This window comes from Anomalospiza imberbis, chromosome 9 (genome assembly GCF_031753505.1).
Source record: "Anomalospiza imberbis isolate Cuckoo-Finch-1a 21T00152 chromosome 9, ASM3175350v1, whole genome shotgun sequence".
Taxonomy (NCBI): Eukaryota; Metazoa; Chordata; class Aves; order Passeriformes; family Viduidae; genus Anomalospiza; species Anomalospiza imberbis.
This window is the reverse complement of record NC_089689.1, coordinates 9,937,643-10,073,119: the sequence shown is the minus strand read 5'-3', so window position 1 is coordinate 10,073,119 and position 135,477 is coordinate 9,937,643. Positions and strand designations below refer to the sequence as shown.

At 39.9% G+C, this 135,477-nt stretch overlaps 1 protein-coding gene and 3 long non-coding RNA genes across 7 annotated transcripts; 2 read left to right on the top strand and 2 right to left on the bottom strand.

Moving 5' to 3' along the window:
* Positions 1 to 22,910: 22,910 nt before the first annotated feature.
* Positions 22,911 to 111,098, bottom strand: NR5A2 (nuclear receptor subfamily 5 group A member 2). Of its 4 annotated transcripts, none has more exons than XM_068199616.1 (8): positions 110,854 to 111,098; positions 100,948 to 101,085; positions 98,456 to 98,574; positions 97,123 to 97,264; positions 93,767 to 94,413; positions 61,041 to 61,160; positions 50,701 to 50,848; positions 22,911 to 26,147 (listed from the first exon to the last, which is right to left on the bottom strand). In XM_068199616.1, the coding sequence occupies exons 1-8, from the start codon at positions 110,915 to 110,917 to the stop codon at positions 25,900 to 25,902; spliced, it is 1,626 nt and encodes a 541-aa protein (XP_068055717.1). In that variant the 5' UTR covers positions 110,918 to 111,098; the 3' UTR covers positions 22,911 to 25,899. The 4 variants fall into 4 exon arrangements, with proteins under 4 accessions (XP_068055717.1, XP_068055718.1, XP_068055719.1 ...); XM_068199617.1 differs by lacking the exon at positions 110,854 to 111,098 and adding an exon at positions 101,582 to 101,600; XM_068199618.1 differs by lacking the exon at positions 100,948 to 101,085.
* LOC137479263 (uncharacterized) lies at positions 78,035 to 80,003 on the top strand. Its single transcript, XR_011002110.1, has 2 exons — positions 78,035 to 78,123; positions 79,011 to 80,003. It is a non-coding gene; the product is annotated as an uncharacterized lncRNA (long non-coding RNA).
* Positions 82,125 to 83,187, top strand: LOC137479261 (uncharacterized). The gene is made up of 2 exons (XR_011002107.1): positions 82,125 to 82,291; positions 83,014 to 83,187. It is a non-coding gene; the product is annotated as an uncharacterized lncRNA (long non-coding RNA).
* Positions 111,099 to 115,753: 4,655 nt separating the features above from the next.
* Positions 115,754 to 117,263, bottom strand: LOC137478964 (uncharacterized). The gene is made up of 2 exons (XR_011001903.1): positions 117,060 to 117,263; positions 115,754 to 116,224 (listed from the first exon to the last, which is right to left on the bottom strand). It is a non-coding gene; the product is annotated as an uncharacterized lncRNA (long non-coding RNA).
* Positions 117,264 to 135,477: the final 18,214 nt, after the last annotated feature.

The window sequence follows — 135,477 nt, the reverse complement described above, 5'->3', positions numbered from 1 at the left end:
AGTATAAGTAAAAAATATTAAATTTTACTCTCTGTTTTCGCTATTAGCTGCAAAGGGGATATGGCAAATAGTGAATTTTCCTGGTGTGTTCTAGCTGACACAAGACTAATTCCTGTTGTCAAAAGCTTTGAATGTGAGATTCCCAGATTCCAATTTGATTTGCAAAACTTGTTAAAGTTAGTTCCATTTAATTCTGAGCTTTATTAGGTATTTAACTTTAGGCTGTTTATTTGAAAATCTTGTTTGTAGGATTTTCCCCCATACTTCTCAAAGTGTTGCAGAGAACCAGAACAAACTCCCCTGTTTTTCATGTTCCTCTCACTATTTTTTTTGTTGCATAGCTGGATCTCCTTTCCATACTCTGTTGTACAAAGACCAAATCCTTGTCTTGGCTAACATCCTTAGGTATAAAGTTACCCCTGTTACTGAATTTCCCTTAAGTTCCACAATGCTCTTGTAGTTTTCAGAGATGAAGTGACTCCTTACAGACATTATCTGGAATCTAATGGAAGGGGCCTGATGCATCTTTCTGTCAGGAAAGATCTCTGATTCACCTTATTGTCCTGAGTGGTTTTGGTCATTTTCCTGTCCCGGTAGGTAAACAGCACTCTCTGAATGGAGATCAGCTCCTGGCATTACGGTGAGTTTGTGTGCAGGATGCACTCTGGAAACATGAGGGTAAAGTTTTTGCATAATGAGGTTGCACAGTGTTCAATTCTTTTGGGGTCAGTGCATCAGAATTTTGGAATATATAGAAGAATTAGGGTTACGTCCTGGTGGAACCGAAGGCATAGCATTTGAGATTTCTTTTCTGGAAAGTCAAGCTAGTTCCTATGTTATGCTGGAACATGACAATAAAAGAACCGAATATTATTCTGGATTACAAAATGATTAATCTCTGATGTTTTCATCCCAGGGAGTTTATTGCCAAAACTGTAGGAAGTGGATGCATAAGGAAATGTTTTACAATAAAGATGACATCATTAATCTTCAGTATTTCTCTAAGCAAGACCTTTCCTGACCATGCAGGATGATAGAGAAATATTTTACTTTATAGAAGGGAACGCTGAGAGGTATTAGGACAGAAAACTCTTCCAAAGCCATGGTTTTCATGTTTGACAGGGGTCAAGCTTTGTGCCTGGAGTAGATGAGCCTTTTGGAGCCAGATTGTCAATCCAAATGCAAGCTGCTCCATTTCCTGTTTATGCCTGTGCAGAGTTACACATCCTGACTCGCTTGCCTTCAGCTGCAGGTTTTTCCGCACTCCCTAGGAGATTTCTTCCTTAAAATGGTTTGTTATTTATCATTTAAGTAAGCCATTGGAATTTTGTTAATTCCTGTTTTATTTAACGCATGTAAGATGGTATCATTAGCTAAAGGAAGATAATGTTAAGGTAGTAGGAGTTACCGATACTACTAATTAAATGACCTTTACAAAACAAAATCTGATCAGCCTATGCCTGAATGTAGAGAACTGATGCCAAGTTTACTGCTTCACAGAGGACTGGCCTATTGTATACCTGACCTGAGGTTATCAGCAATTGAAACCTGGTCTAGTAATTCAAAAATAAGCTTTTTGTATATTACACATTTCCATTTTTCCATCTGTCATAAGACTAAACATGTTTCAGCATAAAGGGACATTCTTAGAAGAGCAGTTTTCTTGGTATGTTTAGGAAGCTCCTCCATTGACAGACTGTAAGAATTTTTTATTGTTCAGCAGTATAGCTCCTAAGTAGTAATCTTTTTTTTTTTAATTCCCCCATCAAATAAAGTGGACTGAAACCAAAGAGATCTGACAGTTCATGGTGCATTGTCCTTTCCCTTTAAGTTGGAGCACAATGAGAAAAAAAAATTATTATGGCAAGGTTAGGGCTGTCAGAGTTGTTCTGCATTGGCTAACTCATGCCTTTCTTTAAAGGTAAAGTTTTACTAAATTTAATGAGCTTTCTTAATAGGTACCAAAGAGCTTTTGTTAATGGTGCATATGCCTGGCTTAAAAGCTAAAGAAGGGTAGTTACTGAGGAAGGAGATTGCTAATTAGGCCTTACTTCCAAGCAAATGTGATAAAATGACTGACAATGAACTACATATTCCTCCCTCCACCTCTTTTGTTGCTTTACTGTAGCTAGAAATTAGATCTTTAACACATGCTACACTGATTGATATAAAAGGACCATATTGATGTTAGAAGGGATTTTATTAGTTTAACAGTGAACTTTGCGATAAAATAATTAATATATGGCATGAGCAGAGTGAGTGAGTAATAAAAAAGTCATAGTATTGTCGAACCAGCATAATTGCAAGGGGAAAGAGAGCATTTTGCAGCTTTTCTAGAAATTTGACAGAATTAGGAGGAGCCATATTTTCACTGTACTCAGTAGGAGCAGAATTATACATGATCTTCAGCTGGAGTCAATTGGCCTAATTTCAAAGTTAATGGGCCTTTTGGCCTTTATCACACAATATAACCTGTGGCAAACTGATAAAGACTGGCAAAAATAGCAGCTGTAATGAAAACTAAGAATTTCTTCCTTTGATCACCTTTTCCTAGTTTGTGCATAACTCCATTAAACTTAGTATGGCTACCTATGCTTATTAATATGGTTCCTATTGGTATGGTATCTGAGTACTTCCCGAGGATTAATGGGTTTTAATTTAGTGATACCACTATGAGGCACAAAAATCTCATCATCCCATTTTAGGAGACTGAAACAAAGTGACTTTATGCATTGGTTTGTCTAACTTAGTGTAAGACTCTTTGAGACATCTTAATTCCTTGGTGTTTCCACTTCCTGCTCTGAGGTGGGCTTGGCCACTCCTCCTAGAAACTCAAGTACCAAAGATTCACACCTGAAATCCTAATTCTGAACTTTGTGCCCATTCAAAACTCTCCCTCTCCCCACAAAAAGGAAACCCAAGGCAAACAAAAAAACCCCTACAAACCATCCCAATCCACAAGCCATCATTGGAAAAGTCATTACACAAAAAAATCTTTCATATGCACAAATGAATGAATTCCTTTCCTCTCAAAGCTTGATTATATTTAATGACAGAGTAGAGCTGAGGTTTAGAAATTTGGTTTTAATAGATGTTAAACGAATCACTAAAAGCAATCAGTTTGTTTCCTGTGTTGTTTGAAGTCAAAAGGGTGGTCAGAGGCTCTTTCCAGACATTCCGTTGTCTTGATAAATTTTCTTAAATAATGGATGATGAGAATATTTATATCTTGAGTAATGTCAGCATTGTCTATATTTTTCTATTTTTATCATAATTTATTGTTTGCTTCTTACATTATAGATATGCCTGATGTAAATTGCAGAAAATGGCATTTTAAATGCTTTTCCTGAATTGTCTTCTAAGTACCTGTAAGATCATGAAAACACCCTGCAGTACCCAGGTTAACTTTAGAAGGGTTAAGCATCAATTCCCTTGGTGACCATGTTCATATTGTGAGATGCGTCAACACACATGTTTTGTCTATCAAGCCAAAAGAATACCCCATTTAGGGCTTTTCCCCACAGTAATCAAGGCTGAAGACAGCAAAACAGCATTCCCTTCAGAGGATGCAGCAACAACATGAACTCAACCTTTGTTAAAGCTAAGCTCTGCTACCAGTTCCTTTTGCAATATTTTGTAGTGTGACTTAGTTTCCTACAGTGAAGGCAGCCAAGGTAAAAAATACAAGACTGCAGAATAATGTAACAAAAATGTGCTGCTCTGCATAAAGCTCCTGAGTTTCAGACTTGCTGCTGGTCAAAGCTGGCCTATTGACCCCTGTCCATTCTAGCTGAGTAAATGGCAGGTCTTTGCTAAGGTATGTTTGCAGCAGGAAAGGTCTTGGGCTCTGATTAAATACAGAAGGCATGCAAATAGGCTTCCCAGATGGTTTAGTTAATGGAATTAATATAAATCTGAGCCTAATGCCTTCCTTTATTTTGGAGGTGAAAGCAGTGTTGGGAAATACTTGAATCTTTGAAAATGGTATTAAAACATGGTATTTGTTTTTCTTTTTTGTTTTGCACTATTTTTTTTTTTACTTATAACAAAATTAATTTTTGCCTACAAAAAGCATTTTGTCTGTCTCTTTCTGGAAAAAAATAGACTGGCATAAAAGCAAACAGCCTGTGGATTTGGCAAGGTGATAAACACAAAGATTTCTCTTCCATTTGCAGTAGAATATTGCATTATGAGAATCATGAATAGTAATCTCACTTCTATGTACCTCGGGATCGCTTGCTGGAGACCACTCAATTTTACTTCAAAAACCAACCAAATATAACTAAGGAAAACAAAACAAGGTATGTTCACAGCTTTGTTTAAAAATATCATAGGCATATTTTTACTAAGGACACAGTTTTGACAACATCTTCTTTGTAAAATTCTCATTTGCTCTGATCGTTTGATAAAGGCTAATTTTTTCAGGTTGCTTTGCTTTTGTTTAGTTATTTTTTTTTCTTCAGAATTCTTAACCTTTTCATACTTTCAGTGTATTTTTAAATTATTGCAAAAATTCCCCTTCCTTCTCCTGTGGCTAAGCAGGAAACCAGCAGGATACCAATACTGCTTACTCACGGAAATTAAAAACAAAACAATAGGTAAGAAAAATAAAGAAATAGAACAAACAAGAGACACTATCTTTTCTGTTAAAGCTTAATGTGTTGTGCACTGGATATTCAATATAGACCTTAAATACTGAAACTTCTGCAGGAGAGTTTCTGCAGAATTTGACTCTTAGTTATTTATTTCAGTGTCTGCAGCTGAAGCATGGAGTTGACCTACTAGTCTGTCCGTGTGCCCAAACTCCAGGGAGAAAAAGCAGTAAGTCAGCAATGGCAGCCTTGCAGTCCAGAGCCCAAGTTAAGGGGTGATAGTTTTTGGAGAGGCATTCTGTTGACTGGATTATTTTTGCCATAGCCCTGCCGGCGCCGATGTTTATGGGACTCCCCAGGCAGGTACAGTTGATGCCAGGCTTTCTGGACATGTGTGTTCCTCCTACCCTCAATGTGTGACGAGTCTCACTCTTGTCAAGTCTTTCCTGAGGTGCCTGGACTACTTTTCCCCAGCAGAAGCACTGTCCTTTGAACCAGCCCAGACATGGGCACAAACATGTCCCCTGCTTGTGCAGTTAAAGATTACCTTAGGGATAAAGGAAAGGGGAAAGTGTTCTTCCATCTTCTTTTCCCTTTCTTCCAGTGATGTGGTCAAGTTGCCTATTTCCCCCTTGAATCAAAATACACCTCATTAGGGTGGCTATTTGAAACCTCTTCTAATGCAATTACTTAATTTATGTAACTTGTAACTCACCTCTCCTTCAAAAACACTGATTCTGAATTCTCAGGCTCCTGCTTTTCTCCAGTGTTGCCTATGTTTTATTCTCTTACGTTTTCATTTGTAAGTTCATATGAATGGAGACTTGTATCCAATTCTACATCTTCTCTCTAGAATTTGGGATAAATAAACTTCTCTATTTTCCACTGACATGTGTGTGAAGAACAGTTCATAACATGATTGAACTCCATTGATTTGTCATAAAAGTTTAATAAGCTGATACAGGTCAAAAGCATTGCAAAATTTGTTATAAATTCCTGTGGTGATCTGAACAAGACAGTGGGGAGAGCTGGCACCAGATACACTTTGAATTACATGGAGGATAAATACATGCATAAATATGTGTTGAATTACATGGAGGGTAACAAGGACTTGAAACCTTTTGGTTGATTATTTTGAATATTATGGTTCAGATTATGAGCTTTATAACATTGCATGGCTCTCCTTGTTTATGTTCTGTATTTGTTTACAGGTGATTTGCTCGTAACTGCTTTAGTAGGAAATGGATCTTGGAAAAGTAATTGCTTCCCGAAAAGAAAACCTTAGATTTACATATGCACCCCCTGAAATAATTGACTAACATTGCATGAATCCATTCAAACTGGAGGAGGTTCCAGTTATGCTACAATTTTTAATCAAGTCTGAGCAGAATTGTCTGATAAGTCCCCTAAGCTGGTTGCTGTATGAGTTAGGTCATGTTTGAAAATTGCCTGGACAAATGCAGAGCCAGTGGTACCTCAGTTACAGATGTCCTTTGGGCTTACAAAGCAGAAAACACCCATGCAGAAAACCTCAGTAGCTTCTCCAGGAGCTTGGAGATTGTCCCCAGGCCCCATCCCTTTCTCTGTGCTGGTCTGGGCCTGTGACTGCAGTGGGGGAAGCCTTGCATGGCCCATTGCTGCTGCTGAGCTTGTGGCCACAGGCCAGAGTCGCAATCTGACCACTGGCCACGTCAGTCTGGTGTGTCATCCCTCAGGACATGAATCTGTCATGAGCAGCAAAACCTTTTTATGGCTTAACTTTGTTCCTTGAGCGTGCAGACTGCAGAGGAACAGGAAGTTTATTGTATGTACTGTGGCCATTCCCACTGAAGAGGGAATCTTTTAGGATGGGTACAGCTCCTTTACAGGAAGCACCTCCTGTACCTTGGCTCAGAGGTGTACATGTGGGTCCTGAGGACTTCTAGTGTGTGCTGTGTTCCTCCCAAATGCACTAAGAATAAAATTTATTACAAATAAGGCACCATGTTTAATGTAGTCCTCAGGTCAGCATTATCAGATGAGGTCTTACAGGGTATGGTAAAATTCTTATCACTAGCTGATATTTTGGTGTCATATGTGCCATATAAATGGCTTCACGAAAAAGTGTAGAATTTTCTTTCAAATTCAAAATCACTAAATATAGTTTGTTAAGAACATTAGTAAGTTTTCACCACAGGCTTTGTGGCATGGCACAAGTGTCCTTTTAAGATAACCAAGAATGCCAACTTTCATATGGATCTAACACACTGAAAAATGAGCCTTGTGCTCCCTTACTAGCTCACCAGTGTAAGAGGGGAGAATTCAGTGCATGAGTCCAAAATCCTCTGGAAAGCCTTTTTTTAATAGCTCCAATAAAGTCCTCTAGCTAGTTCAGTGTTAGCTATTGACACCAAAGACACCTGAATATTCCTTAATGTACTGGAATGTCCCAGAGGGTCACTAATAAGAATTGTGCATTTTCTGGTATGGCACACAGTTTATAAAGGTTCCTCTCTATTATCATCTTCATTGCTGTCCTACAGATGAAAAAACAGGCAATTCCCTCTTTGCTTTATGTGCTGTGTCAGTGCAACAGCCGTGTTCCAGTGTGATGCACTCAAAATGTCAAGTACGAACCCAAAACTGGGGGGAGGATTCTGCAGGAGCTATAAATCCCCTCTTTTCCAGACGTTATTTCTGCACTCACCCTTGATGTGCAGAACTTATTTCTGTGTTTGGGTTAATGTTTAGGTTTTCTTTATAGGTCATCTTTTATTCTAAAAACTAAATAGAAATCCTTCTGTTCATCTATTAAATTTTTGGGTTCTGTGTACTGTACAATATGTTTAAGGGAGGGGGATTTTCTTTTTTCAATTATAGTTCTTCAAGTGAATTGATTATTTTCTCTATAACCTTTCCTGTTAGCGCCTTCAGAAAGGCAGTCCAGCAAATCACTTAGGTGTTTATATTTTATGGTTAGTATCTTATGATTAAAATATGTTTTCATATAATTTCAATTTATCCAGTCTATATGTCAGGCTCAAGATCTTTGCACAGTGTCTGTTGCTCCTAAGACACAGGAATTTGTTAGTAGCTCAGTATCTGATCTGTTCCACATTTCCTTCACACAAATAGGTCTTGAGTATGTTGCCATTGGTATTTATTCTGATAGAAAGTATTTATAGCAAGATTGGGACCTGCAGATGGTTAGCAGGTTTCAAAAGTCAGTGGAGAAGTGATCTTTTGGCTGAGGTGGCTCACCAAGGAAAAAACCCAGGAAAAAGGTGTGGAGGACAGGACTTGGTTGCCCACTGGTGGATGGATGGCACCTGTTTCAACTGCAGCCTCCTGCCTGTGCTCCAGCTCTGCTCTCAGATGTAGCTGGAAGGGCAGGGTCTTATGGACCACGTAGGCTTGTGATTTATGCTGAATGCTGGCCAAAGTAGGATACAGAAGCCATTTATTTTCCTGTTTTGCAATGTCCAAATTACAAAAGAAGTTCCTGAAAGTCACTCAAGTTGGGCAAGTTTTGTGTGCCGTGTGTCCCCCTGCCTTAGCTGTAAAGGGGGTTCATGCAGGTGAAATATTTTTTGGACCTACTGGGAAAAGAGACTATTTATGTGAAACTATTTGTTGGTTTTTTTTTGTGTTATGTGGCCATTGACTTTAGACATAAAAAGTTATTTTTATGAATCCTTTCCTACCATTTGAACATTAAGCACCTTTTTACTGTTGTCTTGGTTATACATTGTTATGAATCTCTTACTCTGTGAATGTGTGTTATTTTATCCTTCTCTGCAAAGACTTGTGACTTTTCAAATGCATGTGAGTAGCATTTATCCCTCTCCCTTCCAGTAGGAGGGAGACTACTTATATTTTATGTTTCTGAAGGATTCAGCACTGTGGGAAAACATAGAATGCTGTGTAGAAAAGAAATCAAAAAATATTAATGGATTCAAATGAAGGGAAATGAAAATTGAATCCAGACTCACATTTGCCTGTAAATTATTAGAATAAGCACAAGTATGATTTAATAGTAAGTAACTTAACTGTAGCTTAGTAATGCTGTACTTTATCCTGTGTGTGAATAGTAAGAAATGTGCTAGGCAGGGAAACCAGTGTTTCTTATAGTTTGTATTTGACCATTGGAAAACAGTAATGTAGGGAATCTTAGAGAAAAATCCAGAAGAAACAGCTGACATTTATAAAATTGGCTTATTTACGTACAGATGATACCAGAGCTGCAGTTAACTCCAAATGCTCAGGAAACTTTCAACATGGATTTCTGTCACAGGTCTCTGAATTGTCTTCTCGTCTCTTTTTTGTCTTCTCTGCCCTCTGTGCCACATTCCTCTTGTTTTCCAACTCCCTGCTTGGCAGTTCCTGCTCCCCTTGCATTATCTCAGCTGCCCAGGGAGGTGGGCACTAATGCCAGCGCGTGGTGCTGGCTTCAACAAGGCTGTCTGAAGGTGGAGGCACTCTAGGAAGCCACTAAGCTGAGGACTGCCATTCTCACAATGCCTTTGTGGCCACGTGTAACCTCCAGTGCCCTAAGCGGGGACAGAGGACACCCAGAGGGGCTGCAAGAGATCCCAGCACATTAGCACACACCACACAGGCTGTGGGAGTAAGCCTTGAGAGCTGTTGAGGAGCAGTGACCTGTGTGCCAAATGCAGCCACCTCTCACAGCAGGAGCTACAAGAGCATGGAGAGCCCGGAGTTACTGGAAAGCAGTGGGTGTGTAGGAACAGGCCTTGTCTTCTCTAGCGGGACAAATGCGCTGCCTTGGACATGCCATGGTGCTGAGCAGAGGGGGAAGCTCCCTAAGGATGGGCCTTGCCTCAGCTCTGGGGATGCTCATGGGAACTTCAGCCGAGTGCTTTAAAATGAAATGTTTGCATGTTTCCTGTATAGCAAGAGCTGTGCCCTGAGGAAATGGGCAGTGCTTTGAATGCAGAAGGCTGGTGTCTAAGCTGAATTTTCTGGTGCCAGAAAAGGAGGAGCGTGGGGCTGAGGAAAGGGAAAGCAGCTGAAGGATTTGTGTATCTTACTATTGTTTTGAGCAATAATTGTCTTTGAAGTACTTAAAGTTAAATAATTGAAAAATGTATGAATAAATAATAGGAGAAAATACTTAATTTTGGCCACAAAAATATTTCTTGACTAAGCTTTTAAGCTTTCACCTTTGTGTGTTAGGCTCTGTAGTAGCAAAGAATGATTAAGTAGCTTTCATTAATTTTAATTTCCCTTTTACTGTGTAATTTTCACGGTTTTTCAGGGTTTGGGGCAGTAGTCTGTGAAGTGATGGGCACCTTTCCTCATGCAACCTGTGTGCAGAATTCCCTTCTGCCACAAGGCTCTGAGCCTGGATGACAAGTGCTCTTGTGCTTCTGCTCTGCTGCCTCCTGTGACAGTCTCGATGCCTTGCAAGGTCTGTTAGGAAAGAGGGAGAAAACCTTTGTTTGTCCCTCAAAACAGAGGCAAGCAAATACCAAAATACCTGAAAGCTTGTAAGACTTTATGAGAAAGAGGGAGGTTCAGATACACCGTGCAGTGTTACTGATGTGTCTGAGAGCCCCTATCCTCTGGTTTCTGCTTTTGTTTGTGCTAGAGGAGTGACAACAACAGAATCACAGGGGCTGGAGTTTTCCTTTGTGGGTGTTGCTTGGGTACAGTTTTTCTGAAAGGTTTTTGAGGAAGGCACTTCGTTCTTGTTTTTCTTCAGTTTATTTGTGAGGTTTTTTTTTCTTTTCTCTCTATTTTTTAAACTTTTTCTGTTTGCTTCTCAGACTATAATTCTCTTTTCTCCTTTCTATCTTTATTTTGCTGCAGGCACTTAGTTTTACATTTTTGTACTTTTTCTTCTGTTACGTTCCAGTTTGTAGGCTGGTTTTGATCTTGAACTTTTGAAAAATATCCCATCCTAAAACACACATGCCTTCATAATCTACTTTATTTTGTGGATATATAAACTCATTGATAAGACTGGGTTTGATGTGATTTTGGCAATCATGCAGGTAAACAGCAAGAGCAGACCTACCTATTCTATGTGAACAGTGAAATGCAACTGTATTATATCAGAGAAATTAAAGAGTAGTTTACCAGCAATACCTGTATTGCCAGGTGATTGATGTTACTACCTGCACTGACTAAAGCCTCTAAATCTCATGGAAATACATGATGCAGATGATCAGTTGAAGTTTTTTTAAGGGATTTGAAACGGGGTGCAAGTTCTCTCTTTTTAAGAGGTTCCCCCCCACCCCATCTTTCTGTAAATAGTCTCTATTAGTAATATAACACACATGTCGCTGGTATGGTCTATGTTCTATGACATGAAATGAGTAACAAAAAAGATGAAATTTTCATTTTAAGTTCTTCCATAGGTTGCCAGCAGAAGAGAGAGATTGGTGGGTAGTGCTGGCTGCATAAGTGATGAGCGCACACCTCACTGTTTTGGTGGACTTTTTGGTACATCACTGTAAATGTGAGCACTGATTTAAATTAGGGAATTCTTTTAAGATTAATTCAATCCCTTTTCTGGCAATACTTTTATCGAATAAGGTTGTCTGTAAGAAACCCTTCATTTTACAGAGCCATTGCTGGTGGCTTTAAGGAGGAGCTGGTTGCAGCATTTGGGTGTGACTGCAGAGGGTGATGCCCCAGCACTGTGTGCAGGGGCTCAGGGCAGAATGGAGCCTTGACCAGCACTCCCCTCCTCCCCAGCTGTGTGTACCCTGGCACAATGATCCACACTCTGGGTTAGGATGTTGTGCTGGTTAGGTAGTGGACTGTGAAATAGCTTCTTAGCTATATCAATATTTATGTTATGACCTTCTGTCCCTAGTGAATGCTTATTTCTGAGAAATTAAAGAGAGAAACAACCCCCCTCCCCCCCAACAACTAAAAAACCGCACCCAAACTCATACAATGTAAATAAGTTGAAAACCCCACCAAACTTCCATTGAGAGCTTTCTGGCTGTTGCTATGTTTTGGAGTAATCCATTGTCTGAGATACAGCACTGCTATGATGTATTAGACCAATATATCATAAGAGTGTCATGGCTTTGATGATGTATTAATGGAATACATCGTTAAGGTGCCATAGCTCTTATGATGCATTACTCCAAACATGACCACCTGGGTGGGTTAGCATACAAGCATGTGTGTGTATGAAGTAGTGTTTCTCTACCTAAAAGTTCATGTGCAAGAAAAGTTAGGAAGACCTGAAAGTCAGGAGCTTCTGAAGAGAGGGGTTGAGCTGGGTGGGACCAAAACTAATGCTGGAACCGTATGCTTGCAAAATCTATGAATGTACAGAGCGGGAGGGGAAGAAGAAATTGCCTTTACTGAAGCAATGATGACTTTTCATTCCCTTTCAGAGTACAGTGATAGGTGCGGTATTACATGAACAAGTTCAGCATTTTTCAAAAATGTCTTGACAAGTTTTTTCAGGGTATTTTTTTCAATGTGCTATCATATTTTCTGGGAAAATTAGGTTGAATAGGTTTTATGCAGATTTAAACACTTCTGTAGTGGTTATTCAGAAAATAAAGTAAGGTAAGTTCTGGTAAGCAGTCTTTTAACAAAGTTTGTTTTTACCACATTTCCAGACGTAGCCAGCTTTGGACAAGCTTTGGAGAAGCAAAGTGATAAATCCCCCTCACCGTGAAAGTGATATCAAACTTGAACAAAAGGCATTACAAAGCACATTAAATACTGGTGATGATACTCACCTCCTTGTTCCCTAACAAAAAGACTTTATGTTGTGTGTGTTTATACTTACAAACTTTCTTTCTCTTGCCTTTTTAAAATGTCCTGTATTGTCATGTTATGGATGTTATTGACTGCATGTATGTCCTTGAATAGAGTCTATTTATTGCCTGGTTTTGTTGACAATCTGGCTCACCATTGCTCCGGACTTGCAATGGTACACATTTAATAAATTTGAATATTGCTGTTTAATCTAATTAATCTCTTGGGGATTTTTTTGCCATTCATAAAGCTGGATGCAAGATTTGCCCATTATTGAGTCTTTTCCCCCTCTGCCATGCTTTAGAAAGAGAAGGATGCAGAGGCAGATGTAAAATACCACTTTTTGCTAAATCTATAGAGGGGATAGTGTGGGAACATTTCCAGGAACTGAAAATCAACCTTTCTAGTATAATATTCTCTTTTACTCTTTATGATGAGAGGCATAAAGTATCCAGTGAAAAAGTTTCATTTTTCAGATTTTACAGCATACAGTATTTGCATAACTTTGCCCACTTTTTACATCACAGTATCTTGAACACTAGATGGCATTGGCATTGTTAGTGTAAGTGGGTAGGAGATGGAGGATTTACTCAAATGGCCCTTGTCTTTCTTCCTGCCATTCAAGGAGCCCAATCAGACAAGAAAATCCTCAAGTTCCCAGAGTTAGGACCATACCAGTGTTGCATTTTCAGATACCCTTCACTAATTGCTGCCCAGTCAGTGCAGAAATGATCCAACCTACTCAGCAGATTTCTGCTGCTGGGTGGTTTTGCACTGCCTGTGCAGAGCTGAGATTGCACCTGCAGTAATCCCAGACATAACCTGTGGAAGACACAGTTTTGTTTTTTTTTTTTTTTCAATTTTTTTATTCTGTTAAGCTCTGCAGTAGTTACTGCAGTGGTTAATTTCTTCTGATCCTGTCATCACTTCCACCTGTAAGTACAGGAAATTATGATGTTAGTGAGTATTCTAGGTATCTCTCATTAGAAGCAGCAGGTAACGAGGGATGTTAAAAAAGCAATCTGCATATATAGATTTGTATCTTTTTCAGGCCAGCAGAACAGTGTTTTGCAGCATGAAAGCTGATGTTAGAAAGTTGTGTTGCTGTCCTTTAATAGTGCTGGTATGACCTTGGCTTCGTGTTCCATTTTGTTATAGGCTTATTTATGAAAGCCTAGGTGCAGAGCTTGAAAAAAAATCTTGGGAAGCTGGTTGTGAGAGGTAATTTTTCTGTGTTGTTTCTGCTTCAAAGCTTGGTGTGAACTGATACCAAGTGACTAAGTCTGGGATTAGATGACATGCCTGTATGGTATGGGAATTTGGCATCACCTCAGTGATACCCTAGACTTTCTTTAAAGGTCTATTCTGACCCAGACCATTCTATGATGATATAAATTTAATTCTATTGACTGAACCTGTTCCTTTAGGGATGGCTGTGTAAAAAGGGCTGTGAAAGCCATTGGTGCTTGGTGATACCACAGGATAAGATCGGTAGTAGACCCACAATTCCCTTATTTCAGAAATGTGCTGTTTAAAGCACCCTGGGTAGGTTCCATCCCTTAAATTTGCATTATTTGTGGATTTTATATAAGTAGTAAACGAATTGTTTGAGAAGCAATGCTTTGTTCCTACATTATAGCAGTGTATTTTATACAAGTTGCTGTAGTCTTTGACTGGGGAGTCATGTATTAGAACCAATTATTTTAATGACAGTTTAGTGACATGTCACCAGACTTGGAGCTGATGGGTAAATGGCTTCCCAGAAAAATGTGCCTTTTGTTCTGTGATTATTATCTAGCTTTTGCTGATTAAAATTAAGACAGGAGGTGGCAAAATAATGAAAGTAGTAGAGCCTGAGTCAAGAAAGTGACTGAACTGTTTCATAAGGGTAGTAGTGGAGAGAAGTATGAAAGCAGGGCTGTCTCTTGCCTGCTATTCCGTTATTAAGCATAAAACCTTTTCAAATGCCTGTTGTGGTAGTAGCAAGGGACTCAGCCCCAGGTCAGGGTTTTGTCATGCTAGTGATTAACATACAGCTTCCTGTGCAATGGATGAAATTAGGGTTTTGTTTTCTTTAATTAGGGTTGGGTTTTTCTTTTTTCACTATCACAGAGGTAATATCAGTGATATTATTAGAGAGCAGTACAGTTGTAGACATGCTGTATTTCAACTTCTCTGAACACAAAAGCACTCACTGCTGAGGCAAGGTGTTAGAAAACTGTCTCATTCTTAACATAATTCCTGTGTGTTGGTGTTGCATCATCCAGAGTTGGAGTGTGGACACACTTCTCAGTGTTTGAAGTGCACTCTTTGGAAGAGCTGTAATAGCTGTGCTCTGTGGCTTTACCTTTTACGAATCATATGGCACCAGTCACATGGTCCTGTGGTTGATGCAGTCCTTATGGTGTGTTTACAGTGTTAAGTGTCCCTCTGGAACAGTGGTTCCTCTCTGAGGAACCTGTGAACATGAAGCACACGGGGACCCTCCCCAGGAGTTGTGTAGTTTGAACCCTTGGCAGAGCCAAAGAAGAAAGGAGACTTACTCTTAGCTGTTGTTGAACTAGGAGGTCCAAAGCAGAATTCTCTGAGGGATGTATTTCCAGATTTGTCTGCTTTTTTCAAGGAAACTTGGAATTTGTGTTCCAGGAACCTGTCTCCTCTTCTACAGATGAATTTACTTACTACATTGTTGACACATTTGCTTTAATATTGTAAAATAATCCATTACTTTTTACTCTCTTTTCACAGGCTTAATGCTTCTAAAATGTTTGGTGTGTGGTAACTTCCTTCCATGGGGAAGGACAGCTGGGCACAGTCCTGCTGTGCTTGCTGTCCTGACCAGCTCTGGCAAGGGATGGCCAGGCAGTCTCCTGAGGGGACATTTCAAAGCAGAGGAGGTGGGGCAGGGAGGGCAGTCTGATGGCCTCTGTGACTACTGCCTTAGAGATGTACCTTAGTAATGAAGCGCAAACTTTTAGGAACTTTTAAGGGATGTTGTCATGCTTTTGGAAATGGAATGCAATGTTTCAGTGCATTTGTCTGGCTGCACTGCAAGGTTGCAATGGATTTGGAGAGTAAATTCTTAACAATCAGTGGAACTCTCAGAACTTTCATTGTAATAGTATGATGTGGGATCCCAGCAAGTGTTGTAGCATTTATCAATGTCAGTGCTGGCTGTGCGTGCAAATGTCATCTTCCTGAAAATGTGCATTACTAGAAGCTGCCATGTTTATCTCTTTGACAAGAGAGGCTGGTTTGGGAAATCAAAATAGATTTTCCATCTGTTAGCGTCACAAGAAGTTCCTTGTAACTGTAACCACTGGCCCAATGAGGCAAGTCCCCTCATCAACTGTTTCGCTTAATGATGTCTTTTATTACAGTTCAGCAACCCAGTTGAGTGAGTAGCTGCATGGTGAACTAAGTGCCTCTGAAAGCTCAGCAGTAAAATTTTTGCGCATCAAGTGCTGTGAAAATGTTCTCCCATGCCTTGAATGGGCATTTTTTAGTGTGGTTTAGGAGAAATTACACACTAGCAAAACAAATCAGGAGAATAAGTAGCCATCAACCTACAAGTAATGATCAAAGATCAGTTTGGTTTAGAGAGGTTTTACAGTGTGTTGATATCACCAAAGATATCTCTGTGGTCAGAAGTTCAACAGCAAATACAGAATGAGACCCATTCCAAACCGATTTTTTTTTTTTTAACAACCCCATGCAATCCTCCCTTCCATCTCTTCCTTGCAGAAGAGTGCACTCTTCTGTGGATTAGCTTGGGAGGTTTCCAATTTACAGTGTGTCAGGGAACAGAAACCAAATAAACTCTGTTATGTGAATAGGCACTGGAAATAAATTTCAGTATAAGAAAGTGATTTGACTGCCCTGAGTCATTCTCAGCTACTTTATTTTCTCTAATTTGTTTGCTTTAATTAATTACATTGTTTGCACTTCTGTTGTGATTTTGCAGGGCTTCTCATTAAGCCTTGCCTTTTATCTTTTCCATTCTTACTGATCTGTGCAACAGGTATGCTAACTACCTTTTAGCATCCTGGCTGGAAAACGAGAAAGGTTTCCATCAGCAGTGTCTTGGTGGTTGTACCCATTCTACACATGCCATGTAAGTGCTGCTTTTAAACAGCCTGGGCTGGGGCACAGAGATCCTTTTGTAGTTCCAGAGGTATATGGTGCCTAGGGAATGAGGCATGGCAAAGGGCTGAAACTCAAGGGATTCATTTCTGGGGAAGTCCACATCCTTAAGATCAGTTTTGTAACGCAAGCTCAGTTTCTTGGAAAAGGCCCTGCTTAGTTTTACGTTAATAAAAGATGTGTATTTGGCTTCATGTCAGAAACAGGAATTCAGAGACTTTGAAAAACCTTTGAAGACTGTTACAGCTGTAATTGGTGTGTTTTGTCTTGGGTGGAGAATTTGAAAGGTTTATTTCGAGAATATACACTCTTAAGGGCAGGAACTGTTACTCATCTGTGTTTGGAAAGCAGCACCAACACAGTCTGGGTAACAATGATACTACAGAAGGTTAAAAGAACAATTAAAGAGTGGAAATAATGACCTAAGGGAGGAACACTTAACTTTAGCACACCGATGACTGTACATCATGTGTTTGGGGAAATCCGAGGGGAGAGAGAGATTGAGAGAGTTGTCAGAGAGACTAATACTCTCAGAAGAAATATGGTGAAATCTCTGCTTACATTTCACAGAAATTATATCAAATAACTTGAAGAAAAATCCTTTGAAACGGAAATAGGGAATTTGTCCTCATTTGTGTTTTCTCCCAGGAGAGCTTGCCTCATTTTTTGGTTCTTTCTCTTTCCTTTGTGAATACTTTGGGACAGAGGGAGTCTGTCAATAAAATAGCATCTCCAAAGCCACTTTATTGTGTGCAGGGAGATGCACACGAAACTACTGGGTAAATCCAGCTTTCCAAGGGCACTCTTCCAGAGCAGCCTGGATGCTCTGGAGCTAGCCAGCATCTCTCCAGGGTGGATACACCAGAGGTGTCACATCCTGACACCACTTAGTAGCTATTTTTTATGTTTATTTCAGGTTTGAAGTATTACTGAGACAGTCATGTTTCTGGAACAGCAGAGGATGTAGGTCAGCCTTGGCTGTGTCCTCCAGGTGGGAGGATCAAGGCAATGCATCCTGGGCATTTTCAGGGATTGCGGGCGAGTTTGGGACTGAAGAGAATTACGAATTCCTGGGTTGTGTGCTCTGGATCTCCAGAAAACAACTTTCATACAGGTGGAAATACAGGCCTGTGCTTCAAATACCTCATGATTGACAGACCTGTTGAAACAGAACAGAATTTTATATATATATATATATATATATATATATATATATATATATATATATACACAATTATACATACAAAATCATAATGATCATAATAAAAATTAAGAATAATAATTTTTAAAAGGGGGAGAATTTTCGCTCTTTTATCCATCTTCTGGAACATGTCAATTATGTCTGTATATGCTTTTTTCTAAAATAGTTCTTTAAACTACAAACAAATTGCCATTTTTTTTCCTGGCTACATTGGCTTGTATTGTATTACTTAGAGCTTTCATGAGAAGACATTAAAACAAAACAGAACAACTATAAAGTAACTACCAGGAAGAAAACAGGGTTTTTCATGTGTTCTTGGCCTCGATTTTATCACCCTGAAGTGATCACTTCCTTTCTGGAGCTTTTTTGTTGTTTTTTGTATATTATTTCTGTGTGTAGTTGGTCGCATGAAATCAGCCTCCTAACAGAGCCAAAATGTAAATTAAAAAAATTTGGTGAGGAGTGATGCTAACAGCATCAGTAAAGTGATCCTTTAATAAATCAATTATAGTCTAAATATCTGAAAATACCTGTTACTAAAATTCTGTTATTTTCTTCACAGCTCCCACAAGCAATAAGCAAACAGTGATTCTGTGTTATTAATTACTTCCAAGTATATAAATGGGGAAACACAGTTCTAGAGCTGCAGATAATCTCCCTCCTGTCTGTGTTTCCAGGCTGGCCGCTGCTGACACTGACGTGCTGTGCTGTTGCACGGGGAGCAGTTGAGCTGTGCAGTGTTTGCTTCCAGTGAGTGCCCCTGTTGTCTCCTTGGAGTTGCTGCTCCATCCTGAACAAGACGTTACTGAGACACCATTGATGCTGCTCTGCAGGACCTTCTCAGGACTCTGGCACGCCAGGTGAGGTACCAGCCAGCTTTTCTGACAGCAAGGAAAGGTGTCGCCAATGTTTCACTACAGAAAGTACAATGGGTTTTGTTTTTTATTTTTTTTTCTCTGCCAGATGTCCAAGGGGCTAAGTTGGGGCAAAGTTTGATAAATAATAATTAAAAACCCCTCAAAACAAAAAACTCAAACAAAACCAAAAAACCACAACAAAAAAGCAATATTTTGTTCCCTTTCCTCTCTTTGCCAATGGCTATTTTCTTGGTTATGTTTAACATTGCGAAGCATGTTATTAGTGAAAAAAGGGCTGTGTTCAAATAATTTAATCCTAGCCCAGATGCCACTGCTCTGTTTATATTAATCTATTAATATTTCTGTGCAGTTTTTTAACTAAAATTCTGGGATGTTTCCTCTTTCTGAAAACAATGTTTGGTAAAGACTGTAGGTTGTTTAGGTCTGTGGAAGTGGTCATTGTAAACCAAGACACAGAGGGCTGATTGGTGACCTTGTCTTGCTTTTGGGTGGAGCTTTTTCAGGTTGTTGTGACCAGGCCCGGCAGTTGCTTTCCTGTTTTGACATTGGTGGTCACTTTGCTGCTTCAGACATGTAGACAATATTATGTCCTTGACTTTTCCCACTCCTTGACATATTAAAAACTCTCCTGAAAATCCTGATACGTTGGTAAAGTTTACTTATGAGCTTTGGTTTTGTTACAAAGAAAATGAAAATTAAAGTAGAAATGTGGCAGAGGGAACCTGAGTGGTACAAAAGGAGTGGGAACACAACAGAAGGGTCCCGTGAAGAACGGGGGCTCTCACTGGGAGAGTGTGGGGAACATCAGCAGGGTTTTCAGTAACACAACTGAGCAGAGGAGGGACACTGATACAAAGAAAGAAACAAAAATTGTGAGATGTGTCCCAGCCCCACCTTCTCAGGTTCAGCTCCACTAAGCTTCAGTATCTGAGGTTCTGTATGCAAAAGCATGCAGGACTTGGGGGGAGGCTGCAACTGCAAATCCAGGTGTTGTGAGACTCATAGGAAAGTGGTCTTAGGAAGAGTGGAACATTGCTGTGGAATACTTCAACTGCATTTGAGAATTGAAAAAACAATTTGACACAGTTTGTTAGGCAGCTGTAGTGTTTGATGCTAAATAAAAGCATACTCCCATAATAAGCTTCTGTTTTCACAGCATGAGTTGAATGAATTGATTAAATAAAGTCAATCAATTATTCCATGTCATGTTTTTTATCTGAAGTTTATATACAATGAAAAATAAAACAAAGTTTATTAAATGAAAATTAAAACCAATATGGCTTACTATGGCAGGTCCCTAAATTACATACATGATAATTTATTCAGGCCTTGTTAATACTTCAAAGAAATTATTATAATCCAGCATATTTTATTTAATTTTTTTCTTTTAGGTTTAAAGTTAATCAAGATTAAATATTTATGAAACATAAATATCCTCGTGTCTCCTCCATGTCCATGCGCTTCCTTTTTCATTTTAGTTTTGGAGCTATTCCTCCCCCATTATCTCTTTTGCTCTCCACTATAGTTTATGGACTGATCATAATAGACATTTACAATACTCTGTATTTTTTTACTGTTGAGTTCAAACACAGGCAGTCCTACAGACCTTCTCTTAATGTACAGTTGTAGTGTGCTGCCTTGGTATGGGAAGCAGAGCTCTCTGCAGAACTTCCCTTCTTTGATTCATGTTGATCATGATCAAGTTGTAAATAGCAGGACAGCTGTTGTGATGTAGTGCAAGGTAAAACACCAGAGTATTGATTTGAAATGCCTGCCTCACTTCTCTGCTATTCTGCACAGCACTCTTCTGCTTATATGAGTGGGAGGACACCACTGCAAAACAGGAATTGAGCTGTGCGTATGACTGAAACTCGATGTTCCTCAGGGAGCTATGCCTCAAAAAATATTTTATATAGGAGCAGAAGTACTGGATGTTTGAGCTTGCTTTAGGAATTCCCAGAGATGGCATGTGGGGTGTGTGCACACGTCTGTAGGCATGCCAGCAGCTGCTGAATGGCCGTCAGCATTTTCTGTTGTACAAACAGGAGCTTGTTTGGGGTCCTTCCCACAAACACGCTCTATTCCCTCTGCTGCAGAGTCCCTGTTTTGCTGCATAATTGCAACTGACAGCCTGGATTGGTGGTATCCAGCAAATGTTCAGCAGCATCAGTGGCAGGGTGATTGACATGAACACTGCACAGGGAGGTTCTTGCTCTGTGAAGTTTCTGGTCTGCAGCAGCATGATAAGCAATCAGTATTACTGGAAGCATTTTGACATGCTGCACCTCAGCCTGAGAGGCATTTCACCCATTTACACTCTGATCCTGAACACAGGGAGGGCAAGATGTCAATGGACACAATTTTGATTCCAATGCTGTTTGTTTTGGCCTCTGTTTTATTAGCAGCTAATGGTAAAACCCTGCAGTCCTTGCTGAGGCAGGGCAGCAGTGGTCTAGGCCTCCATGAATACAGACAGCTTCAGGAGCTTGTGCTCCACCACCTTGCTTTACCTCAAGTCTAAATTATTCCCTGAGGCATGCACAGGACGTTCACAGCAGTAAACGTAGGACTTAAAGAAGTTACAGTGAAATGGAAATGGGTCAGGACCTTCCTGGGGCAATGCTGAAAACTCACCTAGTATTGCAAGTTCAAGCTTGCATGCCAGACTTCAAAACTGTCAGTAAAATTGAGAGCATTTTGTTATGTATTGGAACAAACCCAAAGGTTTGCAAAGCATGTTTGGTGCAGAGATTCTACATCTTGTCCCACCAATGTGTGGCAGACCAGACTGTATCTGTCAAGTAGCTTCTGGTGCTGCTGCCTTCTGCTGAGATCCACTGGCATCAGAGTAGGCATCAGCTCTGTACTCCAAGAGGTCAGGTCCTCTTTCACCTTTATCATTTAGAAAAAGTTTTTTTGTTGACAAGTTGCCCTTAGAAAATTCATCTTTTTTCTACTCAAGTGCAGCTGAATTTGCTTGACTGTCACAGAAGTATTTGGGCTCATGCCAGTATCATAGTGTAATACAGCTCTAGGATCTGCCCCTAAAAGTTTATCTGCAACTTTCTTGGTTTGCTAGTTAGTTTAATGCTGTTTGCCATTCCAAATTCTGACAGATGCAACTATATGTAATTTCCCTGGAAAAAAGCAGCAACTCTGTCAGAGAAGGTAAAAATATTGTTTAAATGCTTGTGATGTATTTAGACTATGGGCTTCAATGTAGGGGTTAATAGAGTGTTATTCAGTATTCCAGGAAATTGTCAAGATCACCAAGTATTGTACTGACTTGACCTATGTTACATTGAACTCACTCTTTCCATGTTTCCAATAAAAACATACAGCAGATTGTTCCAGAAGCAGTGTCAAACTCAGTTAAAAATAAATCCCCTCATATTTTAAACATGTAGTGTGTACACTAAATATATCGCATCAAAATATATCTCTTGTAAGGAAAACTATCTAAAATATATCAACCCTGAAATCTCCCCTGGGTCTCTGCAAAACCATGGGTTTCTGTTATGATTCCTAAAAGTTAAAATAATCCTTCCTCATTTATAAGCCACCAAATCCTCCGTGTTTTACTCTGCTTTTCTTGCAACACTGAACCAGCTTTGTTTCATTCAAGTGCAGGATTTGTAAATAACTAATTATAGCCCTGTTTTTTCCCTTGAAGCATTAACATTTGGCACCTGAGAGAACAGCCCCATTTCAACTACCAGACAGTTCAGGGGAAGCACTGGACTGGGTCTCAAAACAGTAGGGTACAGCTGACAAGCTCTCTTGCACCATTTCACCTCCTGCTCTCAGAAGAGCAATCAAATGAGCCAGAGGGCAACTTTAGGAAAATATTTTCCTCTAGTAGCAGTAACATCTGTCTCCTTGGCAGCCTGCACTGGCAGTTGTGTTGGAAGCTGTGGGTTTGCCCCTGGCCCTGCCATGTATTTACATTGCTGAGAGGTTATCCTGAGCTCTGTTGGATCCTGTTACCTGATTTTCTTTTGTTCTGACATTTTCCCTCCCTGATGCTTTGGCTGCTTAACTCTTTGTGGGTACATGTAAAGTGAAAATTACGTGTGCAATATGAGATCAAAGGTATTAATTAGAAAGTATGAAGCAGTAAATTTCTCTCTGATTAGAGATTCAGCTTTTCTAAACTGTTTTAGCTGTATTTACTTGGCTTCAGCCTAGGCAATGTCACCATTGCTGTCTGAGCTTTTCAAGGTGCTCTTCTCTACACTTGTGTCTTTCACTTGTATCAAATTCTCTTTGGCAGTCATATTTCTCCTGCATTTTCCTCTCCTCTTCTGAGTAACTGATTTTTGACTGATACTTCATTTCAGTGAAATGATGGTATTATAAAGACAATTATAAAGTAATCAGCACGGGCATATCAATATTTATTGAAATACTGAAAAAAATAATTCCATTGGTGATGAGAAACTCTTGGCAAGAACTGACATGACAATATGTATTTCACTGATACAGTAAGAGAACTTCAACTTCAACAAGTAACTCACTGCACATTCTAAGAGTTGCATGGATTTAAATCCAAGGCAGCTGCAGAACATCTGTAATACAAATAATCAGACTTTACAGATTGTCTGTTTACAAACACAGAACAACTATAATAAACCAGCCAAAGCTAAACCTTTTGAATTTTAGTCTGCTTTTACTAATATATCTTGTAATCAATAAGGCAGTCAGAAGAAAATGCTTGGTTACAAAGTAGTTAACAATTAACATGAGCGGGTTCTTTTTGTGGTTTGTTTTGGTTTGTTCGTGTACTTCGGGCGATACGATGGGATTCTTGGAACCCCGGATGTGGGCAAATATATGTTCAATTATCTGAAACCATTTTCATGAACCTAAATTGTTCCTTTCTTCTACATTCTTAATTTAATTCTTCTGTCCTGTATATGGATAATGGTGCTATGAATAATTAGCAATATTTTTTCAGCTTTTTCCTTAATATTCAGTGAAGTTCACTGTAGCATTTCAACAGGAAAAAAAAAAAAAAAGAGAAAATACAGAATGCAAACACTTGAATTAATACTTCGCTTTTCTTTCTGAAGGAAAGAATGACCACACTTATCTTGTTCATGTATTTCACAGCCACCATCAATCGGCACCCGCACTTTACTGTTAATTTTGTTTGTTTGAGGGAGGGCACTGGTATTTAAATAATGCTTCCGTCTGCCCTGGAGGATGCTGAGGGGCTGTGCTCGGTTTGCTCGAGGTCTTTAGGACAGTACTTGTGTGCTGTGGTACAAGACAGGCATGTAGGAGTTGCAGACACTTGGCTTTGCTGTGTTGTTACCCTATGCATGGACAGAATATTAGAGCTGATTAATACAGGCAACTGAAATAGTGTGCTTTGTACTAATGCAGATGTAATAACTGATGTCTTTGGTATACAATGTATGAATGGTTGGACAAAAGTGAGAGAAATGCACCTTTTCAAGTTCACATGAAACAGAAAAAGTTACAACTCACATAATTTACAATAGATTTAAATAAACTACATTTAGGATTATGAAGATTTACAGACATTTAATCAAGTGAATGATTTTAATTTGTAAAGACCCTTCTGTGTCCCTGAACTATGTTCCACTAACTTGAAGACATGCTACAGTAAACACATATATTTGGCTTCTTCATTCTGGCTATATCTTATATAAAGATGAAACCAAAGAACAATAAATTAGCATCATAATTGTCTACAGTGAAAACTATCATATACAATATAAATAAACTATTCAAAAGCCAGCAATTTTCATGAAAAAAATTAAAGTATTAGGATTTTATACAGTTTCTACAAGTGATTGTGCAGCCGATAATCTCAAAAATTAAAGTAAAAATGAAATACCCCTATTGATTTTAGTGTCTCACGACATACAGTAATTAAGTACTGGTAAAATAATTACCAATTTAAAAGAAATAATAAGGAAATCACTGCTCTGCAATTTTATCACAGTTTTTTCCCCACAGGACCTAAAGAATGTAAACACTATGTTTTTGTTAATGCTAGAGATTAATACTTTATTTTGAAATGTATGTTGATCTACACCTGCGCAGTTACCTTTAAGGGTAATGAAATAAGGCAAGACTTATAAATGTGGCACTACATGTTAATACTGATATCTTCATTTGGACAGAGAGAGAAGTGTTTGTTCTTTTCTAATATTTGTTCTGCAGCAGACTTTGGCCTACACAGATACAGCAGTATCACTCTTCTTTCTTTGCGTAAAATAGGTATATTACCTAACTTTGAAAACAGGAAGTTTCGTTAGATATTGGATGTTTGAATAGAAATTTAGTTTCCAAATTACTGGCAATTTTAAAGATAATATCTTAATAAGCTCCGTGGCATCATCCAGTTGTACAGTTCACTTGTCACTTCTTTTATCACAAAATTCTTTTAAAAATTTTAGTTTTTTAACACCAGTATTTGGTGTTGTAATTTCTGTTTTCTTGTCAGAGTAAGTGCTTGGGACGGCTGAAATATCTGTATTTTCTTCGTTTAGAAACAGCCATGAATATATAGTGGAGCCATATTTTAGCAGCTGCTTAGTATGCAGTTGAATTGGCTAATTTATTTTGGAATATTTCCTTAGCTGCTTAAAAGGTATCTGATAGGAGCAGTAGAAGAGGGATACTGCCTGGTAGAACAACATGAACACGTGACAAAACAAACTTCAGAACACAGTTAAGAATGCCAAGCTAACTGGATGCCAGACTGTTCCTAGGAGCGGTTTGAAGGCCCAACAGGCAGGCCCAGCCTTGGAGGGTTTGGTGGCCACAGCACACGGCACGTGGCCTAGGCCAGCTCTCTCTTACAGCTTGTTCAATGGATGCCACATCATTTAGCACAGAAGAAGTAAGTGTTGGGTCCCTGCAAGGATGACAGAAGATGCTGTAGATGCAGGTTTGCATCTGTTGTAACTGTTTTACGAGTCCTTCTATGCAGTGAAGGAATTCAGTGCACTCAAATCCCCCACCATCTTAGCTCAATAATACAGATCAGGTTTTTTTTTTCACCTAGGTTTCTTCATGTTGGCAATCAGCAGAGTTAAATATACAATGATCATTCTGTCCTTTTTCTTGTTGACATTGGTGATGGTATCCACTTGGTAAGTTCACTCCAGTATAAAGTCCTATATAGATTCCTTTGGGGATGTGGAGCATATGATTCACAGTTTGCAATACAAATACCCTGATACATCACTTATTTACTATTAGTATTTGATTATTATACCATTTTGCAAAGTCTTAAAACCACGCTTTAATTAGTGTTGCTTGGAGCAGTTCAGAATAATTTCTTTTCCTTGAAAGCAGAAGCTGTAATGGGTATAATTTATGCTCTCTTTGCATGCAGCATCTCAATGAGAAGGTTATTACAGGGCACATCCCCGTTCAGGTGTTTGTAATAGAGGTACTCTTCGGCCTGCATACTGATGGCCCGGATTTCTGGTAGTCGCAGGAGAAGCTGCCCAAATTTGTCTGTTTGCTGTGGGTAATTACACATGGTGTAGTCCAGCAGAGCAGCATTCACTTGTTCCTGAACACCTTCCACAAGCTGGAAGTTCTCGAGATTTTTGACATCTGAATGATAATAAAAAAAAAACAGGTAACAATTCAGTTGCATTTTAATTCCTATTTATGAAGTCAGTGTTTCACTAAATGGATGGGGTTTTTTTGCCTCATGACAAAAGCATACTTTACAAGCTGCTGAATATTCAGTGAACCCTTTTGCCAACTTTCCTGGGAAAATGATCACAAAAGAGCTTTAGTGGAGTGTCTTGTTGAAATTCTGCATATACCTCAAATCAATTAGACACCAATGGAGTCTGAGCAAGGTCAGCTCTTTTCATAGCTAACAAAAAGAAAGGTTGAGGATTCCTAAAGTAGAATACCATAATATATTGCTAGCAAATGAGTCCCAAGAGGAAGCCCTATCTTTAACCTACTGTGTTACACAATTCATATAATTCTGTATTAATTTTTCTGACCCAAGGTGAAATCTGTGTCCAGGGTATGATGTAGTTAATTCTAATAAAAAGTGACAGTGCTCTTGTTTCTGTTTGACATTTTCAAAATGATTCTGAAAGCCTTTGACTTGTCTAGCCTATGTTAATGAACCATCTGGTACACTCCAGTGACTGCCAAAATAATATTCCCTACTAGAAACTCTCTAAAATATATATTTCACTGACTAATGATCTTTATAAAATGAAATCATTGTCCTTTGGGTGGAATACTAGATAAGAATGGTGCCCTTTAACCTGCATATGGTTTCTGAAATCCAACACAGATTTTTTTTTTTTTTCTGGTATTGGACAACGGGGCATTTACATCAGCACGGCAGGTACAGTTTGTTCACCCTGCCTGTTTGATTATCTTCTGTTCCTATACAGCAAGTTCAAGCTCAGAAATGCTGGTCAGAGATAAATGCCAGTATATTATCTCCTCATTGTTTGCTCCCCTGTGTAAAAACCACTCGCATGAAATTGTCTTTTAACATGTCTGGTGAATGCAGAAGTTATTCTAAAGCTTGCAAATTAGAGTGCTGCTCTAATGCAGGAAGAGGGAGCTGATTAGAGAGCACTTGCTGGGAGAGCTTGTTTTGGTTGTGTTTGATCATTTTTACCATCAGTAGAGTACTGTAGCACTTTCTGTAAGGCTAAAGCGTGGTGCTACTGGGCACAACTATGCTGCTTATTCACTTTTTATAAAGACAAATCTCTTCATCTGTGGATATTCTTGGAGCCCAGGAGATGGAGAATTTTGCGGAATTTGGTTCATTGTAAATGCCAGCCTTTGATTATGGGGAAATGAGTGTTTTCCTTTGCAAAACAGGAACACACGTTGGTCACCCAATCCATCAGGAGCCTGGGAGACTGTGTCAATTGAGTCTCACTGCAGCTTTTCCTACAAGTGCTCTAAACAGAGCAAATACTGGTTTCTGCATATAACTTTGTGCTGGAACATGAGGGAAATGGTTGGAGGAGGCAACCATTGTCTTTAGAGCAAGAGGGTAGGAAAAATGCCTAGGTCCTGGTGGCAGCCGGTGGCAGCGCGCATGGCCTCCAGAGCCTGAGTTCCAGGCTTTGAGCAGGAGCCCCTCTGGAATGTGCTGGCTGCCAGCTGCACGTTGGATTCCCTCTTGCATGAACCGGGGCCAGTGTTTCCTGCTGGGGTTGTTATTGCCTGCCTCTTTCCTGTCCCAGTTTCACTGTGGAAATGAAGCAAGTGACTCGGGGATTTGTGCTGCTTGTTTGGGAACTGGGGACATAACATCGACCAGAATTTTGCTAGCTGACTTAAGGAACTCGCCAGTAATACTGAAATTGTGATGGCTGTCCGACAAGAATCCTCTGAACTTTACATTATCCCAAGTGAAGAGGACTGGAAACTTCAAAGCTGCTATGCCTGGTCCCTTAGCTATTCAGACTCATTTATCCAAAGTCTTTTTGCCAGTGTCTCTGGAGATCTTTGTATAATCATGTTTTCCTGTATCACACTGGACATTTTCTCATACAAAATATAGCTGTTTATAATTTTATGTACCTACAGAAAACTCCCAAGGTATTTTGTAGCTAGTGTAACCTGGTTTAAAAATTGGGTGTTCTAAGCATATTTTTATAAAGTTAAAAAAGAAACAGTATCACCAATCACAATTAGCTTAAATAGGTTGTTTCAGATGCAAAATATAGTAATGAATGAATTGCCAGAACATTAAACTCCCACAGAAAACAGGGACTATTCTGGAGATTAAACTGTTAAACAGCAAGGTAAAATGTATGATGATTTCAGAATCAGTATTTGGAACTTTTTTCCTCTGTAGAAATAACTTAAAAAGTCAGGAAGTTTTACAAACTGTTAGCTGATTCAACCCCCTTCAAATTCAAAGGGTATTTTTCTGTTGCTCTCTGTCTATTTTGAGCCATATTTTCTATGAGATTGTGCTGGTTTCTTGGAAAACCAGGTTCATTATTATTTTTACCCCCTGTTTAAATGTTATTGCATGGGTTATATATTTATTGAAAAATCACAAGATACATTTTTACATTTAAAGTAGAAATAAAATCTGAGAATTGCAAAATTTTAATATTTTTCTACAAAAGTGGCAAATTTAATATGTGTTTTAGAGCCACATATTCTTCTGTTTTAGCTGTATTGATGCCATACACCAAGTCAAGAGGAGGCATAACATTGTTGGTATTATGTATTAGCCCCAAACACAGGATCAGTGGCTTCTGGCAGTGGGTGCACCATTGCAGTGTGAGATGCTCCTGTGCCCCTGTCAGCTCTGTGGCTGCAGGGAGTCCCATGGGCATTGCAGAACTGCAGAGGAAGCTCTGCACTGTTTTCTTTCCTCGTGTCCGCGGATAGTTCCTTCAATACTCACATGTGGCAGCATAAGCACTGCAGCCGAGATGTAAAAACAAGTCCAGTTGATACTAGCAATAAAGAAAAAGTATTTCTGGGCTCCTTTGCCACATTCAGACTGGGGAAATACTTTTAATGTCTTTCCTCTAAACAAATTCTTGCTATTTGTGGTGAAGCTCAGTGCTTGTAAACAAGGTGTTATTAGTTAACCAGTGAAAATATGTAGATTTTCCTTACTTTCTATACTGAATCAGAGACAGTCCAAGTAATCACAGTTTAGGTCATCACTACACAATTTGTGTGTAGATCTCTTCAGGACTGCAATTACAATAGTAGGGACATAGAGGCAACCTGATTTGGGATGAGTCTCTGTGAAGTGACCAAGATGTCTGCATATGACTTTTGATATGTGTTCTTATCTCATATACATTAACAGTGAATGTTGCAATAAAGCAAATGAGGCAATCTGAACAGAGAGAAGTCAAAGGATATGTGCTGAGAGCATTGTGTAAAACTCCACTGTCATCTCTCAAGCTATCCTGGGATACTTATATATCATCAAAAATAGATTTGCTCCGCCCGTAATTGCAATAAAAAATAATTTTTTTTTTTTTTTGAGAGAGAATCATAAACTGTAGCTCTGGTTAAGATGAGTAATAACAAAGGAAAACATGTGAATATTAAGTTACTTCCGGTAACTTCAAGTTGTGCTGGTAGAACAAGAAGTGGTACAGCTTTCACTGGTGGTACTTAGTGTTGGTTGATAGTGATACAAATGAGATTAAATAATAACCTTTGGGTTTAAGTAGATGGTTTTCCTGTGGTTTGAGTTTTGTTTTGTGCTCGGTATTTATTATGTAACTCTGGCTAAACAGATTTAGTTTTACAAGTATTTCCTTTGACTGCTAAGGAGTTAACTTTGTGAGACACCAAGCAATGCTGATGTAACTGCTGAAGGCAGTCGTGTACAATGAGCGTGAAATCTGCTACTGATGTGTACAGCACGACATCCCTTATGCTTTCACATAATTCCTCATTCCTGTTATTTTTTTCTAAACTGGAATGTCTCTTATCGATCTTTACATCGGTTAGTAACAATTTAAAGTACACATGTTTAAGCTTAATGCAAGAAATAATTTTCTGAAGTTTAGATGCTTGTAAATTAAATGAGTAGGAGTAGGTCCCCCCCTCCCACCCACACACCCTTTAAATCCTAGCAGCTAGAAAAAGTGTTTTGTGTTGCTACAGTAAGTATCAGTCTCTTAGCTCTTCTACTTTATTCACTCAGGGACTAATTACCAACTTTTTACATGAAACAGCCTTACTGTGAGCTCACAGTGGGGCGCGCATCTTTTTCTATCCTTATTGAAAAGTAAACCCTTAGGTCTTTTGGAATATATTATATGTTTTACAAGAAATAGCAATTGCTTTTCTGTCAAACAAAGAATTTTTGTTCTCTATAGCTTACTTTTGACGATTAAGACAAAAACAGTATTATAATGTGTCAGGATCTGCTCTGCAGCCATAGTAAAAATCTGCCAGTATTCCCAGATATCCCCCCATTTTGATTATTTTCCACAGCTGCCGTAAAACCGTGCGTTAAGCTGAAACTGCATACCACATTCAGCCCAAGGAAAACACTTTTGCATATTTTCCCCCAAAATGGGTCTGGTCTTTAGAGGGGAAAAATATTTAGGTTTCAGAGAGATTTTCTCCCTCTCATATTCCAAACATGAAATACTGAAAATTTGGGGGTGTATTAATCTATAGAGAGTTTCCTTTGGTCTGGGAATTTTGAAAAGAAAAATGAAACAGAATGAGAGATTTAACTTGGAAAAATAGTAAGTCCTTGGGAGCACTAAATATTTCCCAGAGAAAGCTGGTTAAATTTTACTGCTCATATCTTTTATTCGATGCTTTTTCTACATGAAGCAATGAAGAGGTGTGAACATAGCTCAGTTGCCTCTTTGCATTTTGCACCATTGCAAGGACAAAATAAGATTTCGGGCCTCTCCATGGGAAAGAGGATTTCTCCCTTTCACAAGGCTGCTTCCAGTCTCATGGATACTCCCGGCACTAGGGCTTGTTCCAGCCCTGGTCTGAGCTTCCTCACCCGAGGGTCTGATGAGCCCCATCATTTAAGGACTTTATTGAAGCCCAATGTCTCTAACACTTAGCAGCTCTTTGGAACGATTGATTAGCTCATTGATAAACTGTTATATCTTCCAAACTCTGCTGAGGCTGGTTTGGCCAGGATGGCCTTCAGGCTTGCCCTCTGAGAGGTTTGCCTGGTTCTTTCCAGCCGTGCTGCATGGCTTGAGAAGCAGCATTGCCTCTGCCTAGAAACATTCTGTTTTATCAGGGACAGCGACAATGTGCCTCCTCACATGGCTGGGGTTCTCATCAGGGGCTTTAGTGTGAGGCCAATTCCCATCTGATCTTGAAGATGGAATATGTTAATTCTGATTAAGGTTTTTACCCCAAAATGGTCCAGAGAAGGGGAATTAACCATGACTGAGGTGATGTTACTGAACCTCCCTCTATTTGAACAGTTTTGTACTACTTTTTCCTTTCTGCTAGCCCTACAAAATCTGTGCATTACAGGACTTAAAACACAGGTAGATTTTTGACGTGTGGTAAAAATTTTTTTGAAGGCAAGTGTGCTAATGGTTGATCAAGTGCCAATCTCTGAAAATTACCCACAATTCTCCTTCATTGAAACTAAGGGCAACAGCAGCAGTTCCATATAGCACATCTGTCATGAAGGCAGATGCATGCCATTCTATAGCTAAGCCTTCTTGACAGACAAAATGCTATAATGAAGGAAGATTTATGGTAAAGATAAGCTCCTTACTGCAAAATTCCCCTCAATTTTATTACAGCAGGACTGTGCTGAATATTATTCACTTAGAAGTCATGGGAAACAGTTCTTGATAGATGTTTTTTAATCAGTGATAAGCTGCATAGATTTAGCACTTTCCAAACCTTAAAAAACCTCTACACTGTAAGAACAAAAAGCACTTTTAATTATTAAGACTCCCAAGTCCAAACTGAATGTGCAGAAAACTTTTCCTGTGTTTAGGATTCTTTTTTGGCAGTGGTTAAGCTGTCTGTAACAGTGCAACAGTCGATCTCTGACTATTTACTAGGGTCATAAACTAATTTTCATTTTCATTTGAATGTAACATCTGATAAAGGGCACATTGTTTTGAAAATCTTAATTAAATTCTTCTTTAGCAGAATGTTTCATTCATGCCCAAGTATTGGGCAAGACTGCATATTTTTTTAAAGTGAGAATAAGGTACTTAGGAGAACAAGCTGTACTTCCTAGTCTGGATTCTATTTCACTCTCTCAGTTTTCAATCTTGATGGACTTCTGGTTTCTTTCAGAAGAACTATGGCTCAACTAAAACATTTTTATATTGCTTTATAGTGGTAGGCTTCTTTCTAATGCTATTTAAAATATTGAAGCCTATTTTTCTGTTCTAAAAATATTGTAAAATGATGGATTCTTACTGAGAAGTTCCTATGTGTTAAAAACCATGATTGTTGATTTTGTGAGTATTTTTATAATTGCTTTTGCTACTGTTAGCTCTGCAATGGGAAGAGAGACATGAGAAAAAAAGGTGACTCCTCTCCTTGTGCAACTGTGGAAGTAGGTTACTACATTTCAGTTGTTTCTTTTCTTACAGTCTCAGTAAAGAGAAAGGGCAAAGCTTAATTTGATTTCTTTAATCTTTATGACTGGTGTAATTACTGAGCCATCACTCAGGAAAATAAACCAGCTTGACTTTCAGCAGCTCAGGCTGCATTTACTCTCTTGCAAGTTAAACAAACAAAATCTCTACTCACTTCTTGTCCTGACACCCCAGGAACCAACATCATTATTACTTGCACATGAGGCTTACGTGATACGGTGGTCATTGAAACACAATAAAACAAGATCTTGCCAGGCCTCTGATGGAAGAGTTGTTCACAGATCCTGTCCCAAATTCCACAGCCAGCTACACCCTTAAATACAAAGTCCAGCATTTCTCACTGCAGCTTGGGAGGGAAAAATACATCCAGGTACAGCCACAAAGCCAGGGGTATGGGGAGCCAGTGGGGATGAAACTGTGCCCCAGTCCTGCAGATGGGGGGACAGACCACAGCCCCAAGCAGTGGTTCCACTGCTAGCATTTCAGCTTTGCTGTGCTTAAACTCCACTACCACCTCACTTTCTTTCACTTTCTAGAGCTCTCTCCCTGCCTGCAGTTCTGCCCCTGTTGGAGCCCCAGCCTGGCTCCTGCCCTGTGGGTCAGCAGTGAGACGTGTTTTGTGTCTCTTGCTCATCTGGGACTGAGGACAGCCCATCCATGGCCCAAAGGTTCATTCTGTAGGTATTTTAGTCCATGCTTAAGCATTCACTGATAGGATTATGTTCCATATGAAAGAGTAGCTGCTGCTTTCTTTGAAGACATGACAGAGGAACAGGAATTTGGAGAGCAGTTCCTGTGTTGAGTCTTCAAGGAAATGTCCCAAACAGCTGGAGTCTCTCACCCTGCCAATGGGTGGTCTCTATAGCTACTGCTTACTACAGGCTGTTCTCAGTGAAAATGTGCTTCAGTCTTCAGGTTGAAGCTCTGCTGGTGCATTGGAAAAATTACCCCAATATGATTAAACCCAAATTTACTGCCTGCCTTTGCAGGCTGGTGGAAAGGGAACCTGCCTGGGCTGATGTGGCTTTCTGGTTCCTGCTTCTAGGCTTGTTTGTGTGTTTGATTTAGTGACCGCTTAAGGTAAGTGACAGATCAATTCTAGAAAAAATGTCTCAATCTAAGTCTCTCTTTTCTAGGAAAAAAATCTGTAACCACTGTCTTCTGGAGGTGTGGTCATATTTGTAGGTGAGCACACGTTGGTAAACTAGAGCAGAAATGGTTTAGGGAAGGTCTCACAGATAAACCGAGAGAGAAAGTGAGTCAAAACTCATTTTTTTTCTGAACTCCTCACCTCATCCCAGGGCCATAATATATGTTTGGGCAATAAATGTTTGTCTTTGAATATTCAGTTAGAATGAGCATTGGTAACAAAACTGCTGTGCTAATTATCATACTATCACCAAGTTTTTATACATATATATATATATACACACACACACACACACACACACACACATATATATGTGTATATATATATATTACATGCAGGCAAATTTGCCAGAGCAGTAGTATCACAGTATCAGATTTCATAAAGGCAGAAATTAGGCTTCTGATAAGTTAAAAATGAGACTAAATAGGAAATTTATTGGACCAAAGAGTTTCCCCAGTTAATTTCTGCAACATCATTTTAATCTTCAATAGCACACAGAGTTGTTGGTGTTTTAAGGGAATTATCTGTCAATGCCTGCAATTTGTAGGGTGTGAATAGTTTAAGATTTCATAAATATTTATTAAGTTCCTGGGAATGGTGATAGGACATCATACAAAGTCCTTGAAGTTATGAACTGAGGCAGAAAGGGTGTTATATGCAAATTACAATAATAGTGTGGTACAGTTTTAAGAGGAGCAAAAACCAATGTATTATTTAGGTGAGAAGAAGCTGAATATTTAAAAAATAAGGAATGAAAATTTTTGAGAGATTTGCATTTACCTAGAAAAATTTTGCTCTGCTTTTGCCTAGACATTTGTAACTTTTTTGAATGTTTGCCTTTACTGGTCTCATGAGAAGCTGCACATTATCTATCCTTTCCCTTTCTCTCCCTCTCTTGCTACTCAAGTACCATTTAAAGTAGGAATAATGGAACAGATTAATTTTGGGGGTATTTCTACTGCTGCCATTGGAAGTTGACCAAGGGGTGATATAGTCCAAAGAGAAGAAATATAAATATTTTCTGGAAAAATATAGGCTATAACTTTCTACTGAGGTTAAAACACAGAAATGCAGCTGCCACTGAAACCCTTTTGAGTATCAGGCTCTATCCTTTTATAAAGCCCATCTGTCTCTGCAGATTATAAAAAATGCATGATCATAAAAAGCAGTACTCCTTAGGGGAAAAATCTCTCTGTACTAATCTTGTAGTCACTTCACAAAACAGTTTTTAATCCCAAATTTGCATTTGATTTTCAGTCAGGAACTTTTGTGGTTTTTGCAAAGTTTTCTTATTCCATTAGAATAAGATATGAGGTACAGTTTGTTCAGGTGGCAAGTCCAGACTATGAATAAACCAATGTTATCATATGAAAGAGAATTAAACAGGCAGATCCAAGTGGGGATATATTAAGCCAAATTTAAGCTCCAGTAGTTGAATTTAGCCTGTACTAGATGTCTGGTTTGCCTCAGGATATATTCAGCTTTCCAGCTAATCGACTGAGGAAAACTGCCTCAGGTATGATAAAATTTACAAGAGAGCTCAGTCAAATAGCTCTTGTTATAAATACTAGCTTAAAGGCATTCTTCTGGTCTTTGGGATCAGAACTGTATTTGCATTTCATTATTATATTTCAAACTTTTTCAACTTGGTTAAAAATATTAGACCAGCCAGTTTGGATTATATCATCATAGTGCTTTCCAGTTAATGGTTGAACTTCATACCAGATTTTTATTACTGGGTGAATATTGTTTGGCTTTATTCTTTTGTTAAATCCAAAGTCCCACAGAAGCAAAAATTATTATAATATATTCTCATTAAGAGAAGGAGAATTAAGCAAAGGTGTTTTAGTGATGTGCCAATCTAAGAGGTACAGCACTCTACTATGATTTTCTGTCAACATAATTGACAAATAATTCAGAGTTTTAAGCCTCTTGCACTATTTTCAGACAAGGCTTAGTGTGAGAACTAATTGTCTTTTAGTAATGGATTTCAAAAACCTCTTTTTACTCTTTTCTGAGACTTTTCAAGACATGGTTTTACTAGTTCTATGTGCCCGTATTTGCACTAACAGTTTGAGTTTTTTTTTTCACTGAACCCAGTTGCATCAGTGGAAGCTGATTCTAGTTTAGAAAGAACGTGAAAAAGACAATCACCTCTGCCTGTCTAAGATATGAGAAGTGGAAATCAGTAACAGAACTGTTTTCTTTTATAATTGGGCTGAAATAACATAAAATTAAATGCTTTCATTTATTTACTCAGTACTGAAAGCACTACGGTAGAAACAAATACATGATGCCTGTTACCCAAACACTTGAATTCTACTATTATTAAGAGGTGGACTCTACTTTAGGCAGTTACAGTTATTTTCTATGTAGATATAGCTGCAGATGCCTCACAAGACATTGATGGCACACTGAAGCTGGTGCTGTTTCAATCCCCGATCAAATTAGCACTGACAAAAAACCCACGCTGGCTTAGACGAAAAGAGCCAACAAGTTTGGTAATGTCATATACAGGAGTGACCCAGTCACCAGATCACTGTCACACCTGCCTGCAGCAGCCCATGAATTTGCTTAAATGTGCAAAGGAATACTGCCAGTATTGCCTTCATGGACAATGAACACAACTAAGGGAGATCATTTTCTGCTGCAGTATTTCAGAACATACTGTTTCTGACATTTGATCTGAGTGGGAGTTGCAAATTTCACTTTTTACTGTCCCAGACATCTGAGCTTAGTTGTGGAAATGGTTTGGCAAATGGGATGACAGAAGCCCAAATAGGGACACCTGCAACTACACTGCAAGTGTCAGTGCTGCCTGTAGGAAACACTGGAGAGGCACTCAGTGTGTGTCAAAAGAGCCTTTGGACTATTTTTCCAAAGACTCGGATGTGTTCTTCATCCTTATTCCTTAAACTTTTAAACATACAGATATAAAAGCTAAAGAAAAGCCCACTTGAAAGTCCCTCTGGCAGCATGGTTATACATCAATCAAACAGGGTAGGGAAGTGAGGAATAGAGCAAATACTCTTACACCTGCATTTCAAACATGCAGCTCTTAGGAGAGAGTTTTATTTTTCAGCTGCCTCTGATTTCTTGACAGGAAGTCCTGGTCAGAAAGGACTGGACACTCTCAGTAAAGTACTGCCTCAGCACATTTTTAACATTTCAATTGCTCAGTAAGGAACAGCAGCAGAAAAACTCCAGATTTGTGCTCACTGCTCAGCTCAGACTGCGATATTTTGGTCAGATATGGATGAGATGTTTCCATAGACAACACAATCACAGGCTTAACAGGAGGAGCATGAATTATGGGGCTCCAGATCCCCACTAGCCAAGAAATTGTGCTTTCCTGTAGCCTTGGAGCCACAGCAGACAGTGGGATAAGCATTTGGCAGAATACAATTAATGTGCATACACACATGCATCCTCATGCTTTAGTTTAATGGAAATCCACAGGCTTTCATTTTAATTTTTCCTTACAAAAATGAAATTTTATATAATTTTTTAATAATATAAGGCTTTCAAATCTAAAGTACTGAACATCAACCACTGCATTTACAGCTGTAAATCACCATAGTCTCAAAATGCCAAAGTTACCATGAACTCCGGCAGCAGAGCTGCCCACCTGGCCTGCAGGGACTCCTGCCCAATTGCTGGGGAAATGACCTGAAGCGCTGAATGGCCTGGGCTCCTTCAAGGCAATGGACTCACATACTTACTGTTCTTGTCTTTCTTCATTTACATTCACTAATTGGAAGTTAATTTGTTCCCAGAGGCAGGCAAATATTTTTAAACCAAAAATTACACTGTTTTTTTTCCAAAACTTGTGTTGAAAAGCAACTCAGTGCTTTTCCTAGTGCACAGTCCTAGGAGCACCTCTCAGTGTGCAGAAACATCGTGCTGTCTCTTTCGACTCTATCCTATTTGTGTTTAACACAGAGATTATTGGTCTGTTCACCAATCAGCTTGCTTTGACTAATAAGATAGACTAGTTCAACAAAGATTAACACAATTCTTACTGCTCTTGTCCAACCAAGTTAAGCACAGCCCAGAAATTTGTTTTGGTATTAATTTCCTCTGTCAGCCTTATATTAAAAAAAATACACAGATAAGAGTACTGAAAGTACAAATCAAGCCTGACACTTTGGGGAAAAAAGATCACATACTGGAAAACTTGACATAGAATCCAGTGGTATCAAAAATCTTAGATATTTGTTGTTTTCAATTCAGACATTCTTCATTTAGACCGAAATAACAGACATCTGTAGTGTATCTTACTGCTGGTGACTATTTAGGAAGTAGGTGCTCTCACAGCATGGTACTCTTTATGTGCACAGTAATGAAAATTCACTATTGATTTTTCTGTAGCTGCTTGTAACTATTATAGTTGATACATCAATAGAAAAGGAAAGCACAATGTTTCACAGGAGGCAGAAAATCAGAGAATACATGATGCTGTGACAGTAAATCATGGCATAATCTCAAGAATTGATAGATGGTTACTGCTAACTTGAAACCCCTGGCTTTCTCTGAAAAGACTAACCTATAATCGTCCAATATGCTCTAACAGACTGACTGCCCATAATAGTGGTAAAGGACACAAAACAATGTTTCATTTCCAGAATAATGGTTTCCCCAAACCAGGTTGTTGTGGTGGAATTTGTTTTGTGTGTTACCACAAAGGAGGGAGAGTGGTGGGAATGCCATTTAGACTAGTAGTTACAGGTTGTAGGAAAAAGAATTTTTTTTCAGAAAAGAGCACAGAAGGGTTTTGTTTAAAAAATAAAAGAGGAAGAGAAGTTGTCATTAATTTTTAACTTGCAAAAGTCTGCAGTTAGTTGAAAAGGAAATGCAAAAGAGCTGATTATTCTTGAGATCAAAATATTGGAGGTGTTTTGTCAAGAAAGGCAAATGCAGAGAAAATACATTTACTGTGGCTGTTTCCAGTTCCACAGTATCCTGAAAGGGAGCCAAAGGCACGTAAGTAATGAAAGCTCTTTTAAGTGTTTGCTTCTCTCTGCTGCATTTTTGAGGGGCATAACAATCTCTGAATTTTACAGTATGCCTTGTGAATTTTTAACAGGAAAGTTCTTAATTGCTTTGTTCCCTCTTTACTCCCTGGCTCATCTCTGGTAGCTTCATCTATGGTTTTAATTAATCGTGAGGGTCTTTTTTTCCTGTCTTGAAACAGAAAGCGAGGAAGTACTGCCGGTAAGAGGTGGCCAGCTGGAGCACAGTGTGCAGTCTGCATGACACTGCTCCCACAGTTTCCTCTCGCAATGTTCCTCTCTGGAAGATATTTTAATTGTGCAACATTCTTTTCCAACACTTGTTTAGGGCATGTGAGTTTGATACCTGCCCTTTTCACCTTTGCTGGTGACTCCATTCTCTAAAGACAAATGTGTCCCAAATATGATGGTCCTAGACAGGAGGAAAGGACTTGCTCAAACTACCACCCATCCAACCTGCTTCAACCAGGCTTGAAGGACACTTGTCCTGCTTAGGCTGTAGGTTTTCCCCTGGTGAACGACTGGATAGTGTCGTCTGTCTTGTCCCGAGCAGTTTGCTGATCACTGTTACAATTTTTGGCCTTGGGGAGGAAAGATGCTGTTGCAGTCTCCTTCCCCATTCTGTTGTTGAAATCTTTCTCTTTGCTGAGATGAGACTTTCCTTCACTTGGCAAGCAGAGGTGTTATATGTTTATATAGATGTTATATGTAATATGTTTATAATACTCATCAAACCCTCCCTGTACTGAAGATGATATTAAATGTAGGATTTTCCGTAATAATCTTTGAATAACCTTATAAAGAAGACTCTTAAACTGCCCTTAGGAGGATGTGTAAATTAAATTTTTGCAAGCCACAATGGACTGTTTTGGGGTTTACTCTTTCAGTTTGTTCCATGATAAATGGTTCTGAACAGGACCAGGGCAATACTAGGAACTCCTGCTCTGAAAGGTTCATCCAGTCTTGGCAGCAGCATTCCCAGAACCTAAGGAATTGCAATTTTCATTCTCCACCCCTTTCCTGCCAGCAGAAATCATTTGGGACACACTCAAGCCACGAGCTTGGGAAAGAGTGTTTCTGTACAGTCCCCTTCTCTCGCCCAGTTCAAGATTCCAGCTGTGTTCAAGGCTGGGCCATAAAGTTTGTTTCTGAATTTTCCTTAATTGTTTCATTCCTGTTTGCTTCTGTTTCCTCCCTTTCCACCTCTGGCTTGGCTTTGATCGCAGTCCCATGGTTTCTCTTTACTTCCTGGCCTTTTCCCCCTATTTTCATGACTCCTATCTCAAGCCCTCCAGTCTCTCTCTGTTCCTCTGATCCACACCACTGCTGTCCCTTGTTTTCATCAGTCACTCCTGGTTCTTGATCTGCCCAGATATCCTCTTCTCTGCCACTCTTCTCCCATCCTTCTTGCAGAACCCTTTTTTCGCCTGTGATTTCTTTTCATTGTTCCTTTCCAGCAGTTCCCCTCTCTATTTTAATTCTCTTGTTCCTTTAGAGTATTTCACCTCTCTATTTTAATTCCCTCAGAGACAGACTTTGCTTTTGTTTCTCATTCAGTGCTCAATCTTGCACAAGCAGAAAGGGGGTAGGAGAAAGGTAAATTTGCCATAGTCTACAGTGGATCTGCAGTAAATGACCAACACTACCCATGTATAAACTTTAAGGTAAGAGCCTCTGCAATGTGCTTGTTTAACTAGAAATACATAAGGCAGTTTTCAGTCTATGTATTCATGTTTTAAAAGTATTTAATAAATTGTCTGTGACTACTGCAAAGTTAATCTCATTCAGTGAAATATTTAAGATTATGTTCAAATTAAGACAGTAGAGTAGTATTACTGGCTCCAAGATTTAGGATATTCATTCACTTATCTGTATTTTAATATATAACCATTTATTCCTGTGTTATGCTAAGTACTTGACTAACAGAAGTAGTCGCTGATGTTAAAGATTTCTGCCAACAGGAGCTGAAAAGATTCTAAGTAATACTGTGTTTCCTTTGTTACCTATATAGTACATTTAAACTTGCACCTTAAACATCTAAAAATGGTAAGGAATTGTAAAAGGATTCCAAAAGTAGAGACACCTACAAATGTGGGTTACATGCAGGTAATTTTCCCCCCTTACAGGAGGTGTTTAAAAGCCATCCTTACTAGTATTCTATAAACACAATAGGGAAAAAGTGCAGAGCACACTGATTGGGTTATTCTGAAATCCCCACTGTCTCCACACAAAGGCAACAGTACAGAATACAAATATTGCTTGATACCCATGTTTCTAATTACTAGCAAGATTTGTATCTAACAAATATATGACCTAATTTTCTCGCAAGCATCTAATCCTATTGTTATTTCAAAACCTTGTTAAATATGCATTTTAGAAAAAAAGGACATGAAAAGGAAAAGTACTTGCAGAAGATGGTTAATCTTTTTTCCATGGCTTGCAGCTGTCAGACAAGCAGACAACATAACCAAGTAATGAACAGATTGAATCAAATTCATGCCTCAAATAATGCCATTGTACTCAACAGTTACATGAGGTATGAATTTGCAGCATTCATTCCATTTAATGAAATAAAATCAGGAACAAATCAACAGCAATTATTAATTTTCCTCTATAATTTAGTAAAGTTTATTCAAAAAACTCAATCAGCCATGAAACAGAAGGCTTTCTCTGGGATTCCTGGAAGAATTTTATCATTCACTACTCTTACATGCATGGCTGAGATGAATGATTAAAATTTTATTTATTAAAAAAATATTGGTTTAATTTTGAATTGTTCCTCATAACCCCAGAATTTGTATTTTATTCCTTTTATATTACATGCTCTTTTTCCCAAAACCATTGATTGTAGATTTCATTAAGACAGATACCTGGACGATAGACACTGTCCTACTTTCTTTCGTACTGCCTGCACTTATGTGCAACCTGCAGAGGAGGATGGACTAAAACCTGTCAGCTCATTGAAATAATGTTCTTAGGAGCAAAACGTTGTCAAAGTCAACTCTGTATATCATTTAACATCTTAAAGAAATTTAAGGACTGATTTTTAATTGTTTGGCTTTGCTATGGGTTTTGACAGGTAAGAGAAATGAATATGTTTTTGTTTTTTCCATAAAGAAATAAAAGCCAGGGCAAAAAAAAAAAAACAACACTTTTTCCTGCATGTGCTAAATACACTTCTAAAATAGTCCCTCAAAAGATGAATTGTCAAAGTTTTAGACCCTGAAAATGCATCAAGGGACTACTTTCATGCTAAGTGATTTATAAAGAAAAGGATCAAATTTTCTCAAAATTTAATCAAGATATTGTAAATCAGATTCATTTTAAAATGTTGTTTGTTATAAAATCTGTAGAGATTTCAGTCTGTATTGTTCCAATCTGCCTCTACTCTACAAAGTATATTTAATCTCTGGATTTCACCACTGTTTACAAAGATAGATAAGTATTCCTTTTGTTTACCAGATTGCATAGTTGAGATATTATTTTAGGGACTTCAAAGTAATGAAGTGAGAAGCAGAATTAGAGACAAAAGGGTTGATTTCTCTGTTGAGCAATGCTGTATCCATGAAAGGAGAACATCCCTCATGAGATTATTCTGAAATGAGGTTTTGTCCATATTCATTTGCTTTACTTCCCCAGAGGGTTAAAGCAGAAAAGTGGAATAGCTCTTCTAGTGGCAGAGTGGAGTAGCCTGGCTGCTTTGCCTGAGATCCAGAGAAGAGTTAAATGTTCCAGGAGTAGACTGGCTGTTTAACTGTCCTGCTGGCCCTCATCATCTCTAGTAAGAAATGGATCCCTGGTTTCCAAGGCAGTGTGGAACACATAGCATTGAGGGACTATGTAAGATTGCTGGTAACTGTCCACATTAAAAGCTACCAAATTTGAATTTTTCAAATGCAGAAATATTTGTAAAACCTGAAATTAGAAGGCATGATAAATTTCAACTGCTTGACCATTTAGGGACAAGAAAGGACCCCTATAATCATCACTGTTACCTCTTTCAGTCTTCTGCACACTGCAAGCCATAAGTTTCCATCCAATGGTTGGGCATCAAGTCTGTAACTTTGTACTGAGTTCGGTCATAATAATTTAGAGAAGCACCATCTTGACTTCTAATTTAAAGAAGCAGAGCTTTCATTATATCCAGAGATATCTTCCAAAAGACAGTGATCCTCACCTTGAAATTTGTGTATTCCTAATGCAATTTATCCCAAACTAATATTACAGAGCTTATCCTGCAAATGTATTCTCACTGACTTCCATGGGATGTCAGGGGGCATTGTTTAGGGGGACATGCTCAGGGGACATTGTTTAGTTGATTAAATTTTTAACAGACACAAGTTTCTTCAGCAGATCACATCTCAGTGCCCCAGCGTTTCATCCTTTGGCAGTGGAAAACGGTACTGCCAAGGTACCCTTCCTATTCATTGCTTCCCTGTCTTGGCAACTTGCCTTTCCCTGCCACATTCACTTTCAAGGCCTTGTGGCTGTTCCTGCCTTACCTGTCATCAGTCATTGTGTCACAAGGTCACCTTCTGCCCTGGACTTGCCTGGAATACCATCTCCATCTCCCACCCACCACATTTCCAGACCAAGTTCTTTACACTTTCTCCTTTCTGCCTCTCATGCTCAATATGCCAGATCTATTTATCTACCTTCTTCATTCTCTTTCAAAACTTTTTATAGTGACATCTGAGGGAAGCCTGGGCTGGGTGTGCTGGGACTGTGCCTGTGATCCCTGCATTGTCTGCCAGTCAACACCTGTTCATCAGCACATGTGCTGACTGTTTACTTTAAAGGAGCATTTAAAAATGTCACCTGTAATTAAGGATTCCTTATAATAAAATTAGGATAAGTTTGTCACTGTGAAAGGATCATCCGAGCTAGATGTCTCGTTCTCCATTTTTTTGGGTTCACTCCCAGGCACTCTGCATATGAGACAATAATTTCAAAAAGTCTGTTTGAAATGATGCAAAAAACCAATCAGAATCCAAGGGAGCAATTTTTGTGTCAGAAATTGGTATGTGAAAGGTACTTAAATAAATCTTGATTTTATCTATTAGTTGGCTGTCAGCTAATAATAAATTATGTTTAGTTCTTCCCTTGTTATAAATACATATTGATTAGTTTTAAACTCTGAACTTCAGAATGAGTTATAGCTGGTCATTGCTAAACTGCTCTCTTCACTAAGAAAAATATCCCCAACACCTATTATACTGCACTTAATCAAGACAAGCATCAGCTTTATGTACCTTTATTTGCTTCTGCCAAGTCTCTCTGGTATAAATATTGAGCAGTTGCAACTCTTGAATACTAATCGGTCCTTCCTGAATTCCAAATGATTACATAAAGTTTAGGAAGTGTTTCTTTGCCAGTATTTGGCTCCAGTACATACTCTGGGTGGACATTAGGGTTGAGCCAGCCTGAATCAGACAAGTATGCAGTAAGTATTTTTCTAAATTCAGATGTAATGTTGGGAAGCCTGAAAGTTGAAAGATGTAATGTAAGGAAGCCAGAGTGCTCTCCAGACCCCCTTGACTGCTGGCTTAGTGGTGTTTACCAGGTGCATTTGTACAGACATCCTCGGGTAACACAACGGGTGAATCTAAGAAAACTGCCAATGGTTAAAATAAAGCCACCTCGTGATGACAGCCCAACTAAACACATGTGTTATGAACAACACATATATAACAAGACCTATTGAGATCTAACAAGACCTATTTAACTAAAAATAGTTGTATATTTACAAACTCCCAAAAGTAAAAACAGCGAGAGTGACCACTTTGAAGAAGGCATTAAACCCTAAGTACTGTTTGTCCCCGTGAGTGAGAAGTCATCTGTAATGACAAGTCCATGCCTGGATAAGCTCTCCATTAGTGATTGGCACTGGCTTGCCAAGGAAGACTGTCATGTAATGCTTCTCACTTCAAATTCACAGCACCTACTTCATCTTTATCTGTAATCAAGATCTACATGCAAAATTTACCAGGTTATATCTCAATATATGTAGCACACTTAGTTATCTATAATTCTGCATGAATTTATTCTTGTCTAATTTTCTGGTCTTCTTTCCTGTTTTCCTTTTTGTTTGATAAAACCCCTGCCTCACTAATTCCTTCATTTCATTCTTGCTCTTAACTGTCATCATTAGTACAAAAATTTAGTCAACATTCCCTCTTATATTACCTCCAGCTGATGCTTATACTCTTATTTTCCTGTCTGTCTAAGTATGATATTAAACCCTCAGCAAAAGTTACAGAAGTGAAAGTATTGACAAGATCATGTTTCATCATAGTTTGCCACTGTATTTTTTTAATCTTTTCTGTGTATTTATACTGCAAGCTCCCTGAGGTAGAGATTCTGCTGGTCTGTAGATCTAACAGAACAATGACTAGAACAACAATATTACATCAAGTACATTAAAAAGTTCAATAGCTATTTTTTTCAGTTGCAGATTGTTGTGTAACTGCATTGATGTGAGTTACTGTACCAGGTGAAATGGAGCACAGGCAGGCTTTGTGCTGCTGCTCCTCGAGTGCATGTTTGAAGGGAACACCTTCTAGTCTTGTGAGTGCTGGGGGTAGAGCCTGCCTTGAATATGCTTAATTTCAGCCTTTTTCATCTGCATTAGTATCTTAACAGGCACATTTATTTTCCATATGTGCAGATGGTAGGGGCTAGGACTTCAAATACCTCCTCCCATCTCAGCTCTGACCGTTTATGGAGACTAAAAGCAAGGAAAGATTCCTTTTCTAATATTCCTCTTAACCTGCTAATATTCCTCTCATTTTAACAGAAATGAGAATGGAGTGTTGCAGCTCTAGATGAACTTCTGCTGAATTTTCTGCTTAAGTAAGACTGTGGTTTGTTTAAAAACTGAGTTCTTTTTTTGCTAGGGTTTTTTTCTGTTGCTTGAGCAAGAACCCATTGTTTGATGTCTACCACAATTAAATGTTTATTATTTTTAGTGGACCCTCTTGTGTCATGTTAAGTGGGATGTGAGATCAATAGTGGCTCTGCAATTATTTGTCCATTGATAAAGCCTTCATTTCTCAAATGAAGTACATTTGTCTGCATCCTGCCAGTGATAAGGAGCAGTACCAGTCAGCTCCTGCCTAGTCCAGCATTTAGCTCCGCAGCCAACAAGTGCCTGGACATGGGTCAAACTATGTCTAACTTTTTCTTACTGGCATTTCACTTTGCAAACTGCTCTGATGGGAGTTTGAAAAATCATCCTTGCTGAGATCACATAATAAAAACTAGCAGCACAAATGGGAAGTTTTTGTAAAGAGAAAGCAGTGACTGATTTCAGGTTAAATGACCAGCCCATAAAGCTACTGGATGGTAAAATGAAGATGACAGAAAATATCCCATTTAAGGCACTCATTTGGTTCTTAAAGCATCATTTAAATTTAGTCATCTGTCAATTTTAATTGATGAAAATTTCTTTTGAATTTTGTTTTGTGATAGGGAAGCAAATTTTGACTCCAGTAAAAAAAAGTGAAATTCTCTTGGCTTTAGCGAGGTCAAAATTGCTTCTCCCAGTGAAGCATTGAATCTATTTCAGCCCCAGAATTAGACAATTCAACAGCACATGTGGGGTGATTTGTTTGCTTTTCTTTATTTGTTATATTTCTAATCCTGATTTATGACAAGGAAAGAAAGGAGTTTCCCAGCTAATGTCAAATTGGTAAAGAAAATTCAAAGAGCTTGATAAACTGACTCATTTGCTTTTTCTATCCATAATGTTTCTTGATTCAAGACAGCAGTTATTAAAGATAAATAATTTGTATTTAGTTTTTGGCCTACTTTTTGATAATGTGTACAGTGGGCTGTACTGGTTATATGTTATAGAAAAAATTGGTGTATTTTTACTCTGGGATTAGGGTAAAGAATTCACATTATCCTCAATTTAGCCAACTTTCAGAAAGCTAGAAATGTTTATTGTATTTGGTGGTGATTCTGATAAACAGCTACAGAACTGTGTGATCAGCATCAGAGATGTTCACATTCCATGTGTTGGACATGAGCTCATCAAGTTCTGTTAAAAGTAGGTTTAACACTCAAGTTGGTAAAAGATTTCTTTATTTTTTCCAATTTTTGCAATTTTTGCCTGGCCACTAACTTCCCATCAATGGTGTGACTACAGTTGCATTATTGTATCCATGTTGGTTCTTCTTCATTGGAGGAAACCTGTCAAATGCAACTAAGAAGTCAAAAAATCCATAGTTGCATAGCTCTTGAGCTGCTGGGTTTTTTTTGGGTTTTTTTTTTGTTGTTTTAGTTTGTTTTTTGTTTGTTTGTTTGTTTTTTTAATCCACCTATCTTTAGATTGCAAACAAAATTGGCTGACATACCTGAGTTAAATTGTGGTTTGACATATTGATTGCTTCACTCTCTAAGGTGGAATTAAGGGGAGAAAATCTCCATATGAAAAATCACAGAAATGATGCCCCAGAAAACAGACTTTCTTTGGGCTTTGCAAATATAATGTAAAAATCAGTCAAAGAAGGGTTGGCAATGGGAACTGCAATGAAAGACACTTATGTACAGAGACGTAAGAACTAGCTACCTGTAAAGACATTTGCTTTTTACAGATGAGAGAGGGAATTTAAAAATTATGGAGTTCTATATATTTAACTATTCTATAGCACTGAACTAAAGAGATATCACAGTTAAAAGACTATTTACCAAACCATTCTGGCTTATTGAATAATTGCTGAGCCAACAGTACCATTATGTGGTTGGCAGTATTGGTCAGAGGGTCCCAGCCAGAGCAGGTGGCCCTGGAGAAAGGACCGGAGCTCCTGTGCCTGGGGACCCACTCAGCAAAGTGGGGCCATGCAGTGTGACTGCAGGAGGAGTTGTGCACTGCCAGCCACAACAGCTCCATTTTATATGCATCTGGCTAAGCCTCAGCAGCATTTTCTTTGATGCTGCCAAAAATCAAAAGGATTTTACTATATAAACCCTTTGGAACTTCTTATGAGTAGATAACAAACAATTACCTCTTTAATTTAAAATCTTGCAAGCAAAACTGATATAGTTTAATTCTATTTTGAAAAATTATTCTAAATACTTTGGGTTTTGAACATGGCTTTACTGTTAGTTTACTAAGATAATCACTTCTGAAGTGTTAAGAAAAAAGACAGAGACCAAATTCTTTGCCCTAAAAGAGATAGCCGTCTTTTAGAGAGACAGACAGGATGGTACAGCCATGAATAACAAACAGCTTTACAAGGCAGTCTCATATCTATACAGTTATAAAAAAACAAACAACTTCTTCTCAACAAATTAATTCTGTGGATTAGTGACTTCATATTGCCTTTGAGAGGCTTTATAGTAAACATTTATTTTTCAATTAAGCACGGGACTAAAGAATAAAAGTAACAGGTTTCAGTGGCTTGGTTAACACTCATATGAACCTTCTCAGAAATGTAAAAAGGGTATGTCTTGAAACATTTTTTATTCCATGAAACATTACAGGGCCAGATTGTTAACAGCTGAGGTTTTTGAAATATATTTTTTATTAAGTGATACATTATTGGCATTAGGACCAGTTTTCTGTAGAGATGCCTAGGAGATGTAGGTATGTGCTAAATGCACCTAGATACTTAGGTAGAATAATTGCTCCTAGTTATTTATGTAGAATTTGATGCTTAGCTATTTCTGACAGCCCTGCTGAATGCCTACCAGCATTGTTAGACACTTCAATGTCTTCTAAATCTGACTTGCTCTTAGGCTGTGAGGTGTTTTATTAATTTCAGCTACATGATTCATTTGTTCTTTTGGGCAGAAACTTAAGTGCTGAGCTGGAAAGGGTATCTGTGTTTTTCATTTCAATCTTGTCATCATTCTCGTTAAGTATTTGCCTCTGTCCTGTGAGTCAAGTGCTAGCATCTTTATATTTTACTCTTTGCAGAGTAACATCTAGCTCTGACTACTAGCAAATGGAATTCTGCAGTATGCTAAATAATGAACTAATAGATTTCAAAGGTGTCGGACCTGTCTTAGCTACATCACTTTTAGTGATGTGAACACAAGGTTCCTATTAGCAGCAAAATTAGCTTGTTTTATAGTAGCATAAATGAGAGAAAAACTGGCTAACTTGGCTTGGTACAAGTTGCAGGTTATTCCTGCCCAAGTTCTTCAGAAGCTGAGCATAGTACCTGGCAGAAATAGAAGAGGTAGAGGTGTAGGAAGGATTCCTAAATCAGTGAAAAGTACCAGAACAGCTGATGAAAATCATTAAATAAAAACGCTCCTAAATGTGAGAATTTTCCAAATGCACTTCATTTATTCAGCTAATTTAAAATGTTTCTGAACTGACATGAATTCGCTAAATATTTTATAAGAAGAAAGCTACAGGCTTTATTTGTGCCACTGTATAATGACTGAAAAACCTACTTATGAGGAATTAGGAAATATGAATTCTTGTTATCCATCAGATGAATTCATAAAACATCATTTCTGCAACAGATGGTTTGCTTTCGCTTCCCTGAATCTAAGATATTCAAGCAGTGAAGCCCTGAATACAAAATGTTAATAGCTACCAAGGAAATCCATCATCTCTTCCTAGGATTCAGAATGGACATACCTCAGAATGATCCATTCTGTTAGCATCATTCTAATTTCATTATAATTTGTAAAATCTTTTCTATCTTCTGCATGTTCTGTCCCCTGTACCTCTGAAGTATTGGTCTTTTGTCTTCCCTACATTTAAAGGGAGCTTCATCTAAAATTTTCTCAAGCAGGTTCAAATTCTGTAACACCTAGGAAGGACATATTTAAGACTGTAATTGAGACCTACAGTGTGATCAAAAGTGTCTCTTTTATTCTACTTGAAATTGTATCACAATAATTTATTTTTAGAATTTGATTAATTTACAGGATTTTTTAAAAACTGGAAATGAAAGCAAAGCGTTACTAAATGTCACCACTGCTGATATCTTTCATTGTGTCCTTGGCTCACCTGCTCTCTTTGTAGACAAAAACACCTTTTCAGTAAAACAGGAGGTTTTGCTGTGGAGGCATGGCTGGGTCTGACCTTATTTACCTTTTTAAGTTTCTCCTTTCAACTGTCTGCCAGAAAAAAGCCACTCACTTGGGCAAAGTTCATTTAGATCAGCTTTACAACAAAGTGCAAACCTGAGACAGAGAACAGGCAGAAAAATCTCTTCCCATGAAGTCAATAGGAATCCATCTCCCTAAGATCTTTTTTATTCTTGGCACCAGTGATTTTTCTCAACTGATTTATTGGAGGGCACTGGTTTAACTAATTTGTCTTGCATAGGTATCTTTCCCATTCTGTCCTCTCCACTAGTACAAAACCATCTTCCCTTTAAAGGTTATTTCCTAGCCAGATCTGTCCTAAAGCTATTATCATTAATTTGCACTTTAGGATTTCCTTTCACTTTTGAAAAACTATGAGATACATTCCTGATTTATGGGTTACAGTGTGACAGCCATCATATGCAAAGAAGATTGTTTATACTTACCACAGATGCCCTTGAATAAGAGGGAAATTTCAACCATATCCCCACTCCATGTGCTTTACATAACTGTATTCAATATCACAGAAGAACACGGTAATCTGTATTTTCCACTGTTCTCTAGGATGTCTAATAGAATTTTATCCTTGTTCTGGAAAATTCAGTATTCACATACCAAAATACAGAGGGTTTATAATACTCCACAAAATTCTGTGGGTTTTAGGAATAATTTCCATGGAAACACACTTTTAATACTTATACATAATTTCCCTGCAACTGATAATTAAAACATTAGCCTCAGATTACTGAGAACCTCATTAAACATTTCAAAATCACGAAAAATTGAAGAAAAGCAAAATATTTTCAAAGTTTTTTAGAAAAAACCAATAAGTATGAAGATTAGAGTGTACCTACCTAAACTAAACAGCACCAGGAATTTGAGACAGACAAATTCTCGTAGGTCAAACTGCAGCGAACGAAGCTTTGCTACCAGTTCTTGTGCATGGCTCATAAGATTGTTGAGGGTGGCTCCAGCTTGAGATGCTATTACAGAATAATCCACCTGTAAAAGAGAATTGTATTCCTATCTGGTTTTCATGCCCACACTTTAGGATGTTTCAAGCAATAATATACAACCAGGATACTCCTGAATATAGAAATCACTCTTAATTTAATGATGTTACCAAGTCAAGATGATTTTATATATAAACCAATTTTAACCCAATGGTATATATTGAAAATAACATTAAGCCATATATCTTAACGGTACATGACATCACTGTGAGTGCTGGTTTGTCTGTATTAGCTTTTTTTAGAAGCATTAAATAGCTACCTATGACACTGGTAGCTATCCACATCTCAGTTTTGTTCACTTGGTGTCTCCTATTCTCATTGTAATAGTATGATCTTGCAGATGGAGTGAGCTTTGTGCCTACCCTGGCTATACTGCTCCAGAGGGACACAATGATATTCATGGGAAACAGTCCTGTGTCCAGAACTTGGCCAGAAACATCTATTCAGGCTCCAAAATGCCGGTGTATTCCCACAGGAAACAGAGGTATTGTGTGGGTGGTTGCTGTTCTCCTCAGCTACACAAAATCCCTGTGTTGTTGGAGTTGATAGGAACTCACTTGTTCAGGCAAGTGCTGCCCTGCAGGGAAGGAGGGGTGGCAGGTGTGTGACAGCCCAGCTGCCCTCGCACTGTCCCCAGCAGTGACTGCAGTGCGCAGAGCTCCTTCCCCTGCGCTAGGGACACAAGTGGTGCTGCTCTGGGCTCTGCTGCCCTGTGATGCTGCCCCTTGTTCTTGGGGCAGGCTGACCTGCCTGGGAGCTTTCCTTGTATGCAGAGATCCAACAGAAAGCTGGAGTTAATACACTTATTCAAAAAGGGAAAATTCACAAGCACAGGATACTTAAGGCCTGTCATTGCTTACTCATCCTTGGGTGATCCTTGAACCTTGGGCAACCTCCCCAAGACCAGCATGCTGAAACTGTTCTGGCTGATGCCAGTCCCACTGCAGGGATGTTTCTGTGCAGGAGACTGCCCCAGCTCTTGCCATTCTGAAGGTGTGCCTGCTTTGTCACAGGATAGTGACCTGTGGGGAAGGGCACAGCCTGTGGGAATGCTGTGATGGGAAGGTGAAGGGAGGGGCTGGGGTGGGCTGGCTCCAGGACAGGGCAATGGCTTGGTGTGGAGCAGGTAATGACTTTAATATAATCAATAAGTTACTGACTTTTAATAAGAGATTGCATTTATATGTACTCTTATTGCTCCCTATAGACTGGAGGTAATTGCACAAGAAAAATGGAGGTTATACTTTTTGAATGGAAGTTAAGAACAACAACACTTTGCAGTGTTGGAGCAGTCAGAGTTGAGTTCATGCTTCAATTAAATCAATGGATTATGCTGAAGAATCCTGTGAGGTAGGTTATTGCTCTCTTTTACACCTGGGGAAACTTGAAGTAGTGACATTAAATTGCTTACTCAGGGCCAAAGAAATCTGTGGCAAAACTATGATCTGATCTTTGGAAACCCCAGTCTATCCATCTTTCAAAAACTACTTGCTAGTTAATCCCTTATTTATCACTCTTTCTATAGATGCATTTAGGCATATTTCTTTATGTATATATACCTATATAAATAATAAGAAAAAATACAGTAACATACCTCACATAAGTTTTATTCAAAGATCAGTTTAATGTATTGCCATGGTTCAACTACGTTTTATTGAGAAACTGGTTACATATAAATATGAAATTTCATAACTTAATATCTCTTTTGTAATTGTTAAGAGGGGGGCAAAAAGCTCCAAATCCCTTACTGAGCTTCCAATTTGTGGGGAAAATATGCTACTCACTTCATACGAAGAAGTTAAGATGTCTGAATGTCAAGAATATCAGTGGCCTTAGTGCAGCGATTATGCCATAATGGAAAAACCCAGTAGATGCCTGGATCTCCCAGCATCCCTCTACTGGAGAGCTCTCAGGCAACCTGCTCCTCTTTCAGGTGCATTTAATATTTGCAGCACCAGCAAATTTGTCTGGGAGGCAAGTCCTCATCTGCCACTCACCAGGAACAGGCTGTATTAAATTTTTATATTTATTGACATTTCATTACCATAATTGACTGCAGTTGGTTCTCTAGTAGAAGGCACAGGGCTGCCTCCTAAGCAGGAGAATTGGTCCCTTGAGTAGGATTTGCAATTAAAAACAACGCAGAATGGATTTTTTTTTTAATTGTGTAAATATGATGAGTTGAATTTTCAGCTTTAACTAGAGAATAGTAGGTGTGCAGAAGGCTTTTTTCAAGAGTGAGCAAAATTATGAGTCAGTGGAAAGACGACCCCCAAAGGTGTCAATCAGTTTATACAAAAGCAACTGTGCATGAAAAAGCCTCAGTTAATGTCTATTCTGAAAAAGTGGTCACATTAAAGACTACACTGTTCTGCTTGCTTAGTCCTTTATGCAGAAATTGATACTAAAATGTGTACTAATTCTTTTAGCTTGAAACATGATTAAAAACACTTTTAAAAGACAAGGATTAAACCAGCTTGGATTTTGTGCAAAATGCTTAATTGCATAATGAAGCCTTAGCATTTACTTTATAGTGTACATTTTACTTGCTATTGTATATTGATTTCATTTAGTAAAATCAAATCCATTACTAAAATATTCTTGCATCCCAATTAATACTACTACATTTCACATTGATTTTGATGTTGAGAATGTTATTTGGCATTTTTGAAAACAGCAGCTTTGTCAGAGCTTCCACATAACCTAATTTGGAAGTACAACAATGGGCTGAAGTTATGGCTGCACAAACAGAAGTGGGAATTCCTCCTGTACCCTGGGCTAAATAAATGCTGCGGCTGAAGGCCAAAAATAAAGGGAACACCTGCTATTTTTTGTTTTGCAAAGGGTGTTTCATGGTAATTAAAGATGTTTGAAGACAAATTACTGGGCTCAGTAATTTCTCTGGTCGAATCAGGTGGTGGCTTCTGGTATCACCTCTATGCTCACAAAACAGTCTAAAACTTAATGGTGGAATTAAATTCCCTTTTTCTTCTAAAATTAAGGAGTGTTTGATTTCTAGAATATGACTGTGGTATCATGGGGAGGTATCGTGTGGAACTGCACCATCCCTTTCAATGCTACAGCAAGCTTGAAACTGTCTCCAGAATATGATTAGAGTGATTTTACTTGTTGATGGTGTTGCCAGGTGCTGACTATCCCTGAATGCCATTCCTTTCAGCCAGACAGGAATTGCACAAGTAAGGAATAAAGCCCCTGCTATAGCTCTGTTCAGTATATCTTAGTACACTAAGGCAGTCCAAGTTAATAAAAGTTTGATTTAATATTGGATTTAGTAAATTAGACTACTGTGAGCTTGGGGTCCAAAGGCAGAGGCAGTGGGTGCCCAGGTGCAGCAAAGGGAGCCTCCTGCTCCTCCTGCTCTATGGGGTGCAACCCTGGCCAGCACCTCTGGCTGCTGGGGGGCTGCTCCCCCAGTGCCCCCTCCTTGGCTACAAACAGCACTGAAAGCCTGGGCTGGCCCACACTGACCTGCCCTGGGTCCCTGAGCCCTGACCCTGCTCGAGTGGATGCTCAGTGGGTGGATGAGTCTCATCTCAGAAGCATGCATTCAGTATATAGCAAACAAGCTCATTTACTATTGCAACCTTTCCACTGTTTCCTGAGATACAGGTTTCACTGGAAACTGCAGTGGTTATTAAACTCATTTTGAGCTTTTCATATAATTCTTTCATTAAAAACGATGCTTCTGTTACATTTCTAAGCAAATAAACATGGAAAACACTTTGAAGAGGTGCCTACATACAAAAATTGAAAAGTTTTCAGAAATGACAAAGCCCACAGATATGCTTGTATCTGCTGGTTATTACATTTGGATATATTAATTAAAATTTTGTTGACTTATGCAGCATAAGATGCTTGTCATTTTAATGTGAGACACAATAATAGAAGATAATGAATTAAGTTGCCAGTGGCCCTTTCCCCTAGGATGATATGGTGCTTGATAATTAACTATAATATGCAAATAGTAACACTCCAAAGTACTGCAGAATACAATAGAATCCGTTTCTTTACCAAAGTGTTATAATGTACTTTTATGTGGTTTTTAATATTGAGATGAGATAATACAAAATCACTGCTGTGTTTGATATTCAGTAAAGTTGATCAGAAGACAGAGAACCACTGGAAAAATTTTTGTGAATGTCTGGGTAACATCTCACAAGGCTGTGATAACTCAAACTGCTCCTTCAGGAGCTTTGAACCATGTTAGTAAATTCTCTCTTCAAGACCCTGTTATTTTACCCAAATTTCTGCTCTATTTTAAATCCTTTCCCACCAATGGGTAGTCAAGGCTTGGAAGTGCTCACCTTGGATCCCATCACTATCACTACTCCAACAGGCAGCTGGGACAGACTCATGTGGTGCTTTCTTCAAATTGAGTTTCTGAACAACTTCGGCTTCAGCTATGGGATTTTACATGAGTTTGTGTTGACAGATTAGTTCACTAGCATGGGACTGGTTTGGAGGACTAACAGGCTTGAAGAAATGCTGCCAGATTCCAGGCAAATAACTTTAGTTTTCTTCTTGCAGATGGGAGCCATGTGTATGAAATACAAAAGAAATGTGTTTCCCATGAAGACAACAGAGTTAGCGTGGAAAATGGAAGAGTTCTGGTATTCAAGGATTCATGTCAGGTGCTCTCTCCATGAACTTTTACTGGAACAGGGATTTTAGACTTAAAAATGTAGTGCTATGATGGTTTCATGGCAACACAGCAAAGTACATGTGAATTAGGATCAGGTTGTGCATAGGTATGTCCACAGCTACATGAAAGGCTCAAAATATGTAACAAATATTTGGAAAAACCTGAAGTCAGAGCCCTTCATGGTTATAACTGAATTTTGATGTGTTTTACCCAGTTTAACTGAGCACATCTAGTTCATCCCCAAGGAGCAGCCAGCATAATATCTTCATATCTTCAGAAGGCCCCTTTTAACAGCTACCACAACCTTACTTTCCTTTAGGCAGAAACCACTAGAGTAAGGAACTGTGAAAAAAAGTTAATTCTGTACTGAATAGTGAAATAATGATTGTTTGACCTCATTTGTATCCTCCTTGAATCAAATCCTGTGTTTATTTGCTGATGTAAGGACTTCTAGATTTGGCCCTCAAATGCCAATACCTCTTTTGTGCCTGCCACAACTATGAAGCCTCACTGACTACAACACAAATCGAATGGGGAAAAGATTCTTACTAAGTCCCAAAAATATAAGAAGTAATAGGTTTCCACTAGATATCCATGAGCTTTCTATACCTATGACTTGTAGATGTCCTTTGCAGCCACTCCTCTAACACTCTTGTGCTTTTGTAATTCAGTGATTCTTCTGCAAGGGTGATCTTTCCTGACAATGCCATCAAGATCTCATGCTCTTTCTCTGATGCTATGCTTTAGAATAGAAATCCATGTGTAAAGAAGCATTTGTGTGATGACTTCAACTAAATCAGTAGTTTCAACAATCTCAAAAACATCTGAGATTTAGACACATTATTGGTCTTTTTAATTGGAAAGGCTTTGGCCAAGCTCAGCAGAGGGAATATTTGGCAACCATGAGTAGAGTTTAGGTATGAACAAAGGAAGCCGACGAGGCTACAATTCACATGTTGTGCATTGACTGTTGCAGGAAAATGCAGAAGCAACCATATTCTCTGCAGAGCTTTAGCATCTACCTTATGTGTGCTGGGTCTTGGAAGCTGGCAGTGTATTGCTCATGTAGAAGATACAAGAAGAAAGTGCTCAAGTTGGAGGAATTAAAATTCTATAATTAGAAATGGTCTGTTAAAATTACATGCTACATGGCAAGCCTACAAAACTCAGCATGTGGAGAGCATATTGGCAATGATTTACAATTAACCACCACATTGCAAATCACTCCTTAGCTGTTTTCTATTATGAAATTTTGAGAGTTGTAAAATGCATTTGTGCTACTTTATTTCCTTTTGAAATGGTAATTGCTACTGCTAAGGGGCAGTACTTAGTGCAGAAAATGAAGTGTGCAGCACAGGGAGGAACTTGTTTCTGAGGAACTGCTGAGGAATTGTAATGATCTGAAAAAAATGCTTTCTTGAAACACTTACACACAAAAGAGCTTCATTTATGAAATCCCAAATAAATAACAAAATAAAATAAAACAAAACACAGTCTCGTTTTATACAAGGGCCAGAGCTTACTAGTTTGTTGCTGACTGCACCTTTTCCCCATCAAAGTGGTAACAGTGGATTGATACTGTGTAAAACCCAGAAGTCAGTGGCTTGCGGAAAATGCAGATATATGGAAATGTGATAGGAGTGCCCTAAAGTAATGGGTTTTGAGCCAGTGTGTTTGAAAATTATCAAGTGTTCTTCTAACTACTAGAAGAACTACTGCTTCTATCCCTTTTAGATACCTAGTACAGCACTGACAGTGGTACCGCCCTGGGGACCTGGATAAAGTTTGGCTTTTGTGTCTGAGGAACAGAGGCTGTGCAGTCTAAGTGGAGAGAGCAGGTATGTTCTAATTAAGTGATGGTAAGTTCCCCCCTTACAGCTTCCACCTTGATGGTGATTTGTAAAAAGGACAGTGTTTATGAGTAGCTTTTATGGAGGGATTTATTAAAGAAAGTGAGGAGTGAGGCTTCTCAGGTCTTTAAATTTTCTAACTTGCGACAATAAGCTTGATCTCTTGGGTAATAAAGTTGGCAATCTAGCTCAGGTCCTCAGTTTAAAGTTATTATCTTTGAAAGCCAGGTGATTGACTGTAATTTTGCTTATAGTGCTTTGTTGGTAGCAGAAATAAAAACATCTACAGCACTTTTCATCAGAAGTGTCAGAGTGCTTTCCACACCTTAATCAACTAATTTTTATGAAATGGTGGCATGGTTTTTCCCTGTGTCTTCTGTGGGAACTGAAAGGATCAGGACAGTAATCAGAAAGTATGTGGGAATGGTGCACTAGCAAAGACTCATAATGCCCAGGTCTAGAAGTGTGGCTTCCCAGAATTATTTTACAGTTTTTACAGAGTATACAGACACAGTTGTAATTGTCCTTTCATAAATACATTTGAACAGATGTTGTGTCTAAGAGTGCAACAGTCTGAGTCAATGCTTCCAAGATGGGCCACCTTGACAGTAAGGTAAAGAGACAGTTGTATTGGATCAACTTGTCTAAAAAAGTAACTCACTACTGAACAGGGATGTGCAAAAGCAAGTGCACAGCAGCTGAAGCCAGGAATGGCTCAGGATGGGTGATGTAGAAATACCATCCATGTCCATGTCCACTGCCATGGAGTGATAATGTTAAAAAAGGGTTCAGCTGTAGTTGAAACTTGCAAGGGATATTAAATTGCCAGTGTGGGATAAACCAGGAAAATGTGGAACCACAGCTGCATTCAGATGGTGATTTTGTGGCAGCAAGCACAGACCAGGCTGAGGTTCTCAGTGCCACCTTTGCCTCAGTTTGTCCTAAGAACATCTCTTGGGCTCTGCATGGCATCAGGGCTCAAGGAGAAGGAGAGTTAGGAGCACTGGGTGTAAGTTGGAAAAAAAAAATGTTCATAGGAGAACTAAGGAAAAACTTCCTCCCCATGGACATTGTCAGGCAGTGGTACTGGCTGCACATGAAACTTTGCAGTTTCCATTCTTGGATGTTTTCAAAGCCCAACTGGACAAAGCCCTGAGATACCTGGTTTGAGCAGGGGTTTGGACTGGTGACTCCTTAAAATTCCTTCCAGTCTGGATTATCCTATGATTTTAAGATTTGTAGCTCTGGCAATTCTAGATATTTTAAAACTTCTGCTTAGCTCACCCAGCCTTGTCCATCTAAATAAAAGGGTTTCTTCAAGGAATGATTTTTACCCATGAAAATAATTTGAAAAGATGGTGGTTTAAAGTGCTTTTGATGCAGAAATTGCCTACAAGTCATGTAGTTGCACAGCACTGGCACCGCTGCGGCACCTCAACTACCAGCAGCCTTTGTGTGAAATGTGTGCCATGCACAGCCCAGCGGGGGCAGGCGCCTGCTCCTGGAAGCAATCTGCCTTTTCACCGAGGATCCACTGGGGCCAGAGCTGAGTGAAACTGGGACAAAACAGGGGCATTATGGGGAGATTTCAGAAACAGCAGCCAGAGACTGTAATTCAGGTCTAGTGTCTCCCTGTTTCTCAAAGAGAATCTGTGATACATCCATGGCAGTATGCTCTGCAGCTGTTAGGAATTGTGAAATGGGAAAAAGGACTGGCTGTAGAGTTCTTGTTGCTGTCATAATGATACCACTCCTGCTCTTAGCCTAAGTGCAAAGAGGAAAGTAAAGAAGGTGAGAGGAGACTCTGGGGGTGCTTGCACCGACTTCAAAAGAACAAATTTTGACATAGAAAAAGGAAACTGGATTTAAAGACGGATGTATTAAAACTAGTTTGCAAACATGAGAAAAATTTATGCAGTCATTCCAATATAGGCAGGTTTTAACCTAGTTGGAGATTGCCTGGAAATGCACAGCTTCCCAGTTCAGCTGCTGATATGCAAGCAGTACATTTAATAAGCATCCTGCTACCTGTTGTCCAACAGTAAAGAAACACTCCGCTTTGCCTTGAGATTATGTACTGCTGGGGTTTTTGTTTTCAAGAAAAGATAAAAGTGGCTAATGAGGTAAAAATTACTACTGTGGGAAAATGGGGACAATGGCTGGAATTTAAGGGTAGTTAGATACCTCTAATGATTTCAGTGGGACTTATGCACTCAGTACCTCTAAAACAGTGCTAATCACATAACAAAGGAGACACTAATTTAGCAGTTCTCTCAGGAACAAAAACCTGTCCAATGTACTTACAACTTTATAAACAAGCAACTTGTGTGGTAAATGAAATAATTTCCAGTAAAATTGTCTGTCTTGCAAAGCATGAAGTGGAAAGAGAATCAGTCATTTTATCAATTGCACCAATATAAATCAAGAGTAATGCAACTAAGCTAACTTTTGCTAATGCAATTAGGGAGTACAATGATATCTGAGATAGGTTAGTGACTTTCCATGAAGTGCAGGAGTCAGTTCCATAGAAATTTGAGTTTTCCCAATTCCTTTCTTGAACAAGTCAATAATTTCTCCCTTCTACTGTAGACGTCTTAATCATAAATGCAAAGAGGAGAATTAGAATCCTTCTGATTCTTACAGACATTTCTTCTTAGTGTTAAGAAATGGCTGCAGCTTTAAAATTACAGCTAAAGCTGTAAGCAGATTCCAACATGCAGACACAAACGGTGTAGCACAGGAAAGGAGCTCTTTCCCATGTGTGTATATATTGAGGCAGTTCAGTTTGCAGCTACTTAAATACCAAAGAACCATCATTTGTTTTCACTTCAAGACAGAAACATAATGTACAGGCACACTTTGCTTTTCTTTGATACTCTCTCTTTTTTTTTTTTCTTTCTTCCTGTTAAAAGCTGAATAGCAATCTTAGGAATAAGATTCTTGTTTTACTGTCAAGATAGTTGTGCTTTGGAAAGCATAGTGGAGACAAAACTTTCTTTTGTGTTTTCTCACAGTTTTCCCAATATTTACTACATTATAGCTCTTGCATTTTGGGAGATCCTTGTATCTGACACATGAAGAAAATTACCCCTGGGTAGCTGTGCAGAAACTGCACAGTGCATACCATGAGACAGTTTCTGAGATACTATCTGCTTTTATAGCCTATGCACAGAATAATTTTCCTGTGATTAGATGTCTCAGCTGCCTAGTTTCTCACACATGTGCATATGTCTCTAAAACCAAGGTATTTCTGAGGTAGTAAGCAGCAGGTTCTCTAGATTTCTGACCCAGCCAGTGCTTCTTTTCAGTAAATCACAATTCTGAAAGGAAGAGAACTATACGTGCTTAAACCTAAAGCATTAGGTTTGGCCGTGTTGTTGTCAGAAACCATTTAGCCCTAAGGAAATACTACTTCCTGAGAAACGCTTCTCATCTGCTGCTTTTCAGTTACTGAAGTATTGGAAAAGCAAAGTGCTTATGATTGTATCTGCTTTTTTAGGTTTATCTGCAATCAGCAGACTAGAAACAGTGCACAAGTGATTTTACCTACACTACTTATGAAGGATCTCTGAGAACACAGTAGTGCTTCTGACCTAGTGAAACTCCTGGTATTTTGAAAATTATTATAAAAACAAGACGTGACTATTTCTCTCAGACCACATACTCACTTGTTGCCCGGTAACCAGAAGGATGGAGCCTTCTTTCCCATGTACCACTTGCCGGTAAATGTGATCCAGAATTAAGAGCTCGCTCCAGCAGTTCTGAAGCAACTTCATTTGGTCATCAACCTGTAAAGGAAACACAAACATTGGTGACATCACTCTGGGAGTAAGTCTGACATCACACTAGGGAGGCAGCTCTCCTTCACACAGCTGGCTGATATCAGGAGAACAGAGATGCTGTCTAGAACTATTCATGCCCAAAATTGCTGTTTGCAGTTGAATAAACGGAGCACTGCTGTAGCCTTTATCTGTGAAATGTATAGAATATTTACTCCTGATTAGATTCTAGGAAAGCAGAACTAGGAATTAGATTCTTGGAAAGCAGAATTTTGCATTGTTGTGCTAAGTAGTAATAACTGTATTTATGGCAATGGGATTTTATTTTTACTCAAAACAAGAATAGCAGGAAATAATACTGATGTGAACTTTCTCCTATTCCCCATCTTAAACCTTAGCTTCTGGAAATAATAAGGAATCTGCAGATTCATAAGTGTTATTGCTTCAACAGGCCCAAGTCAGAGACCGGTCCCTTGCAAATTAAAAAGTGAAGAGAGGTTAAAAAACTCTCTAAAAATGGCTGTGGTGCTATGAAAAGAGAACACTTCTTAATGAGCAGAAGCTGAGCAGCTTTGGATGTCACTGGTAGGGCAAGAAAGGGCAATGCACAAGTCAGTGGTGAGCAGCAAGACACATGTGTGGGTGGATTTGGAAACAGAAGGAACACACAGGGCACCCAGCACAAGGAACCCACATTAAGATTTTCTGAAGTTATTTGGGATCTATGTCTTAGAGGACAAAGAAATTTATCACTGAACTGACTCTAAATGCAACTAGATTGCATTCAGTCTTCTTCACTTAAAGACTGAAAAAATTAGGATTTCCAAGGAAATGGGAGAAAAAAAAAAATCACAAATTAGTGGAAGGTAGACTATGAAATTAAGTCATGGTTAAGCATCAGTAGTCTCTGAACCTATTCTTTCTGAGCTTCCTGATTTCTTTTTAAAATCAAAGTCTTTGACTTTAAATGGGTGCCCTGAAAGAGTTGAGAGGTGCATACATTAGCCTTGCTACAATTCAGAGTGGTGATAGCACCTATGCAGTTGAAAGGACTCTAAGAACCTGCACAGATAGTAATTGATGGACAAATTAAAAATGCTATAGATGCTATAAATCTTGTTTCAATTGCTTTAGAACTGGATTTTATCATACACAGGAAACCACACTACAAGGAGTAATCCTGCATGAGCTGAATTAGGTAATGCAGTAGATGTTTTCAAGTTTTATCAAATATGACCTAATGAATTTTAGAACTTTATTCTTTCAGGCTTGTTTTCTGGTTGTGTAGTAGAGAAGGAAGTAACATTTCTTACTAAGAGATTTTTGTAAGGTCGCCTGTGAAAGTTACCCACTATTGTCTCTCTCTTTCCAGTCACTTGCCACATAGCTCAGACTTTAACATCTGAAACATTGAAATCTTTACTTCTTCCTTTTCTCTTAACTTCCCTTCACCTTTCAAAGGCACAAGAGGTTGTGTGCTGCTGTTCATGTTTTCCCACACAGATACAGAGCAAGGCTGATTTGGTATTAAAAATCTCTCGCTCTGCCCACAACATGTATTTGACTACAAAACTATTTCAACCAAACGACTCATTGGCTCAAGAGAGGACAGTAAATCACCACATTGATACACTTGGGCCAGGTTTAAATTAATTTTTTGAAAAAGATATTTGAAATGCACAGATTCTGTTACTCTTGCTTTTTACATGAAATGATTCTTTGATCATTTTCTCCTCTGAACAAAAAAGGGGTTGAAAAAATCACAAAAATCAAAGACATCATGCTAACAGGATAATGTAACCCAAATTACCATTTCACATAAAGCTATCACAGCTTATATCTGAAGAAAACAAATTTTGAGAAGTTTAAACCTTCAGCATCCATGTCATAACACCTAATACCTGAATAAGATGTCAAGCACTTGACTGTACTATAAATGACTATCTATTTCCAGTGTTAGCCAGCTGTCTCAGCCACAGGCTTTTGAAAACAAACTACACTTTACAGGTCTGGCTTTCTGAAGATCCCAACAGCAGCTAGTCCGCAATCAAAGCTTACCTCCCAAGCTTTATCATGTCATTACCGAGCCAGTGCTGTGAGAAAAGTGCGAGATGGCAAAATCACAAAAAATTATTTTGCACATAGTCTGTTCCTGCTGTTTTACAAGCCTCACAAAACTAGCACAGTGAACATCTGCTAGTGGTTCACAAAATCTGCTCCTCTGTATTCACTGTAATTTAACTAGTGAAAGCCCATAAAATGGATAGCATAACCAGCTTTATACACATCCCAAACACCATGTTGCCTGCAAAAGATGATTAGATCCAGCTACTTTTGCCATTTTAAGAAAGATGGTGGAGCAGCAGATGCTCTAGGAAGAAAGAAACATGACTTTAATGAGGATTGTGTATTACTAAAAGGTAACACAAATTACCAGTTCCAGCCTACTTCTGAATGACATGTAGATGAGGAAAAGCATTTAGATCACATTGAACAAAACCAGTAATGCACCACTTCTTATGTTAGAAGGAGCTGGTAAAGTTTATGATGTGTGTAAGTGCAGCAGAACACAAACACAATTGTGTTTCCATGGCACGTCAATATATGTGTTACAGAAGCATGTTATCTGTCAAAATGGGAAAATCAGCCTTTGACCAAAACAATTATGTGCCTTAAACTGAATGTGCCTGAAACTGATCCTGAAGGCAAAGAGATTCAAGTTTGCTTCTGAAGAGGAAGGTCCTCCTGCAGGAAAATGCTCTTGTGGACTTCAGTCTTCTGATTCCAAAGCTAGAGAAGGCTGCTCTGCCATTAGCATGTAAGCAGGAGAAAAGGTAAGATTCTGTCACCAAAACACTGAAGTCCAGTCGGGAACTAGACATAATCAACAACATTTTAAATTGCAGTATAAAATGAATTAAAACAAGCTCACGAGCCCTTACTACTGCCTAAGTTTTGAGGGTTTTTTCAGATTGTTGAGATCTTTTAAGAGTATTATCAATGTTTTAACAACAAGAAAAAGCTCCTGTTGTCCTAACTACTAGGAATGCTGATAAATAAATGTTAAACATTATGTGGCCAACACCTCCCTGCTGCAAGAACATTCCCCAAATCTGCTCCTGTCATAATAGGACACTGACATGAGGATAATGTAACCTGGGTCTTTCCTAAGCAAGTTGTCAAATGAGATGCCCATTTGACAGCTATCAAGCCTCAAGCAAAAGTTTGAGTCAATATTGTACCCAGATGGTTACTATTAGGCCCTCTCTGGCCAGTGGCACTCAGATGAAGACACACCAGTGGGGACAGCATAACTGGAAATTGTTGCTGAAGAAATGGTTTTTAAAGAAAGATGTGGAAGAAGGTAAAGAAAGGTCTGTGCCTTAAAGATGTAAGAGATCATTTCCAGCAGGCAGGGTGGCATTAAAGAGGAATAATGTTGCAAGTATGAAATTAGTAAAACATCACACATGTAAAACTGCTCTTAAGTGATAAAGGAAGCAAAGGGAATGCTTAGGAGGCTGCTTTAAAGGAAGAGAGAAGGTGGTGGGAGAAGACAAAGGGGAGCTGGATATTGGGTAAAACCTCGAAGGTGAGGAGAATGAGATGCAGACATAAAGGGTTTGTGTGACTGCAAGTGATGCTGCTGGGGCAGAGAAGGAGCAAGTACTGTTTGTTAGAGAAGCAGAGAATGGTGGTTGACAACAGTACAGGTGTGGTATTGTTCATCTGCACAGTGAACTCGATTCTGCCAAGTGTCTGAACACAGGTTTGAACACAGAAAATTCTCTGGTGGCATGTCAGAGTTCTACACTGCCAGTTGCAATTATAAGGTGACTTTAAAGAATTTTTTTCTGAGTTTTCCACTAACAAGGATTTGAAAACAGGCATGCATGAGAATACATTTAGATGCATCTATTAGTTTGCATAATTTATCTTGCCAGTATAATGCAAGCCACATAGTGTATTTCCAGGAGTGGAGGAAATGGATTCCCAATTTGAAGAGGAAAGGTCTAACCCTGAGCACTGTGGTGACACACTATCTCTTGGGAGAAGAAGATAGGAATGGGAGTGTCACATCTACCTGCTAAACCCTGGCCTCCCTTCAGCTGGGCCCTGAGCTTTTGATATAGGATTCAATGGAATTTTGTAAGTCTCTCTTGAGGCCTTTATTGACACTGTAATACACAATCACACCTTATCAATTATAGTTAAAGGGAGGACTTATCTCAGAAATGCTGATTACTCATCTGAAAAACTATTTGTGCTGATGTTATAGATGAGAAAAGCTAGTGTGACACAAGAATAGCATTGTTGTAGAGTGTATGCTTCCCACAGCACAGAACGTTAATCATTATAAACTTTTGTTTTTTCTGAAGAACAACACTGAAATTGCCAAACAGTAAAATGAAGAATAATGTGTATGCTTTGCTGAAATTCACCTTAATCTTATCAAAACCACACTGTGTCTTTCTTTTAGGAAAGTGTTTCACAATATTTCGCACTGTAACCAACAACTGCAGATTCATTGCAATTTTTCTTCTGAAGAGGTATTGTCAGCCTGAAACTTGATGAATTACCTGTTAAAAATTTCAGGGTCATGGGTTTTTTGTGTTGTGCTAAGTTAAATATTTTCCTTATAATTATTGCTGTAGATTCAGTTAAACAATGTGCTCACCTTTTAACCAGTTTACACCTGCTTTTCTCAGAAGCTGGAGAATCCTTTTTCATCTCTGTTCATTTGTATCAACTTGCCACAGTAGCTTTGGGCTTTTCTGCTACTAAAAATTTAAAAGGGTATCTAATGATTTTAAAAAAACACAATAATTGAAATTTATGTGATAAAACTGTGCTGGATTCAGCTGAATTATTTTTACTTATGATTCTAAGAGGGAATGCAAATATGGAATAACGTGAAGCATTCATCTCATAGTGCCACTTTTAAATTCTATGGCCATTGAATAGCCATTTCCTAGTGAGTATGAAGCGATTAAACATCTGTCTGAACTGTTCAGCCTGAAGCACATCGGTTCAAGGAATGGTTGAACTTTCTTTCGAATGCAGTTAGAAGATCACTCACAAGTCATTGCAGACATATAGTTTGAGTTGTTACTCCATTTTCTTATGCTATAGTGGTGCAAATCACCCCAAATCAAAGTTTTATAAGACAAGTGCACTCCAGAGACTATTTTTTACTCCTGAATGCATGCATGGTTTCCAAATCATTAGATAGGTAGGGAAGGATTTGGACTCTCCAGATGGCTTGCTGCTAACAGTGGGAAACCTCCTGTGCAAGGTTGCTGTCAAAAAGCAGCACGTAACAGCCAATGTGATTTTAGAAGTGAATGCACATAACTTTCAGAATCAGTGAGTGCCCTAATAAAATGTGATTACTACCTATAACCTCAGTAATAAAATGCTACAAAGTTCAAGAAGAAATGATTTAATATTAACTATGATTGTTCCACCTCTTTACTAGAAAACTGTGGGTTATAAAAATTTCTAAGTGAAGGCAGGGAATGATCTTTACAAGTCTGTGTTTTGTTAAATGACTGTCCTGTTTCCATCTAGCTCTAGCATGAAGGGAGTATAATCCTATTCAAGTTTGGTAGCGCTTTACATTTGTCTTGATTTAAAAATTAAAAGAAATACAGAAATACTTCAGTGTGTGCCTTTTCCTGCTTCTTTACAGCCTGTGCAGAGACTGTCACACAAGTGCAGTTGTACTTGGAATGTGCCTCTGTGTGTATGTGTAACTCTTTCTCTAGTAACTTCCGAATCCACCAGTCAGAGCCAGAATATTTCAACAGGAAGTTTTTCTATCCAAGATGCTAAGTTTCTATATGCTTTGTTTGAATCAGTGTCCACACAGAGGAAAGTAACTGCTGAATACCATGCAAAAAGAAAGGTTAATGTGCCCATCCTTTATTCAATGGCAGGGAAGTGAGAAAGAGGAAGAGAGAAGGACTAAAATGCTTCACTAACTCCTTGCTCATGGAACCATTAATATTTGGAATATCGAACTACTTCAGAATATTTTAAAGGACATAGACAAGGAATTTTTAGCACAAAGCAACGTTTGGAAAGTCCCACACTTTTTTACCCTTCCAAGCTGTGGAGGGGTGCATGTGCAGTGCCCCTGCTCCGGAAGGCGTGCCGTGTTTCCTGCTTAGGAAATGCAGGCAGGGAGAGCAATGGCTTTGCCACAGCTTCTCCACTCACATGCCCCTGGACAGCTCCCTGTGAGATCACTGGGAAAGAGGAGATGAAAGCAGCACTGCCCAGCCATTTCCCAGTTTCAGTGCTGATCTTCCAGAGAGTCAAAATACTTTAAAAAAGCAGCCTTGAGCATCAGCTCACACTCATCCTGTTTTCTTGCAGGAATAGAGCACAGGGTGCCTGAGTCTGGGGGCCCTCGATTGCTGAAGGAGTAGGGGCGGGCAGCAGATGGTCATCCTACAAAAGAATAAGATCTCTCTTATGGATCTTTGGACTCCATTTAGGAATTATTCCCATCTATTAAGGAGAAGGTAAATGACCAATCTAATTTCTACAAGCATCAGGTGAAAGGGCCATTACAATGAGTTTTCTGTGTATATATTATATATATCTATTATATAGGGCATCAAACACGACACAGAGCACTCCTATTTCTTCTCCTTTTCCTCACATTTATCTCTGTGCAAACTGCATGAAAATTACTTGGTATTTCACAGTCAGCATTATTTCTGATGAATTATGAATGTGTTTTTCTTAGGTTCTCTTTTGAGTGGTTGTGGGTTTGTGTTTTTTATTTTATTTAACTGAAAAAAAGAGAAGTATTTCTTTTTAGTCCCAACTGAAAATTTTGCTTACAATGGAGTGTTTCTTGCCTCTCAAAGTGAATAGAAAGGTAAGGAAAAGGGAAAATTAATTATTTTTGCCATCTGTTTCACAGAGTGGAGGTACACTTCTTTACCACATAGAATTTACCTTCAAAATCCTACTCCTGTAAGTGTTTATATAGATGTTAGTGTAGCCTAAGCTTATGCATAGTTGGGTCTAGAATTTTAAAAGAATTAGATAAAGCTATGTAGTTTATGTAGCAATTTTGGTACTAGAGCTGTGTTGTTCCCTTGAATTTCTCTGGAAATACGCCTAGTTTTTTCTGATGTCAACAAACTAACTAAAAAATTGTGTTGGACCATATTCTTAACTCTTAACTTGTGTGTATATTAGTTCATTGCCTTGCAATAAAATCTGAATTCGTCCCACCTGATGAATTGTTAGCCTTGCGGGTCTGATCTGCTTTTTAGGCTGAACAATGATGTCCCTTGGGGAATCAGAAGACAAAACTGAGTCCAGTAAACTTTATGGTACTGCTGGTGAATTTATTTTTAATATATTCTACCAGCAATTTCACTCTGTTTTAGAGCAGCCTGTGATTAAAGTCTTTGTGGTCTTCTCCAAGTCACATATATTTTAGCATTATCTGAGAAGATTTCTAATGTCTATATAATGTTCCATGTCCAATGTCTATATAATGTTCCTTTCCTGTTTGGTGATGAATTGGTTAAATTATGTTTTCACTTTTCTTACAATTAGTATATTGCTCCAGATGAAACTTACTCTTAAGAGTCTACAAGTAAACTCCAATATTAGCTCTCATTTTAAAAATTTCTTCGATATCACAAACATCAAATCTCAACAGAGATCAACACAATACATGGGGTACATTATTAATACTAAAAGACAAAGTTCTAGTAAGAACTAATGTTATTTTTGAGAAAATAAATACTCTATTAAAACTCAATCAAGTAGGCATCTTATAGAAAATGTTTTTAACTTGTGACTAAAGACATATGCTAATTTCAGAAAGCAATCTTTAAAATGGTAACATGCAACCTGAGTAATTTCTCAACACACTTATTGTCCCATTCTTTCAAGTGCTGCATGCCCCAGAACACTGTTTTTTTGCATGAGTTTTTAACAAGAGTTACTTAAATCAGCTCTTATTTAAATGACACTATGTGGTTACTCTTCTGTTTAACAGGGTTAGTGTTTATTTCCAGTACAGCTGTTAAGTGGGTGTGGAGCATGGGAAAAAGGCAAGTCATAAGTGAAGAATAATCTTACTCCCTTTTAACAGGTGGCACCTACAAATGTTGGTTGGTGTACACACTGTGGGACTGCATTCACGATTACACCAAGGGGAATATGCAAATAATCTTCTGAAGTCATGACTAAAAAGAAGTTACTTTAATGTTAGAGCACCGTAAATGAGAGAAGAACAATTTGCCAGGTGAGTATTAGTGACAGTCAGGGTTGGACACTGACAAACCACACAAAGAATCCAATACATTTAATGTTTCATACCATTTGTAGTTATCAGCAAATCACTAGTTTTTTATTTTAATTATTCTTTATCTTTTGATTGCATGGCACTGCAATATTTTTCAGGAATTAAAAGATGTTGGTTTATATTTTACATTTCAAAGTCCTCTTAAAACTTCTGACAGACATCAAACTATGGAAGGGCAAGTATTTCCTTCTGCCCATACTTGAATCAGGGAAACATAAGGATGTAGAGTCTCCAGACTGAGGGCTGGCCACAGAGTCACCTGTAATACACTTTGGCAGTAGAGGCTGGTGTTACTGTGGAACACTGCACTTGCCACACAAATGTATTCCACTATGTTTTCCTCTGATTTGTAGTAGAACAGCCAGAAAAACCACAGCAAAAGCAGTAAGAAATCATGAGAAACAGTATCTTCAGTCAAGATGTGAAAGGAGATGGTATACTGATGAAGAAAAAATACAGAAATGTTGTCTTACATCCTGAGGGCTGCAGCAGTAACAGTAAGTCACTGGGGCAGAGATTAAATGAGAAAGAAGACCCAATGCTAACGGAGAAAATGAAAGAAAAATCAGCCTTATGAATGGGTGTTGTCATATATTAAACCAGTATCCATCTGACTTGATAGAAACAATTGCTTAAAAACACTGCCAAGGGAAGCTGAAGCCATACAAGAAGGTTGTGGAGGTGTAGTGATGCATGATCCAACAAGGTACACAGGAATGATCTGAAACACTTACTACTTCTCTTTTTATCTCAAAAGCATTGCAGGAGGCTCTCAGCATGCAGCTACTACCATCTAGCTAAATCCTTTCAACTAGGAACATCGTCTTCAAAACATTACCTCCTTTCCCAACATAGCCAAGTGTGAAAGAGCAGACAGAGCCATGTTATTAAAAATCACAGGAAGTCCTGATTGAATGAATGTTTAAGGAACAGGCAAGTGTGTATTAAAATGGGTTTTTTTTCCATTCATCCTTTCATTTGGCTTTGTTTCATTTATTCCTACTTCCTGTTTCCATAGTCTAATTTGGAAATCTCTGAAGTATCATTAGAATACAATTGTCACAGCTCTGCTCGGGTCCCATATTGTCATTAGCTCTGCAATTAGGATTAATAATAATTTAAAAAAATGTCTTTGAAGATACTGGTTTTATCTGGGTTGTTTGGTATGTTGATGAGAGAAACTTTTGCAATACAGAACACAGAATGAGTAGGACCTTACGGGCAAAAATGACAGTAGACTGTGACACAAATCAGTCAGCCTCTGACTTTCTCTGCTGTCACAGCTGGACACAGGTCTGTGAGTCTCTAAATTGGGTTCCTACACGTCTGCATGCAATAGAAGATTAGCTGTGTTTTTAGGAAAAATGGAGAGAGTATGTGCATCTGACGTCTTGGGTTTTTCTTAGCTTGTTTCTGAATGACAGCAGGGATGATGAACAACAAAATCAGGCTACTCTAATTACTTCCTGTTCACCCATGAGTGCATTGCACACCTCAGCTGCTGGAGCTAAGTTTCATACTGGTAGGGGGTTGGCCAATGGGCAACAGCTTGCAATAAAATGGAAACATTTTCTTCAAAAAATCATTTTTGCATTGCTTATGTGCAAGTATCTGGAAATCTACTATTAATCTAGGTCTAAGAACCAATTACTTTGGTTTGTAATTAGGTTTAATATGAATTTTATTACTGAAGGTTTGACATGACTAAAAGATTACCGTAACACCCAAATGTAAGAAGTTTTGTTGTTTAATCCCAGGTTTATCCTGGTTTTACCAAAGTAGAGTGCATGATGACTCTGCCTCTAATGAGTTTTTCTGAACTGTATTAGAACTTTTTAAAATACAGCTACTTAAATCTATATCAGGGCAATTTTCCTGGTACATAGAATAGCTTGAATGATTTAAAAGTATAAATGAATGCAAGATTATGCAAGTACTCAGCATTGTGTCACTGACAGGTAAGAGACTGAATTCTGTCTTTGGCTAATCTGCCTGAGGGTCTGTGTCTTTTAGAGTATAAGGTCTTTAGGGATGGACTGACTATTACTGTCTTTGGGCAGTATCTGTCTATGTTACCATAAATCAAATAGCAGAAAAGGGTTGCCTAACTGCATAGAGCATACATGGACACTTCTCTGTAAATAAAATTATAAGTCTTTCAATCTAAACTGCCAACTTGCAAAACAAACATAGAATGTCCAGTTAAATGATACAACAAGATATTTTTAGTGAAACTCACTGACTCCTTACATAAATATGACCATCAGCTTGACAACACCACGAGAATATTTTGCTCAGTAATTTTGGCACTGCAGCATAATCATATAACCTGACATCCTATGTAACTATGAAATACCAATAGTTGTGGCATTATACAGAATCCTGAGCTTGGATGGTGCACAAGAAATTCTTACATTATGAGTGTCTTCAAGACTGATTCTACAATTCATATGCAGACAGAAATACAAAAATGCCTGGGTTTCAACAAAAGGCTTCAAGGAGCCGGTCCTTACTTTTATTGCTATGTATCTGTAAGGCCTTTGATAATGCACACATTTTTAAAGTATACCCTAACATAAACCAACTTCTAAATTCAGCTTCATGAGACAGGTCCTTTTGCATTTCCTCTTGCATGACCACACACTGCACCAAAATCCAATATACAGTATCAAATTTATGCATTTTGCAAATATATGACTATTTGATAAATGGAGTTGAATGTGGGGTTTTTTTGGTTGCTTTTAGCAAATGAAGAATGTGCATAGTTTAGTTTGTAGCTCACATGTTGCATTCAAATTGCCTCTTTCTACAGTGCAATGTGCATATGAAGTTCTCTGAGATGTCTGAACTAGATTCACTGTAAGTACTTATACAGAATATGCAATTAAAATGCAATTAATTTCTAGATATCATCAATATTCTGTCACTGCATAAGGGGAATGGACTAGGTGACCCATGAAGTCTATTCCTACCCTCATATCTATTATGATTACTTTATATTAGTAAAATTGCTTTTTAAGGTCACTTTTATGTCATGGTTTCCCTTACACAAATATTTGGTACATTTGGCTATTTATGTGTATTTTTTCCAGTTCTGCTTTAGAATGATTCAGTACAGGCAGAGCACCAAATGAAGGAAAATCATATTTTTTTTGTAAATAATTCATAAAACAACGTTATGACCCTTTTCCCCCATGAGGCACCCAGATAATGAGCCACCCAAATGAAGCAGTGAAAACATGCACTTCCCCTGCCATGGGTGTGCCCCTGACAGACTCCTCAGGGTCACAAACCCATCAATCTCTTTTCACACATGAGCTAATCAATTCAAAGAGGGAAGTGCCAATGAGCTATTAGATCAATATGGTGAAGTATGGAGATTGATCTTATCCCAGAGTGACTGCATTAACAGACTCGTCAGTGTGACCTCTGCCCTGTGGCACACATTATACAGGATTGCAAGTCTGAGATCTGAATGAAGACCTCAGGTCATTGCTTTTAATAATCTGCTTTGCTGAAAGAATTAAAAGTAAATCTGTAAAGGGATGACTAATGAAAATATGAAGTGCTTTCTGCTCCTCTAGTCTTGGAATGCTTGCAGAAATCACACCAGCTTTTCACAGCAGCCGGCAGCATCGGCTGTCTCCCACAGGCACTGTTCAGCCGTGCCAGGCTATCGGCGTTTGAGAGAACAGTTTAATACCGCCACTGAGAGAGAGCGTGCTCTCCAGAAACCAAATACAAAATGATAAGAAGTACTAGCTCTGTCAAAATCACTGAAAGTCTTGGCTGAACTGCCAGACTGAGCGCTGGACTGGAGTCCTGGTGGTCTGAATTATTTAGCTGGTGTAAGTGGGATGGCAGGAGCTGCTGCTGCTGTGGAAGTTGCTCAGAGTGCTGCCATGCACTGAGTGTTCCTTCACCAAGCAAAATGCTCCCCATACTTGCATTAACTCGAGGTCCAGCCCTGGGAGTCAGTCTGCTTTCAGTTAGGCCAGAGGCCAGTGACTTTGGGGAGAATTGATCTGATCAGAGGAGCCTGGTTCACAGAGTTTATGAGCAATATGTGCATACATTCTGTAATGCTCTGCTGTCCCTCAATCAACCTGTGCTGGTAAACATCACCAACTCTGCAGGAAGTCTGTACATGAAGTGACCACATGTAATACTATAAGCAAACATTTCAGGCATCTCATTTTAAAGACTCATTCTTTTCATATATAATTTCAGACATGCTGAAAAAAAGTACACTTTTTTGTCTCAGAGCATGATATTAGTATTGTTAATATTTTTAAACTCTGAATAATTTCATTGCAATGAAACATTTATGTATATAACACACTTTTAATACTGTATTTTTATTATACCAAACATTTTTATTGTTCATTGTATAATTGAATCAATGAATTAGGAAAAGGTTACTAAAAAAGGATTAATGCATTTTTAATGAAACTAAATGATATAACTTCTGTTAGTCACTAAGAATAATGGCAGATCTATCAGGTTTATACAGATAAGAGCTTTGTGAGTTTATCTGAAAGCCCACATAATAGCCCTCATTTAGCTGTAAGCTAGAAAAAACAGCTCTAGCAATCCTATTCAGGATTTTAATTCATTGTTTATGTATATGATCTCTCTTCCGCCTTGTGATCAGAACACCTGTCTAATGATGCAAATATGAATTTCTTTAGCAGACACATCTATTTCCACTTGTAAAACACTTACTGAAAACAATGCTCTTTCAAAGTCTAAATGGAAGAACCAAGCAATGCAATACCACTGGGAAATTTTTCTGAACTCAGGCTAACAGGGAAACCACTGAGAACTCTGCACATTAATAGTGAGAATGTGAACATATCAATGCTCACATAGCTCAAATCCTTAAATTAGGAGACCAGCCTAAATTATAAACACTTTTCAGGTAGAAACTATTATGCTTAAAGATATCCCAGTAGAATATCCTTATATTGGTATAACACTGATTGAAATGTGAACGCTGTACAAATGTCAAGTAGAAAACTATACGGCAGTTGCAAACTTGGTTCTGAATCCTACAGAGACACTGAATATGTGATCTTTGCAACCTAGCATTTAATTTTTGATTATTTTGGAATGGATATAAAAATAGATAACAGAAAGTTATATTAGTACAGGATATACTGGAGAGGAGGGACTTTATAATGACACCCTTAGAAATATATTTGCATTTTTTCAAGTGGAGGTATGTTACCAAACTTCAAGATAATGATTCTGGTACTTTTCCTACCTTCCAATAGAAACTGAGAGTATGCAGAACATGTGTGGTGCACAAGATGCTGCAGTATTGCTCAAGAACTTGTCTGAATTCTGTGAGACCACATAATTCATAGTGGTGAGCCACAGTTACATAAATCTCACGACCAAAATGTGCATACTTTTTCCTACCACTAAATTGTGGTTTTTACATCATGTCCTTTCCAAACAAACTAAAAATCTGTGCTATAACAGAAGTGTTCTAGATCTAGAAGGGGTTTAAAATCCTGATATTATATTTGTACTTTTCCACTTATAAAGCAAGGAACCTAATGCACATCCAACAGTACAGGTCTCAGAAGGACTTTGATTCAGGAAAGCTCTTGTCCTTACCTCACTGATGGGAAGCTGGTGATTAAATATTTTCACTAAAATGAGGGTGATTCCCCTGAATAGGGCCAAGGGTAAGCAAGCTTATAGCATATACAGAACTAAAACACCTTTTCCAGAAATAATAATAACACTATCTTTTTAAGATTCAGTGCCTCACACTCAACAAGTGCTAGAAGTAAATGCTGCCTCCCAATGGAAATATAAAGTTTGTTTCCCAGTAAAACAACCATAGAATTTCTAATCTGATTGTTTTAACCCACCTCTAGTAAGAAAAGAACAATTTTCATCCTGGATTTCACAATCAAATGTTTTGTTTTAAGAATTTCATACCGGTGGGCTCACAACATACTTCTGGAATAAGGCCATGTCTTTTCCCTTTAAAAATAACCACTTAAAAACTGGTCAGAAATACGAGGAAGCAAAACTGGAATAGTGGTAGAGTTCAAACAAGGTCATGAAGTTCATGAGAAATACAATTTATCTTACAATTCTGCAATTTACCATACAGCCTCACAACTAATAATTGCAATATCACTGTCAAATATGTGCTATCAACAGATGCATCTGTCTGGTCACAGAATCTGTGGCTCCATTAGAGATATCTGCTAGTGGCATCTATTTAGATGCTTATTGTGTATCTGAGTGCAAATAAGTAATACACATGATTTTATAGTCAGCAAGACATGTCACTAAGTTCTCTGTAACACAGGAATGGATTTTAAAAAAAACCCACTCCAATTTCCACTGCAAGGAAGAGCTTATAGGCAGAAAACATTTCTGAAAACTTTCAGAACAGAAAAATAATCTTCTGGGAAAGTTACAATAGATTCAAAATACATGTATAGAATCTAAATGCTTCCTCAGCCTCGACAGAATAAATAATGCTTTCTAGGTAAGTACTGCAGCTCTTTTGATAACATATATATTAATAAATTAAAAATGTCTCTAGATTGACAAGTGCTTTGTGGGCTTATACTGGAAAGCCAATAGCTAATTATGAAAGCCTGACTTGACTAATCAATTATTCAGATGAACATTAGGTGCCTATTATATGCGTAAACATGGGAATTATATTTCCCCTAAGTAACTTCTAAAATAACAAACCCAAAACATGTAAATTTGAAACAGACAGAAATGGCACTATTATGCCCTTATTGCACATGCAGAACTCCCACTGAATTATTCAGGGAACAGTGAATCGGGAGCCTCGATCTTCTGACTCTGAGCAGCACAGCAATAGCAGCACATGCCATGTAGTATTTTTTATGCATGTAATATTGATTTAGCTCATTCTTGCTGGTCATGTTTCAAATTCATTTCATGTTTGGGAGATAGGGAAAAGGAGTAGTATCTCTGGATTGATATTTGCAATATATTTTTATGCCTGTTGAACACAAGATTATCTGATAAATTAGTAACACCGTGTCTTTTGATTGCAGGAAGAACAAGCCTTTGAAAATGAGCACCAGTGAGGTAATGAATTGTGTTTTGAAAAGGTTTATACTTGCTACATTCCCCACCTCCTGTATGTAAAGATCGGGAGAGCACTCGTACTGCAGAACGGATTCACTTACGTTTCTTTAAGGCACAAACCACAACAAAGTAACGCATAATTGTCCTTTGCATTTAAAAAAGACCATGCTCTTAAACAGCATACAGCAACAGGGAAACCAGAAATAGATGTGACCAGACACCTGCTGACAAACAGTGACAAATCCCACTGACACTGCAGTGACCCCCAGTTAGTCAAGATTTAATTAAGGAGTATAATTAAGTCAGTGGAACAGAACACTAATGAGTGGTGTTTTTTTATATGGGTAATTACACATAAGAATACAAAGTAAGCTAGACCCCTACATATATCATTAAAATGAACAGTATAGAAGGACAACCAGGGCTTAAATATTTTTGGTTTTTTCTCCACAATAATGCAGGTTGTAACACCCCATCTTGCCAAGCGTATGTAACAGACTAACAAATGCCCCTGGCCCAGCCAAACATGTGTCTAAGCATGTTTGTAACATGACCTTGGTGGCACAATGCACATCACCACGGCTACACGTGCGTGGGTCTGCCAGGCTCTGTGTGTCACTGTGCTTGCCTGTGTTTGTTCTGGGCAGGGGTCACTTGGGCTCCTTTTCTAACAAATGACATTCTGTTGCTATTCTCTTACAAGTAACACAGCCTCTGGATTTCATTTATCACGAGTGTTGATTACGAGAAAGACATAGGTTACAAATTGTTCCTATGATTATCTGCATGTTTGGCACAATATACCTTTACAATCGAATGACAGAGATTTCTTGCAGCACATCCAGATCCAGTTCTCTGGAATTTATTCTGGGAATCTTCAGGCAGTTGAATGAAATAGCTGAAATATCTCTGACTACGTGGTATTTGCTGATATTTGCTTATTTTTCAAACATAAAAGTATTGTAAGGTAGATTTACTAGACCAACATTTTAAATTAGGGTGGAAAACATCATCATGAATAATGATGACAATGGCAGGGGAAAAACAACTTTCCTATGGTCTTGAAGATTTAAAAGAATGCCTGTGTAGTTTGGGGCCAACCCTCTGCTGGGATTACTCTATCTGCTCCCAGCTGGTAGCCTGCAGTTCATGACAGCCTTTTATCCGTTATCAAAGCAACAAGTGGAAAAGCAGATCCTCCTGCCTGCTAACACTCTGTTCTGTTCTCTCTGTAGAATTTCTGCTTCTAAATCTTTCCTTTTAACAACTCCTCAGATTTCCTTCCTATGGCTGCAGGAGACACTAAATATCTCTCAAGTTTCTAGCTCGCTTGTCTAACTTAAACTCTGCAGAACACTAAAGGAAGAAAGAGTAATTGCACTGCACAATAAGTTTTCTACAGGAACTGACTGAAATGCAGAATGAGCCTGATCTTCTCACACTGGAGAGTTTAGTAACTGAGTTCAGTGAAAACAAAAGAAGAACCTAATTACACAAACAACATGGTACCAATACAATGTTTTTGCAATTTAAGTACAAGTTTTACTGTTGCAAAAACAAAGCAATCAAACTTCATTGCAACTTATGTCATATATCCTGCATTTACTTTCCTTTTTTAGTAGCATAGGAAAAATAAAAAAGGTAGAACTAGGAGATATTTAAGTATATTTAATGCAAATTCTTACAAGCAAAATTTGTCCACTGAAACTAAACAGTTATTTGTTATTAAAACAAATATAAATGAATATATTTTATATAGTAAAAACATATATTCCACTTTCCTTAAAATCATGCTGCCACGGAGTAATAGACCTTAGATACACAATCCTGTAACAGTAACTACAATCAGGTAAAAATTAAGAGAATTTAACAAGCTGTTATGTAGGCTATGTTAAGCAAAAATATATGTTAAGATTTTGGGGATTTTTGTTAAACACTTTGGTTTTTAAACAGATTTGCCCACAATTTTTGACAGTCATGCAATGACAGAAGATGCCATGGGAGTGTCATTGTGGCAGTGATTTTGGGACTTGCTCCCTCTCTGGACCCAGGCCTTTGCCACCAGGCTCCTCTGTGCAAGCCAAGGTGCCCCTCTGAGCTGGCCACAAGAGATGGGGCAGGGCCAGGTCCTGCCAGCACCGTGCCCTGCCCACAGCACAGTCCTGTCACGCTGAGCAGAACCAGCTCTGGGGCCTCTGGTGCTTCACTGAAACGTGGGCAGTAGCATCTCATTTTCATGAGGTGCCTGAGGTAAATATTCTGGAGAAGGACACAAAAATTTCAAGATATGAAGTTTCTATCTTAGTTTTATTCCCATAAGCTGAAGCACAAGCAAAAACCCTAGCAGAACTTTAATACAACAAACCAAGGGAGGTCATGAAAATTATGCAAATTATTTCCCCATTTTCATTTTTCTGCAGGCATGTGCCAGTATAAAATACGGGGTCAGCAGGAGTGACTTCTGCATGGGCTGCAGACACACGAGTGCATAATGGGTCCCTGACGTCTTCTTCTGCCCCATGTCTGTCCCCGCGAGGCTGCCCCTGCCCGGCCGCGTATGAATGAACAGAAGTGCCTTTCATCCCCCACTTGCCTGGCGCTTCAAAAGGAATTACGAAAATAGCAGCAACAAAAATCCAGCTGCCTGCCAAAAGGCCCGCACACGTCCCATTCTCACAGGCATGCAAAAGGTTGGAGAGCTCAGCAGAATTTTTATGTACGGGAGCAGGCCCAAGGAAAACTCACACGCCATAACCAATTGTGGACAGAGGATCATCTATCAGCAGACAAATGCAGGAACTCCAGAATGTCTCTCCTCAAATGAAATAATATATCTTTGAAAGCCAATGCCCGTTTTAGGCCTGAGGCCCATATATCAAGCCTGAGAGGCTTGTGGATACGCTCCAGGGCCATTAACCTTCCACCTGTTTCCCCTTGTCCTTCAGGATGAGACCCTGCCCTTGATTTTACTCCCTTCCCCTGTTCATCTTCCGACAGAGTGTAAATGTAAAGCAGAGGGCCTGCGAAATAATTCAAAGGCAATGGACCAGGGACATGGTTACAAATCTCTGCCACTGGCACTGTGACTTATGCAGGCAGTTTGTCACACATGAGCCAGGTGACCTCTGTGACATAACAGAGAAAAATATCGCCCGAGATCAAAAGATGAGATTCAGAGCACTCTAAGTAACTCTGGTGTACACAGCCACACTATGCGGTGGCCAAGGGTTTCCTCTCCTCCCAGTGCTGCTCGCTCCTCTCACTAGCAGGCGAGACACACTGCTGCTAATTTCAGTAATCTCTTTTTCTCTCATCTCTTTGGAAATCTTTCCTGTAACCTGAACATCAACATTTGTCTCCTTCAAAAGCCACTCTTTTTCAAAAAAATATAATTAAATTGACAAGGAGAGACAGCAAGGTGTCATTCAGACGATAAAACATAATAAAAAAATGAATCATGATTGAAAAGGGTGGATTAGTCACCTTTGTAAACAGGTCTATTTTAATCAAGTAAGTTTTGAAATTTTAAGTAGTATGAGCTCTAGTATATGTCTAGTATATGTCTCTAGTATTGCAATAAAAAGTATTCAAAGTTCAAACTTTTATTGGATTCAACTCTCATGATGGTAAAAATGAGAGTAGAGTTAGTATTAAAAATGATGTAATAGACCCAGATAGCACACTTCTGTACCTATTAATATTTTACAAAGAGATATACTACAGAATCAGAATAACAGTCACTTGAAATAAATCCAATCAGATTCATTTTTTAAAAAAAGTTTGAATTCATTTTTCAAGCTGTGTGCTACATAGGAAGTTTCCCAGCTGTTTTGTACATTCAGGACTCTCTGCTGGGTGCAGACAAAAGAGCAAGGCCTAATGCAGTGTTTCTCTTTCACTCCCCGTAACCTAGTGGTATGTCTGGTATGGACATTTAATTTTGTCTATTTCATAAATTAAAGAAAACCCACAACTGTCACAGTATCCCTGGCATGATGATGAAATGAGAAATACAAGTCTAGCTAAATTAGCCTAAATCCCATTCTAATCCTAAATCACTTTGGCACTTGCCAACATCTACTTGATGAAAAACTCAGTTTAACCCATGAATATATATAAAAATATACAGACACACACACAGAGAAATTCAGCACATTGATTACAAGTGTGCTAAATGTTACATTATCAGCTATTTCATCCTGCTTCATCTCATGCCGACTTGAAAAATTTTGCTATGTTCAAGCTCTTTCTCAGAATCACCTCGTGTTCCACTATGGAAATATATCTAAATTCACTACATCTAAAAGCATAAAAAAAATCTGGACAATGGATAGGTTTTGAGACTAAATCGTGCAGCAGTTGCAAAGAAATGCACAGCTGAGAATCCTTTCATGTTTCCCGTTGACTAAAACCTGATGTACAACATAAACCACTCTGTTGCAGAATGCTGCAACAGTAAACACAGTAAATGCATAATTAGTATTATAAAAAGATTACTGTGAAGTATTACCACATGCATTTGTAAAAATAAGAGAGCTGTTTGATTTGATAGTGCTAAAATCTTTTGCTCTTGTTCAGGCCATATGATTAAACACACATTTTCTTCTTTTTAATATCTCTAAAGAAAGTCTGTCAGAGACACAACAGTCAGCGATTACAGATCACTTTTGTCACCAGTTTCACTGAACTCCAAGTCAAATTCCAGATGTCTTCATTTTTGAAAATATCTAGTGTTACTTTTCCTGTAAAATATAGGTCTTATAACCAAATTTTCTGGCAGTCAGATCTTTAGCTCTTTTACACTCCTACTGAATATATTAATTTTTATTTAGTTTTGGTTTCACTTAGGCTTTCTGCATTTTTTTAATATATTTGATGTCTCGCTGAAAAAATTAATATTTAATTTCAAAAGCACCTAACCCAATCCATTTCCTTTTACAGTAAGTATGATCTAGTGCATCTGCTTTTGTAATATTCATGAAATCTGGAAATCAAGGCTAGGCATCATATGCTACCATCATATGCTAATAGAGGGTTTTGCTCATTTGAGTGTTTGATCTGTTTTGAATGCCCAAATGGCCTATTAGAATTTACAAGACATAAACTACTGTAAATGTTATTATATGTATAAAAATACTATTGTATGGTTATAATACATTTTAATTTTTATAGATACACACTCAGATTCGCATGAAATAATTTGTCTCATTTACCTCCTGCCATGTGCTTTTTGTGTAAATAGCTACTGAGCTATTTTATAAAACTGAAGGTTAAATTATGCTCATTCTAAAGAAGAGAATTTGACTCTTGGTTATAATATAACAGAATATCTTGTCTTGAGGAAAAAAGTCTTAAAATAATTGGCTTACATCGTACATGCATGCTACAAGCCCAGTTAATTGTATTTTTGAGTGGATATGCCTCTCTGATTCAGGCATTTGAAACAAAATAAAGCAAGGCATATTTAACATTAACAGTAGTATAACAAATAATAATAATTTGGGGCATGAATCATTCCTTACATTCCTTTCCAACTACAGACAATTTCTGTTGGGAAAAGTGCCATATAGTATCGACAGTGACAACAAATTGTATTGTCCGCTGAACATCTGTTTCCGACTCCCACACTGATACTGCAGGTTGGCTACTTCTGATTTAGTCTTCACAGGCTGCCCAGCCACAGAGGAACTGGAAATTACTGGTACATTCAACTTTTATTATTGGAACACAGGAAAACTTTATCATCATGCTGGGAAGGTCTGTGTCTTTTGAAATATTGGAAGGAGGATTATGTGAGCACAGAAAGCCACATGCGACAGTTCTTAGGAAGAAGGAGAAAAGTGGCTCCTGTTCATTGTGTCTGTCCATACACATGGGTATGAATGTCTGAGATTAAAATCTCAAAATGGAACAGCATTTCTGTTTTCAAGATGTGATGCTTGAAGGCGAGGGTTTGGTGGGGGGTGTTTATTCTTAATAAAACCAGCAACATTGCAAAAAAGGACTGGATTCTCCCAGTCTTCTCCCAGGTAGCATAGTGTCCCTATACAAAATACCTCTGGAGTTCAAAGCAGTTTCTGAGGTTTAGTTTGAATTGCAATCTCTAACCCCAGAGAACTGAGCTGTTCCAACTCATATTTACTGCACCAATTTACTATGATAGCAATTGAAACAGTAAGGCTGTGTTAACTAGCTGAAATTACACCTGTTAAAAAAATCAAAGCCAATACTAAGAATTTTTTTCAAAACTAAGAGGAGTTTGTTAGAATGATCAAAGTCATTTTTCTCATAGTTACACCACCATTGTTAGAAAAAGGTTAAATTCCACTTTGGCTGGGAAAAACAAAGGAAGATACATTCTTGATAGGCACCATGTACCAGTTTGATAGAGCTCCAACTCCTGATCTGTAAACTCTTTTACAGAGAAAGGAGAGCAAGAAACTCCACTGAACTCCTGTTAACACTAATTAGAGTTGCCAGCATGCAGCAGAATCAAAGGCAAAACATGTGGAGCTCCCACTGAAGTCAAGAGGACAAGGGTATGACTTAAAGGAGAGGCATGCAAATTAAAAATAAATGTGGTTCAACTTTACCAAATGAGCTACTCATGTAAATACACACTTTGAGGTCCAACCCTTCCTACTGGGAACACTCTCCCTGCAAGTTCATTCCTAGTCAGGAGACAGCACTGTCCTTGACCACACTTGCCAAATGAGAGCCTATCTTGTAAATGATGGGTCCAAGCCATGGACCACATAAAACAATTGCCATGTGTTTCTTTCTACTTAAAGTTATTACTATTGTTGCTGTTGTTAATATTCTTGTTTATTCACTGTACTATAAGCAAGAACCATTATTTTCCAAGCCCTGCCATCAGAAAGGCAGTGCTACTTCTTACAGCAATTTTGGATTTCCCAAAGACTTGAAATTCTAGGTAAAATCTTAGCAATATGACAGATATTCCAAATTGTGTTAGGACAACCCACGTCTTGGCCTCAGATGCAGAAAATTGCCTGTTCTTGTTTTTCATGAGTATGATAGGTACTAACCCAAACAATACTCAGTAGAATTTGTTTGTGAGCAGCTGTTTTTCTGTGTCCTGCTCTTCTCTCCATGTGTCGATTAAAGATACCTCAGTGACTGTGGGGTTGTCAAAAAAGAAACTGAAACTATTTTATGCTATAGTGACCTGGGTACAAGCTACACATTAGTTTTGGCTTCCACTTGCACATCAGACTATTAGCACCACCTAATTTAGTCTCATGTCTCCTAGCAGGCAGTCTAATACATCCCTGCCATCTCCCACAGTTCTAAGGACAGGGTTCTTATTGCCCTAAAACCACTGCACAGACAGGAGCAGAAACAGAAACTTTGGGCAATTGTCATCTATTATTCTTTCTACATGTTTTAGCTGTTACGTGAAGGAAAGGTAATACTTAGGATTAAATACCTTTGGGGTTTTATTGTGATTTTTACTGAGCTCTAGAAATATCAATATGATGACTGCTGACCTTTATGATCCACATGCCATGAAACTTTTTCTCAAATATTTCCACCTTTTCCAAAAAGGGTGCACAAAGATTTTGAGGGCTTGTCACTGAAACCACTGACTGATTGAAGCAAAATGTCATTGGAGCCCAAAGCCACAAATAATTGCAGTTACTGCTGCCTATGTAGTGGCCATGGCACTAGCACAATTCCCAAGAAGGAGAAAGAAAAAGAAGATAAAGTAGATAACAAGGAATTTAGAAGTAACATGTGGCAAATGAAACTTAAATGCTTGACACAGGCAGCTTTACAGAAGAAAACAGAAAACTGGCAAATACTATGAATGAAAATGGAAATAGAGTATTCAAGATCTTAACTTGCACTTCTTACTTGGACAAAATTCTCATTGGTTACATTAAAGCTTTTTCTGATATGCAGTACAAGACTGGGTCCATAAGCACAGCCTGACTTACACTGAAAAATTCTATATACAAGGCTGATTTGTTCAGCTCTCTATTTAGAAGAGCAGGCAGTTACAGGCACATATTTATTTTATTGCACAGCAAATTCTGGCCACAGCATGCGGATGAGGAAGGTTCCCATCACTGTCAGCCCTTTCTGCCCATACCTTGAAGAGGGATGAAGCAGATGAGCACATGACCAGACAGCTCTGTCTCTGCCTCCCCTGAAGTGCTGGATCATCCCTCAGACTAATCAGTTGCCTAAGAGATGCAGAAAGCTGCTTCTTGAGTGGTGAGGGATTATGACTCAGCACCACCAGTGTGGTCACTAGTCAGGACAAACTGGGAGACTGCAGTGAGCATTCCTCAATAAATACCAAAAGGTCTCCAGATGAAACAAAGAGACGGTATTAACTGTAACACCAGAATAAAGATACAATTCTTCCTCACATTCAGTGTCACTTAGTCAGGATGATGTTTCCTGTACTCAGCGAACACGCCAGTAAAAGAATTTCCTTGGCATAGGGACAACATGGAAATGTCCTTTTAAAATCAGTTAATACCAATAGAACTCATGAGCTAGCTGGAACCATTTCCTATGCTATGGAAAGAACACTCAAATAAGGTTAACCGAGACATTTCACCCTCCCAGCCTCCCCCTTGCCCATCTATTTCTGGATGTCTTCTTTTGTTCACCCTTTGCTAATTATAGTGGCCTTGCTTAGGTGATATTTATAGTCTTAAAAGAGTTGCCTGACTTTTAGAACACTTTATTCATGTATATTTCCTGTGTTTATTGTTGCCTTAACTAATTTTTTAAAATTAATTTTACTTGATCCAAGATTTTATTTAGCAACAAAAATCAAAGTAACTTTTCTTTCAACAAATGCAAGAGCTGTATTTAGATGTGAAAAGCATTTTTCTATTTCTGAATTTCCGAACACAGATTTTAGTTTCTTTCCCTCTCCAAGTGATGAGTATGACAGAAAACTCCAGAATCAGATAAAATGAAATTTCTTTTTTCACTGCAGTATGGTTACTTAGTATTTTATTTTACTAATTTATCCTTTTTTGTCTGTAATGGTTGCTCTAATGAGTGGGGTGTTTCCAAGACACAGTGTTAAATATTTTTTCCCGGACTACCCTAATGTTTTCCTAACTACCTATAACTGGAATTCCACAGGTTACAGAAGTGGAAAAAAGACACTGAGAACATCTACATGAAATTACATCTTCGTTCTCCCACCTCCACCATATTTCATCACTTTTGCAGTTTTTCTTCATTCCTTCTTAAATCTGCCCTTTTGTTTCTTCTGCGGTTGCACTGAAAATGTGCGTGTAGTGATGCCAGTAGCAACAACTTTCAGTCCCTATTTCAAAATAGCAAATAAAGAACATTTTAGGGAAAAAATTTAATGCGTGCCTTTGAACTTTCTTGACAGCAGTTGGATTTGGGGAAATGTCAGAGCAAAACTAACCGCTGGTCCACCTTTCAGCAGAAAGGCTTTCGCCGTCCCTGGATGCGGCCGCGCAGCCAGGCGCGGACAGCCGAGGAGAGGGCGGCACCTCTGCGGAGAGCGCCTGGCAGCCGCGGCTCCCGGCGGGCGCCCGCGTCCCTGTCCCCGCGTCACACAGGAGCCCCTGGCTGGGCTGCCGAAGGGCACGCAGCCCGCCGCAGCCGCTCGAGGGGGGACGCGGAGAAGTGAGCGGCCCCTTCCCTGGGAGGGCCGCGGGAGCCCCTCAACCCCTCGAGGCAGGAGCCCGGGGATGGGCACGGACGCCGCCACACGCCCGGCCCGGCCCGGCCCGGTCCTGCCCGCGCTGCAGCGGCGCTGGAGCGTAGAGCTGTGGGCGGCACCGCGGGCTGCCAGCGCCGACCCTCCACTCGGTCCGGAGGCAGCCTCAGAGGAGCAGAGCCGTGGCTCGAGTTAGCCGCTTTTTCCAGCTTTTCTCCCGTGTTATTTGCTGATGCCTGCGCTGGGCACAGCCCCTCGCTTCACCTGCCAGCCCCAACTCCCCTCATGGCCCCACCTGGGCCCCACCCACGGCGCCATTCAAGCTCCGGCCAAGGCCCTGGGCTCCCTCACTGCCGGTACGTGTCCTTGTCTCGTCCCTTCCAACTCTGCCACGTCCCTGGGGCTCCCAAGGCTCTCTGTGAGGGAGGTGAGGTGGATAGTCCTGTGGGGGGATGGCGGCCTCTGCCCCGCAGTGAGGCTGAGGTGATGCTGCTGCCGTGCCCAGCGGTTTCTGTGGGACGTGGAGAGCAAATGTTTCAAACCCATTTTGTAATGGGCTAAGACGGTGTGTTGTGATTTACCCGACATTAGCTCTGAATAAAACTGTGCTGGAATGGAAAATACGCAAGTCCTTTAGTATGTTCTGTGCTTACACAGCTGAATAAGGTGTCCGACCTGTTCTGAGTGATCCTACAGTTTGCAGCACAGTTTGAAAGCTCTCAGCTTTAGGCCTTCTCTCCAATAATGAGTCTGATGACTGAGTGCTGTGGAAAACATATTTGTGGTGCTACTAGAGACAGCACCAATAACATTCATGGTGAGGAACTACACAGTTTCTCACTCTCCTAGGTGTGTTGTGTTCAGATGTTGTAGTTCTACAAGGCTTTCATATGGCTGTATAAAAGAACATCCATTTATATGATGCAGCTTCAGCAGGACTTAATAGGAAGTCTGTAAGTGACTTCAGTATGGCTGGGATTTCATCCTTACTGCAGGTGATCCTAAAGGCTACAGGTTGACAGAAGAATATCCTTAAATCTGACCAACGTTGATAAATTTATAGAGGCAAATTTCCACTGTAACTGGGAGCCATCCCATAGATCAGAAATATGATACAGATATTGTATACAAGTGCTGGTTCTGAATGATACAGACACCATACAAAAACTCTGGATTGGAACGAAACAAGTTCTCTTCCTGCTCTAAGATCTACAGCTGGTTATACAAAATATCATAATTTGCAGATGAAAAACCAGCTCTTTTTGGGATTTGTTTTTGGGCAAAAACTTGCAAAAACTGGAGATCTTTGCAAGTAAAGCTCTGTCATTCTGACAATAAAAATGTAACCTTACTAAGTGAAATCAGGCAATATATCTGATTTTTCCAAGAGATTGGAATTGTTTAATTTTCAATGTGTAAAGCTCTCCATCATTTGGCAAAATGATCAGGCCTTCACAGCAGAAAGCAACAGCTAAAAATTGTGTGAAAATACAACAGACTGTCAACATGGCTAAGCATTCCATGTTCAGTTTCTTAGTACAGGAGTTATTGTTGGAGTTGCCTTTAACATCCCTTTGGACTACTCAGCATACAAGATCTAAAGAGCACTGGTTTTTCATCTCGCCCTACAGCAGTGATATACATTTGCTAACACACCCAAGTAATCTTTCTATGTCACTGCTGGCAATTGTCAAACTTAAATTGGAAGCTTACATTTTGAAGGAAAACAATTAAACTGTAATATTAAACTTCTGTTTTGTGTAACCAATACCTCAAACTCAGATTAACTCAGTGTCTGCTTCAGGACTTGTAGCAGGAGTGGCTGTAGCTGTGTAACTCATTGTGTCCATAAATCAGGCTATTACTTCTCTACTTAGGGGCTGGCAGGTTTTTGGATTGTTACTTGCTCAAATTTTCTCTGTAAGTAACAAAACTTTGTTACTGTACCACGGCTGTTCATGGTAACTTTGCTGGTAAAGTGCTGGGGACAGGTGCACTCAGGTGCAGAAGTGGCAGTGCTTCCAAAAACACCTACATGCAACGTGGTTCTTAGTCGCAGCATGATGCTTAACTGGGTGTTAGATAGAAAATTACTGAATCCAGAGAGACTAAACTCACTCTCCTGCTATCAGGGGTGATAACATCCTACACCAGAGTGAAACTAAAGTACCAGCTCTGACATGGAAAGGCATAAGAGTATGCCATCTTTCTCTTTATGCCTAAAAAATGTGCCAGCACTGAACAAACTGTTTAGAAAGGCTGCAAAATCACATGCCCTCATGCTGAAATACAGTGTTTAATTTGCCTTTGTCTGGAGAAGAGCCAGATCATCATGAAGTTTATTCTAACAATGTGTTCCTCTACATTTTTAAGTGTTTGAGGAATATTTTTCTTAGATCCAGATACGCTGAAGCCAGACCAAAAATCAGCAGTTACACATGACACCATATTAACTAATCTGATTACTGTATCAAGTGTATTCCTGCACCTCAGTTTCTGGCAGCTTCCGTGACTGAAAGAACACTGCAGAAATTTGATTTCATCCGCTATGTGAGTTGCATTTCCTGTCCTGATAAACACACACTACAAAGTCCAAAAGCACTTCAAGTTATCAAATTGCACTTGATTACTTAAGTCTTAATAATATATCAAACTTTCATCATCCTGAATTTTTTAAAGGTATTTCAGTGCTGATCTTTTTCTCAAAAAACAAAACCCCAGCAGAACCCAAAACTATTTTTGGCTATTTTGTGCAAATTCCATTTAATTATTTGATTTCTGTTGTATAATTCCTTACTTTCTATGCATTCCTTGATTCTCAACTACATATGGACTGAAATTTGAAATTAAAGCTGGTATATAAGTATTACATTATTACATCTATCTAAATTGATTTCACAGAAGAAATTAGGAGCCTCTAGGAGTTCTGTTAATCCTATTCAGATTGTTTGCATTTACAGAAATAAATTGAAACTCTGATAATATAATTTCACTTCTGAAATATGTAACACAAAGCTAGGCCTTTGTTAGTTTATGAGCTGCCAAAATATCTGTGATGCCATGCACAGTGCAAGGTCCTTTGGAGATATGTGCTTAAACCACTGTTTCTTTGAGGGCTACAGCTAATGTAACCATGAGCAAATTTACACTTACAGCAAGAAATCTGGCTTGGGTCTGATACAGTCTGACATCAATGAATGGTCTAAATTTGCAAACTCAGTGAATAATTGTAGGATGAGCTTTTTTACCATGAAGTGCACTGGTTCTTCCTGCAATCATTCACCACAAGGTTTGTGCTCACATGGTACTTTGACCTATGACATCCTCACTAAAATAGCCAAATAAGGAAAGGTAGGGTTTTTTTTGTGAGTCACCATTCTTTTAGTGCCTTTTGTATCTATTAACATATAGTTGATTTTTTGTGATCTTCAGCCAGAAGAAAGTATCCTGAGGACTGTTTTACAATGCAGGTCCTGTGTTTCTCCTGCTCTAGGCAGAGACTGCTTTCTTTTATGGGTTCAGTAATAGTTAGCTCTGGAAGCAGTCTTTGAATTTTCCCTGATGTGGGCTGATGAGGAAAGACCAGTGCAGAGAAGCTGTCTGCATCATTACTTGGGGCCAGGCAGCCTTTGGACTCTGGAAACTCTTGCAATATTTTCTTTTTAGCTTGGTACAAAGACCTTTCACCTTACTAAGACAACTGGCGACAAATCTAGCATCCCCAGGGCATTCCTGAGTTTTCTTAGCTGAGGATAAGATGGATATATCTTACTTTTATATTTACTGAGCTTTCAACAACTCCAGAATAGCAAACAAAGGCCTTCTTTACTATTACTATTGCTATTGCTATTGCTATTGCTATTATCCTGAGTTTCTTGGGTTGTAACCTCTGTATTGTTTCATCAGTGTATAAAGAACCAAACAGAAATACATCTCATTATGAATAAAAAAGTAATTTGTAACATCAACCTCACCAGAATTTATGGCTTAATTATTCCTTACAAAGTATTCTGACTTCACCAGACATGTAGGGATATTTGAGATTTTATCAGGTGTTAAATTCAAATTTACTGGGTTGCAATTGGCTGCTTTGGATTTTACTCTGACAACATTATTATTAATCCTGACTAGTTGGCTTCTTTAATTTTTCCATTAGTTTCTGATATCCTACATGAAGATGAGAGGATCTGCTCCTCAGCAAGTGTGAAAATTACCCTTAAATTACATACTGAAGTCCATACATAGGTGATATTCAAAGGCAGTGTATGCTGTGGGTAGTTCTACGCAGTCCATATTTTTCCCTTTTACATTCTCAAATTGTGACATATTCCAAAAGAGGCAACAAAAATTTGTAGATCAACAAGTGAGAAGATTGTGATAAGCTTGAACTGGTAAAAGCTTCAGAAAATAAAGTTTTAAAACAGATTTTTTCATTTGAGATTTCTTTAAAAAAAACCCAAATCTGCAGTCAGAAGGAAAGAAATAAGGTAAACTTTAAAGCTGTAGCTCAGTGGTGGGATTTTGTTATTATCTCTAGGGTAAATGTGGCCTAAACCACTGCTGGACTTGGACAGCATTTTTATTATATCCTCCCCCTGAATTCTGCTAACTACAAATCTGTACATTTAGCAGAAAGGAAAATGATTGCTCCTTTATATTAATTGAAGAGATGAGGGTGTAAGGCAAAATTTACAATGAAAAGATACAGTAAATAATTGTAGACATGCTCCTAGTAACTAACAGCCAGTTGTGCGAGGCACCGCTCATCATGACAAAGCCAAGATGAATTGCATACAAACCACATTTACAATTTTGTGCTCTTTAATTATTTGAGTAATTTAAATTTTTAGTTGTAGAAATCTGGTAATGCACCTATCTTATCTGAAAGACATATCAATATTCCGTTGTTTAGACAGGTAGGAATAAAACTAACATATCTTTTTGAGCAAATACATACTTCTCAGCTGTGAATAGATAGGGAACACTTAGCTGTTCTGAAAATCTAATTGCATCTTTATCACAGTTACCTCCCCTTCCTTCTGCATTTAAAATATTTCATATTCTTAGGTGGCTTTTTTTGTACCCTCTCTCACAGGTATTCATGTCCTGTGGAGCAATCTGAAGTAGCTGCTTTTGCTACCTCAATCCGAAGAACCTGAAATCGTGGATGGATAGAAGAGAACTGCGTTCAGGAAAGGTCTGGAAATCTTTTGCTTAATAATGTTCTTGTCCTTTCAACTCTAAAGAGAGATTTTGTTACCCAGTGCTGTTAAAAAAGTAGGGTCTGATCTAAACATGTTTTTGAAACTGAAAAGCTTAAAGTTCTTAGCATTGTGTATAGTCTGGTCCCTAAATTTTGGATGTAGATGGATTTCTTAATGAGTTGTTATTGTTCTGGAATGCTGTGAAATTTTGTTGATCTTGTCCAGCTAAAAAAATATACTCTGAATATGCCAGAAGGTGTGAAACTGTCTGACCTCGAAGCTTCCAAGATACAAAGGGTACAAACTCTAAGGTGAAAGCAATGCCTTCTACAAATGTGTGAAAATCAGTTCATAAGCCGAAGGCTCTATGTAACAAATTTTTAGAATATGTGTATTTCCAGAAGCCTGTGTGTACATGGTAATGTATAATAATACATCCAGAACCAGGAGAAGTTGGTCAGCATTTTCACAAACAAATTTCTGCATATTTTGTGTCCATTCTAGTAAACACAGGTTGGTTGAAGAACATAATCCAGGCTGAGGTTGGAGGTGAAGGCCATCTTTAAAACTGTTCCCAGTATAGCATGTTGAGTGCTTATAAAATTTGTGACTTTAATTATAAATGGAATTTTAGGGCAGATTGTAACTTAAAAGTTTGTACACTGAAAGGTATATGCAAGACAGTCATTTTTAACTCTAGAATACTTTACTCTTGACTAAAGTACTCCCCAGTGTGTGGATAGAAAGATCTGGTCTCAGATATTTGCCACATAATCTGCTGGAAATATAACATGTTCTCAATTTAAATTTTTAAACTATTTCAAATGAGTAGCATGGCTTATAGCTGACTACAAAATTGTATACAACTAAGATAGCAAACATGTGACAGTCTTTTATTCTCTTTAATGCAATTTGATTTTCCTCTCTAAGTAAACTTCCTCTCTTCTTTCTCTTTGAATAGACTGAGCTTTCAATGATTCCTGCAATCATTCTCACAAAAAATGGAAAGAAGCTGGAGTTGCATATGCAGCATATACAGCTTGCTTTTCTTGTAATCTGGCTGTATCTCATGTGTCCAGGTCCTTATGGTCATGACAGACATACTGTTGTGGCAAGCACTCTGAGTGCAGCTTTTCAATGGATCTCCCTTTTGTGCTCTTAACTCATGTAGATTCAATTCTCAGTGAAATCCTACAGTAATTGTTATATTTGGAAGCTGAGTTATTTTCTAGTCAGAAATCACAGGCAGTCACAAAACTTTACAGATTTCAGTAGCAAATACTCATGGCAAAAACATCTCTCTGTAGCAGACAAACACAGTAACTAGCAATGTAACAGAGAAAATCAGGTGTGAGTTGAGTTCACCATCTTGAGGGTTTTTTGAGACTAAAGATTATTCTTTCCAGAGCTGATTTTTGTATCAAGACAGTGGTTAAATACTGTAGTTCATATCTATTGTCTCATCTCAAATTTCTGGCTTAAAATTTCAGACTTGAAATTTCAGACATGCTCATAACAGACCACAAAGCTGCTTTAACAACAAGTCTGAAAAATGTAAATGGGCGAATTTCTGTCCACCAGAAAGCTGTGCATGAGGATTTCCTGGGTGCTCCAGCAAAAATAAGAGCATAGAGGTCATTGTAGCAGCCTAGACTCAGGGAATCCCTCATGTATCAGTGGTGATGAGAACCAAAAGGAGTCCTTGAGGTATCTACTTCCTCATTGCTTTCTGTTCCATGTATATCCTGCTTAGGTTTCAGCCTTCACAATTAATTAGACACACGGGAATGCATAAAATAATATCCCGCTGAGAAACTGAATATTCCAAATATGGACTTACACAAAGTATGAATGGAGGTGGACAGAAATGGCATTCTCCCAAATGTTAAATAAGGTAATGAAATAATTACATAAATGAATATGGAAGGGTGTAACAGGTGTGCTTACAACCCTGAGTACAAGTCAGACAGTGAGTGATGCTGACAGGGAAGGAGTAGGATTATGTGAGGCCCTATGGCTGTTAACAATGGTTGTTATAAATAGTGAAGTACAGAAAAGCTGAACCGAATATTCAATCTCTTTGCTACAGCTAATTACAGGCTCAGGTGGATGTCAGCGGCCAGTTTCCCCTTTTAATAGTCTGCCTACTTTAAGCCAAATAAATAAAGAATGAGATGCTTGCGGGGGAGAAAACAAAACTCATGCTTTCCTGCTTGAAGTACAAGATTGTAAGAAATATTTTTTTTTTCTTGACTGAATGATAATATAAAGCAAAATTTTTACCTACCTTAAGTTCTCTAAAGAAGATGCTACTCCTTGCCCACTCAACAATGGAGAAGAGGGTTTGGTCAGCCATTTTACACATAAGCCCGAATGTATTGAGCTTATCATGTTTGCTTCTGTTGGCTTGCTCTTGCTGCAGATATGCCATGATTTTAGCTTGGACTTGTGGCTCATCAGGCTCACATTTCAGGAGTTCCAATATCAGATGTGGGATACTTGCTGGTGAGCTTGTTTGATAACTATCCATGTATGAGTAGCCCATTATTGACTCTGGTGAGCTAGTGTAAGGGTCAGGGTACTCGGACTTGATAGCACGGCTTGGAAAATGGCCATAGGTTTGGTAGCCTTGCAAACTGCCATGGGGCGGCATTGTCATGCTGATCGGAGAGGTCACAAAGGGACTCCTGTCATAGTCTGTAGGAGGCAAGGCAGTATGGTTCAGAGGTAGGCCTTTAGAAGCTGAATGGATGTTCTGGATTGCAGAGGATATCGTCAGGTCGGTTGGCATAGCTTGGATCACCTGAGTCATGGCTTCCAGTTTCAGTCCATTTGCTCGGATAAGAGCTTTCTTCTGCTGCTTCAGTGCCCTGTCTCTCTTGTACATTGGTCCAAACTTGTTTCGACCGCCACGCATTCGGTCAGCTCGCACAGCTGTCAGGGGAAAGGAGGAAGTAAATCATTACTAACACTTGGAATCGACATTCGTAATCAAACATATATTAGGAAGGAGCAGAAATGTAAAAATTTAACTCTTCTTTTTTTTTTTTTAACAAATTCAGAGTTACACTTTTATTCCTAAGGAAAAGCATTTATTTTGACTTAACAAATGTCACTTTTTTCTAGTGATTTAAATGTCACATGCATATATTACTAACAAAGAAGGACTTCTCTGTACATTGATTAGGACACAGGGACAAACACAATGGATGGCTACAGGAATTTCACACCTGCTATGGGATCATGTGGAAATCTCAATGTACATTTGGGTTTTTATCAAGCTACTATGTCATTAAGAAACAAGGGCTGAAGTCCAGAATTTGTCTGAGACGTATCCAGCAGACCACATGTCTCATTATAATCATTCCATTACTGCCTTCCACCGCAGCAAAACATCTGAAATGTAAATTGTGAAATGTTCAGTAGTCACAAAGAGGAATACATTTCTCTTGGCAAAAAGGAAGCATTTCCTTTTGATGATTCTGTCCAGGTTGGTGTAAAACTTTGAGATTTCTAGTTAGTTGAGCTCTATGGTAATGTTTAGCTGCAGTTGGAATGTGCAGAGAGAAAACTGTCAGCTTGCTGCCTTCTACATGGAAGATAGAAGTGAAACAGGAACTATTGACACTGTTCTGGCTTATAATATCTCTAGAATTAGAAATAATTAAAACAAATCCTACTCAACAGCTGCATTGGGAGTCATACTGGTGGTCTCTGTCACCACAGTGTCTGTCACCATGGCATATATGTGATGGACTAGTGAGGAGCTTTCACCAAGCCCACCTTGCCCAACGGCAATTAGATTGAAAGAGGAACCTTTGACAGCCTGGTGACATGTTGAGACTGCTGAGATTGCTGGAGGTTAAGTTCTTGAGCTTTTTATCTTAGGGATTAGTAGGACATTAAAAATTTATTATGAATGCTAGATACGCATAATACTGTACCTTATCACGTAAGGACTTTAACATTTAATGGTTTTTTTGGTCCATGGTAATTTATGAACTCGACTTTTAAGGCTATATATATCACTATCAGGGAAATACACATAAAAATGTCACAAGTATTTACAATTAAGAGAACACATGTTCTTCCAATTTTCTAAACGGGAAAACAAGTTGTATGGATGTGTAGATAAGAAAGCTAAAGTACATTTTTCTGCAGTACCTTTAAAACTACAGGTGTTTTACTTGAATTTGCAGGGAAAATGACCTGCCAATATTACTGCTGAATGTTGACTTTTAACAAAATGCATTAAATTAATTTTATCACTAGTAAATGCAATTAATTTAAAATCTGTATACACAGTATCCTCACAGGTACTCTGCAATTAAAAACTGTGAGCCAAATTGAATTAGCAAGTACTTTTGTATACATCCCACTTAAATTTAAGGTGAACTTTGTATAATGACAGAAGACAAAGTTTAGTCTTATATCATTGTCAGCAAGTGAAAGGAGTTAAAAGTAGGAGTAGACAAATGTATTTTATCCTTCTTCTTAATGCCAACAATGACAAAAGGATTCCACATGTCCTGTAATTGTACTGTTTGAATTTGGAAGCACATGCAATGATTCAGGATGTTTAGTGCAATGTGTCAGTGCTAGCTCAGTCTTGTGGGCAAATACAACACTATTGAATCAATCAAACTGCAGGAGGCTGATTTTTCTGTTTATCTTCAGTTATATCAACAGCTTCCCTTTGCCAGAGCCTGGTGACTGCTACTTGTCCTTTCTGGTTCCATTCATGGCTTACAGTTTTCCTCCTTGGCCTGATTTTTTTCTAGTTAAGCGTCTAGGGTGACTGTCATTTAATACAGTTGTAACAGTAATGAATTTAAGAGCTTGTCCTTGGTCAAGGAAAAATGTCATCTGCTGTGAAATCTGAATTTTAATATTTTATATATCAAAGTTAGAATGAACCATGCATGATTCACAAATTCAAGTTGATGATATTTTTGAATTCAGTTTTCTCAAAGGGTATTGTACACTTTTCATCTCTGTAGATGAGAGAGTGAAATGAAGTCAAAAAGTGTGCTTCAAAACGCCTTATCCTCTTTCAATCGCAATGGCCTCGCAGGTGTAGCATCACAAAAATATAGGACACAACTTTAGAGATTATTTGGTTCCTTAATCTCAAAGGTGAGTCAGTATGAGAAAAACCCTTATTTTATCTGTTTCTTTGTGTTCTGCCTTGTTGTCAGAAGAATATATGTAAAAAAACCAAAACAACCCTAGACGAAAAACAAATAAAATCAGATCACTCTCCATAGCAAATGAATAATTTTTTTTCTAATCTGGACAGTGGTTTTATGTTTAATCTAAATTAAGTCTTTTTTTGAAAGCTGCAAAACTATTCAATCTATATCCATGAATTCACAAACTTTAAAAGCCTGAAATATCAAACTATATACTTATATGACAAAATGGATTATGGTTTTGACTGGTTCCTAAATGATAGTAATCTACCATTTACGTATTAGATTTTTTTTAATAAAGCAACAATTTCACTGGCCATACAAAGTAACCTTTTATTAACATTTCAAAACCATTATTGTATAACTTTTTAATATAAAATACAATGCATTAACATCTTATCCTATAATTTTATAGTATAGTTGAAGATATCAACAAGACTATAGCTCTTACCTTCCAATTTCATTCCAACACTTAGACATTTTTGAAATCGACAGTAAGGACATCGTTTTCGCTGTGTTTTGTCAATCTGGCAATTCTGATTTTCTATACATGTGTACCTTTTGTTATTCTGGACTGTTCGCTTAAAGAATCCCTGCATGATAGACACAAAAATTAGCCTGTTTTGCTTGAACATGCGTTTCATTCAGCATTTTATGGAAGTCATTCTAAGATAATTTTCAGATGCCATCCAAGCACTTACAAAGTTACATAGTTTATTTTAAATTAGCCAGCTGAACCCAGGAGATAGCCACCAGATTCCAGAGGAGGTTTTCTTGTGTTAGTGCTATGTTTTGTAGACTTAAAGCTTGGTGAGACTTTAAGGAGGCTTTATCCTTCTGTGCTTCTAACACCAGTGGCAGAAACAGTGACACTGACCACTTCATTTTGAATTCTTAAATCATGGCAGAATTATTAAAGTCTTCCTTTTCAAGCAGTTTTACATGAAATAAGTACTTGCAAAGATAAGAGTAGTACAGAGTACCTCTGGCTATATTACATCCCAGTGGGGTATGCTGGAGGCATAGTAAGTGCTTGTCGTTCACTTCTCATTGATTATTTTTTTAGTGAAAATATAGTGGGCTTAGTTAATTTTTCCATGCAACTAAGTGTTTTAAATTTCATTGTTCTGGCAAAGGAGCTTCATTTGCAGTGCACTGCTTAAATAACTGTAAAAACCCTTAAAAAATTTTTACATTAAAAATTCACAATTATTTAAACCTTATAGCACAATAGACCAACATTCATCTTTCTATATGTTAATTGGTTACTTGACTTTGTGTGTCAAAGTGACAGTTACAGTTTGCATGAAAAAAGTGCATGGTCATTATAATTGCAGAGATCTACATTGCAATATTGAAGAATGAAAATAAAAATCTTAAGAAAGTTGCATTAGATTTTGCAAAGCTGGTCTGCATTAAGGATAATCTTCCTACTTTATCCTCCAGAAAAAGAAATATAAATCAATTAAAACCAGTATTTAGCACAGTTAGCAATGACAGTTGTTCTAGAGCTACATCATGACAGCAAAATACTAAAAAACAGTGACAAAACTACAATGCAAACCAGTCCAAGTTGTTTGCATTTGTGCAGATGTCTCTCTCAAAGAGACTTCTACATCCTACACCTTTTTAGTGGTTAATTATTGTACGTGAATATATTAAGAAACATATCAATAATAACTCAAAATATTATACATCTGGTTTATTTATTATCCTTTTTTGTCTGCTTGTATTTGAAACATTTTTGCTGTACTTGTGTTTTTATGGACTGATTAGTACAGAACCTTGCAGCTTTCACAGGTGAGAAGTCCATAATGGTACCCAGACACTTTGTCTCCACAGACTGGACACAGCTCTTCAAGGTCTTCATCATAAGAGTAATTCACCATTTTAAACTGAGACACTGGGGGAAAGGAGAAATAGTATATTCAATTAGAATTTACATTACTAACTCAAATATTCTGCAACTTTCTCATCTAGAGAGAAAGCTTACTTAAACAAGCACACCACTGAAAACAGGGAAGAAAAAGTTTTATTTAAAAAACCAAATTGCATGGAGACAGGCAACTTCCCATCATCAGCAAATCTGCGTGGTACTTAGTGTAATAAAATGCATCATCTTATAAATTTTATGTTCTAAATATTTATATTTATAGAGTGCCTTTAGCCTAGTCCTTATTTAGTGGAATCACAAACTAAAAGAATTCATTTAAATCTGAAAAAGACCAGGGGCAAGCTTTAGAAAAGCAGAACGAAAATATTGTCTCGTGTATATTGACAGTAATTATTTTCCGTTAAAGTTTTCTTTCAACATCAGCCCGCAAATTTTTAGCTAGACTAAAGCTGTACCTCACAGACCTAGCACTTTTGCACCGTGTGAAATCCAAGTTAGCTACTCGCAAAACCGGGTTAAAACGACGTCCTCCGCGCCTCCCAAGCCCGTCGTCTCGGGATGGCCGCCATCCCTGCGGGCCAGGACAAGCGCTCCATGCCGGCACCCCTGGCTGTCGCAGCCCGCAGGTCCGCGGCCACTGGGGAGAGGCTTTTTAGCTGTTCACGTGTCGGCAGAGAGACACGAGCCGGGACCGCCGTGCTCGGGGGATGCGCTCAGGATCTGCTCGGCCGGCGGACCCGGCGTCCCCCACTACCGGGGGCTGGCGTGAAACCTGCACGCCGGCGCCGCCTGAAGTTTCTGCCGCTCGGGGAAAAAGAGGGGAGAAGTCGGCGGTTAGGAGGGAACTAGGGGCTAAAACATGCGGAATGAATGCCCGGAGCGTGCCCACTCGAGCCGGGCTACCCTCACAAGGAGCCCAGTCAGCCGCTCCGGTCACTCCTATGAAGAAACCCTGCTGCTCAGTGCAGGGCCGGTTTCCTTCCCCTTCCCTGCCGCTAAACCTCCGACCTGTTCAGCAAGCACCGTGGCAGCGAAGGACTCCTGAACACGGCGAGAGGCGCTGGGCATCGCCGCTGGACTGCCTAGGATATTCGCCTCTTTGTCTTTAACTCTGCGGCTGCCACAGTTCGGGGGCAGCGTGGCGGTCAGACTCCGCCCGAAGCCCCCGGCCCGGGCGCCCGGCTTGCCAAGGCAGGGGGCTGCATCCCGGCGCTCGAGGGAGCTCCCGGGAAGTGCGGGAGCATTATCCCGCCGTCACACTGCCGGCAAAACGTTTCCTGAGCCACCTCGGCACGGCCGGGGATCGCCGCCTGTCAGCGGCGTGGGGCGGACACGGGGCGGCCGCAGGCAGAGAAGGAGGAGGGCCCGGCCCTCCCTCTGCTCCCGCGGTCGCGGCTCCAGGGTCTGGCGCTGGGACGAAGTTGCCCTCCCCGTAGGAAAAAGTGGGAAAGCAGGGGTTTTCCGAGCGCCGCGCCCTTGCACGGAGCCTCCTCCACTGGAGAGAAAAGAGGCGGTCGGGTCGCCCCCAGCACCTCAGAAGCCCCCGGCCCACCCTGCTCCTACTTCCCAGAAGGCTCCCAAGAGGAGAGGGGACAGTTTCTAAAGAGCAGCCGGGACGGGAGTTTCTGCTCCGGCAGAGTCGCGCGGGACGGGACGGCCATACCGGGCTGCCGGCTCCAAGGCAGGGAGCCGACCCTCGGCGGGGTCTGCGCCGCCTCTCTCCGCCCCCGAGTACGGCACCGGGAACAGCCCGGACCCGCTACCCGGCATAGACATATCCAGCGCCAACCCAGCTGGGGCATCCCTCTGCCTTCCTGGGTACCCCGCAAATCCGCCACGGAGCTCTCTCCTGCAAAGTTTCGCGACACCGCCGCTGCCACCTGCACGGTACCTGCGGGCGCCGCACCCGCGGGACAGAGCCCTCGGGTCCCGTTTCGGGACGGTGTGTGACACACGGGGTGCTCGCCAGAAATTCCACGTGTACCTCCACCTGCCATAAACTTCGAGGCAGTTTTGCGCGGAATGGGGGATTAGACCGAGATCCCCTGGATCTGCAGCGGGGCTGGGCAGCGTCCGACGGGACGGCTGCACCCCAGGGTAGGCTCGCGCCGGCCGGATGCTTGGCGGCTGCTCGGCCCCGTTTGCACCTTCTGAGCAGGGCCTTGTCGTCGCCTCGGCCCTGGCGCCCCGGCCCCCGGTACCCGCTCGAGCCACCCTGAAAGCTGGCCCGCGAAGGCAGGGGCTCGGCGGGGCGCGGAGCGGGCGGTGACGGGGCAGCTCGCAAGCAACTGCCGCAAACTTTTTTGGCAGGACGAAGGGGCGCTTTGCCGAGGGAAACCCGAACGTACGCGGAGGGGGAGCGCCCTGCGTCTCCCCCCTTACCTTGCATGTTTTCCGGCATCTGCCCCTGTTCCCCATTCGACCGGGCGAGTCCCAGGGCCTCCGTTTCCACTTTGGGTAGCATGACAAGGCGGCTGCGGGCCGGGCTGGGGGCTCCGTGTCCGTCCGCGACACCAGCACCTGGACACGGCAGCACAGATTTAGCTGGAGCAAGGGGCGCTCGGCGGCTGCTGCCTCTTCCCCCTCTTCCTGTTATTCCCTCCCTCTGCTCCACGCCAGCCCTTGCCCAGTTGCAGCGGGAGCACCGAGCAACCCCGGCCGCCGGGAGGAGCCGCCGGGTGCCTGCGGCTAAGGGAGCCGCGGAGTGGTAGTCGAGCTGCAGGCGGCGGGGGGCGGAGGAGAGAGAAGGAGGAGGAGGAAGAAGACCGGGGGTGCTGGGGAGGAAGGAGGAACCCCGGGAGCCCGCAGCAGCTCCGCCCGGGGCTCAGCACGGCGGCAGCCCGGAGCACCGATCCATGCGGAGCGGCACAGTGCACAGGAGCACTCTGCCGCCGCTGGTGCTGCTGGACAGGGTTCCCACCCCCGTCCCCCTCCTCCCTTCCTCCCTCCTCCTCCCCCTACTCCTCCTCCTCCCCCTGTTCCCCCCGGTACAAGTGCGGTGGTGCCGAGTCGGGACCTCTAGCCCCGGGCCCGCGGGGAGGCGCTCCGGGAGCCCGGGGGCTGCAGGGAGCGTGGTCTCCGGCGGAGGGGGGCCCCGACACCGCCGCTGCAGCCAATAAGGCAGAGGCGGGATGAGCAACACCCCCAGCGCGCACACACGCACAGAGCACACACAGTGGCTCAGTGCAGTCACCCCTACCCGGTTCTTAAACGGGGCTGCGGTGTGAGGGTCTGGGCTGTTGCCTCCCCTCCCAGCCCCAGAGGAGCCCGACGGGCCACCAGCCTCGCCGAGCCGAGCTACGCCTGCACCGCCTTCAGCGGCCGTGCCTCTTTCTCTTGGGGCCGGTGGGGCAATGCCTCCGCCCGGCCAGCGCCAGCTGCGGAGACCCCGGCCCTCGTCTTCCCTTTGGGCGGGCGGGGGTGGACAGCGGAAAGCGCTGCCCTTGCGGACACGTTGCCGCCGCGCAGCCCTGGAGTCTGAAACAAGCAAGCGGGAACCGCGTAGGAGCTCGCTGTACCTATTCAGGCTTTTTGGGTCTCCCTTCCCTAAGCGTCTTGCGAAATCGGTCAGTGCCAGTCGCATCCTTTGCACGGAAGCCAAAGCCCAGGCAGACCCCATCGCTAGAGCCCCCCTTCCCCAGCTCACAGTGCAGCAAGCGGCACTATTTTCCAAGTTGTCCTAAAGAACTCGTTTCTCGCAAGTGTGTGCCTCAGCGGCTAGAGCGGAGTGGTCCCGCGGCACGGAGTTGCGGGGGCTCCGGGAGAAACTGGGTGCCGACTGCCCGGCGAGCCGGGCCGGAGGTCTGCGTGCCCTCGTTGGCCTTTCCGCCCCTCTCTCCGGGGGGGGCCGGCGGGTTCCGCGCCGTTCCTACTGCGCCGCAATAGATTTGGTGGTGTGGGATGAGAGATATTTGCACCTTGGAAAGCACCCGAGCCCCTCGTCCGAGCTCTCGGTTGCCCGTTCTTCTCTGACTCTTTAATCTGTATAAACTGTTGGAGGAGCTGAAAATGTTTGGCGGTGAAAACTGCTTCCGATGGAAAGTGAGGCGCGGAAGTATGGAGTATGAGATTTCCCATCGGCTGCGAGAGCGATAGTGAAAACTGGCGGTTGTTGTAACTTACTCAGTAGTGCTGATGATCGCAGGGTGAACCCGCGCTGGGACAAGCGCTCCACATGCAGAGAGCGGAGTCGGCTATGCTCTTAACTTTTTGCATCCAGTAACTGGGACACCTTTGCTACCTCAGCTCAGATTCCTAGTCAACCCATCACCGGCACCACCGGAGTAGGAGTCTTTTTTTCCCTTCTCTGTGCAGCGTTTGATATTTGAGGGATGGATCAGAGAGGCCCGGACCTCCCGGTCTCTTTCCATTCTCACCTTTAGCCATTCGCCTTCGGGCGGGAGCGCGAGCGGGAGAACGAAAGCAACACGTTATTTCTCAAGTTATAATTTCACAATTAAACAGGTCGTCTGCGACTAAGTTTTAGGACAGCAATATGGCGAGATGCGGGACCGAGCAGTTCGATGGCTAAGACGAATTGGCTGAAAACCATCTGGAGACAATGACCCCGTCTCTCGGCAGAAGTAGCTCGGGTTGAGACCCTGTCTTTGCCCTTGGGAAGTTATTCCCAGGTGCATTAGCTACAAACAATCCCTCTGTCAGGCGCCGCCGTGTAGCATCGCCTTGCGCTGATCCCGTGCGGCTCAACAGTGGCGGTGACAGCAGCACAGCGCCGATTCCGCTCCCTCTCTCGGACGCCCGCTCAGAGGGCTGCGGGTCGGGGGCCTCCGCTTCGCGGCGGGACCGCGGCCCTCCGGCCTTCCGAGCCTGCGGCCGGGCCGGCCGCCCGGGCCCGACGGGCGGCCAGAGCGCTCCAGGGGCGGGTCGCACAGGAGCGGCGCCTCCTCGCAGCCCTTTCCCGCAGAATAGTCCTCAGGGCACAGCTCCAAGAGCATTTACAACAGACCATCAGGACAGCTGCCGTCCTGGGTCCTGCAGCCCGCTGGGCTCCATGGGGGACAACCGGTCCCTTCCCTCTCGCTCGCTGCCGGGTGGGTCACGCCGCTTGGCGATTCCCCGACGGGGCGCTCCGTGTTGCCACTCTCGTTACTGCTGCTCCGGGAAGGCAGCGGCGTTTTGGGGAAGAGCCGGGAAAGGAAACGCCGCATCCGGACAGGGCAGGCGAAACCAGCCCGAGTGCTGCCGGGGTCAGGCGGGCTGCGGCCCTCGCGGGCAACGCGGCTAAGTGCCCCAGCGGGCGGGTGGCCCGCGCAGGGCCGGCTCTCCTCGGACAGCACTCCCCCGCGGGCACGGCCCTAGCATCGGTCCCGGGCTCTTCCCTCCTATTTGGGGGCTTAATGTCATTCTGCCAGGGAATTGTTTGGAGCGAGTTCCAGCTGTACATAGCAAAGTAACTCTGCGAGCTATCGCTATGGATGAAAATACTTTGGAATGGTTATTACACATCCACATTTCTCCGAAGTAACAGTTTAGAGCAATACATATTATAAATGATACCTGGTCCCTTGTGGCTACATTTAATTTAACATGGAGTTCTAGCTCTCATGATTGCCTTGAGCAACCTTAATTACCCTTTCTTCTAATCTTCATTCCTTACCAAGTTCTCCAAACTTTTTTTTTTTTTTTTTTTTTTTTTTTTTTTTTGCCTTAATGCGATTTCTCTCCTGAGTTTGCCTGCCTTGTTCTGACTTTGCCTGAAGGTCTTGATTGACGCGTGTAATTATAATTATAAAAGATGATGGCTCGGGGAGCTTCCAGCAGCCTTGATTAGTACAAGGAGCAAGACCTGGAATACTTCATACTTCCCTATTTAAATGTATGTACATTTGCATTAAAAAAAACCCACTCTCTAATGTTAAATAATATGAAGCTTTTTCACCTCTTTGTTTCCAAGGTAGAGGCTTCTGTGTGATGATATTTCAAGGCAAGCTCCGATTGCTTACAGCTTCCGAGAGGCCATAGAACCTGAGCAAATTTCAAAGCCTTTTTCCCTAAGCAAAGACATTTCCAACTTGTAGTGGTCTGCTCGATGAGAAACAAATAGCATGCTCTCTTCGAGCTTTGTGTCGGGAGGTGTCCCGGAGAAGGTTTAATTTACCTTCCCAGCAAAGTAGCGAAAGAGAACGTTTGTGGGGTGGGATGAGAGGGGGAGACCGGGAGGTAGATGTTCACGAAAAACTTCCCAGAAACAAATGAAATAAATAAATAAGCGGAGGACTGAAACTCTTCCGCTGGGAAGTCTAAATCCAAAACCGATCAAAAAGACTTAAAGGGAAATATTTAAGGAGGGAAATCCTCATCCTGTCTCCCTGTCTCTCCCGCTGAACATTCCCGTTTGCCGCCAGCGCAGAGCCGCTCTGAGACATCACGCAGTGAAAACTGTGACTTCAGCCAGGCTCGGGGAGGGAGTCAGCATCATGCATCCTGTCCTCGGCATAGGGATGAAGCCTCGGGCACAGGCTGTCACTGCCACGGGCACGCAGTGGCGCTGCCTCGAGAAGCGCCCCGGCGAAGGCAGCGTGCAGCAGTGCGGCCGGCACGGAATCCCTGTGCAGCTGGGAAGGTTCAGAACGCGATTTTGCTGCTTGACCTCACACACCTGTCACGCCCAACTTTACGAGACTGTTTACACCAGGAAAAGCATGGCCAATATAGTTCCCCTCTCCTCTCCTCTCCTCTCCTCTCCTCTCCTCTCCTCTCCTCTCCTCTCCTCTCCTCTCCTCTCCTCTCCTCTCCTCTCCTCTCCTCTCCTCTCCTCTCCTCTCCTCTCCTCTCCTCTCCTCTCCTCTCCTCTCCTCTCCTCTCCTCTCCTCTCCTCTCCTCTCCTCTCCTCTCCTCTCCTCTCCTCTCCTCTCCTCTCTCCTTGTCATAAGCAGATCATCCCTACAGTACAAAGAGCATACTACCTCGAAACCTTCTAAACCCCGTAGCCAACGGTCTCGTTTTATCATTTTGCCGAGGCGATATTGCATTCAGTTCCTAGGGATTCATTAAATGGAGATTGCTAGTGTCTCCAACTCAGACTTTGGGAAACTGTCCCTACTAGAAAAAAACAACAAAAAACCCAGAACAAAAATCTCTAACTTACAAAATCAACCCACTCCAAACACAAAAATATATTTCCCACTTCCTCCCAGTTTTTCTTTTTCTTCTTCCTTTTTTTAATTTTCTCTTTTTGTTTGATTGTTTGCTTGTTTTTGATCCACTCTCAGCAAAACAGAGTGGATGCCTCAGACTGAAATACTTATGTAGTAAAACGCACGCCACAGAGGATCACGTCTGTGCCCGTTGCCTTTTTTTTATGCAACTAATTCATTTTTGCTTCACGGAGATGTCGTTCCTCTCTGGTCCGGCATAGAGAGCCATTTCCAAACGGTCAATTTTTGACTGAAAAGCTCTTTTTCAAGCTCGGCCAAGGCTCCTGCTGCCCGCCGGAATGCACTGCTCTCTTATGAGCACCTGGCAGCACCGTGATGCAGAATGACAGGAGAGTTTGGAGTGAGCAGGGCCAAGTGGGTGGTAAAGCATCGCTCTGATTGCCTTTCTTTTATTGGTAAGTGAGTCATCAGTGAGGTGTCGTAACACTTCACCGCGTCCCGCCGACGTCTGCTCCGTCCCGCTCGGGTCGGGGCGCGGGGCCCCGCCGTGCCCCCGTGAGCATCGCCCGCTCGGGTCGCGCTCCCTCCCGTGGGGTCGCCCGCACGGGTGTGGGCAGGGACGGCCAGGCACTTGTTGCTGCAAGGCATTCCGACCGACGTTCCGCCGAACTGACTGGAAGGCGTGGAAGGGCTATGGCATGCCTGGGCGCCCTTGGGGACGGGGCGAGCCGTGCCCAGGGCTGGCGGCACGGCTTCCCTGGATCGATCCCATCATCAGGTCTGTTTCACTCAACACCTAAAGATCCAGTTTTGCAAGCAGGGACTCTATTATAAATTCCCCCCTCCCCTTCTCGCTCCGAAATTACATGAATTCTGTATGGAAAACGCCTTCTAGTTCCGCACTGCCCGGACCTGTTGCCGCTAATGGCACGACGGGGAAACGCGCTCGCTCTGATCGCTGCTGTCTGCCGCGGGGGCGGCGGCTTCCCCCGCAACCGGAGGCAGGGAGGCGGATCCAGCAGCGGGGCTCCTTTCCGCGCCCGGGAGCGGAGCCGCTGCCCCGCGGCGGCCGAGGGACTGCCCGGACCATCCCGACGCCCCCCTCCGCCGCCGTCCCATCGCCGCTTCCCAGCACTGATAATTACTATTCTGATGAGGCTATTTTGTTACTGTCTGTGCTGCCCTTTTGGAGACGAGTGTGGAACCTCTAGTTAAAAAGCCAGAGCTTAGTCTAGGAATAGAACTCCAAATATATTTGTATATACCGCAAGTCTCCTGTCAGGGCTGAGCGCCGGTCTCTGTATCATAAGAGATAATTGATTTCTATCCTGCACAGACAGGCTTAAAAATGAAATTTCTTTTGCCGAGGCAATTGACCTTGATCTGTTGGTGGAAAAAAGAGATGGTTTAGGTCTGCTTCTTCCGTCGCCTTCCTTCCATGTTTCAAAGCTTGGAAAACTTTATTTTAAAATAATTTTTATAGCCAATCTTTATAATGAAAAAAGTTTAAGCTCATCCATAGCTATCTGTCCCAAGATTTATCCACACACAATGTAAAATAATAACTATGAGAAGATAAACTAGTCATAATTTACACTGAGAAATCCTGATAAGAATTGTGTACATTTGCATGTCTGCTCATTGCACATAAGACTGTATTAGTATATATTAATACATAAGGTTGCATATCTATGTAACATATATATGTACTCATGTAATATGTGAGTAAACTCTAGACATTAATAATGATCTGTCATGAGAAGTTTTAATGGGTTTCCTCACAAGACAGATGCACACAAATCCTCCTGCAGACACTTCTTCATTTTCACCCTATATATATAAGACAAGTTTGAGAGCTGACCTTTAAATTACCCACACAGACAAGTGGCTTGGGGCGTTTTGTCACTAGTGGAGATATCCCTCAGAAGACCACAGGCATCATCTTTGCCTCATGTATTGTGGTATTTAAAATCAGACTAACAGAAAAAATCAGATGTAAATGTAAATACTGCCCCTTTTGTAGATAGCTCATTTGCAGTATAAGCAAATGAGAACAGGAAAAGTGGGAAGAAAATTGATAAAAGAGTAACAGCAAAAGTCCAATGATATAAGAAAATAACCTGCGGCGTGTCTTACAGTCCTCAAACTGTTCACTTCTGTGAAAGTTTTGCCTGCATAAATGCTGGCCAAAATCCTGATCCAAACTTTTAAAGATAGTATATGTTGTCTTTGTTAATCATATGAAAATGCTACTATTCCTTTTACTACTAAACATAAAAACTAACTTTGCCAAACTCATGAGCCCTAATTTTAATACTATTAATTGCCTGAGGACATACATTAAAATGAAGATGGCAGTAAGTATTCTACAAGCTGAAAAATATCACAGTTGGAAACTACAAGTAGATTATTTTTCCTCTTATATAACCATTTTTTAAGAGTAAATGAAACAGTTATTTCTGTTAAATAATCAGAGGTAATGCTTATAAAAATTGCATAGTGTCCCTGATGGCGCTAAGACAAGTGGCTGATTAGAGGAAAAATAAAACTAGTCAAGTATCTTTGTATTGCCTCAGAATCTGGTAGAAGAAAAAAATCATGGCACTTCCATAAAAAACATTTATAACTCCATATGGTGTTTGTTGTCTGCAAGATAGGATGTACTGTTAAGATTTTGTGAATTCTGGTGGCCTCTTTGATCATATGACTATAAACCTAAAAGCAGGTGTCAACAACTGGTAGTGCCCACTCACACTCCAGCTCCAGGCTGGTTGTGTTTGCTCTCCAAGGGAGAGGTCCACTGCTGTTTATATCAGTGCAGTCTGATTTGCATTCATGGGAGCTGGAAGATGCCCTCCTTGCTGGGAGGAAGCTGTGACATGTCAGTGGTTTATAACAAAAACTAACTTATAGCCAGATGGGGGAATGCACAGAGTGCTCCCCGATAAGGGCAACTTAACTTATTCCTCTGTGGTGGGAAGCTGCAAATGTCCCTGTCCTGAGGGGCTGGTGGGATGAGGGTGCAGAGGCTGTAACAGCCTTTCACAAACCCACCCACTCTGCCTTGGTTAGAAAGGGAAAAGTGAAGGAGAATGCCAGGAGGGAACAGGACAAAAGCAAAACTCTAGGGATAGGATTTACTCTTACGATCATATGACCCTGCTGCTGATTGTACTTCTACCCTGGGAGGACAGCTTTTTATCCTAAAGAATTACTCTCCAGTGCAAATAAGAACAGAATCTGGCTACTTTCTATTTGGTTCCCCCAGCTCCAAGCAGAGGCCCTCAGGTTGGTGCAGGTTCCATTTAACCCTTACAGGTACATGGTGATCAGTTGACAAGGCTGAGTTAGGTGCTTTTCAGGGATGCTACCATGGGTTCTGACTCAGCACTGTCATGGAAGGACAGAATCCTTCCCCTGTCTCAGACTACACAGGATATTGGAAAGTTTCACAAGATTTAGGCCTGCTTATCTCTGGGCCATGCTTTGTGAATGTGTCCTAGTGTATTTGTGACACAGCACATGTATAAGTGGTATGGTGACAAGAGTCTCTTCTACTCCCTGTAGCAATGTGTTTTCTCATATTCACATGATTTTGGGAACTGAGACCTGCCAGACTTCTGGAAACCATGAAAATGGCATTTAATTGGTCTAAATATGACAGGTGAGTTTCTTATTTTCCCTTTTCCTAGGATTTTATCCTTTCACCTTAAGAAACCTTATCTGAGTGACCATTCTTCAGATGCGTGAGATGTATACTTATTTTACTATTCCTCAGGAGAGAGAACCACCACCCTCTGTGGCAACCAGAAAGAGGAACAGTTAGAGAAAGGCCTGTAGGGGAAGCTGGACTTGCCACCTTTTCCATGTATTTCTGGGGGCAGAGCTGTGCAGAGGAGTACCCCACACCTGTAGGGAAGCACAGAGACTCTTAGGGGACATCTGGCTGAAACACAGTTGGGTCCAAGGTGGGAGCCCTTCTCTGGGAGAAGCAGCAGCTCTACCCAGAAGATAAAGATCAGTCATGTTTGAGGCTATTTCCTGCAGCTGTTGCTGCACCCTCCATCCCCACGGTCCCAAAGCTTCCCTTGATGGCAAGGTGCCCACATCACACCCAGCATCAGGGTGAACTCCTCACCTGCCATGTGATGACGCACTTTGGGGCAGGAGGAGGAAAGCGTGCTCTGATTCCGCTTGTGGCCAAAGATCCCTTCTTTCATCCCTGCCAGGAAATGCTGTGCTGAGGCACAACCTTGCAAAACCCTGGGCTGTGGAACCTGCAGCGCACTTAGGCTGGCTTGTGAAGCACCTTCTGCTCCATGAAGGAGAGTTTTCCCCTGGTAAGCCTTCTGCAGCCCTGCTTGGCCCCAGTTTCAGTCTGGGCACAGCCTGGTGGGACAGGGGATGTTCGCCCTGGCAAAGGAAAGACGCCTCACTCCAGGTGTGTGGTGAGAGACAGAATGGCCTGAGACAGGAAATACGTGGAGAAGGGCAGGGAGGTGGTGGGGACATGCACCCGCTGGGGCTCGGCCACAGCCACCACAGCCTGGGACAGCCTGGGCCATCTGGCTGTGCAATGGCCCTTGTGCCTGCAAGGTAGAGTAACCTGTGCCTGCAGGCTTTCTGACAGGGAGTGGATGCTGTTTCCATATGCCACTGAAAGTATTCACTTCTTTGCTGCTCTGAAATCTTAACTGACTTCTATTATCCAGCCCACTCCCACTGAATGACATACCTTAATTTTCAGCTGTAAGAAAGAATCTGCATTTGACAGAAACTACAGTACTACTGAAAAGACAAAACCATTCCTGTGGTTTTCTTCAATATGAATTATCAGGCCAGAAGCAATTTAAGTCTAATTTTTGTAAAAGTTTATACATGCACACACACAATTTCACAGTTATTATCAATCATAATAGATGAAAATACTGTTAACTATCCAATGATATATATTTGATGATTGCATTATCTCTAGAGAAAATTGTTACTCTATGGATCATCATCTGTTCCCTTATATTTTTACGTGGTATTGTAAAATTCTTTCTAGCCAAAGTATATGTGCAAATTAATCATAGGCTCACCCAATTGTAGTGATTTTTTCAGTTTGGATACCCAGAAATCTAATATATTTATGCAGAATCTTCAAAACAGTTAGAAAACTGTTACTTACCAGCTGATGTAAGTCCATGTTTTATAGATTCCTGTATGATGACTGTGTGAGAACCAGAAGACATTATTAGGTGTAAATATACCGTACCCTTGGGTACAAGGGGTACAGCATTGAGTACAGGAGAGGTGCAGCCTGTAAACTTTTCTGGCCTTGAGACCCAGGCTATGATAGCCTTCAGTGAAAGTCGGTGTGATGAACAACAACAAAAAAAAATATCCAAGAATTCAGAAAGTAACAAGCATGTCTTTGAGTGGACTCTGTACTTTTTCCAGCATTAGTGACCTGCTGTAAACCATGTATCCCATTTCATGATAGTCTCTAATCAGAAGAATTGCAACTTGTGATAGGTTTGGCACCATCACGTGACTTAGTACAGCTTGATAAGAGACCCTGTTATAAAGTGACAGCAAAAGAGATAAGAACTGTTGGCAGATAATGGCAGAGAAATGATTAACCTAGAGTGGAGAGGTGCTATGAAGCCCAGAGAGGGGAAGGTTGTAAAGTTGTGGGGTCATAAGATCATACTGAGTGGATGAAAAGCCATACCAACATGAGTGTAATGTCTATAAACTCAGACTTGTGACCTGTCTTCTTGATGTCATCACCTCTTTGCACAGTGGACAGCAAGCATGGTTGTTTTGGCTTCTGTAAACACTCTTTGGATGGCAAAACAATCAAGCATTAATTCCTTAAGGGAGGCTTCTGAATGCACTGGGGATTCTATGCTCTGACTAACAGCACCAGCAAATCTCTCCTGATAGTTTGTCACACAAAACCATTTTATTGCCCCAGTCCTCAGGCTGGAGAGTAGCTCCAGGTTGTAGCCATTTAGTTGAAAGCATATACTACTTTCTCACTAAAGAGCTTTACAACATAGTTAAACATTGATATCCCAGGATTATGATACGTAGAGTATTGCACTCACCTCTAAGGCTGGGAGGCACAAACCCTACCCACAGCATGTCAAATTGCTGTCAAGTGTTTGGCTTTAAACAATTTTTATGAAAGTGGGCAGCTGTGCAGATGTGTGATGGGTGCAGATGGGTGATGTTGCAGCTCAGCTGGGGGTGGGTCAGGTTCTGCTTTCACCCTGTGCAGAGGAAGAGCAGGGGCATGCCAGCTCCCAGCCTGAGCACAGTGTGCCTTGTTCTGCAGTGCCACTGACAGCCTTTGCAGCTCCAGCCCAGTAGCTTAAGTCTGCATAGACTTTGTGAGATCAGACTCAAGTAGCTTAAGTCTGCATAGACTTTGTGAGATCAGACTCAAGCCTGAATAATCAGATGGTATTTTATATTTCATTTCTCTTGAAAAATAGAGAGAAGCTGTTCCACTGTGGGCTAGATCTGAAGCCTCCTGAAGTCAGTGAGAGTTTTTTTCTCTTTAAACTTGCAGAGGGCTGTAAAGCAGCATGTGCCTTTTTATATACTTTGTCATGGTGGTTAGATTTTGGTGATGCAGCGGCAAACAGATTAGCTCATGCACAAACTGAACTGCTTCTCTTGGCTAGGATGAGAGCTTGAGAGCTGGTCTGAAAACAGGGCTGGTGCAGCAAACCAAGCAGTGACTGGGCCTTACAGCCAGGAACCCTGAATTATCACTTGGTCTGTGCAGTACTGCCCTCCTGTAGAGGCCCTGTTAGTAAGGAGGACAGGCTGTAGAGGGAAGGTCTGATTTCCCAAATTCTTATCTTCATATTTGTCACTGGAAAAAAATTAATTTACAAATCTGCTTAAACAAGTACTCTATTTTTTAAGAGTCACTGATATTTTTTCAGTGATATTATTATCTCTGTTTAGACTGAGTGAAAGGTGGAAGCCAGCTTTTAAAACAGATTTCATATAAACCTAAATAATTGGACTCTGTCTCTTTTAATTCATTTGGTTATCAAATAGATTTTCAATTCTATTAATAAAAAGTGGAAAGAAACGTTTATTCCGTCAGAAAAGGCATGTCTTTCGGGACTGGGGATAAAATAAATGAGAAATGCTGCAAATGATCCTGTGGTTAGAAACTTTCCATTGTATCATCAGAGACATTGCTGAAGCACTGTTGGCCCATCTTCAAGAGCTCCTATAAAAGAATCTGCCGTATGTGAGGGAGAGAGATATTAAATCATAGGAAATATAGAGAAACTTCATGCTTTTGGCTTCAAACACTGTAATTCCTTTCCTTTTTTGCATCAGTATCAAATGTCAGGGTCACTGAAAAATGTTCTATTTTTCCCTTTCTGATACTTTGTCTCCACGGACAGAGGAATGTATGCCAGGTGCATAACCAGACACACTTTCTTTGCCTTTCTTTATACCTAGTCCAGTAGGGGAAAAGAAACTCCTAGGGAAACTCCAGAACAACCTATATCAGCCTGTGATCCAGCAGCTCGATGTGTTTAGGGGTGATCCATTTGGAGTCCTAGTGAAACGAATCCATAATGAGGCTTACAAGTTGTGCCACTGAAGTACCTGAGTTCATGGCTCATTGCTTTGCTTGATCAGGAATTTGGAACTGTAACATTTCATGAGTAAGTCCCTGGTAGGCCAGCCACCAACCTCACCCAGAACAGCTTTTCCTAGCTGTGCTCGGAGCATTATAGACTCACCTTGTATTTCCCTGTTTTTCAGTACTCCCCTCTGCCTTTCTTTCCTTCCCCTGTTTTCATCCTGAGAAGGTGAAATGAGTTAATTTTGTTATTTCAAACATGCTTTTCTGTCTCAGATCTTTTAGGAAGATAATTAATTGATAAACTTTTAGTTTCTTTTTTGTGTAGCCAATTCTTGTGTGATGAAATTGTCCCTTGTTTGTCCCTCTGACAAATGTCCCTCAAAGAAACTGTTCCTGATTTCAAAAGCTTGGCAACAATCCCTTCTTTGACTCTTGCACATCAAATTATTTTGCAACCATTTCCCACAAAAATGTAGTCAAAAGGAGTTTCTCCTCTTGTGGGCATTTCCATAGATGGTGGTTCGTTTGGTCACATAAGAATATTAAGAAATAAGCCTCGAAAATGGACTGACTGAAATTAAAAATGACCTTTTCAAAGAGATTTAATCCCTGACTTGTATATCTTGGTGTAAATTTAGTGAGCTCAGTCATTATTTTGTAATTTTCCTGTAACATTTTGGATATTACTTGTCTGAATTCAGCATGTTCCTTGTCATTTTCCTATGCCATCTCGATGTATTGTTGTTTTTATTATCCATACAACTCAGAAAAGATATGTGCTCAGCACAGCACACATCAAACGAGGAACATGATTCTCATTCTACTGAAAGTTCAGGGCAAACGTGGCATTGATTTTGGCATGGCTCCCTCCAGGCATGAGCTCTCTGGTCCTGAGAGTAATCCAGTTGGTTTCAGCTGGAGCTTTGCATAGGTGGGAAGAGATTTGCAAACTCTGTTCTTTGATCTAGAAATCACTCTTTTAAAACTTTTCTCTATTTCAGTAATTCTAATATTCCTCCTGATCTATCACAGACATTTAAAATTCTTTTGGATGCTTCAGTGTATTTTCTCCACCTTCGTGAATTTTATTTCACATATGCAAAACCAAGTCATTAAAACAGTTTTATGCCTTTCCCCTAATAGTTCTGTAAAAGAAATTGGGAGAATCTGATATATCTGATGATCTCCACCCTTTAGATTTTTCAGTGGTTATAGTATTGAAATAGAAAGTTTAATTTATTAAGGAATTCTCATCAGTTGATCCTTAATTCCTGTTTGGTCTTATGGTACAACTACACTATTAAAAATTCTTGTTAGTTTTGGTTTTTTACTTGTATGTATTTTACAACATTATGCTTATCATCTCAGTAGAATGCAATTGCATTAAAATACATTTCAGTGTCTGTTACTCCTTTACTCAGGATTTTCAGCTTATTGGAAAGGAACTCTGAAGAGCAGAAGCTTCTGCATGGTACCTTCTCTACAGGTGTCTAAATATAAACTTTTTTACATTTATCAGAACATATTAGTCTCTCATGTTTCTTGTCTCTGTTTAGATGAATACAATTTAATATAAACCATATTTGGAGGTGAATAATGAAATGTAGGAATTATAAAATTGCTTCCTGTGACTTTTCCTTAATATTTACAAAAATTATTTCAGTGAATATTTATGATGATACATTAATGTCTAGAGGAGGAGGTAAGTGCAGACATTTGTAAACACTTTTTTTAGGTTAATTGAGCAATCAGTAACCTCCAGGACTGCTTAAAAGGAAAACTCAATTCTGTGCAGATGGAAGCATGCAGTTGTGGATCACAAAAGTTCTCTTTTAGCCTTAATTATAGGAATAGCATGAGCTTTTGGGACCCATATTTAGTGCTAACTCTCTGCACTGGAAGATAAAAATTTTTCATGGCGTGAGGAGTTTCATCTGCTGGTCTATCTGTGTAAGTAGCTTCAATTTAAATTTCTTTTACACCTTTTTTTTTTTCCCTCTAATCTATCTTATTGGTGTACAAAGAGAAAGTTATTAAATAGTTATGGACATTTACAAAGCTTATCTAGGAAATATTTACTGGTAATGGGAGCAGAGTGTTTGACTTTGTGAGAAAAGAACAGATTTCAGTGAAATAGGCAGGGGGAAATTACTTGCACATATGTAGCAGTAACAGGTGTTGTGAACTCATCCATCATCTCACACAGCACTCAGGAACAGACAACAGTTTCTTCGTAGAACACTATTAATAATATATCAGGAATTTATTACTTTGAAAGGAGGAGAGGAGAAAGAGATGTGAGGGAATCTTGAAGTGAATCTGAAGTGGAACTTAAGACCTTCTGAACTTGGTATCTAGATTATTTTTTTTTAAGATACATACATAGGATGTAGGGATAACTCTGTTTCCACCCCTGTCCCCCCACCACAAAAACCTTCCAAAATCATAGTTAGATGCAGGATGGAAATACTGAGTCTTATATCAAGAAACTAATTTGTGAAAGACCCTGAGTGCTCTGATGAATTTCTGATTAATTTCTACTCCTGAAGGAAGCTGCATGTGTGCTACACCACACAGACTGGCTTTGCTGGAGACCATGAAGTAAGTGCAAGCTGAATGCTACTGAAAGCTGAAAGACTGGCAGAAGAGAGCAGTTCAGTGGCATTTCACGTCTAAGCAGAGGGGGTCTCCTTACTGAAACTCATTTTTTGCACCACGAGCAGAAGGATGTCAGGAGGCTGATGAACTGCAGAACCACATGTAACACAGCTGACAGGCCACATTCCAGCCGGAGGGAGGAGAAATCAAGGCTTAGTGCCCGAGTGACTGCTCAGATCTGGTGTACAGGAGCTCTCTCACTTCTTTCTGTCTTCCCAGTGAGAACGTGCAGAATTTGTTCAAATTTCCAAGCTGACTTTCATCAGGAAGGACACTGGGCAGGAGAGAAAAGTGGGGTAAAGGCCATTCAGAAGTAAGGATTTCTGATCATTTTATTAATAACTGTGAGAAATGTAGCAACTGGCAGGAGAGATAAGTGGATTTTCCTAAGCTCTGTTATAGGCAGGTAAATATTGTTCTGGTTTATGGCACTAATAATTAAACAGAGCACTAGTCTGTCTCTTGGCAATTTGGAACTTAAGGTGGTTGGTTTCTGGAGGCATGTGTTGAAATCTGAACAAAAACTACTTTACATGTAAACTTCATAATAGAAGGCTGTATATATTCTGTCCAGTGGATATATTTCAGGAGCATATATAGCACTGAAATAACACTTTTTTTTCATTGTCTTTCAAGTCATCTAGGCACCTCTCTTGGTAAATACCGCAGTTCTTAAAAAACAGACCAAGTAGACTTAAGATCTGAGAAATACTAATTCCTTCAAGAACATCGTCTCCATAGTGCAGTTACATGAATAATAGATTAGTATAACATTAATTAATATTTTTGTATCTTTTATACAATGTACCCACAGTTTGTTAGACAGTATACTTATTTCCTGTGCTTAGATCACAGTAAAAAAAAATGCAGATGGCCCTGGAATTGGAGTACTTATAATCCTGGGGAAAGCAGTAGCACCTGGGACTTCTGAGAAGTCCTGACTTTCAGAAACAGGCTTTAAATTAGACTGTTAATGCATTTGCAATGGCATGCAAATCTTGTTTATAGTGCCCAAACCAAATTCTCTGTCTCACTGGGGATTCTGGGTAATTCTACCTCAGAAAGAAAATGAAGAAGTGTTCAGGTACCCTTATTAACCACAAACGTACATAATTCTCATCCTAAAATTGTTACTCTTTCCTCTGGTCACCCCTGCCAACAATCTAATTAGACTGAAAAGCTTTTCAGTGGTCCAGACAGCAGCATGTACAGCTAAGATGGAGAACTGCTCACAACCTCTGGAAAATACTGTTTTACAAAGATGTGTATTCACTTGAGAGATCTTTACTAAAGCAACAGTAGGGTGATAAAAAAAGAAGGTTTTGTCAGGGCCCCAGGTCACTGATGGGCCTTGATGGCCCTGATCACTTTCACCTGGGTCCACTCACAGCTCCTGCCCACTGAGCCACCTGCTCATTTAAGCCCTAGCTGGGTATGTAGCCCCTTCCCTAAGCTGTGCTGGCTGGGGACACGTTCTCAAAATTATTCTGTGGATTTTCTGGCGTGACTTCAAACTTTGGCTGCTTTTATTGCTTCTGCACGATGACCATGGGAACACCAGTAGGACTTGGTGCTGCTCTGCTTGTCTGCTGTGGGACTGTGCTCTGTTGGTGAGTTCCCTACCCAGTCTGTGTTCTTACTGCCTTTAGTGCCAAGTTTGCCTCCTCTTAGGGTGCAATTGCCTCTTGCTTTCCCCTGAAGCTTTTTGTAGGTGCTCTCCTCATCTCTTCCTACAATCTGGCAGTAAGTACTCCTAAAAGGAAACACAGGGACTTGTGGGGGGCTTGAAGTGCTTTTCAGTTAGAATGTGAAGGCTTTTCAGAGCAGTCTGATTGTCTTAGGCTTCTTCCTGTAGATGTATAGTTATGTGGGGTTTTTTCTGTTTAATTTATTGTTTGTCTTTTCTAAGGGGGGAAGTTTTTGCTCCGATAGCTCACAATGAGAGGCAGTTAAGAAGACTGTGCTCTTTCCCTCTGATGAAGCCTGGGCAGAACACTTACTGACCCTCACAAGATCTTGCCTATAAAAAGCTTGCAGTAGCTCCAAGCCAGGTGGTTGCTGTGTGGATGCATAGCCCACATGAGATGCTGCTCACTAGTGTCCCAAGAGGGGACAGAGCACTTGATAGGTGAGAAGCTAGGGCCAGGACATTTGTAATGTGCAGCTCAATCATGCTTCTGAAAAAGCAACCTCTGTGCCTTGTTTTACCATTAACTCACTGCCATGTCTGACACTCGGGCATCAGTTGATGGGAGATAGTGGCTGAACAATAGCTATTGATTTTTCATTTCATATTAACACCATGGCAAGCTCTGAGTCTGTGAGTGAGGGTAGGATGCTAGTGTAGCCATTCCTGTTTGGCTGTGAAAGGAGCCTCCTTGCCTTCCCTGGACCCTTACCTTGTATAGTATTCGCTCATTAAAGCATCAAACTATAATATATATGTATGTTTCTGCTGTTTTTTTTTTTTTTTTGTCTTGGAGCAAGTATCTGTTAAGCTTACAATAAGTAAATGTTTATCAATTATTTAACCAAAGCACATTGAGGTTAATGGCAAGCAGTGACTAACAGAAGAGGGATGGAATAGAGTGGAAGCTCTTTCTGATTGGAGGTCAGTGTTTAGGCAAGTACAGAGAGACACTGGCTTCATTTGGTGGAGAGTTTAACAAGCTCTGTGGTTTTCTTTATAAGAAGAAATACTGACCTAGAATTCTCTCCTAATTTTTGTAATTTTGCAACAGATCCTAGGATTTTGGCAGCAAGTTAAGTGGAATGCTTATATAATTTCTCCTGTAGTATCAGCAGACTTAACACTAGCAGAATTCAAGTGAAATAGTTTTAGCTAACAATGTTTCCACAGCATGAATAAAAAGCACAAGTTGTTACGTCGAACACAAACATTTTAATCCTTTGCTTTTTTATTCTGTTGCTGTTTGATTTTATTCCCCCTCACTTTTGGCTGTAGATGTTATTTTTCTCTCTTCCCCTGGCCTGGCACTATCTCTGCTCGTGGACAGCTTTGCTCTGGCTGCTGATTCCCTGAAATCTTGGTACCTGCACAGAGAATCACCTGCTATACAGATGTTGAGGATGTTTCTATGTTAGACTTTTTTGTTGCTTGCAGGAATAGACCTGCTGCTGTTAATAGAAATGATTATATTAAAAAGGGTACAGTAAATAGTCTATATATGCAATACTACAATAAGCAGTACTAGCAGTCTAAGTCTGAGCTCTTGCACTGTAGTCTGGAAAAGTAAGGATTGCTTTTAACCTTTGAATTTATGGTATATTCCTTTGCCTCCTGTGATAGTGTTTGCCTTAATTGCAGTATGGCATTTGGTTCTGCAGATTCTGCTGGAAAGTTGAAATCCACAGTGTTTTGGTTTTCAAGTCCCTCTGACTACTCTGGATGCTGGGGGTATTGGGACCCCATTCCTGGTCTGTGCTATTTGAGCAGAACAATTTGTGAAGCTACAGCCTCAGTGGTTTGCAATGTGGAAAGGCCCTATCCTGTTTAAAAAAAAAAACCTCAACAATAAGAACCAACAACTTTTTTGGTTGTTAAAAACCGCAAACTCCACAGCAATGCTAGAAAGCTTTAGCTCTGGGGCTTTATAATAGATTTTTATGGAATTTGAAGCTAAACCTGATCCTTTAGCAAAAGGTTGTTGAGAAAATCTTCAACTCAGACAACCATGTCAATACATCTTATGGCCTGTATTGCAGTTTGAGCAACCTGTGCAAAATCTAAGCCAGACCCCAGAAATACCACAGCTGTTTTTTGATTCTGCCAAATCATCTTTGAGATGAGCTAATTAGAAAATACAAATTACACATGTTAGAATGAAACCTTCAAGAAAATGGAGTCTTCTATGCAATGCCTCCATATATACAGGGAACCTCTGAGACCTGACAGAGTTTCCCAGCTTGGACCTGAAAAAGCCTGCAGCTTTCTGCTTGTGGGAGGTAAAAAGAGCCACCCTTAAAGCAGACAGACCCAGGTGCCTGGCTAGTGAAAGAGGTGAGCCTCACTTTATCTTATTTGATTTTGTTGCTCATAATGTTGAAAGCTGTCTGCAATGTGTGGTACTTTAAGCTTCTCCTTAAGCCTCAAATGGTTTTATGCCATTGTTCTTAGAAGCTATTTAATTGTTCTGAAAAGCCATTTAGAGAATTTTGAACCACTGTGATGATATGATTCAGCCCTAGAGTCACTCTGAAGCACAAAGGTCCTATTGTCCTACCATCTTACTGAAGTGTTGTAAAGGAGAGCTTGCTACTCATAGTTTTGGAATGGTTTCTCATATTTCAAGCATGCCAGCCAAGAGGAGAATCCTTACTAAACTATAGGACTTTGACATGCAACCTCCTTGGGACCCTCCCCACAGTGTGCACGTGCCTTTGGGTAAGGCACCACCAGTACAGGCTGCATTTCTTCACAGCCAAGAGTCTGATTTCCAGGGCTGTCTACCTGCTTCATAAGTGGGTACATGTATTCACTAATAAGGAACTAGATTTTGTTAAATGGCTTTATTAGGGTTTAATGGTTTTCAGAATTTAACACCAGTTTCACAAAAGTGTGGTGCTAAATTAGGGCTGTAGTGAATTGTTATCCTCACAGCTAACCTAATTGTAAGTATTATTGTGGAATTGTACTGATCTATCAACATTTACCAAATGCTTTAGCAACATCATCAGCTTAAGTTGTATCCACCCTAAAATTGCATTTAAACAGGAAAGTTACTATAACAGAAGGGGAGATTCACTGAAATATAACACAGATCTTCATAATCAGAACAATGTTTTAGAGGCTAATAGAATTGGTCTAGCTAACTTAGTTTCTGCTGGATTTATGAATGCCTTATTTCCCCATTTTAAATGGAATAAAATGTTAGCTGAAATTCAGCAGATATCTACTTAGGGTGAAGTTGTGGTGGTGTGTGGGAGAAGATAAAGCCCCTTCCTTCTTCCCTTAGGAATCTGAACATCAGTAGGGCACAACTGCCTCGTGCTTCCTGGCTGATTGGGCAGAGATCCCTTGAGTACCTAAGGAGGCAGTCATATTCCTATAGTGTTGTGTGTTTTTATAGGCAATTACATCGCATTCTCTGGACTCTTACGTTTCTTCTTCTTAATTTCTGTGGACTTTCTTTTTACCTTGCATTACTTTATTTCTCCTTTTTTAATTAGCAAATGAATGCAATCAAGTTTTTATTGATGTTCAGGAAAGACAATAGTGTGAGGCAGTGGTGTTTTCATTAATATAAACAATTTCTATACAAAAAGGATTCAGCTCTGTTAATAGGAACTATTCTGAAGCAGGGTTTCCTGTACATCTGTGCTAAAGTGGAGCACATCTCATCCCACTGAGGGAAGTGCAACATATGAAGCTATTAGAGAAAACCTATAATATGGAATAGAAAAGATGGCTAGATGAATGCATAAAAATCCCTTTATAATACTGGAATTTGTGTTGAAGCAAACAATTTTTTAACCTGGGCTGCCCTACCAGCATGAACACAATGAGAAGGCAGAGTAGTTTGTTGGTCTATCTTTATTGTGTAGTGCATATATAAAAATGCAGCGGAGTTAATTTGAAAAGTACCAAAAGTGCATTTTTAACTGTGTGACATGATTTGATTTAATGGAAAACACCCCAGATGAGACATATGTTATAGTTTATAAAATCCACAAAGTTGTTAAATACTTCTGGTGAACTTTAATCAGTTTTAAAGTTCTAAAAGTTTTAAGTTTAAAACTTTAAAACTTTTAAAGTTTTAAGCTTTAAAATTGCAATTCAACAGGATGTTTTTATAAAATATTCATAACCTCACGCCTGAGACCTGCTGCTTTAATGTCATGCTATTGTGATATGTCCCTTCTCTGTCTACAGGATGGTCCAACATCAGTTAATCACTCTACAGGTAGCATGATTGAAAACACTTTTATGAAATTCAGTATTGAGCTATGGTGATTCACACTTGCTGAAGATCTAGCCCAAGGTTCATAAAGTACATTGAAATAAGGGATGGCAGGTATCACAAAAATGCAAAGTATTCCATCAGTGAGATAAATGGAAGAAAATTGTCTGAAAGAAAATACTATGTACCTCATCAATATGCAATGCCTTCTGTTTGGTATTAGTTCTGTAATTTGTTATACACAGTAAATTATCCTGTTTAAATTTAATCTGGTTCCTCCACTCCAGATTAACAATAGACAAACTTGTCTACATGGAATTACAGTTACTACATTTTGGGCATGAATAGAGGTTTTTAAAATCCTTTTGCCTCAGTCTAATCATTAGAAGTATTTCAGCTGAAAAGTGAGAAACTGTTTGAAATGCTATTTGTACTTTCCAAATGCTTGCTCAGAAAAGCTGTTCTTTTCATCCTTCGTTTTCCTGGGGGAAATTAACCTCATGATAGAAATTGGATTGATCCCTCTACAAGCTCTCATGACACTAATCATTGAGAAGAGGGAGGTGTCTCAGTGCCACCCATGGTGAGGTCTGTCAGTCTTGGAAGTTGGCTATTCTGTTTGCTTTTACCCCAATGAGGTACCTGGCAATTTAATTTGGAAACCTTGGCCAGGGGTCTTGGGACCCAAATCAGGAATGATGTCTATTTAAACTGGCAGAGATTGAATGACTGATGTTGAGCTTAAGTAATCTATGTTGTGAAATTTTAAGGTGCCATTAGTTTTGAAACAGTACTTACTGTCAGTACTGCTGAAATACTAACTTTCTGAGACATAGAGGTCTGTCCTTTTGAATATTCCTGAATAAAGCATAAGGTAATCCCTCTTGTAGGCATTATGCATGTGCATCCCATGGTGAAAAATGTGTGTCCTTGGATCTGGTGGGACAAATTCTTCCCTTGGTTACCTGAGAAAAAAAGCAGAGTAAAGTCATAGCTATTGCTGATTTCTCCAGTACTCGGTGATGCAAATGAGGGCTGAATTCATTCCACTGCCTGTATCTGTTACTTTGCATAGAAGCGCTCACTGTGCTGAAACATACTCACATTTGCAAGAATGTGTCTGTGTAGTTTACATTTCCAATTTTAATTTTTGAGCCATGTGTAAGAGACTCCAGGGAACAGTGTGTACTGTCAGCAGAAGTTATCTTTTTGATGAATCAGGTACATTGTTTGTAGCTGTGCATTTGATAGACATGTTGTAATAAGGTCCTGAACTGCTTACTGTGTCTTTATGTACCTTCCCCCACAGCAGTTGTAACTATTGTGCTGCTTGACCTATATTAATGGTACTACAAACAACAAGTTTAACCATTAACTTGTGGGCCCTGTTTAAATGGATTTTACCAAGAGATGAGAACTGAAGATTTAAGGAGGTAAAAATTAAAAAAAGGGCTACCCAATATGATGATTTTTAGTGCTTACTGATCCGATATGCAGGGTGGGAAGGAGCTCAAAGGCTCAGGAATAAAGGCTAACATCATATTATTATGGTCTGAATGACTAGTGCCATTAAAGGTATGGACAAGCCTTCCTTAGATGTTTATTAAATAACTTGTGAATTTATCTGTATGGTTATTCCAGTGAGGTTTGCTTGCTGTATTTGCTAGTCTATACACACTGGAGCAAGAAGAGGCTGAGAGGGTTACACTGATGAGGGGTAAATATTGCCTGCTTGTGCTGTCTGGGAAAAGGAAAACTGGCTTTTGAGTAATGTGTGAGGAGACAGTGAAAGCTAGAAAGAGTCTAAATGGAAGGAGCCAATGTCAGAATAATGCTTTAGATATGCAAAGAACTGAGCAACTTTGCTTGATTTACATGAACTGCATTTCAGGAGCTTAAGTTCACTGTGCAGAACTTGTATTTTAGACCATTAAATGAAAGCCAAACTCTGATTTCTGACCTATATGACTCCATAACCTCAAGAACAAGCAAACTGTAACAGCTGATCTATGCTAAGTGACTCATGTGTGCACAAAGCCAACAGCAAACCTGTGGTGGTTCAATATCTGATGTGATTTGATCCTTCATGGAAAAGTAATTCTCTGTTTATAATTTATTGACATCAGTGGTCTTTGGGGAGGCATGGAGAAGTAGGTAGGCATGCAGAAGTTAAACTGGGGAATGAGGGGGTGGGAAGTGCTGTGCTCTGGGATGTCCTGGCAAAAGCTCAGTTTTCCCTGATAAAGCTGCCTCATCATATACAGGCAGGGCTTTAAATGTGCTACTGTTTCCATTCAGTGCTTATCTTTGCTGGGATTTCACCATTCTGGCTCCACAGGGCATGTGCAGGTGTCTTGTGCAATCCAAGTGTGTCCTGCTGGGTCTTGCTGATTGACAGTGGCAGAAATGTCTGCTCTAGCTAATAGTAGCAGCTGATATTCATAGGTGCAAATGTCTGTGGCTCATTGTACCTGAGCTGTTTTTAGGCGTTGTTAGAGCATGGAACAAGCATTAGGTAACCCTGTGCGTACAGTCAGAATCTGAGTGAAAATCCCTTACACTGACTTGAGGCTCTTGCAGAAACGCAGAATTGCTCGTTTTACATAAGGTGCACCAAAACCTGCAGTTAGAAACATCTCTGGAAATGTATGGTATTTATGTGTATGGTCCTTATTTCAATGTAGTTGAAGCAAGGTGAGTGGAAATGTACCTGTCTTGTCATTGATGTAGTTTTTTATTGAAACAAATCCTTGTCAACCCTGACCATTAAGAGTTGTTAACAGACATCTTTGGGCCTTGATTTGAAGATTGTAAACAGCTTGGTAAACACTTAATTAAATCACTAAAAACGTCATAATAGGAAGGGAAGCAGTGAACAAGACTGTCAAACATTAAGTGATGTATAAGACAAGTTGGGGAAGGAAGCTCATGATTTTAATTGCCAGACTTCTCTTACCAGGGACTTCCTTGTCTTTTTTGGATTCCTAAAGACAAAGAGGCACCAAGTCACCCTTACAAGGAAGTGATCTCAATTAGAGTCAAAGGGAAAAAGCCAGAAATATAGGGGAAAACTTACTGTGAGCAAACAAAAATGTAACTGTGGCAACAGAATTTTTCTTGCCCCTAAGTTTCTGCAGTTGCACTTTTCTCTTGTGCCAGTATTTCCCATGGTTTCTATATAAGTTAAACTGGTAAAAGCTGGTGTATATGGAATTTCTGAGGATTATTTCTCCTTTCAATAGTTATTCCTAAAATTCTACAGGAATAAGTTTAGCTGAGGAAAATCCATTTTAAATTTGTCCATATGTTTAGTGGCATTAATTTCTTTAATCTGGATTAGCAGAAACAGTTTTGCTTCATCCAGAGCAAAGGTAGGAGCAGGGCAGGCCCCAATGGCTACTCTTGACTTTTTTTTTTTTTGGTCTATCTATTCCTTCAGTTTGGAAAGGGCCATGTTCACAATGAGGTCACAGCACGTTGATTTTGTTCTGAACATTAACTTTTGTTCTAGCAGCTGTGCTGGCTGGCACCCGTGCAAGGAAATTTAGCATTTTCCACTGTATTGGTACAACAGTATGATTTTTATTTTGCTCTAATGGGCACGTTCCGGCTCATAATCATGAGAGGGCCTGGCAGATGAGCTTTTGAGATGCTTGTAAACAACTCTGGTGAGAAGATCCCCCCCCAGTTTTGTGTGTTTAAACTAGGTTGCAAGTATTAAGATTTTTCTCCTGATGACTCCAGGTGGAAATATTTGTTTACTTACCAGTTTAAAGCACCTTGTATAGGTTCACATGTTACCCTGATGGGAAGGAAGGGAGAAATCTAATTTGATAAACTGGTTGTTTTTTGCCAGTTCTCAGGTATGTGGGGAAAAAGAGCAATTTAGTCACAGAATGTGACCTGTGCAAATATGAGCAAAACAGGTTAAATTAAAGCAGCACTTTTAAGTTCATGTCTTGTTATAGCTTGCAAAACCATTGTCTGCCAAGAAGAGTATTCTGTGACCTGGTGACAATAAACTGACACAACAGTGTCACAGTTCAGTTAATTTTTGCTCATTTAGTCAGTCTCTCTACCTTGTAGTAAGTTAGCCCCTCTATCCTGCAGCAGCAGTCATGGTAAGGCTGCATCTTTTAATGCCTTGATATTTCTGTGCTAAAAGTTTAGTGTGAGCTGTTTGAGAGAATTTTGTCTTGTATCAGAGCTATAAACCTTATCTCAGTAAATAGAATAAAGCTGGCTAATGATCACCAACTCTTTCAGGGGATAGGCTTGAAAAGGTAGCAATTTCTTTTGACAATGCAGAAAGCTTCATAGAGAAAATAGTCTTCATTACATATCAGTAAAGATAAGCAACCTTTTTCAGGTTGTATTTTCCTGTAAAGAGTACAGGTATGGTGTGTGTGTGTGTAACTCGCTTGATGCTCTCTGTTCCTGAGAATCTGGATCTCAAGCCATACTCTTACACAGAACTTAGGCTGGAAATCAGTGGAAGTTGTGCACATCTAAGGACTGTGTGATTTTATTTATTGCTATATATATTTTTGATTTTTAATAGAAGACATCTCAATTAACTCATTAGATCCATCGGGGGAAATGGAAATAACTTGTTTGATTATGTGGCTCTTCTGAAATGGAGGGTTGCCAGCTGGAGGCAGCCATATGTATGTACAAGATTGCAGCTGGGAGTGCAATCAGAATTCCTTAAAGAGCAACTAGATGGTGCTTGCATTTATTGCAAACAATGTAAGGTGAAGCTCAGGAGCAGGGAAGTACATTGTGAAATGGCGAAAAAGAATCATGTTTGCAAACATCTTCATTAGAAGTATGTAGCAGGACAAAGTGAGCATTATATTGAGATCTCATGAGACACCTTGGGATCCCCATGTGCATGTTAAGCACAGTTAGATACAAAAAAGCCATACAGGACCACAAAGTCTCAATTTGTGCCCAAAAGACTGAGGCATAATGTTAGTTATCCAGCAAAAATTGGGTTTTCTCTAGCTCTGTGTATTTGGACTTCTAATGGTATTTGAATTGACACACAGAACCAGGTCTTTTAGCCCAGGAATCTTTTCTTTCTTAGTCTCACTTAATTGCTTTAGCTCTGGGCTTCTCAGTGCTTGCTTTCTTCGTTTGATCACTTGCTCTGTCAGAGTATCTTTTTATGTAAGTTTCAGCTGTGCTTTTCATTCCAGTGACCTTATTTGGAGATATTCCAAAGGATGTACTGGTTTCTAAATGAAATAATTCTGCTTCATTTCTTTCCTTGTGCTCCTATCGGTTACCTTATGAACTCTACAGTACTACACACAGGTTATCAAAAGTTGTTCTATTAAATTATGCATTAACCACCACTACATGTTTACACTGTGCATGTTTAATGTCATATTACTACAAATACTGCACAGTATAAGAACAGCAGCTTAGTAACAAAGTATATTATTGTGAGGTGAAAACCAGAACTAATTAGGGTTTGAAACTCTGTGTGAAACGAGAAGTTAGGATAGACCAGCTCTGGGAGTTTGCACACTATAAAATGTACGCAGTGCAGATTGTTTCCCCTGTCTCTATGTGGGGAAACACCTTGAGCTCTGCAGGAGCTTTACCAGTGTGAGGATTGTCGGGCTGGAGCTCAGCTGCAGCACTATGGAATTTTACCTCTGCCAAATTATGTATTTTGGAATGATTTGAACATTTTTTTAACTGTTGATATTTGAAGAATATTTTGGTGCTTTTTGGAGCAAGCACCTCTACCAGCATCACAATAAGGGGTGCTGAAAGCAGATGATGACTCTTATATGACTGAATATTACAACCTCTGAGAAGTACAACTAAACTGTTCTTGATAGATACATAAGAGAATGTTCATGAGAAAATAATGCCTTTACTGGCAAGCTGCATCAGGAAATAGAGATATATGTCTGCCTCTGGTGTCCTCTGTTGGTTTTGGTTGCTCAGAACTGGCATCCAGGCATGCAAGCCAATCTCTCCCTGTTCTGACAGCTATTAGTGTGTAAGGGGACTATTAGTATTTTCTCTGATGTTTTTGTGATCCTAGGATGCAAAGGTAAAAGCAAGGGTTATTTGCTGTAGATTTTGGATAGGCTTAGGTACAAAGTGATTAAGTAATTTACCAAGACCATATGAGATGGGAAGCTGACAGATCTTATGATTATGGTCCTGTGTTTTCATCTTCATAACAAAGGGCACAGTGCTTTGTAGCTGAGGTTTTTTTTTTGCCTTTTAAATTAGATTCTTGCTAGACAGCATAAATTTTGTCACAAACATTGGTTTTTGTCACAGCTGGTCTACCTGGTACCAGGTATATATGACCTAAACCTCCTAGTATTGGGCAAACACTGGCTTGTTTCCTGGCCATTCCTGTATTCCTATAAAATATATACCCCATAATATTCACATTGCAAGACTTAATACTTTGAGAGTAATGATAAGAAATTAAATGTTGTCAGTGTGATGGCTACACTGTACACAGAGGACACTGGTGAATTCTGCATTAGAGTACTCTGGATCCTGAATGTCTCTCATATATTGGCAAATATAAATTTGTTGATAGTCTCTGGTCCAGGGCTGCTGTGACTGTCCTTGAGTTGCCAGCTGTAGTGTCTTCCAGCGTAGTGTTCCTCAAGATGTATGGTGGGAAGCAGGCACCAAACCTCGTGCAGTTCTGCTGTAGTGCTCTTTTCTTTCCTTATTCTAGTCAAATTGAGTTTGCCATTTGGGTAACTGCAGCTGGGCCAAGGTTTGAGGGACTGAGGATTTGGGTTTTTCTCATAACCAAAAGAAGTCTTAATATCTTTGACATTGCATGGGACTGGCATCCAGAGACCCTTGTGTTATCCAAACCCATTGGAAAAAAGTCCTCCTGGAGACACAGGAGAACTAGAAAGATGAATTTTACTGGATAATAATCCTGAGTTGCCCCTGTGGTCCAGATATTTGGGATGTGAGAGAAATACCCTTTAAGCTCACTTGTGTTTTGGCAAATTCAAATTTTGTTTCACTACTTCCACCCAAAAGTCTTTAATTCACAGTCAGGCCAGCTACTTTTTTGTGATCCTCACTTAAAAAAAAGTGACATCTCTTATTATGAAAGACCTACTGGTGCTTTTAATAATGTTTTAATACTTTATTGTTTGGCAAGTAGCCTGGACATGTTGCATATTATGAAATGAGCCAAATGGCTCTTCACAATAGCTGTGGTAAATGCACAAGTGATTTTGCTGCTTTGAAAACAGGAAAAAACCCTGTGTTGCATCATTCTGACTGGGAAGTGCTCAAAGTTATTGTGACAGGACTGTATTTTGAGCAATTGTTGGTGATTTGTTTTTTAGCACACAAAGAAAGTAATAAATCTGTCACCCTGAAAAATCAGGTTGTGACCTAAAGGAAGGAGAAAATTGTGGCTTTAGGTAAAAAAGAGTGACCTGTCTATGAGGGTCATTTATCATTATAACAAAATTGCTGGTGCTCTCCTAGCTGACCAGGAAGAAAGGCTGTGGTAAGCAGAATTGAGGGATGCAAGCGTCCGAATATTTTTAACTGATCAATATTTTCAGGATTTACAAGCAGCCAAAAACCTGTCAGCATGCAGAGTAAGTTCACTGTGCATCTAAGAAAGAAAACAAGGGAGAAAGAGTTTATTTTGGCCATTAAAAATTAAATGTGTTTTAGATTTGGCATCAATAGTTCAATTCACAACTGTATCTTAGTACAGATGCCTTTAGCAGCATGTAAGTCTTGTAGTGATACAGAAAATGTGTATGAAACTTAACTCCCAAGGAGGTTGAAAGCAATAAATAACAAATTCAGGGTGGAGTTAGCAGCACTAAGTGTCCCAGAACTCACCTGGGGTATGTGGTTTCATTGTTTGAAAGTAACAGGACCAAAGTGGTTTTGGTTAAAAAAGGAAACAATCCCCAAACTTTCATTCTTAGCTCACCCTCACTTATTCTGCATTATCCTATATGTATATAGATTTGCATGTATCTTATTAATAAAAAAAGGCAAGTTGAGTGCCACAGCTGAGGTTGGTAGAGATTGGGTCCATTGCAAAGGGTATGTTCAATGAGTTCATGTGACTTGCATGGAGTAACAGCTGAACGTGTCTTGAAATACAAGATCGACACAAAGAATTCTTTTTATGTCATTATTCTTAGGTATCAAACATATCTTAAAATTTAAAATACTTCTGGTTAATTCTGGTAAATAGTTTCCTACTGTTCCATCAGTCCTAGTTGTGAATTTTCACTTTAATCTGTTTTTTTAGAGTTCACAAAGGCATAATGAGAGTGCAGGGAGAAAAACCCAATGCAATTTCTTGTAAAGTAATTTTCATGTCGATTGCTAATTTCCACTGATTGCCTTAGTGTAGGAGCGTCTTATCAGACCAGAACATCCAATGCTAAAAACCAATTCTAACATGTTTAGAAAAGCATTTATGATTCAGGCTATCACTTATCATTTGGCATTACCAGCCTTATATGGTACTAGTAATGCTTAACAAACCTATTTTAATACAATTTATGAGGGCATTTTAGTGTATCAAAGCTGGTAAAGTACTGTACACTTTACAGGCAATATGAAGGCATCAAGATAAAAGTCATGTAGAAGGTAAAATAAGAATTTAAAATATGAAATTTTTTAATGCACTTTGATAGTATTGCTTTTATTGGGGCTTTATTAAGGAAATTACTTTAGCATAATTATTTTAAAAATATTAATTCTATTGATTGATTCACTGTTAACTAAATGGCAGTGCCAAACTCTGGTGTAATTCTGTAGCAAAGTGCCCTGTCAGATTTTACCACTGTGGAGGACGAGGCTGGACTAGAGGCACTTCAGTTTTCATGCTCTAAACAAGATGAGGCTCTTTTTTACATTTCTTCAACTTTGAGGAGTCAACAAAGCTACCCTCGAAAAAAGGTTCCCTAAACTTAGAGATAGCAACATTTTCATCTCACTCTTTCCTAAGAATGTTGAAAGTGATTTTTATACTGATAGTATGATTTTCCCCCCCCCATACATCTAATTTTAAAAGAATGAGAAAGTTCTGTTGCCAGTATATCTCAGATATACTGTGTTAAAATTTGGCTTGAAAATTTAATACAAAATTTTGTGAATCTGTGCTCATACAGATTTGTTATTTATATATATGTGTGTGTATATATATATATATATATATAATATATATATATTATTGACTGAGGTCAGACTTCCAGAAAAGCCCTTGCCTATTATTTTCATTTATTATATTATATATTCTGGTTTGGGTTTTTTGCTTCCATTAAGCCTGTATTTACAAGGTCCTCTAGTGATAGGACAAGAGCGAATGGGAGTATGCACAACTGTGATGTACAATCCAGGTTCAGAAGCTATTGGGACTCTAGATTATTGTCAAATGTGGATAAGGCTTCCTTTCCAATATATAGAGGTTGATACTATTAACTATCTGTGAAACCTCCCGTCAGAGACTTCTACTTTAGCAGATCAAATGAGGATGTGTTAAGTGTTCTGATTTCTAAATGTCTTGTTAGAACAGAAACCATTGAATGGTGTCTGGAACACCCCTGTTGTTGTTTTGCTCCTATTTATTAATCTAATTCTAAAGTGCAACACATTTCCTTGCATCTTTTTTATTGTTCCTGATAGGACTCATAGCTGTTGCTAGAGACTTCTTTTTATCCTATTATTTTTGAAGAACTTCCTGATTAAGATGTGAAGTGTTATTAGGACAAAGATGGCTGGTTTTATCCGGGCAAATTTTCTTGCTATTTTTAGGAACAAATGTGATTGTATTGGGTACCATAGATTGGCACTTAGATGAGGCTGGGGCAAGCAGCTAATCAATCATATCTGGGTAATAGACATCAGTGATATTGCTTTGCAAGGCTTACCCTCTTTGATTTATACTAGGGGATTGTTTTTTATGGGACTTTTAGAATATTTGTCACTGAGTAATGTTTTCATGACCAAGCCACAAACACAAAGCCAATATTTCTTTTAAAGCTGTCGATCAAGAGTTTGATTAAATTTGTACATATTTTGAGAGCATTCAGACTGGATGCCATCGAGTGTGATGAACAGAAGATGCTTCTAAAGCAATAGTGATGCTCGGCCTGAATTGCTATTGACCATCACCTTGCAGAGTCATTTACAACAGGAGGATGTGAAAATACAACTAAGTCAAAATGCCAGCATTTAACAGGCAGCCTGAATTCTGCTTTTGTTGATCTAAAGCTCTGCAGAAACATAAGCACAATGGAGTCTTGAGCCATTGTCCATTAAGCATTACGAAATATTCAGCTAAAACACTTTGACCTGTTTCATTGATTCTGTAAGGTTTAAAATCTTTACTATAACTCAACGCAAAGAAATAGCAGCTATGACTATGTTTATGAGCACCTCATTATTTCATCTACTTTTGGGTCCTGCCCAGTACAGGAAAGAAGGGATTGAACTGGGGTGAGTTCAGTGGAGGCCATCAAGCTTCCTGGGTGCTGGAGCAGTGGCCCTGTGAAGGAAGACTGAATACCCAGGACTTGCTCAGCCTGGAGAGAAGGCAGGATGGAAGCAGGGAGATACCCAACAGCAGAAGATGGACCCAGGCTCTCACTGAAACTACACGGCAAGAAAACAAAAGACTGGTTGGAAATTGAATCTGGATGTTTGGTATGGGGAGAAAGAAGTCATTAGGAGTGTAATGAAGCAGTGGAACAAGTGCAATCAGTCCTGGAGATTTTCTGGAATTGGAAAAGCCCTGAGAAACCTGCTCTGGATTCAGTCCTGAAGCTGCTCTGAGTGGGTGGCTGGACAGAGATGCCCCAAGATTCCAGTTGGAATGATTTATTGCTTTTCTTTTTTCCTCTCAGGACTAGGTGTGGGGACTTGTAGAGTGGTCCAGGGCATCGGGATCCTCCAGAGGACTTGTCAGATGCATGCAAAAGGGTTTGGAGCATAATTGGCTGTCTTTCCAGAGGTGAATGGTTAGAGAGGGCTGCACCCTTGGGAATCTCCACCTTCATTTATCTGAAAGGTTTTAGTGATTCATGTGAACTCATTGAAGTATACACAGAGCAAGTACTCTGCCATGTGATGGCAGTGTAGAACATTAAGTGACCAGTGAGGCAATTGAGGTGAAAGCTGTCAAAATCTGCTGGGTAGGTGATTAGGGAAAAATGTATTTGGGCACTAGGAAGATCAAGTTCTCTTTAAATCACTATCTGAGACTTGGCTACACTGATAAGATAAAACTAAGACATTACAAGTGAAGCAGTGGAGATTTAGCTTGTAGTTTACAGTCAAAATTAAATGCTGTTTCAACTGTATCCTTGAGGGAAATTACAATGTAAAATGATGAGAACTACATGTTCCTCAATGCTATGCAGAGAAGGCATCACAATAAACAAATCTTATCTCCCTGTTTGTAAACTAGTGTTTTGTCTTTAATCTACCAGCGACAAAACTGTTCTGATGCCCTTCTGTTGTTCGTTATGGTCACTCTGATCCCCATGTGCTCAGCTTGATTCAGCTCCAAAGCATCCTTTCTAACCAAGACATTCTTATTAGAAGACAACATATTTCTGATATTTTGTTAAGAAAGACTGAGAATATTCAGCAAAACAGATTGCAGTTTTACAGTGCTTGGCTCTGATCAAATACATTTGCAGCAGAGTATGGCCAGTCAGGGTAGGGGAGAGGAACAGCATCCTCATTCCCCAAAGACAAGTCTATCAGAAATGCCACATGCTTCCTCTTCAAAACATTTGCATTTTAACACATGAGCTAGTATTTCCTCCTGCTGTCTCAGACTCTGTATCCCTGGGCTTAGGACTCCACAGTACAAGAGCTATATTGGGATAGAGCTTTCTATATAAGTTTGCTCTTATATAGAAAAATGCTTGTTCTAATTTTCCATCTTCCCCTCATTTGTTTGCTATGCTACATGAATGGAAGGTCAGGCAGAAAGTAACTTGAAGAGTCTTATTTTGGGGCTATGTAAATAAATGCAATAATTACTCCAAAATAAAGGACAGCAAGGAACAATGCTGGCAATACTGCCTCTATTATCTGGATTTCAGGAGCTCTGCACTTGGATATGACACAGCTACAAACATCACCAGAAGGGAGTGGAGAGATTTGCTGTATGGGTCATTGGTATGATGAGATGTGCCTATTCAGGATGGCAGCAAAATTTAAACCAGAATAGTATGGCAAACCTCAAGTATCTAGCTTAGGGATCACTTTTTCAAGAACAGTTATGTTTCCAACCCTGTTTCTTAGCACATGGCATTCTTGCTGAAGGCTTGGCTTTCACCAATCAAATTGCTGTTCCTTCCTGCATCTCTTTAGCTGTGAATGCTGCTACTTAATGAGGTTTAGTTTCCTTCAATGGAAGTGTGTAGTTTATGGATTACTTTTGCTGTCACACCTTGTAGCATCTCTGGTTTGAGAGGACATAAGCAGAAGTGGCTTGATGATAATCTGCTGGGTTTTAGCTGCACATCGATTTTGGACCATGTTGCAGAGCATATACAGGTGACTGTGACGGAATGGGGCAAATCAAATGAACAGAAAATGTATCTCAACACACAAGCACCCACTAAGCCCTAGGTGGGGGGGGGCTCACAACTTTCAAAAACAGTATTGACAGGAATTTCTTGTGAAAATACACTTCTTGTGTAGTTATTACTGTGAACTGAGTCAGGTTTTTTCTTTTTATCACCCTGCCTTTATGACTGGTTAGTACAGTAGTGAGCCATATAATTGGAAAGGACCTGGCAAATTATTAGTGAAATCCACTTTATGTGGTCCACTATCAAGTGTGATTTTTGTGTTTAAATAATCTCCCTGTTTATTGAGGTGTGTGTGCAAATAGCATCCCTATAATATTTTTTAGGGTTTTGTTTTAACAGAAAGGTTTATGAGCAGTCAGATATCAACTTAGACAGCAGTGGCTATTCACAGGTTGTTGGTTGACAGATGTGCAATATAATGGATGTTTGAATACAGAAATCAAAGCTGTATTTGTGTTCTTAAGCCATCCTAGAGCTTTATGAACAAAAAGAAGACAAGTTTCCACCACAAATAGTTTGCTGTACTGCTATTCTACTTTGCAGAAAACACTTTTCAGTAGATCAGAATCAACTTTTTCATGGCTAGCTCATTTTAATGAACTATTAAATAAATTACTTACCTAAAATAATTTTCAGCTTAACACCATTCCATATACTAAGGAACAAGTATTCCTCAGGGGAAAGGATATTAAACCTTACTACCAAACTTCCAATGTTATTGTTGCTAGTGCCATGACACTAGCATTAATGTGATGACATTGACTTTCTCTAAAACTATTGAAGTGGGGTACAAATGCTACTGAATGTTCTGTTACTATTTTTTTGGTGGCACTTTAGTGCTAAATATCTCATTATTGGAGTGACATGGTGTTGAGCATCTTTAGGAGCCATAGTTTGTAGCACAAAATGCTTGATTCACAGAACTTTTTACTGGACTTTTATGTGGTGTAAAGTAAATGCACAAAGCAGAAGCCTGGATTTGTATCAATAAAAATTTATTAATTAAC

Coding starts and splice junctions, on each gene's coding strand:
- NR5A2 (XM_068199616.1), bottom strand. CDS start 110,917: ATGTCTTCTGGTTCTCACACAGTCATCATACAGGAATCTATAAAACAT. Junction 98,575..100,947: donor GATGCCGGAAAACATGCAAG/GTAAGGGGGGAG, acceptor CCTTTCCCCCAG/TGTCTCAGTTTAAAATGGTG. Junction 61,161..93,766: donor TCTTCTTTAGAGAACTTAAG/GTAGGTAAAAAT, acceptor TTTCCTTTACAG/GTTGATGACCAAATGAAGTT.